The following is a 144,179-nucleotide window of genomic DNA, read 5'->3' as shown; positions in this document are numbered from 1 at the left end:
CCAAAATAAATGAAAATACATATCTACAGAAAAATTTGCACACAGATGCTCATAGCAGCTGGATTGGTAGTAGGCAAAAATTAGAAACAATGAAAAGGTCCATTCACATGTGGTGTATCAATATAATGGCATATTCCCCGGCAACAAAAAGAAACAAACTACCAGTAAACACATCTATATGGATGAACCTCAAAACATTATGCTGAGAGAAAGAACCTAGACATACATATAAACACAAATGTGTGTGTGATAATTCTATTCATACAAAATTCTAGAATGAACAAAATTACTCTATGGTGACAGAAAGTGAAAGCCGATGAGACCAGTGGTTGCCTGGGGTTAAGAGTGGGAAAGTGTTGCCGAAAAAGGTCAGGAGAGAACTATTTGGGGTGATGAAAATATCCTAAACCTTGATTGTGATGATGGTAATATGGGTATAGATATTTGTCAGAACTCATTGAACTGTATAATTTAAATGGGTACATTTTATTGTATATACATTATACCTCAATAAAGTTCATGAGAAAGATAAAAAGCTAATTAATTTTTGTTAACGTTCATTGTTATTGTTCATCAGATCTATTTTCCACAGTAAACTAATCATATGTTTCCTGTATTTCTTTAAAACATACTTTTTTATTATTTATTATTTTTTTAGGGTGTTAGAAATATATATATTTTTAATATCTTTATTGGAGTATAATTGCTTTACAGTGGTGTGTTAGTTTCTGCTTTATAACAAAGTGAATCAGTTATACATATACATATGTCCCCATAGCTCTTCCCTCTTGCGTCTCCTTCCCTCCCACCCTCCCTATCCCACCCCTCTAGGTGGTCACAGAGCACCGAGCTGATCTCCCTGTGCTATGCGGCTGCTTCCCACTAGCTATCTATTTTACGTTTGGTAGTGTATATATGTCCATGCCACTCTCTCACTTTGTCACAGCTTACCCTTCCTCCTCCCTGTATCCTCAAGTCCATTCTCTAGTAGGTCTGTGTCTTTATTCCTGCCTTACCCCTAGGTACTTCATGACCATTTTTTTTCCCTTAGATTCCATATATATGTGTTAGCATACGGTATTTGTTTTTCCCTTTCTGACTTACTGCACTCTGTATGACAGACTCTAGGTCCATCCACCTCACTACAAATAACTCAATTTCATTTCTTTTTATGGCTGAGTAATATTCCTTTGTATATATGTGCTACGTCTTCTTTATCCATTCATCTGTTGATGGACACTTAGGTTGCTTCCATGTCCTGGCTACTGTAAAGAGAGCTGCAATGAACATTGTGGTACATGACTCTTTTTGAATTATGGTTTTCTCAGGGTATGTGCCCAGTAGTGGGATTGCTCGGTTGTATGGTAGTTCTATTTGTAGTTTTTTAAGGAACCTCCATACTGTTCTCCATAGTGGCTGTATCAATTTACATTCCCACCAATAGTGCAAGAGGGTTCCCTTTTCTCCACACCCTCTCCAGCATTTATTGTTTGTAGATTTTTTGATGATGGCTATTCTGACTAGTGTGAGATGATATCTCATTGTAGTTTTGATTTGCATTTCTCTAATGGTTAATGATGTTGAGCATCCTTTCGTGTGTTTGCTGGCAATCTGCATATCTTCTTTGGAGAAATGTCTATTTAGGTCTTCTGCCCATTTTTGGATTGCGTTGTTTGTTTTTTCGATATTCAGCTACATGAGCTGCTTGTAAATTTTGGAGATTAATCCTTTGTCAGTTGCTTCATTTGTAAATATTTTCTCCCATTCTAGGGTTGTCTTTTCATCTTGTTTATGGTTTCCTTTGCTGTGCAAAAGCTTTTAAGTTTCATTAGGTCCCATTTGTTTATTTTTGTTTTTATTTCCATTTCTCTAGGAGGTGGGTCAAAAAGGATCTTGCTGTGATTTATGTCATAGAGTGTTCTGCCTATGTTTTCCTCTAAGAATTTGACAGTGTCTGGTCTTACATTTAGGTCTTTAATCCATTTTGGGTTTATTTTAATGTATGGTGTTAGGGAGTGTTCTAATTTCATTCTTTTACATGTACCTGTCCAGTTTTCCCAGCACCACTTATTGAAGAGCCTGTCTTTTCTCCACTGTATATTCTTGCCTCCTTTATCAAAGATAAGGTGACCATATGTGCATGGGTTTATCTCTGGGTTTTCTATCCTGTTCCATTGATCTATCTTTCTGTTTTTGTGCCAGTACCATACTGTCTTCATTACTGTAGCTTTGTAGTATAGTCTGAAGTCTGGGAGCCTGATTCCTCCAGCTCCGTTTTTCTTTCTCAAGATTGCTTTGCCTATTCGGGTTCTTTTTTTTTTTCTTTTTTTTTTTTTTTTCGCTGTACGCGGGCCTCTCACTGTTGTGGCCTCTCCTGTTGCGCAGCACAGGCTCCAGATGCACAGGCTCAGCAGCCATGGCTCACTGGCCTAGCTGCTCTGTGGCATGTGGGATCTTCCCGGACCGGGGCACGAACCCACGTCCCCTGCCTCAGCAGGCGGACTCTCAACCACTGCGCAACCAGGGAAGCCCTATTCGGGGTCTTTTGTGTTTCCATACAAATTGTGAAATTTTTTGTTCTAGTTCTGTGAAAAATGCCAGTGGTAGTTTCACAGGGATTGCACTGAATCTGTAGATTGCTTTGGGTAGTAGAGTCATTTTCACAATGTTGATTCTTCCAATCCAAGAACATGGTATATCTCTCCATCTGTTTGTATCATCTTTAATTTCTTTCATCAGTGTCTTATAATTTTCTGCATACAGGTCTTTTGTCTCCTTAGGTAGGTTTATTCCTAGATATTTTATTCTTTTTGTTGCAATGGTAAATGGGAGTGTTTTCTTAATTTCACTTTCAGATTTTTCATCATTAGTGTATAGGAATGCCAGAGATTTCTGTGCATTAATTTTGTATCCTGCTACTTTACCAAATTCATTGATTAACTCTAGTAGTAAAACATATTTTTAAATTATTTTATTATCCTTTACCAGTCCTGACTGAAGTTTAAAAACTGATTAGTATTTTACATTACATGGTACAGAGCTATAAGTAAAATAGGATCTTTTCCTGACCTAGGTTAATTTCCTGTATTAAGGAGAACTTTGTCTTTTTTTTTTTTTTTTTTAAACTTGGGGTATTGTTGTTAAAGGGTGAAAACTATGGATATCCAAGTGGAATTTTACAGAAAGATTTTTAATTATTATCATAGTATTTTAGATTTCTTACAGATTTAAGAATAGATATGCCCCAAAGTTTGATATCTTAAAGCTCCCTGAAAAATAGAGACTACGTCCTAAGACTTTATGAGGAGGGTCAATGCCCGGGCAACAAGAGTGAGGGAAAAAGAGGTGAGTCACAGAAGGAGGAAAGGTGGTTCACTGTCCAAAAGCCACAGCTTCAGATGGAAGCACAACGTATTTCTCATAATCAGTACAGAAGTCTTTGAGGAAGGTTTTATGGAATCCTTGCTACTCAACAGTCTGAAAGAGAAGGAAAGGAGAGGAATTTATCTGCTGGCTCTTTCATTTTCCTGACTCTAATTAGCCTACATTTGTCCATGGGTGTTAAACCCCACACTTCTGAGTTGTGTTATCAGGTGCTGGCGGAGCCTCGTCCCAGGTCCCACTGCACAATACTTTATATGAGTCTTGCCATGACGGGAAGAACCAGAGCTACTGTGAGTCCTATCAAGTTGGGCCTGGGTGCGTGGGCCACTGCACTTCCCCTTGTGGATGGTGTGCGAGGACTGTGCTGGGCCAGCTGGCAGCTGGGAGGGCGGAAATACTGGCGGTGTGGCAGATGAAGCACTGCTGGTGACAGCGGGGACATTCCAGTGAGCACCCTGTTGAAGCCTAGCAGGCAGATGTGAACGTGGGAACCTGGGCAGGCATGTGAAGTGGGTTCTATACTTGAGGTCAGAAGACTCTAGAAGCCAATTGAGCATTTGTAACTGTAGGATAATTTGTCCTTTAAGTTTGGGGGAAATTTGGTGGTGGTGGTGAGGAAAGAAAGGAAAATTTTCCCTCTTGGACTGCTTTGGCAAGGGAGTTTACTACTTCAAACTAATAACGATATTTGGCAACTAACTGTGCTTTTAACCTAAAAAAATCAATATTTCTTATGAAGGTACAGATTAATGTCTTTTGATGGTATTACCATATTTTATTTCCACCATGAGCCCATCTGCACTACTTTATTAAACTACAGTTGTACATTTCAGAATATTCATTCATCTACAAGGTTCTGGTTTGGTCACATCTGCAACTTAACCCTTAATTAAAAATGAAACAAAACAAAATGAATCACCATAATATCATCATTGTTATGTAGGCACGATGTCAATTAATACACATTTTAATTCAAATAAAGCTGAATACCACCTTATGCAATAAATGTTCACCTTAAAATTTGAATTAAGATTTAATTTTTATAAATTAAATATTTTAAATGTTAGGCTAAATCCATTTGAAAGTAAACAAATCCTACTTAATTTATAATTCTTGGCATATAAATTTTTCCATATAGGGTCATAAATATTTTATTTCTTTAAAATACAGTTGTGCTAGAATTGGATAAAGCCAATTTTGTTATACAAGAAAAACTGCATGGCCCTTGCTAAGTAGAAAAGTTCAGGCATTAGTAAATCATCCTATTTCTCCTCATTTTGGGGAAAGTACATCTGCATGTACTTTCTTTGTTTTTTTAGGTTGCAAGTAATCTAAGTTTTCTTTTTTCCCCCCACCAAGAATGAACTAGAGAAACATCTTTTTTCATTTTTTGTAGTGCTAGGAAATTTTTTTGTATCTCAGGGGGAAATTCTGAGGCACACGTAAGTCATGGGTTGCCTAGGGAAAACTAATTCTACTAAATATAACAAATAAATACAATCAGTATGGATTATGTAATTATACATAGAATGCCAGATAATTTATACAAGTGAGAAAAGAATGAAATAGAAAAATAATATCAGAGAAGTAAGGTCACAAAACTGGTCAGTGACCAAAGACGGTCTAGAAATTTGAGAGCACAGAATCCTAACCACTAGACCACTGGGGATAGAATTTTGAAAATCTACGGCTAACTACGTTTTTGCTTACCTCAAAGCCCATCCTACTGCAAGACAATTTTTGTCTAGATCTGACCTTAAAATTCAATGGAAGGAGAAGAAATAGTCTCCTTAGCCTCATTCAGAGTTATCTCAACAGTGTTTATATCCAATATATAATTTCAATTCTGAGGTTGGCAAAGCAGAGGTTTCTAGGTCAGAGAATCAATCTCTTTGAGTCTCTTTAATCAATATTTTAGTTAGGTTCAGAGAAACTAAATATTCCTGTTTGATTACAGTTTGTGTTCTGTGCCTTGGATCAATTTCCATAATTAAAAATTATACCACAGACACTTTTCTCTGCGTACACATACATGAGCACACATACTTGTGCACACATATGGAGCAGCATACACATTCACATGACATCACAAATCTTGATTATGAAAAATACAGTACATCTTCCTGGGATGAAATGTGGATGATGAAAACAAAGAGAGATTGAATTTGTGTCACCGTTATACTTATTCCAGGTAAGATGACACGGGTCTCTCATTCCTAATTATTAATTCTGATTTTTTGTACATGTATTACTCTGCAAGTTATGATTTGAATGGGGTAGAAGATCCTTAATAACATTAATGACATATTATTAATTAAATATTGAAGAAATTAATTTCCACACATAAAAATAGGAAAGACTAATGAGGATTTTTATGCACAAGATAATACTCTGTTGACTAATGCTTAAATCACAAAAATATTTGTGAAGCTACAAATGTTTAGTTGATGGATTTTAAATTTTTAATTACTAAAATGTACTATGGAATATTTTATACATTCCAAAAGAACAAAATGTTAACAACAATCTATATGCTAATCGCCAGCTTAGAAATAAAACATTCCGATATAGTTAAAGCTGATTATGAATCTCTTTTTAATAGCAACACATTTCCTTCAACTTCTGAGGTTACTTCTTTCATGAAATTGCTGTTTATTACCACCATGCCTGGCAGATTATATATATATGTATAATATGTATATATAAAGGGTTTAAAAGTTTTATTTAAAAAGCATCATACTATATGTATTTTCTGGCAATTTTTTTCAACATTAAATTTGTAAGGTTCACCCATATGGGTTTGTATAGCTTGGATTTATTTGTCCTCTCTGCTGTGTAACATTTCATTTTATGGGTCTATCACAATTTATCTAGTTTCCAATTAATGGACATTTCAGATTTTTTTCTATTATAAAAGTACTGTAATCAGTTATTTTAATTACTGTCATAGGTGGATGACTGATCCTGTGACTGGAAAATTCAGGTGGCTTGTTGAAAAAAGTTCTACTTGCAGATGTTTTCCCATGATCTGTCATATTTTAAACGTTTCAGTAGATTTCTTTCCTTCCAGTTTTATACATTCAAAATACGATTATTGTGCATAGATATTGCCTTGTATTCAATTTACACAGAGGAAAGAAATGGAATATTTTAAAACCACATTAGAGAACAATTTTCTGGGAGCGGGGGAGAAGGAATTGTTTGGTTGGTTGGTTTAAAACAAACTGTGCCTAGAAAGTGCTTAATACATTTTGTTGAATAAATGAATAATAAATTTAGAAATATTTTATAGCTTGGGAGTCCAATTTAAAACAGCCTCTGGTTTATTGTTTCCCAATTTCCCATTATAATGTGTATAAAGACAAAGACAAAGCCCACATTGCCATCAAACACCTAGGATGGCAGTAACCCTACCGCTAGAATCTGAGAGGAATATTTACTATCCATAGGTTGATACAACCAGTTAGAAAAATGCAATGGACAACTTCCTTGGAAGAGTGCATCTCAGATGGTACAATACTGCCTTCTGAAGGTAGGTTGAGAGCAGTGTGCTGCAGCCAGCTCATAGTGGTTTGAAATAGTCAAGTGCTAAATTATCAGAAATTTTGCAAGCTGGTTGTTACATTGGAGCTTGAAATCAGCCACGGTGCGAATATTTACATCATAGAAATCATCAAAGGCTACAAATCAGCCTTTATCCCCCAAGCTGGTTATGAAACATTTATCAACTCATCACTCCTACTGTACTCCCTTCCCTCTCATTACCCCAATCAGAATTCTAAATGGCTGTTATGCTACTATATAGGTACTGCTTTGAAGGCAGCAGGGATATTTAAACGTGCTTCATTTGTGTGTTTTGTTTTGTTTTTTTGTGCAGTTGGACACTGTAAATTTCAGAAAACAAAGTAAGGAGAAGTAGGCAAGGGAATAGAATTTACAGAGGCAACAGGGTGCCAAGGGGATATGGGCATGGTAAAATCCCTACAATTAAAGCACTGCATTGCAGGTCAGACATGGTTTGGGGAGGGGACTGGTGGACAAAGCAGACCCATCCAAAAACTAAGTTTCATTCCCCAATTATGCAGCCACTTGTCAGGGAAGTGACGGGATGGATGTTGGACACGAACCACACTGTTTACTTCAGCTTGGCTTAGCCTACTGAAAGGGACTCATTCTACCTGGTCAACCTTATTCCTCATGATTTTGTAATAGGCACAAAAATTAGGCTATTTTTACTAAATTTTTATCCTTCAAATAGTTTCCCCTAAATGGATCCTCCTTTCCCCCTGTCTGGACTGTCTGATCTCTCCCTCCCATAGACCTTCAGACTCAGGGTCTGTGCATTACTTGCGTCACCTGTCAACACAGCCATGTTTAAACCTCTGTGTGTTTAAGAAAGTTTTTTAGGCTGATATGTATTGTTTTTATACTCCCTTTTCGATTACCTTTCTGTAGCTCAAATTCTTGAGTCTCTCTAACCTTCCTATTGTGTCTGCTCAGTCTCTTTCATGGCAATTTATTTCTGTGATTTCCACATGTGTTGTTAGTTTTTAACTGTCATTTTATTCCAGCGGGGCTTTTGTCCTCCCTTTCTTGTGAGACTATATATGCGGCACAGCTTTAAGGAACAGCTTTGCATTAGCTGTACCAGGTGGCCTAATGGTAATCACTGTCTCAGGAACAGTATGATGCATTAACAATACGTGCTAATTTTCCCTCAAGCCCACCATAGCCATAGGACTAGAATTTCACTTTATTTGGGGAGATATATATATATATATATATATATACTTCTTTTTTTTTCTTTTTCCACATAGAGTGGAGGAAGAGACAGGACAAGCTTTCTTATTATCTCCCCGTAACATTGGGCAATTTAAAAAATTAAATCATCCACCAAACTTGTAGACATGTGAGGGTCCCAGCTCTGTTCAAATTTCTGAGTTCCAATTCACTGTCCTGTGTAGGCTGCAGAGCACACCCCTTGTTCCCCGTCTCACATGGCATGGACAGCTTGAGTCCCTAAAGTTCTGGGAGAAAAAGCACATCACAGGACAGTCTCAGGTTCCACTCACATGCTTACTATTTGGTTTTCGGTTTCCAGTTTATTTCTGGTATCGACCAATTTGCGTCTTTGTTGAAAACTTAGTTATGCATTTAAAATAAGTTTTGTTATATTTCACCTGCTGTGTCTAGGTATTTACAGGGGTGGTAGAGTTTCTTAGTCAACTTTCCTGCTAGAAATAGGAGTTGCATTTTACAGAATTTTATAGTCAGGAAAAATTCTTTGAAAAGTGAATTTATCCTTCAGTAGGAATAACAATTGCTAGTAAGCACATTTTGGTAGAATTAGATGCTGCTTTCTATACTGTTAAAGTATAATATATATTTTTTAATGGGCACTACGTAAAATTTGCCACTACAAATACATGTGGGGGCTTTGAATTGGTAGAATTCTTCCTAAGTTTAATAAATAAATAAAAAGTTCCCTCCAAATGTAAAATATTACTAAGAATATCAAGAAAATAGGGAAAATAAGGCATATCAGAAGAATATAGCTTTGTGGAATACTTGGGGAAGATACAAAACAAATTTTTCTCAACAAATGGGAGTTTATTTATACCCTAACTAAAAACTGAGCTGTAAAGGTAGTCATATAAATCAGACTGCAACAATGCTGATGTAATAATCCATTTCAATTTACTTCCCAAGCATTTGAGATGCATGTAAAACGTGCTGTGCTCAGACCTGGGCAACCCAAACACCGTAATTATTCTCAAGCATCTTACTGCCTACTGTGAGAACGGCATGTAAAAGAAATTAAAACCCAGAATAATGGTGTGGTACTAACAGCACGTACAAGAAACACAGGGAAGGAAGACTTCACTGAGGAGACAGCACCCTAGCAAGAATTTGAAAGATAAACAGAATTTGACGTGTTAACTAATAAGGGAAGGACATTCCAGGCAGGCACAATGAAGAAAATGCCTCACACGCTGATGTGCAGCTTAATGGAAATGATGCTTAGTTGGGATCATCTATGTTGAACAAGAGTATATTAATACTGATTCATAGAATTGGAGCCAGAGGACCTTGGAATATCTGAGTCCTCCCTTGTGAGTTTGATTCAGTTACTAATCAAGAAGAAACACATTTGAGAACTGATGTGGATTTCCCACACACGAGAAGAACAACCAATTAGAAAATAGAATATAAATCTTAGAATTTGCTAGAGTATCCCGCAGTCACATGAGAAATGTGAGTTAACTTGGATGGGAGCCTGTTTTGTACCAATGCAGGTGCATACTGTGTGTCAATGATGGTTGTATGATCAGCACTCAATCATAGGCCCCCTTTTTCTCTACACACTTTGTATGTGATGTGGTGGTTTTGAGCAGAAGCAGGAGCCTATGATTAGCTTCAAATCCAAACTCCACAACTTGCAAGTTCCATGACTTTGGAGAAAGTACTTAACCTCTAATTGCCTCAGTTTACTCATTTGCACGATCAGAATAATCTAGTAACTACCTCGGGTCCTTGTAAGGCTTCAGTGTGCTAATGTGCACACAAGTATTTTAAAAAGCGACTGGAATTTAGGAGATATTAGCTATTTCTATTATTGCTATGTAGATCGTCTGCCTTGGTTTTGTCCCTCATTCCTGTTACAAAATATTTGTTCAGAGTTCTCTTGGGGGAAAAAAAATCCCACATATCCACAAATCAATATTATATGTATTATCTATGGGGTTATGTTCAAAGTGACCTTAACCTTATCTACAATATTTAAAAATTTTTATGCAGAGAAAAAATGTATTACTTACATGTGATACAAATTTACAATCATTCCTACTCTCGGCTTGTAATTTTAGTTTAATGCTGACTGAGATACAAGTTTTATCTTACCAAGGATATTTATTTTATCTGTTGAGCTTTTTTCAGATACAAATACAGATATAATCAGTATCTCCCTTCTCCCACCACGGGTGCATTTACCATTCATTCATTCGTCATTCATTCAGTCATTCATTCCTTTAATCTTCAGTTACTGAGTTCTGACTATGTACAGACATTGCTTCTCATTATTTAGATATGAATTATAGTTTGATCTGCACAATTAGCAGATGGGTAAAAGAGAACAAAAATATTGTGTATAAACATTTGAAGCATCTCAGCAGGAAATCAGTATTTTAGGAAAATTTATAAGACTTGTAAGAAACACAGAATAATGATTCTCATATACGCATAAAGAACAGGTAGAATGCTGATGATAGCACCACCTGGGCAATTTTAAATATAGCTTGCAATGGAGGAGGGGATGTTTTTCACATGTTGATATGTGATTTTTTTAAAGGAAAATAAACATAAATACAGCCAATCAACTATGAAGCACACATAGGATATTATGGGAAAAGATTTAAAATGTTTTCTGCAACTTTGTAGGTGGAATAAATGATCCATAGGTGACTAAACTATGCACAAAGAAGTGAGGAAGAAAATAAAATTTATATTAAGGTTTGTTTGTGGTTGCATTATTTATGTTTTCTGCCAATAGGAAACAAAAAAGATACTCTGAGGCTGAACTACATGTTTTTTTTGCTAATTTTTTAAAATTGAGGCAACATTCGCTGATAACATTATATAAGTTCCATGTGCACAAATTATATGCCGACTTCTGTATACATTACAGCGTGCTCACCAGCAAAAGTTTAATTTCCATCCATCGCCATACAGTTGACCCCCTTTATCCATTTTGCTCTCTCCCCACACCCCTTCCCCTCTAATAACCACTAATCTTGAACTTAATTTTTGTAAGAAAATACTTAACCCGACAAAATGTTCTTTCCTTTTTTCCTTCCTTTCTTTCTTGCTTTCTCTTTTAAAAAGAAATCTAAACATCATACTTTTAGAAAGAATCTCCATTTCTGTACTCTGGTGGAAAATACATAAGGTTTGGCATTTTGGCCAGTTTCATTTTGAAGTATCTTGATTTTATTAAAGTCTCATGATATATTTCCATGCCGCTTAAAAAAAGAATTTTCCCCTCCACTAAGTTTGAGAATCTTTATTAATATGCAGGGCCCTTGACACCACACTTCCCAACAGTCAAGTTGTTTCTCACACTCACCCAGCTTGTTTGTCCTTCCCCATTGCCATTTCAGATGTGTTCCCTCCTAAACCCACCTGATATCTGTCATGACTACTCTAAGTCACCCCAGTACTTGTACCATCAATTTAGATAAACTGTTAATTTGTACTTACTTGTTCCTCATATGTAGTGTGTTTGGCTAAAACAACAATAGCTAAATTCTTCTTACACCCACCTTATAAACCTTTTTAAAAACTCTTAAAGAGTAGAAACTATGTTATATTTATTTTGTGTTTTCTTTTCCATTCCCTGAATCTTTATGTAAGTTAAAGAACAAGTATTTTATTTCTTCTCTAAATTTTAATAGATAAAGTGTCCAAAACCAAATAAAACAGAGAATTGGTCAGTATAAACTCTACCTGTAAAAGCCAATTTTTCTTTGATTATTACTCTAAGGATGATGACAGAGTCTTTTAAATGACTGGATTTGCTCTGAATCTACAAGAACTACATTTATTTTATTTGCTTAGGGAATTTCTTATCCTAAGAGAAATGTATTTGTGTATCAAACCAGAAACGAAACAGAGGAGGTCAAATGAATTAAATTCAAAGTTTGTTTTCAATATGTACCTTAAAAATAAGTAGAAGTTTAATGATTTATTTTGTTTTCATTTTTAGATTCTCAGAATAGCCTTCTCTCTCAATCCCTTCTAGCTAAGGGCCTATTTTCCAATTTTCTGTGTATCCCGCAAAAGAGAAAAAAAAATCATATTATATATATGAACATTGTCCAAAGGTGTTTGTGAGATATATTTAGCAGTATTATAATGAGGTCATTATCATGAGAACAAGAGAGAACTGAAAAAAGAAGTACTGTCAACATAGTAGAAGTACTTTCAACAATTACCTTTTTTTCAAGTTGTTTGATCTGCTGAGTGTTCCATGAGATGATTTTAAATCTATGAGAAAAACATCTTGTGAGAGTTTTTTCCCCTTAAATGTGGGGGACACCACAAGATAATGTAAGTCAAAAATGACAGTGAACATTTGGATAGCTTTAAAACTAAGCTAAATTTAAACTTTGAAATAGATAAAATATATCTTTCTAAATTTTTAAAGTGGGGATATACTTTCTCTTTATCTCTATGTCTTTATTGTATATCTTACTACGTACATTTTCATAGATCACATATATGTGTTTGTCATATTTTCCTTTCAAAATGACTCCACCCATGTCAATTTTCCTTCATTCCTTTATTCTGTGATAACACTTAATGCCTGGATAAGCACAAGGCATTATTGCTGCCTCCTGACTTCCCAGGTGTCACTCTTGATCTCATAAACCAAGATCAAGCCTTCTAAAATACTGTTTTTACAGTAACATCCCTTGCTCAAGAACCATAAATTGTCCTCTACTGCCACTCCAATGGGAAAAAAAGCACTGACGTAGGAATCAGATGGCAGCTCCAACATCCGTACAATAATAAGCCTTCTCTACTATAAAAATGAATAATGATAATATTTACCTCACAAAGTTGTTAAAAGTGGTTTTGTTTAAAGGACCAAAAACGATAAGTATCTCAAAGCAGTTTTAAAATTGTAAAGCACTATACAGATAGAATAGTGTACTATGTAAGTTTCAAGGTTCCTCATAAATGGACTACCACCTACCTGTCTAACCTTATTTCCCATCACTGATGTATAGGCATAGTCTGCTCTGAGTAAATTAAACTCTCTGTCCTAACATGTCATATCGATCCTATCTTTATTCCTGCTTGTCCATTCTATCTGCTCACTTCTCCCCCTTTAACCCTACCTGACTGCCCAGGAAAACTCTTCATTCTATCCTGACCTCCTGCTACATGTATCTTCATGTCCTACTACATGGATTAGATTTACAGTCTAAAGGCAGTTTGTGAACACACAGTAGGTATGCAGTAAATAGTTGTCAATGGGTTTGGTTTTTGTGTCAACTCTCTCTCCTTCCTCTGAATGCTATGGCATTATTTGTTAGGTTGAGAAAACAAAGGAAACTAATTAAAGTCACTTATGATAGTTAATTTTATGTGGCAATTTGACTGGGCCACGGGTATTTGGTGAGATATTATTTTGAATATTCTTGTGACAGTGTTTGGATGAGATTCCTATTTGGATCAGTAGACTGAATAAAGCAGATTGCCCTCCCTAATGTGGACGGGCCTCATCCAATCAGTTGAAAGTCTAAATAGAACAAAAAGGCTGAGTAAGAGGAAACTTCTTCTGCCTGGCTTTGAACTGAGATATCAGTTTTTCCTGTCTTCAAACTCGAACTGAAAGATTAACTCTTCCTGGGTATGAAGCCCATTGGCCTAAGGACTGGAACTAGGCTTTAGCTCTCCTGAGTCTCTAACTTGCTTACTCACCCTGCAGATCTTGCGCCTTTTCAGTCTCCATGACGGCATGAGCAAATTCCTTATAATAATAAATTCATATATATATATATATATATATAGGTCCCTTAGGATGCTTCTTGTCAGTGTCTTTTTCAAATACAAACTACTTACTCTTAAATCTCCACGCAAACAAGACAAAACAAAACAAAACAAACAACAACAACAAACCAAGACCAAAAAACAAAAAAGAATGAAAGAAAAATCAAATGGTTAAAAGACCTACAATTAAGCTATACTCTAGGGAGGATACATACAAGAACTTAAAAAAAAAAAAAACCCAGAAAATTAGCTATAAGCATGAATAACAGTATTCTATCTAATTTAAATTTGAGAGAAAGAAATACTTTAAGACACTCATTCACAAAGCCCAAGGAATAAACATTTAGTTACGGTGGGTATATTAAGATATGACTACGTAGTAGCCTACACTCTCTGAAGATACTTTGGGAGTATGTGCATAATGTATACATTCAACTTGTTTTTAAAAAATGAAATATCACTCACGAGAAATCTTAAAATATGATTTCCATCCCACTAACTTGGACAGTTTAATATACATTCCCATCTTGATCTCAAGTGTTGTCTTTCTAGTGGCATTCTTGTACTTTGATTGTAATAAAATTTGAAGCAGAGGCTTACTTTTTAAAGGGAACAGTATTTTATAGTATCATTATTACTATTTTACTTCATCTCTCTATTGCACCGAGCCCTTGATTTATATAGCTTCCAATGTGCTTTCCACTGTATTTTGCAGTTTTGCCTTAGGTCATTGGACTGAACACAGGCTCCATAAAGTCAGGGTCCTTTCTGGTTTTGCTTGCCTTATATTTTCAGCGTTTAAAATATTCCCCAGACTATTGTAAAACATCAAAAAATTTTACGGGTGAATACATGGCAAAATAGTGTGCCAAAAGAATTCAGCAGAGTCTGTTCAGGCAGATTTCCATTAGAAGATAAGATCTGAGTAAAATCTTAATTTGTAAAATTTTGCTACACTACCTAAACTTTACAGGTAATATTAAGAATAAGATAAAGATAAAGGTTTCTAAATACACCTAAAGCAATACATATATGTATATTTTTAATACATATATATTTATCAGAAGAAAATTAATGGAATCAGTTACCTTAAGTGAAACTTTTTTTTTATAATATAGAATCTCATTAAGAACAGAACAACTCCCGTTAACTGTTAAATATAAAACATGTCATATTTAGCACTGATAATTTAAGAGAATTTCCAATAATTCCATTGTCATTTTTAAAAGAGAACTTATGCCCTTTTGTGGTAAAAACAACAACAACAAAAAGTTTCTGAAACTGTGTGATTCCGGGGCAGAGAGGAAGAAAGCAAACACACTTTAGAAGTTCCTCATTGCCTATGCTTGATATAAATTTGCAGGTTTCATAGCAGCATTTCTAACCTGGGTGGAAAATAATGAAGATTTTTCCTACTTCAAACTTATCAAACAAGTAAAATATGTAAAAATGTAAATGACTGCAAAATTCAATTAAAGTGTAGAGAAGAAGTATGGTACTTTAAAAAAATTAAAGTAAAATCTGCATGAGTATGTCTGGTGGTTAGATTTTTAAGGTATGGTATTTCTTAATGGTTGTCTTGCTAAATCTTTTTTAATGTAGCTCCTGAAGAATAATGGAAAAATTCCAATTGTCCACTTCTTACCTATTTACATATTTTAACTTCTTGATTATCCAATTTCTTGGATGTTTCTATCTGCTTTCTTATTTCATAGAGTGAATTTCTCTTGTCTTTGTTGTTTGCTTTTATTCTTTTCTAGACTCCCTGCCTCCCTCCCTTTCATTGTGTCTTGTACAAAAGAAATGTATGTAGTTGTAATAGTTATGTTGTGTATTTTGATTTATACATTACCTTCTATCCTCTGGTACATTCATTGACTAAAGCCTTGTATATAGTAAGATCTTAGTGTGGTGCTTTTTTATTCAACTAAAATAAAGATCTCAGTTTCCTCACTTGTAAGGTAAGGTGGAGTGGATCTTTAATCACAGAATACATCTGCCCCATTCTTCCAACGAATCAGCTTTCCATATTTAACAAGCATGGAAGCACTGGTCACTGAACTACCCAGGCTCCAAATGGGAATTTCAACTTTGGTTTCTTCCCTTCTGTTTCCTATACCCTAGAACCAAGTAATCCCCAATCCCTATATATTCTGTTTCCTAAATAATTCTTGAATAAATCCATTTCCTATCTTGTTTATTCCAATCCATTTTCCAACAAAAAAGCCATATTAACCATAACTTGAAACTCCTGCATATTTCCCCTTCCTGTGTGATGAGGTATAAGCTCTAACATACCCTAAGAGGACATTTTAGACTCTGGCTCCAGTCTTCCTCCTTCATCTTGGATTTCCCCATCACTCTCTTCCCTGCCCCACAGCTCTACTCTCCAGCTATGTTGAATTTCTTTCAGCTCCTTGAACCTGCTCGTTCACTTGTGCTGGCGGATTCTTTTTCTTGCTTCCTGGCATTTGCTCTTCTCTCTGTCTGGAGCACTCTTTTCTCAATTCTTCCTAACTCCTGCTTATCCTTCAGGATTCATCTTAGATGTTATTTCCATGGGCAAATCTTAACTGACTCTCCAAGACAAGTTCTCTGAAGAACTCTATTCTCGACCCCTTCATGGTCCTTACACATTATTTTTAAGTGGGTAGTCCACCGTACTGCCATTTTTTAGAAGGAAATTTTTGTTCATTATTTTGTCTCCAATACCTAGCGTAGTACATTACTATGATAAGCACTAATAAAACATGTTTCAATCAGTGAGTTCATATATTTCTCTTTAGTGTTATTATTTTTACTAGATTGGGCACCTGCTTTTTGTGGGTATGGGGCACTTCTTATTTTTTTCTGTTTCTTCCACTTCCTCTGTCAAAGATAAACGAAGCCAGACAGTAAAGTGGTAAGGACAGACTTTAATCAGTAATATACTATTGCACAGTGAAAAGAGTCTGATGTGAACTGAACTCAACTTCGATTTATATAGAAGTGACTGGTTTTAAAAGGAACGCTTTACACAGAGTTTTAAAAGAAGGAGTGAATAGGGAAGGAAGTGAATGAGGGCTCAGTAGAATCAAGGAAGTGAAAAATTACAAAAAGCAGGTAGAAGGGTTGGTCCATGTGAATGCCATCTGGGTTTGCTAATTGGCGTTTATTACTTACTGAAGATAATTAAGCTCCTATCCTCCATCAATGCTGAGAGACAGGAGCTCCCTCTTCAGGTGTTGGCTGGAATACAGTAAATTTGGGGGGCATCTGTGAGTTTTCTCTGGTCTTGAGCTGTTAGAGAATATGCTACTGTTTAAACCTTTAAAGGCCAAGGTTTAGCTTTAGTAGAGAGGAAGGCTTGGAGGAGCTTGGCTAGAGTTTGGTCAAGGAGACAACCTTTGTCCTTCTTTGACTAATTTTTAAAATCTCCTCTTTTTAATTTTATTTTGCTTTTGCTAACTCTTCCATCCAATGGAATTAAAATAAATTAAGTGTATTAAATAAATCTTAATATTTAATATAAATTTAACACACCTATATTAGCTTACACTGATTATGCATGTAGAATTTGGAATTGAGAGAAAGTTGAAAAGAACTGGTACTAAAAATTGATTTCTAATACTGGTGCTGTTGCCCCAAAATAGCGGCTTATGTATCTGGTTTATGTCTAGTCCTGAAAAGCCCTTGCTGGCCTTTCCTAAAGTGACTCTCATATTTCTTTTCTGAAGTGAGTAGTCAGTCTTACCATTTTTTCTGCTCTTATCTTTCTTACTCTACGGTAAGGATTATAATCTTACATCTTGCATGTCTGACATCTACATGTCTTCGTTATTTCACTAACTCAGAAAGGGCAGGTAATAAAACTTTCTTTATAGTAAGTGTTTTTTCACTCCAAGCTCAAAGAGGGAAGTTTTAGGGAGCTTGAAATAAATGTTATCAGTCAAACCGAACAGACTCGGTTAAGCCAGGAAGTTCTTTCCTTCTCTTATATTTATTGTCCTATCCCGATCAAGGACAAAATAATCTATGAATAAATTAAGTAGCTCAAGATTGTTTTTTGAATATTTGATCCACATGCTAAATCGTGTAGTTTATTACTAGTATAGTTCTTCTTCAATTCTCCTTTCTGACTCCATTTTTTGGTTTATAAATAAAAATACAAGGGCTTTCAAATAACTCAATTAATTTCTTATAGTTTAATATAGCCCTCTTTATGATATGTCTATTTGCTAAAGCTGTATGGTCGAAGATGATATTTTTCTTTCTTTTTTTTTTTTGCAGCCGCTCTGCGGCATGTGGGGTCTTCCCGGACCGGGGCACGAACCCGTGTCCCCTGCATCGGCAGGCGGACTCCCAACCACTGTGTCACCAGGGAAGCCCGATATTTTAAAATTCTATATAAAGAGCTATGTTGTAAAATCACCTAAAATCTGTTCTTAAGAATGCCAGTTAGCGGGGAGGTTATACCTGTGAGGGGCGTATGGGGAATGTCTGTAACTTTCTCTAAATCTTGCTGTGAAACTAAAACCACCTTAAAAAATTGTCTGTAAAAAAGAAAAAAGAAAAGTGCCAGTTAGGTCTTTGCTATTATTTATATTCTGATAGTGCGGAAACGGAAATAGGAAGGCAACTGGTCAGTTGTTGTTTATACCAATTGACAATAATCTCCTTCACCATAAAACAGTTAAGAATAATCTGTTTTAAAGAGTAGAATAGTGGTTGCCAGGGGCTGGGAAATGGGGGAGATGGGGAGATGTTGATCAAAGGGTAGAAGCTTCCAGTTACAGGATGAGTAAGTTCTAGGCATCTCATGTACAGCATAGTGACCAGAGTCAACAATACTTTATTTTATACTTGAAGGTTGCCAAGAGAGTAGATCTTAAATGTTCTCACCACACACACACAAATGGGAATTATGTGATGTGATGGAGATGTTAACTAACCTTATTATGGCAATCATTTCTTAATAAATATGTGTATCAAATCGCCACATGTACACTTTAAACTTATATGAAGTTATATCTCAATTATATCTCAATAAAGCTGGAAGAAAGGATAATCTGCTTCATCTCTAAATTCAGAGTGAGTATAAGTAAAGGTTTTAATAAGGAAAGGAAGAGAAGGGAAGGAAGTTGACAGATTTTTTCAAGGCAACCAACAACTTCAAGTAAGTATTTTATCATTATTTGATTAAGCTTCCAATAGCTTATGGATGCTACCATTTTATCTCTGGGACACTGTTACCTTTGTAGATAAATGCTTATTTTTCAGGAAACAGGGAAGTAATACCTTTAATGTAAAAATGCCTTGCTACTCTTACAGGGCTTAAAATGGGGTGAGAGCTTATAGGGGAACGTCAGGTAAAGGAAGAGTTTTGTTTGTTTTGTTTTGTTTGGCGGCACCATGCGGGCTTGTGGGATCTTAGCTCCTTGACTGGGGGTTGAATGCAGGCCCTCACAGGCAGTGAGAACACAGAGTCTTAACCACTAAACCGCCAGGGAATTCCCAAAGGAAGAGTTCTTGTTTTTAGAGAAAGGTATTACTTTCAGACAAAGCTTTCCTAGAGAAATGAATCCAAAAACCATTGAAGAGAAAATTTCTTTTGCAATACAATCCCCAAACTATTCCTTACCAAATCCATAAAAGATGGTTGCAAATTGCATGTAGTCATACATATGTAAGATTGCACTTGAACTAATTTGGGTTTAATAAGATCAGGGAAACAAAGTAGGTTTATATTCAAGAAAAAGAATTTCATATAAAATCAAAGAACTCATATTTAAAATTACCACTAGAGGGCAGAAAACAGGGGGAAAAGGATAAATAATTGGGTTTCTACAATCAAAATTTTTAAGCTCCTGGAATCTCTGAAAACAACTGTAATAATAACAACAGTTAACATTTATGAGGTGCCTACCATGTACTAGGCCCAGTTTTAAGATATATATGTGAAATGTGAATATATATATATGAAATTAACTCATTTAATTTCACAACAACCCTATGAGATAGGTATCTGGTAGATGGGGGAAACTGAGGTTAAATTGAGTAGTGCAAGGTCATGTAGTAACTCAAAGGTATCACTGGATTCAAATCCAGTCAGTTTTACTTCCAAGACTGTACACATACTCACTACCTTTCCTCATGGGTGACAATCTCTTTTTGTGTGTGTGTACTTTATTACAGTCATCCTCTGAACTGTGACAGCAAGTAGTTTTTTTTCTAGCGTGATAAGTTTCCTAACTTGCTTCTACTGCGTTATCTGGCAAGCCACGAATTTTGTGGCTGGCCTCAAATATACACCTTAGAAGTCTAAAAATGTGTTTTATTAATGTTGCGAACTGCCAACACTATTAAGTTTTCTGGATAATCTGAACTAATAAGCAGGGCCTGTAACGGTAACATTAACAGTGTCAGGGGGAGGCTGACCCCAGAATGGAAGAGTAGCTGTATTAACTAAACACAGCAGAGTGATACAGGACAGTGCTGGAGCTCTCCTGGTAGACACTGAATGATACCAGGTATAGAAAGACCAGAGACCCCAGCTTGTCCTTAAGCCATACTGGTGCTGTGTGGAGAAGGGTGCAAATTAAAATAGAATGGTTGAGCCTTGATTGTTAAACCACAAGCTCTCTGTACTCATCCCATTTCTAAACTCACCAGTCAATTGCAAGTTAGGGCCTAAATTTCAAACCTGCCCTGAGCACATATGACTTGTCAAGGTAGCTGATTCTCCAATACCAATGCCCAGGAAAAATTAGGAAACTGTCATATCGGTGTTATAAAAGAAAGCCAATAAACTAAAACCTAAAGTCAGCGGGATTAAGGGACCAGGCAAAATAAGGGTCTAAAATATGCATGGTCAATATTTTCAAGGAGATGCTATCCTATTTTCAATCAAAATTCAATCATGCAGGTTTGGAGGAACTTAGCAATTATATTCAAAAATATACATGGAAGAATAAAGGTCCATGAATAATTTAGTCATTTTTATCTAAAGAAAAGCAAAGAATGGGAACACATCCTGCTAGATACAAGACATAGTACAAAGCCATAATAATGATACGATAATAATAAAACCAGTGCGGAATTCATCACAGATAGAAAGACCACAGAACACAATGGCAAGCTCAGGAATATATATACACACATAAATCACATACATGAATTTTCTATATGATAATGTTGAACTATAAGTGAGTGCAAAAATGATAGATTGTTTGGTAGATGGCATTAGGAAACTGATATAAAATTAAGTTGGAGCCATACCTTGTACCATAAATAAGCTACCCCAGGTGTGTTTAAACATTATAATGAAAAGTAAAATTTAAAAAGAAAAAATTCAGAAGAATATATATGTTGCCTTGGGGCAGTGGAAAATCATATTAATTAAAACTCTAGGGACTTCCCTGGTGGTCCAGCGGCTTAGGCTCCACGCTCCCAACGCAGGGGGCCTGGGTTCTATCCCTGGTCAGGGAACTAGATCCCACATGCCTCAACTAAGAGTTCGCATGCTGTAATTAAAGTTCCCACATGCTGCAACTAAAAGATCCCTCATGCTGCAACAAAGATCCTGTATGCCACAATGAAGATGCTGTGTGCTGCAACGAAGACCTGGTGAAGCCAAATAAATAAATAAATATTAAAAAAAATAAAAACAACTCAAGGAGGACAAACCACAAAGGAAAGAAAGAGAGTTTGATAGAGAGAGAGAATATGGATTTGATTACATTAAATTAAAGAGCTTTTTCAGTGAGGAAAAAACAGAGACAAAGTTAATAAATGGGAAGATGGCGGAAGAGTAAGACGCGGAGATCACGTTCCTCCCCACAGATACACCAGAAATACATCTACGCATGGAACAACTCCTACAGAGCATCTACTGAACGCTGGCAGAAGACCTCAGACCTCCCAAAAGGCAAGAAACCCCCCACGTACCTGGGTAGGGCAAAAGAAAAAACTAAACAGAGACAAAAGGATAGGGACGGGTCCTGCACCAGCGGGAGAGAGCTGTGAAGGAGGAAAAGTGTCCACACACTAGGAAGCCCCTTCGCGGGTGGAGGCTTCGGGAGGCGGAGTGGGGGAGCTTGGGAGCCGCGGAGGAGAGCACAGCAACAGGGGTGCGGAGGGCAAAGCGGACAGATTCCAGCGCAGAGGATCGGGCCGACCGGAACTCGCCAGCCGAGAGGCTTGTCTGCTCGCCCGCCGGGGCGGGCGGGACTGGGAGCTGAGGCTCCGGCTTTTGTCGGAGCGCCGGGAGAGGACTGAGGTTGGCGGCGTGAACACAGCCTGCAGGGCGTTAGTGCACCGCGGCTGGCCGGGAGAGAGTCCGGGGAGAAGTCTGGAACTGCCGAAGAGGCAAGAGACTTTTACGTCCCTCTTTGTTTCCTGGTGCACGAGGAGAGGGGATTAAGAACGCTGCTTGAGAGAGCTCCAGGGACGGGCGCGAGCCGCGGCTAGGGGTGCGGAGCCCAGAGACGGACATGAGACGCTAGGGCCGCTGCTGCCGCCACCGGGAGGCCTGTGTGCGAACACAGGTCACTAGCCACACGCCCTTCCGGGGAGCCTGTGCAGCCCGCCACTGCCAGGGTCCCGGGATCCAGGGACAACTCCCCCGGGAGAACGCACAGGCGCGCCTCAGGCTGCAACGTCTCACCGGCCTCTGCCGCCGCAGGCCCGCCCCACACTCCGTGCCCCTCCCTACCCCCGGGCCTGAGTGACCCAGAGCCTCCGAATCAGCGGCTCCTTTAACCCCGTCCTGTCTGAGCAAAGAACAGACGCCCTCCAGCGACCTACACGCACAGGCGGGGCTAAATCCAAAGCTGAGCCCCTGGGAGCTGTGAGAACAAAGAAGAGAAAGGGAAATCTCTCCCAGCAGCATCAGAAGCAGCGGATTAAAGCTCCACAATCAACTTGATGTACCCTGCATCTGTGGAATACCTGAATAGACAACCAATCATCCCAAATTAAGGAGCCCTGTGGATGAAAGGCTCTTGGTGCTGCAGCCAGGAGTCAGTGCTGTGCCTCTGAGGTGGGAGAGCCAACTTCAGGACACTGATCCACAAGAGACCTCCCAGCTGCACATAATATCAAACAGCAAAAATTTCCGAGAGATCTCCATCTCAACGCCAGCACCCAGCTTCACTCAACGACCAGCAAGCTACAGTGCTGGACATCCTATGCCAAACAACTAGCAAGACAGGAACACAACCCCACCCATTAGCAGAGAGGTGGCCCAAAATCATAATAAGTCTACAGACACCCCAAAGCACACCACCAGACGTGGACCTGCACACCAGAAATACAAGATCTAGCCTCATCCACCAGAACACAGGCACTAGTACCCTCCACCAGGAAGCCTACACAACCCACTGAACCAACCTTAGCCACTGGGGACAGACACAAAAAACAACAGGAACTACAAACCTTCAGCCTGCAAAAAAGGAGACCCCAAACACAGTAAGATAAGCAAAATGAAAAGACAGAAAAACACACCGCAGATGAGGGAGCAAGATAAAAACCCATCAGACCTAACAAATGAAGAGGAAATAGGCAGTCTACCTGAAAAAGAATTCAAAATAATGATAGTAAGGTTGATCCGAAATCTTGGAGATAGAATGGACAATAGAATGGACAAAATGCAAGAATCAGTTAACAAGGACCTAGAAGAACTAAAGATGAAACAAGCAACGATGAACAGCACAATAAATGAAATTAAAAGTACTCTAGATGGGATCAATAGCAGAATAACTGAGGCAGAAGAACGGATAAGTGACCTGGAAGATAAAATAGTGGAAATAACTACTGCAGAGCAGAATAAAGAAAAAAGAATGAAAAGAACTGAGGACAGTCTCAGAGACCTCTGGGACAACATTAAACGTACCAACATTCGAATTATAGGGGTTCCAGAAGAAGAAGAGAAAAAGAAAGGGACTGAGAAAATATTTGAAGAGATTATAGTTGAAAACTTCCCTAATATGGGAAAGGAAATAGTTAATCAAGTCCAGGAAGCACAGAGAGTCCCATACAGGATAAATCCAAGGAGAAATACGCCAAGACACATATTAATCAAACTGTCAAAAATTAAATACAAAGAAAACATATTAAAAGCAGCAAGGGAAAAACAACAAATAACACACAAGGGAATCCCCATAAGGTTAACAGCTGATCTTTCAGCAGAAACTCTGCAAGCCAGAAGGGAGTGGCAGGACATATTGAAAGTGTTGAAGGAGAAAAACCTGCAACCAAGATTACTCTACCCAGCAAGGATCTCATTCAGATTTGATGGAGAAATTAAAACCTTTAGAGACAAGCAAAAGCTGAGAGAGTTCAGCACCACCAAACCAGCTCTACAACAACTGCTAAAGGAACTTCTCTAGGCAAGAAACACAAAAGAAGGAAAAGACCTACAATAACAAACCCAAAACAATTAAGAAAATGGGAATGGGAACACACATATCGATAATTACCTTAAATGTAAATGGACTAAATGCTCCCACCAAAAGACACAGATTGGCTGAATGGATACAAAAACAAGACCCATATATTTGCTGTCTACAAGAGACCCGTATGCTAACACATATATATGGAATTTAAGAAAAAAAAAAAAATGTCATGAAAAACCTAGGGGTGAAACAGGAATAAAGACACAGACTTACTAGAGAATGGACTTGAGGCTATGGGGAGGGGGAAGGGTAAACGGTGACAAAGCAATAAAGAGGCATGGACATGTATACACTACCAAACGTAAGGTAGATAGCTAGTGGGAAGCAGCCGCATAGCACAGGGAGATCAGCTCGGTGCTGTGTGACCGCCTGGAGGGGTGGGATAGGGAGGGTGGGAGGGAGGGTGACGCAAGCGGGAAGAGATATGGGAACATATGTATATATATAACTGATTCATTTTGTTGTGAAGCTGAAACTAACATAAAAAAAATAAATAAAAAAAATAAAGCAGAAAAAAAAAAAAAAGTTAATAAATGGTTAATAAACTAGGAGAAGTGTTGCAATGTATGAAATAATCTAGGGATTGGCATCTAGAATATGCAAGAAATTCTTGAAAATCAACACGAAAAAGACAAATATTCCAGTTTTTAAAAAATGGGCAAAGGAGAATAATAGACAATTTCCATCCAGAGAAAACTACACAGCTAAGAATTCTGTGGAGAGTTGCTCAACTTTCCCTGTAAACAAAGATGGGTAAAGTAAATCAACAACGAGATATGACTTCACCCATTAGTTTGGCAAAATGCTGAGAGCTGGATATCACCAAGTATTGGTAAAACAATGGAAAAGGGAGTGTAAACCTGTGTAGCCATTGCAGAGACCAAACAGAGTGGAATTAAAACTGTACAATTTATGCCCTCGTAATCCTACTCCTGGGAGTTTCCTAGAGAACCTTCTACCCAGATCCATAAGGAGACATGTATGAAAACATGTGTTCATTACAACATTGTTTTGAAAGCAAGAAGTATGTTACAACCTTGCTGTTCTTACAGGAGAATAAATTTTAAAAATGATCAAGGCATACTAGGAATAACAGTGTGGCAGAGAGAAGCACTGAGCTAGATGTATTTGAAGACCATGGATAGATTTTTAAATAATGTTAACAGAAAAAAGTAAAAAACAGCCAGACCGGAACTTCCCTGGTGGTCCAGTGGTTGAGAATCTGTCTTGCAATGCAGGGCACGCCAGTTTGATCCCTGGTCAGGGAAATAAGATCCCACATGCTGCGAGGCAATTAAGCCTACATGCCATAACTAGAGAGAGGCCCAAGCACCACAACGAAGCGAAGAGCCCACACGCCGCAACGAAAGATCCTGCGTGCCGCAACTAAGACCCAATGCGACCAAAAATAAAATAAATAAATAAATATTAAAAAAAACAACAGCCAGACCACTAGGATACAATCATTTAGTTAATAAATTCAAAACACCTACATTCCCCAAATACAATACAATTTTCAGAGTATAGGGGAGAAAAAACTATTTTCCCTCTACCCATCTTAGGTTCATTGACTGGGCCCTATAAATTAGACTAACAAAATACAGATTAGCAAGAGAAAAGCAGTTTATTAATGTATGCATTGTGCATACATATGGGAGCACCCAGTGATGAGTATCTTGGCAGCAGGTGGTTAGAACTTGGGTTTATACAGCATCTTAACAAAAGAACAATACATTTTTAGAGAAGTGACAAGAAAAAAGCAAAGGACTTTGAGCTTCTAGGGGCACGAATTGTGGGAAGGCAAATATTTTGGGACAAATAATGGTAGATAATGCCTCTTATGGCAAGGTTTGCTAAGTAGATTCTTCTGGTTCTGTCTTCGGCTGATAAGGGTTTAGAGCTGTCTCCTGTGAGTAACTGCTTTTCTTCCTGGTACAGAGGGAGGGGGAGATGCGTTTATAAGTTTATGTCCCACTTTTAGGCAAATAAAGGGAAAGTAGAGAGCTATTCTTATATTTGCTTCTTCTCAGTTACCTTTAGCTCAAAATAATCCTTATGCAAAGTGGCGCATTTTGGAGTGGCATATTCTGCTGCCCTTCAAGGGTAATTTAAGACCAGATATCCAGCAAAGTGCTTAGGTGGTGAGGTGGGAAAGGTGATAAAGGCAGGACCCAGAGCTAATAGGAAAAAGTGAATACAGACCAAGAGAAGGCCTTTTCTGTGCTGATAATACTTTTCAGAGTAAAATTAACTCAATTTCCTGCAACTGAGTTTTTAAAAAGTAAGAAAAATAGAGCAGTTTGAAAGAGGGATATGGAAATCTCTAGAAAAAGAATTTCATTTTTATATGTAAGTAAATTCACATTGCTATGTTTATAAATTATAGAATATTTCCAATATATTTTGAAACACTGTTACTGTTGAGGAAGTACTTTGAACAGAAAATTTTCTCATGTCTTTTAATAAAAATATTTATATTTGAGGTACTGGGCAGAAGGGGCCTTGGATTATGAGCCAAGAGCAAGATGGTCTGTATGCCTGTGAGAAGCCAGAGAGCACAGAAGACACCGTGGAGATGTTCTTTTCTGTAGTACAATTTCAAAGTCAGTAGATGATATCTGACTTACAAAAATTAATAAGAGGAAATCAAGGGTAGGAAAAAAGGGAAGGAACCAATTCATAAAAAAAAAGACAAACATTTCAAATTCCTTGAGTTTTAAGAGAATAAACTGGTATTCTCACTGCATCAATAGTTCACTGTGATACAAACATTGGCATTATATATATATATATATATATATATATATGATACAAACACTGGCATTATATATATATATATATATACACACACACATACACACACATTTTATATATACATGCAAGGTACCTATATGCACACATACACACACATTGGCATCATATATATATGATACAAACACTGGCATTATATATATATATATATACACACACACACACATACACACACATTTTATATATACATGCAAGGTACCTATATGCAAACCCATAAACATTCCTAAGTGACCACTATTTTGTATTCTCAGTATTTTTATCTGTAAAGTAGAATTAGTCACATTCAAATGAATGGTGACTTCTAAGCCACTGAAAGTAAATAAAAAATGAAGTCATGTTTTGGTCTATTATCTCATAGGGAACAAATAGACATTACTACCAGGGAAAATGGAAACCTTTACTTCTCTTCCACCTAGTTTTATAATTCAATAGACAATTTCAAGCTGCCCAAGAAAGTATAAAATATTTTTCATCATTGTACTATTTTTATGATTCTATTAAACTATAATTTCTCTAAGATTTGAGATTTTTATGAATCTTTTATGGAGGCTGCTTATGTTTTTAAAGTTTCCTGTTATCTGATTTTTACAACCTTGTAATAACATAGGCTTATGAAGAGATGGTGTGCTTACTCTACTGTGATACAATGGAAGTATGGAATACATTTATAGTCCATTTCACTTTTTTTAAATCACTTTACACACGTGTCAATATGTACTGAGCATGGGAAATTAGAAACATATGTGCACACACACACGCACATAATATTCCCTGCCTTTGTAGAGCTTGCAGTCCAGATGGGGTTTTGACTTTAAATTGAACCAAAAATCTCAAAAAATCTACCTTCCTGTGACATTTTAACTGCTCAACCTCAGCAGCAAACCAATTAAACTTATTACCTCTTCTACATGAGAGGCTCTTTAAAAATTTCAAGATTCACCAGAACCCTCCTTATACAAGTATTGAGTGCATCCTCAGATCACATTTCATTTCCACCAAGACCCTCTTAAAATGCAATACCCAGAATTGAATGTAGATACTGTCTACCCAAACAGTTAAATTATTAAGTATGAGAAAACAGATGGTATGCAGTATTTTAAAGCAGGTGGTATGTCAACAACACGTCATTATTGTTGAGGTTTTGTAATGTGTCAATTTGGCTATGCAGAACTACATTTTCCATAATTCTCTTTCTTGTGTGCTAGGGTGAACCACAAGGGAGATACTTGGGAGACTGGAGGCGAAAGGGGAAGCAACAGTTCTTTTGTAGCTCACAAATGTTTTTGTTCTGCTGACTCACCTCCTTGAGGTGAAGTAGCAGCTGGGTGGGCCTGCAACTGCTCTAGCTTGCCCTGAATCGGAGGTCAGCTTCATTTACACCTGGGTCAGCTGTGTGTGTTAGCTCTGTGACAAAGGACCCGGGAAATTCGGCAGGACACCCTTGTCACCAAGGTCCCAGGCAACAAAAACTGACGTGACTTTCAGTCTGCCCTCTTGTGGTTCCATTCGTGCTTATGGGCTCCCACTTTCCCTTGATCTCCTCCACTTTACGTCCATCTTCCCTTCCTGCCTCCCTTCCTAGTGGACTTCATGCTCCAGCATTAGAATCGGGGACAACCACCTAAGACTGCTTAACCAGCTCCCACATTTGCCCAACTCCCTGTAACAAATTGTATATATTTATCTCCTAGTAGTTCTGCTTCTCTAGCTGAACATATACAATTACTAAGTTTTTATTATTTTCTAATTTAATTTTGAAATAATTCACACACACATATATTCCATTTATGAAGCAAAACATTACTGATCCATCTGATGCTGGTGCCCTTATGCTTCCATTACTATTATACTTGCATGGCCTCACGGATGCCTCTTCTCTCTTAGTAACCACTGATCTGAATTTTATGCTTATCATTCCTTGCTTTTCTTAAAGTTTTAATGTATATATTATTTAATTTTGAATATTTTTTGAACTTTAAATAAATGGCAAAATTTTAGGCAGCCATATGACAGTGAGGACTTAAAAATTATTTACTTAAATCTGTACATCTTTTGTTAAAAAATATTTTCTGTATAGGTGTCTTCCATCCCATACTATATTTTTCTCTTATTAAATGTGGTAACATTGATTTTGGACCCTCAACCTAGACAGTTGACATTAGCTTGGATCTTGGTTCAACTCTCTAGCATATCAGATTTCCCACCTGAAGCTTTGCTTTCCCTCAAGTCTTGCTAAGAATATTTTCTATGTTTTCATTCAAATGATAAAAATATTAAGAGGAGGGCTTCCCTGGTGGCGCAGTGGTTGAGAGTCCGCCTGCCGATGCAGGGGACACGGGTTCGTGCCCTGGTCCGGGAAGATCCCACATGCCGCGGAGCGGCTGGGCCCGTGAGCCACGGCGGCTGAGCCTGCGCGTCCGGAGCCTGTGCTCCGCAACGAGAGAGGCCACAACAGTGAGAGGCCCGCGTACCGCAAAAAAAAAAAAAAAAAAAAAAAAAAAATTAAGAGGAGAGGCTGAAGGACATTGTACAGACATGTGCTACTATTAGCTTCACCTTCGTTTGGCCTTCTAATTCAATTTATATGTTGCTTTGCTGCGTTACCAAAGTGTTCTCAGGCATCATCCTTATCACACATTGCTGTAACTGTTTATTTACTTATCACTCTCAACAGCCAGACAGTAATATCCTTGGTGAAGGGACAAAGACTGATTCAATTCATATTTTCTGTGCAATCACAATTCTTGCATTAAAGAGGCTTTCAGTAATTATTTACTGAATGTACAAGCTTCATTTAGAAGGATAAATAGGAATTCAAGAGATGAATAAGGTGGGAAAGGGTGTTTTAGGCAGTGGAAGCAATGAATAGGCAGGGCACATTGGGCAAAATTGAGGACAAGCTCAGTACTATTAAATTTCCTTGAAGGAATTAATATTATAGAAACATAGGTAGGCAAATAAACCAACCATCAGATTAGGCCTACAGCTGAAGCATCTCCAGAAATTTCAAAAAATACTACAGGAAAATGATAGTAGGGACCACTGACTTTTGAAAAAAGTGTTCGTATTTTAAAAGGCATAAAATGGGGGCTGTCTTCCTGGTCTTACATCTGTTTTTGAATAGTTTGGTGTGATTTTAAACGGGCTGGATAAACCATCATATTTTTCACTTAAAAAAGAAACTCAGAGCTAGGATATTTGAATATTTGCTTTTGTTTTCTTAAGCAAGGATTTCTTGATACTGACTTCTTCATTATTTCTTTGTTTCTCTCTTCCATCTTACATCAGTGATTTTTGTCCTTGTAATATGGTTGAAGGGAGAAAGAGGGAGGGGAGGAAGGAGAAAGTTGGAGGGAGGAAGGGAGAGAGGCAAGGAGGGTAGGAAAAGGATTATAAGTTTTTCTTCCTAAAGATTCTAATTCAGTAGATCTGAATTGGGTTGTACTGTGAACCTGTAGTTTTAGACATTTCCAGAATTGATGGTGATGTGCAACTCAGGTTGAGAACCATCATCTAAGGGGTATGACAATGAACTGATAGAAAAGTGAGCACAACCACAAAAAAATCATCTATATGAGTCTAGTGTAAGATACTGATCCACCATTAGAATATTAGTGAAGGATCTCTCCAAAGGAAAAAAGATGGCTCAAAATTGGAAGCTCATCTCCATCAAGCTCATTCTCACATCAAGAATTACCTGGAATATTATTCCAAATTATTCCATAACAAAATATGGGAGAGAGGAAAAGCCTAAGAAAAACAACTACAAAGAATCAGAAGCCATAATAAATTTCAAAGTCAAGCTGTCATGAATATAATATAGAAGTATTAAGGGAGAACATTATCTATTCGGAGTACAGATTTTTAAACCAAATTAATTACAATTGGTTACAATGTTAAAACTGGACTTTGCTGCAGTAGTTATATTTTGAGACACCTTGATTTTTCAGAGGTTTAAAGTTATTTTCTAGTAAAATATCTTTAAAAATCAATCAGTATCAGAGCTTCCGTGGTGTGTAGTTTTCAAACTACAGTGCATTTCTGGTTTGTCTTTTTTTTACTACATAGTTTAATTTGAGAAAGATAGGGATTGAAATAAGCTTAGGTTTGATCCTAGACTGAGAAAGTTGCTATTTGACAGGATTATGTTGCTATCTTAATACCACTAATAAGTTCATATACAAAAAAGTTCTGATTAGTTATAAGTTGTATATATAGTTTCATATTTCAAAGGGTAATAAACATTAAATTTTACTTTTTCATGGAATATTTGGACTTTAGTCAAATATTCTGACTTTAATCACATATTTTGGGGATATAGATTTATTAAACTGAAAATTTTTTGTTATATATATGAATTTGATATATATGAATATATATATATATATAAAAATCTATATAGGGGTGTGTGTGTGTGTGTGTGTGTGTGTGTGTGTGTGATTTGAACTGAATTTATGTATTTTAAGGCCATCTTGTTTGCTTCCATTCCCTGAGAGCACTACTTTTGTTATTTGAGAGTTTCTGAATATTCTTTTCTGCAGATAAAATAGAATTAAGGAAAAAAATCTAGACAAAATATTTAACAAGTGTTTTAGATGATTAATTATAATAATTCAGGGCAATAAAGGATATTAAACAGATAACTATTCCTAGTCATGCTAAAAGTCTAATGGTATGTCTAATGGTATAAAATTTTTATAATATATGTATAACGTTGATGAAATTCCTCATTAGATGAGAATACAGAGAAAAATACCATTTTATAGTCCAAGTCCATTTATATGCAATGCAGAATGTAGCAGTAGAGGTATCTGATAAATATATGTAATATTTAACGGTAAATATTATAATTTTCATAAAATATTTTTGCATTTACTCTCCTTGAAATTGGTAGTAGATATATAAGGTACAGATCCTACTGAATAGACAGTAATCAGTACCTCCATATACTACATACACGCATGCACGCGCGCGCACACACACACACACACACACATGCACACACAGAACAATACACCTTTAGGACCAGTCTCTATTTGGAACTTTCGGAAATATAAATTTTAGAGAAAAATTTGGCTATTGCTGTCAAATAAGCAATAACTCCAAACGTAGAGATGTTAACCCAGTCAGGTACTAACTCTTAACAGAAATGTATGTAAAGTTGGTGGAATGGCTGAAGTTGTGGAAGAAAGCAAATTCACCCAAGGAGTTTCTTTAGTAACAGATTGGCAAGAGTCCATCTTCTCTTCTGCCTTTCTCTTGATGTTACTTACTTGTCTCCCCATCTATAAACTTGAGTTGATTAGAGAAGTGAAACTGAAAGACAGATGTCTAGAATTTCAGTTCCTTGAGGAGCAAGGATATCTGATCTCACACTACTCCACTTCAAAGATAAATGGCTTTGTTAAAATAGGAAACATAGGTAATATAATGCCACTGATGGGTACGATCAGTTGTTTGAAAATACTCTAGAAATTGCAAAATACTGTAGCTTTTAAGATGAGGTAGGAGAAAATTAAAAAAAAAAAGAACTTTGCTATGTATTTATAGTTATTTCTGATAATATTTTAAAGTAAAAATGTTTATTTAACTTTAAATATAAAACACTTTCTTTACGGTTTCTAAAGTTTAATTGTATTATATTGAAATAATCATTTTTGTTGAGGTATAGTTGATGTATAACAGACTCATCTATTCAGGAAAATAATTAAATATTGAAATGTAAGGTACATTTATTATTTGTACATTATAATCCTTTAAAGACTAATCTACCAAGTAATCTTCATTAATAAATATGATGTGTGGAAGAATGGATCACCTTTGAAATCAATACATGTAAACTATGAGCCCTCATCATACACTGAAAATGACATAGAAGGAAACATAGGGCAAACCTTAGTTCCTTCATGTGTCAGTCCTTCCTTACTCATCAGTAAGTTGAAGGAAGAGAGTAGGTATAATGTGCATGTGTCAAAAAGCAAAATAAAAACAGCTGAGTTACTTTTGAGCAGCATTTTCATTCACTTGGTAAGAACCAAATATATACTTATATATAAGCTATGAAATATGAATTGTGTAATTTCAGTGATTCTGCAAATGAGTTAAATGCTCTTATATTTACATCTAATCTGGTATTGCATAATCTAATGACGAACGGTAAAATTCTTTCTAATAATTAAAAACATTTTTTTTCTTTACTTAGAACACCATTACATAGGAAATAAAAAAGACATGATAAGTCAAGGGAGAGAACACAGAAGAAAGTTAAAAACTTTATAGTTTAGTATTGGTAATGAAACTTCTTCCTGCTTTTTGAACAAGAGGCCCACATTTGCATTTTGCATTGGGTTCTGCAAATTATGGAGCTATCTCTGCCCAGTTTAACGAGGCCCTGGAGAGGATACCACAGTGGCACAGATGTCAGTGATTCCGTCTCGCAGGTGCTGCAGCAGGTACTTTGACCACCCTTCCTGGCTCCACTATTGTGGCAAATCTCTCCAGATTCTCTTTGAAAGCTTGCTGGGGCCAACTCACTCAGACTCACACCATTGCCCTGGCCTGCCCTGTTAACTTGCTTTGCCAACCATGGGGCCAGCATTTCTAAAATGTTTTTTTCACAGCATTGCCAAGACAATGGAGCTCTTTTCCTTTGCCTAAGGAGCCTGGCTGAGTCACAGATGGAGAATGTAATTCATCCCCTCAAAGTTCTGAAAGATACAAAGAACCTGCAGTACTTGCTCGGCACCTGGCTCCTCCATTGGACCCCGTGATCTGAATGAACCTGCTGGTTACTTTTCCGGCTGTCTCTGTGCCAAAGACTTTTCTGATGGCTCTATCTGTCCTTTTTATTTCTAATCCATGCAGAAGCTCATTATAGAAGCCATGAACTGAGATCTATGGTGTTTGGAGTCTAGAAAAGGAGGCTGAGAAACTGCAGTAGACTCTACTTTCTTACACAGACTTTTAAGACTAAGCCTAATCCATCTATATATTGTCTCAAATGCATCCCATCCCACTTTTTTTCAAGTGGAGGCTTTATCTTTTGTACTGATTTATTAGTATTCTTTTAATATTAAGGGTATTAATGCTTTGTAGGTGATATCCTGTACATATTTTCTCCCAATCTGTATTTCATTTTTCATCATGTAAATGTTTTCTTTTAAATTTTATATAGTTAAAAATTTGTGACTTATTTTGATCTTATTGAATACTTTGGAATTCCTATAGTATTCTGCTGTTAAATATATATATTTTTGTTGTTGCTAGATACCCATAATTATACAAAGAAAGTTTCCTTCTATTCCTTGCTTACTGAAAGTTTTTGGGTTGTTATTATTTTAATAGAAAAATGGATGTTGACTTCTTATCAAATACCTTTTGAGATGTATAGAGATAACTATATAATTTTCTCCATTAATATAAAATAATAAATTACATGAGTAGTTCCCTAAGGTTGAATTATTCTTTCAAAATATACCCCATTTGACCTTGTGGTGTTATTGCTAAATTGCTATTTTGGTATTATTAGTGGTCTTGATAAATATTCAGTGTTTACATTATTAGGTCTATATATTTCACAGCTGATAATTTTAGCATATTAGGAATATTTTTGTTTTTCCCCCTCCTTTTGTTTTTCTCGTGTGTGTGTGTGTGTGTGTGTGTGTGTGTGTGTGTGTGTGTGTGTGTGTATCTGTTGCTATTTCCCTCCACCGCTTATCAGTAGTAGCCTCTAAATACAATTTCCAACAAGGTCAATCACATAAGGTGAACTTAGACATCTCAATTATTTTCCTGGAAACAACCCTCCTGGAGACCCTCTTTTTCCGGTCTGAGCTGGTTGTACTCTGGATCTGAAGCACAACGGTCATTCTAGGACTCCCCTTTTCCTTCATACTTTGAATTCTTTGTCTTTTTCTGGCTTGGATCTATTGTTTATGGCTCCCATCTTCCTCTTACTTGATTTGTTGCAGAGGCAGGGGGATGAGAGCCCTCAAAAAGTTACACTACTCTAATCTGAGCTGATGGTGCTCTGTGCCGGTGCTCATTTATCATCCTGGGATCTCCCTTCAATGTCATCCTGATGATTTCTGTTCCTGTATCTCCCCCTTTCATTTGATTTACTCTCTTGATTTTGAGGAGTTCCTTCTTCAGTAGCTTGCTGAGAAAAAGTATGCATGGGAGATAAATTTTTTGAGACAGTTCATACTTTAACATGTGTGTATTTCATTCTCAAATTTAATTGACTTTTCAACAGGGTACAGAATTCTAGGTGGTAAATGTTTTCCTTCAGAATTTTGGAGATAGTTCTCTTCTGTTAAGACCATCAAAACTATTCTATTTTCTGACCAGTTCCATATTCCTTCCCCCTTCTATGGAACCTATAGAATTTTCTCCTTTTCCACAGTGTTTTGAAATTTTACAGTGATGTGCCTTGGTGTGGGTCTATTTTCATTCATTTGACAAGGAACGTGGTGGCTCCCTTCAGCCTGCATTTCCTTCAGTTTTAATTTTTGAATTATTTCATTGTTGATTTCCTCCCTTCTGTTTTCTCTGTCCTATCTTTCTGTTATTTGGATGTTGAGCCTCCTGGACTAATCATTTAATATTATCTTTCTTCTCTTCTTACAGCTATCTTTGTCCTTCTGCTCCACTTGCTGTGGGATTTTTCTTAACTTTATTTTCCAAAACTTCTTTCATTTAGTCTATCATGTTTTAAAATCTGATCACCTTTTTCTTTCTTAAATGTTCATTTACATAATAACTTGCTCTCTTTTTCACAGATGTAAAATTGTCTCTTAATATGAGGGTTTTTATGATAGTTTTCTATTGATATTTTTTCTCTGTGTATATTTTTTACTTATAAATGATGTTTCTTCTGTTTTGGTTTCTTTTTCCATATTAAATCTTTTCCTTGGGTGTTTGGAAATCTTTAGGTGTTTATTTTGTTTAAGATTGTGGGATTAAAATTTTATTTTAATCACTGTGAGTGTATTGGACTTTTTTGACTTTAAACTTCACTTGAAGATTATCTTAAATAATATGTTTTGAGGGATCCTTGGGCTGGTCATATACACTTGAAAATATTCTTTCAATCTCCTCTCTGGAGAGTAAAGGTAATGGCCCATTAGTAAAGCTTCTCAGTGTTCAGCATACACTACGTGTGTGGACACTGACCTTCCTATCTTCAGTAAAGTACTATGTAGCCAATTATATGGGGGCAGAACCAAATTGTACAGTCACATTGAGCCCTGAGAAGAGCCCCACACTTGATTTGTCTATTGTAATTATCTTGAAATTAGTAATTTTTGAATAATGAACCCAGCAAGTTATGTATCCAGTCCTGGGTATCCACACCCTCAGGTCTGCAGATCTAAGGCCAAAAACCGTCAGTTTTATCTTCTCCAGTTCTCTTTAAGGGTGCAAGAAGGGCATTTGCCCAGCAACGTATAATTCAAGTGGGCATCTAGGGATCTAACTGTTTCTAAATTGGACTTCACAGAATTCTCTAGCACTGCCTTTCATCCTCCTTCTCCCTCCCTCAAAAAGTAGCTGTGCCTAAATCTAGCTTTCCATGGGCACCAAGGTCACAGACTGCTAGTAGCTGATTTTTCTCTGTCACTCCTACATGTGGCTAGCTACCCAAATCCAGAATGCCTGTTGATAAGTAATCTTTTATTCCTCCACCAAAAAGGTTGCTGTTTATTAACCGTGGGGTAGGGTCCTTCCTGTGAATGCTAACCCTCCCTCTGTGTCCAGTAGAGCACCCTGGCCCTAGAATACTTCTCTGTGTGATAAGGGGACATATTGGAGGACCTGTGCATTTCTTTCCTGTGATCATGCACTTTATGCTTTGCCAATAAAATTTGTTTCTTAACCCATTAGAGTGACTTGGTAGCGGCTTCAACAAAACACAGCTCCAAACGGATGCATTCGACACTGTCGGGGAGCAAAATTTGCCACCCCAAAATGTGTCTCTTTGGAATAAGGATTAATTTAGGTTGCTTATTTTTAAGAAACAGAGGACTCAGAAGTCTTTCTTTTTACCTCCCCCTTAACTGCAGAATGTATATAAAGGGCCTGTTGAATAGCGCTATCGCTAGAGATATCTGCAAAGAATATGGGCTAGGTGTGGTGGGCAGACTCAGCAAGGCCTGCAGATCAGAGTCCACTCTGTTTCCCATTGTGTCTGTTTGGCTCATAAACCGTTTATTTACCAAACATTTGCTTTTTCATCTCCATGTCAATTGCCTTCCTCCCCTTTGAAGTCCCAAACCAGTACCCCCAACAACCTCTTTTGTCTTTAGCTAAGGATGGTATCAAAGATGAGGGTTTTGGCCTAGTTTTCCTGGGTCTCTCCCACGTATAGATGTTCTTAAAATTTTGTTTGATTTTCTCCTGTTAATCTATCTATCTCATGTCAATTTCATTCTTAGACCAGCCAGAAAAACACAGAGAGGTAGAGAGAAATGTTTTTTTCCTCCCTGACACCACAAAACTAGAAAAAAATATAACTTTTGTGAAATCTACAATAATAATAGTAACAACAAACGTTCACATATTTTGTTTTATCATTTGCAATACTGCCAAAACTGTTTCTTTCACCTTTACGACACTGGCAGATACGTATTATTTTCCTATGTTATGGGAAAAGAAACTGAGGCTTGGAGTGGTTAAGTGATATTCCCAAATTTACAAAACGATTAAGTGGTATTGCTCAGTCTCCAAACTGCTGCCTCCAAATATCTTCTTAATCAGTGTGAACATGCAAGGCTGTCTCATCCACAGGCTGAGTTTTCTCCTTTTTTATACGGCATCTCCATTTTTGCTAATCTTTTCATTGAGGAAAGCTAATCTTCCTGTCTTTCCCTCTTAGTCAAGAGCTCCTTAAGTAATACCTAAGTTTATTAACTAAACACTTTCCTTAGCAACCATTAATCTTCCAGAATGACTACAAAGCTGCTTTGTATCAGAACGCAAATCAGGGTTACAAATGATAGATCGATTGATTGATTTCTTAAGCCACATCTTCAAAGACATTTATAGAGCACCTAACAGGTTGTAAAAACTAAGAATATGTTTTCTTGGCAACAGTTTAATGAAAAAAAAGAGGACATCATTACAAACGGCCAAATATCTAGTTGTTGAGATCAATCAGTTTTATTTAACTTGTCAATCTTATTTTTAAAAAATTTTAACAAAACAGTTAAAATGTTATGGGAAATAATATATTGGCACTATTTTGAGATAAAACTCTCTGCATAAAGTCAAACATTTGGATAAAAATTGCGAATTTGAAAGCAGTTATAGTGGAAAATGTCCTTTCTCGCCATCCCCTCTTTCACCCCTCACTCCCACTGTAAAGGTTGAAATAAAATGTTATGGATCAGGCTTGACATCTTTGATTTTGCTTTCTGTAAACTGCTTTATCTCTAAAATGTGAACATGAACGGGATCTCTTGAGAATCAGTCCAGCTATGAAATCTTCACTTCCATCAGTCTAAATAATCAGATAACTGGGTATAATCAGGTTATTTAATTTTCCTTTCTCATTCATATATTCGGTTAGCGCTCTTCCCCATAGTTTTAATTAGACATTGTCACTTCCTTGAGCTAGCATGAAGTACGAGAAAGTTAGGAATATTAAACAAATAATAAATGAATAATTCATTTAAATGAGTGGATTATTTTATTGGCCCAAACACAGAAGCAAAATGAAATTCTAAAATAAAAGATGACTGGATATGACAGGAAGATGAGTCATAACTGTTGTTTATAAATGCATCAAAAAAATCAAACATAAAAAGAGAAAGCAAAAAATACTAGAAGAAATCATAGATATTTTTATATTTTTCTTAAAATAATGAAGGCTTTTTCTAGCTATGACAAAAGCAGAAGTCATTTTTCTTTTTTTCTAAAGACTGGTTAATCTGACTGCATAATACATAATTTTTAATTATGTAATTAATGCCGAAGACAAAAGGCATACTGGGAAAAGTTACCACCAGAAGTGAAATAGACAGTGACAAGTGACCCAAGGAGGCTTGGTTTCTCCTGAGGCCTCTTACCTTGACCTGTAGATGGCCACCTTCTCTCTGTGTCCTCACATGACCTTTTCTCTGTATGCACATCCTTGGTGTCTCTTCTATAATCTTGGATTATGTCCAAGATTAGTCATATTAGATTCTGAGCCCACCCATATGACCTCATTTAACCTTAATCACCCCTTTAAAGGCCTATCTCCAAGTACACTCACATTCTAGGGTACTGGGGGGTTAGCGCTTCAACATATGAATTTTGGGGGAACACAATTCAGACCGTAACACTTTGTGCCAAGTGATCATAGGGTATCAGGCTTTGGTCTTCCACTCTTCACCTTTATGTTGGGACGCCCAGAATCTCCTCAGTCACAGTGCTGAGTGAGTCCCACAGCAAAAGGTCTGTATACCTTTAAGTCATTTCTAGACTAGGTGGCTAGCAATAACTTGTCTCTATACCAAAGGGACTGCAAAACACAAAATTATATTAGAATAAATCTCTACCAAGTATATCCTTAACTCAACTTCCTTTTAGCAGGACCCCCAAAACAGACACAGCATGCCATCTGACATGTGGGAAAGTATGACGCAAGAGAAGTTGGAGTAGAAATAAATGGTCATATTGAGTAGTTCCAGTTAAAACAGCTTACTTTAGCAAATTTTACAAAAAATCAGATGGAAAGTGAACATATTACTAGTTCCTGTCCCAGAGCCTCAGAATGCATCTGTACAAGTCATGGATCTGACTTCCCCTTCTAACAAGACTTGCCTATTTCTGGGGTTAGATGGAGTGTCTGCATTTGATATGAGTAGAAGGTATATTAAGTTGAAGGAGTATCTGCTTTTGTTTCAGAGAATAAGTATGAAGAAGGGTTGCCTGTCAACAGTGAATAGGACTGGAGAGAATATTTGACATATTCAGGACTTCTTACATTCTGAAAACGCTTCTGTATTTGGGGAAATTTTCACATTATGAATCCTACCTCCCCCCACTGAGATCAGAACTCAAATACTAGCCTCTCTTGCAGCTAGCATTCAGGCATGTGCCCTAGCCCTTCACACACCCAGGTGAATGAGACCAATTCAGAGATGAGCCTGGCGGCACTCCTGTTTATGCAGGGTAGCTCTCCCATTTGGCTGGTGCAGGTGGCAGCAGGAATTGCAGGAGCAAGTTCCTGACACACAGGCAGCATCAGTGATGGAGGCAGTAGTGGATGTGGGGCGCTGAGTCCCTGGCATTTCATGTTTGATGGAGGAGGCATCAGTGGTATCCATATCAGACCAGTATACTGTATGGTTCTTGGTGTTCCTGGAAGTTTATCCTTGAGTTTGTTTCTTCAACAACCCCAAGTAGAACCTAATTACCTTTAAGAGGTTATTTTTCTGGTTAAACTAGCCAGACTGGATTTTGTTGTTTGCAATGTTTGTACATCACATTTTAACATATAAAAAATACACATCCCGACTTACAACTTCTTATAAAGAAGTACAAATTGTAAATACATGCCATTTTTCAACTGTCAGATTGGCAAAGATCAAGGATTTGATTTCTTGGCATTAATATAGGGAAACAGGCCCTTTCACTGTTGGTGAGAATGTAAACTAATAATTTTGAAGAAAAACAATGGTACAGTATCTACCAAAGTTTAAAACACAAATATCTTTTGATGAGGAAATATTATTTCCATGATTATATTCTACATGTATACCCTTGTATGAACCACTGAAGAAATGTACAATGATATTAATTTTTAAGCTGCTTGTAAATGGAAGTATTTAAAACAATATAAATGCAGTCAAGTGAGACCTGGTAAATACATAGTTGGACATTCACAGAATGGAATGATATTTAGCTGTTGAAAGGGGAAAGCTCTATTCAGAGGAAATAGATATATTGTCAAAGTAGAAAAGTAGGCACGGAATGCCGCCATCCATGTGAAAAGGCATAGGCGTACAGAAATGTTTTGCATAGATTTGGAATATCCCTGAAGAAGGCAGCACAGATAACTATCATCTCCGGGGAGGGAGTCTGGGTGAGGGACATGCCAAGAGATGGTTACTTTTCAGAGAGCATCTGTAGATTTTGAGTTTCATTCTTTAATTCATCTCTGTGACAACTGTGTGCTGCTTGCTCTGGCACATGGGACATGACGGTAAACCAGAAACTGTTTCAGCATTTAGGGAGCTAAATGACATAACTACACAGATGATTATAGCATAATGCATTAAGAGCTGGGATAGGTGTGCACACAAGATGCTGTGGAAGCCAGAGAAGAAGCTCTTGAAGTGGCACAAAGAGAACTTTCTGGAAAAAAGGGCACGCAGAAATTGAAGTGAGAATTGGCAGTGGAGCTATAGGCAAAGCTATTCCAAGCATTAAAAAAAGAGAAAAGAAAAGAAAAAGAAAATAATCAGAGGTAAAGTCAGTGAGCACACAAAACAGTCAACTTTGGGGGAATTCTAAGTATTTCAGGATGAGTATAGTTTGGGTGGGGGAAGATGTCGAAAGGTAAATTAAAGAATTATTGAAGGTCCTTAGATACTGGATATTATCCTCACAGAAAAGGTGAGTAACTAAAGCTAGGAGGTGGAAGGAGAATCCTGTGTGGAGACAGAATGGGAGTTCCAAGGCAAAGTGCAAGGCTTTTAATTTAAACTAAGGAGGTACTCGAACAGATAGGAATGCATTCAACTGCTATGAACCAAAAAGAGTGCTGTAACCAGTAGTTATTATTTGATACAGGTCTGGAGGGAGGCATCTCAGGGCTGGTACAGTAACTCAGAGATGTACCAAGGACCCAGGTTTCTTTCTTCTTTCTTCTCTGCTATTCTTGGAAAAGTTGCCTGGTCACCACATCATTGCAAAGTTGCCACCGCTGATACTGGTATCATGGTTATATTCAAGGCAGGAAGAAAGAGGCAAAGGGATGGGACAAAAAGCCTTCTCTACTTAAAGCTTTTCTCTCTTTGATGAGGGAAGCCATTCACAGCAGACATGCTCTTGTATTTCATCAGCTATGCTCCCCTTAGACACACCATTGCTAAGGGGAATGAGATTTTACTCATGGTTTTAGACCAATTATGATTTATCTCCTAGCATGTACTAGAGGACTTCCATCCCTGAGATCAAAGGATCTCCATACATTGCATAAATAATTTAGCAATTATTAAATATATATACATATGCGTATATAGTATATATACATGCATGTCTATACATGTAATACCCATGTATATATACACACATGTATGTGCATATATATATATATATATACACACACCTATATATCAATGTATCTATATATTCTTTTTCTTCCTTCCAGAGAAGGAGAGCAAATGACTGTCAGATGGTCATAGGTCCCAATTTAGAAATGGTATAAACTTCTGAGTAGCTTTGGAACTTTTTCATCTAATTCTTAATATCTAGAGACAACTAATGTGGTTTCTTTTTCCTTCCATATCCATTCCTGACCTTGTTCAAGTATAGGATCATTTTTTTACAATGTAACTAGAATCACATCTGATGGGTTGCCCTGTATTAGTTTATTACCAACAACTTAGTGATTTAACACAAATTTATGATCTCATAATTTCCATGGGTCAGAAGAGACAGGCACAGTTAATTGCATCCTCTGCTCAGGGTCTCACCAGGCTGCAAAGTGTTGACTGGGGCTGTGATGTCATCTGAGGCTTGGGGCTTCTTCCAAGCTCACTGGTTGTTGGCAGAATTCAGTTCCCTGGGGTTGTAGGACTGCCATGCTCAGCTCCTGGAGGATGCCCCTCTCCATGGGCAGTTAGTTCACCATGTGGCTGTTTGCTTTTTCCAGACAAGCATGAGGGTATCTGCCTCACTAGGAATGTCTCCCTCCAGCCTGCTGAAATAGAGTCTTATCAAATGTACCCTAATCAAAATAGTGACTACCCCAACATATTCACAAACCTGCCCACATTCCAGGATCACCCCATGTGACCAGGTGTCAAGAATCTTGGGGGGGCCACTGAAGAATTCTGCCTACCATTATCTCATGACTTGGATTTGTATTCTACTAATGGGCAGTAGCAAATTCCCACCTTTATTTTTAGTACTTTACATATTACTGTCTGATATAATGCTTTTTTCTAATAAAATTTTAAAATTAAATATTATTTTCAGTAGGAACTAACCCACTCCACATTCCCATTCTCATTTTCAGAGTTTCCCAGGATCATGTCATACACTTTTCACTCAACAATAGCTTAAGGAAAAAAAAAAAAGAAAGATTTTATAGCATTATTTTACTATAGAAAAAGGGAAAACAGAGTTTTAGGAAAAACAGAAGAAGAAAAGAGATGGTTTGCCTATACTGAAAAGAGTTGTAATGTAGTCGGGAAAGAAGATATAATCACATAAGTTGAATACCAATAAAATATTTAAATGGGGGTTGAAACCAACCATGAAGGTCAAGTCACAAGGCTGTAAATTGTTGTCAAATTAATCCTAGGGAGATTCAGAGGAGAGTGGTTGGATAATTTATTGTGGTGACACAAGCTACCCTTAACTTTAGTGTCTTAAAACAATAGTGTTCTTACATCTCACAATTGTGTGGGTCAGGAGTACAGGCAGGGCTCAGCTGGACAATTCTTCTGCTTCAAGGAGCATCACGTGGCACTCAGCAGGCCTTGTCTGAAGCTCCAAGGAGGGTCCCTCACAAAACTATAACACCTTACTGCCCCTCAGCCCCTCTTTCTACATGGCACCTCATCCTTCTAGGCCCCCCATGTAGTTTGGGCTTCTCACAGCACGGTGATCTCAAGGTAGTCCTACTTCTTTCCTGGCAGCTGTCTTGTAAGACAAGAAGGAAGGAAATGGACACTCTTGTGGTCTGGATCCGGAAGTAACACAGTGTTACTTCAGCGATATTCAATACGTCAACAGGGGTCACCCAGCTCAAGGGGAGGAAATACAGGACCCTCTTTCTTCTTCAGCATACCTCATGATGAGGACAGTGTCAAAGCAGATGTGGCCATATTTAATTCACCATGGAGGGAAAGGTCAATCTGGACCAGAAAGGTCAGAAAAAGCTGTACATGGAAGGTAGTATATAAATTGATTTTAAAGGATACGGATCATTTGAAAAAAATGGACTGGGGATAAGGCTAAAAAATATCAAATATATAAATATAAACCAGTACTAATGGGGAAAACTTTCAAAATGCTTAGCAAAACAAGAATTATATTTCTTCCTCAATTTATTTTGCTCTAACAGCAAAAGAGAAGTGGAAACTTGCCTCAACCTGGCAAGTCACTTTTTTCTGTTCATAAACACGTTGATCTGACTGGGAAGATAAGTTTTCCTTAAATGAGGTCAGCTTATTTGAAGAAAGGTGAATTTGAGCTTAAGGATTTTATTGGAGTAATTGGGGAAGGTCAGTCAGAGTCCAGTTTGTTTCGAGAAGTGCTTAACTGTTAAAACTCTCCAAAGACATAGGGAAATGCTTGTAGTTAGTCTTGAGACAGGATGCAGGGCAGGAAGACAGGGGTGTGACTTAGTGACAAGTGATCAGGCAGTTTGGGTTTAGCAAGTCCGCTCAAGGTCTTAAGAGGGTCATGATGTAAAATGTAGTCCTTCAGGGTCTCTCATAAGGCTTTGTTCAGAAAGGTTTAATCATTATAGCCATAATTTTCTGACCGAGAAGAGGCTTTCCTTAGATTTGTAGTTCATAGATAAATAGTTCTCTAGGGGTGTGTGTGTGTGTGTGTGTGTGTGTGTGTGTGCGCGCGCGCGCCCGCGCGCACATGCGGGCACTCCTTGCAATACAAGAAATGAACACATTGCCTGGCACTTGGTGGAAATTTAATATTGCTTAACGAACTGTATTATTCATGTTCTCTCGATACAAATTTAAATAATCTACATTTTCCCTCAAAGTTTTGCCTATGTAACATTAAACTGGAAACAGGAATATTTTAAAAATACACACCAATTAAAAATCATTCCTGTATGAGGTGAGCATAGCCCTTGTCTTCACTTCAATTTTCAAAATTCGTATCTAACATTTTCTTTCAATCCTTTTTTTGACACTGATATATTTTGAATTTATGACTATCAAACCTGACATTGCAAAGACAAAGGCAGAGGGAACAAACTCATGAGAAATACTTTTAAAATATATCTTTTAATGTGTTATAACAGCCTGGAGAATTATCACATCTTACTACTCCTTTATGTGGTAATTAGATTCCTCCTACCCTCTCCGATAAAGCAGTAGCTTTTAGCTGTTTTATTTTATTTGGTCGGGAGCACTGAAAAATTCCAAGCTACAGTAAGGGATAACATCTTAAACGGTGTTGGAGTTTGCCAAAGGTCTACAGGCTTGTGCATTTTACACAGTTATCTACTTTCCGTAGTTTTGTTTCTTGAGCTCTAAGTGGCTTCTCGGAAACCGCTAGGTTACGCAAACAAAAGAAAAAGGAAAACAGACTGCGGGACTCTTGAGACTCTGAAACCGTAATCTAGAGCGAACCGGTTAAGCCTTCAGAGACCGGAGAGGAGGCTGTGTGCGATTGGTAGGCAGAGCAAAGACATTAGTCCAGGATGCCGGGCAGCTGGATAGCGCCTTTCACCAGCGCACACATAAGCCTTCTTAACCCAGAATGGCCGGGGGAGCTGAAACTCGTTCCCACCCTCTGTCCCACTAGAGTAAATAAGTGAACCTTGCTTCAGATGAACTGCAAAGGATAGTCTGCAGATATATCTATAGATATATAAATATTAGGAGTTTCGACCTCTCTCCCAGGAGATGGGCTAGGCGCCACCTGCCAGCGTCTTCACCTATCTCCCTCCCTGACCTGCTGGGGCGGAGAGGAGGCGGCGGAAGATGCGGCGCGGGGGTGGCCACCGCACATCCGGGCGCTCCTGCAGCCGGCCGCTGGCTGCATAATTGATGGCGGGCCGGGCGCAGCTCTGGGTGTGCTGCTGGCGCGGTCAGAGTGTCTCAGGGGAGAAGGGCAGGGCGGCCGGCCCCTCCCACTCCGCCTTTTCTCGAGTGTCCTGCCCCCGGGCCTGGCAGCGGGTGCCGGGCCGCCGGCGAGTGTGCGCTGCGACTCCGGGGACCGACGGCGGTGGGTGCGCGAGGACCGCGGCGGACCTGCTGGCGCCATGCGCTCCCTCCCCAGTTTGCGGGGGCCCCGGGCGCCGCCCCTGCCGCTGCTCCTCCTGTGCCTCCTCGCCCCGGTGCGCCGGAGCTCGGAGGACGGCCGTACCCCAGGTGTGATGGTTTCTGGGCCAACGAGGGGGCGGAGAGCGCGCGGGGATGCTGGTTACCGCGGGTGGGGAACGGCGTCCGCCTCCGCCCGTCTGCCACGCTAGGGTTATCTAAACTAGCCGAGAGGCCGGTGTGGTTCGGGCTCCTCCGCTGGAACGAACAGCGCCCTACGAGACGGGGTCGTGGGTAGTAGGGCAGTGTCTGGTGTTCCTAGGAAAAGGGCGTGAGGGTACGGGCAGGAACAAGGCAGCGACTTGGCCTCTGCTAAAGTGGCAGGATTTCTGAAAGCCACATTTCCCAAGGCCCTTCACTTAAATCGATAGTGAGGCTTAAATATCCCCTCCTCCCTTCCTGGCAGGTGGGTTGGCTTTGATGATGTTTTTTAGAGCTGAGCTGAAATAACACAACAACAACAAAACAAAGCCCCACGACTTAAGGATAATAATGTGTGTATCTTCTTTTCTACCTTGGTCTTTGAAAACAAAGACCATGGGTTTTTCTTTGTTTGTATTTGTGGTTGTATTAAGACACTGAAAGAGGGATTTTGGTGCAAAGCATCAGGGAAACGAACACCGGATTTGCCATTTTAGCTTCACCTGTTTATAATTACTTTTTATGGTGAAAGTATTCTATCTAACGTACTTTCTAATGCAAGTTCCTGTGTTATAAATTTCAAAGTATTAGCGGCTGATTAGGATAACAGTCCACCTCCAAGTTTGCAAATATTGCCCATCAGTAACTAAAATCAGGATATTATTCTACACAAGGTTTCGAACCTTTAATAGGAATTCATTTTTTATGAGCTTATAGCATGTAGATTTTTTGTAACATACTTTGAAGATGGAAAGATAATCAAATAATAAGATTACCCATTTTTAAATAAATGTCCTTTAACAGGCCTAGCTGTTAACAACTTGGACAAAACATTTTGGGTTGCCTCAGTTTCTAAATTTCCTCACCCCGCTTTGCAGCCACCTTTCTCTTTTTCATTCACACCACTTATAAAGAATGGTCAAGGACGTTTTCTACACCCTGGGCTATCCCTGATTCACCTATCATTCACCTGAGAGTACTACACTTCTGAGGACCAACGCATTCTAGGTGTGTCCTAGAACTTTGGTTCTCGAGTTGGCTGTATGTTGGAACTACCAGCGAGCATTAAAAATGCTGATAAGTGGATCCTGCCCTCAAAAATTCTGATTCAGTTGGCCTGGGATTCAGCCTACACGTGAGGAGTTTTAAAAGCTCCCATGTGATTTTAATCATATGATCCTAAGCAGGTTGAAAACCACTGCTTTGAAATGATATGGCCTAGAGAGTGCACTGTTGGATAGGTATTCCATTGGTATCAGGGAGTCAGGTTTAAATTGACACTTAGAGCAGACTTCCAAAGAGAAAAGTAGGAAACAAATGAAGGTGGAATAAATTAACAAATAAAGTTTTAAATAAATAGAATGATGTATATATGTACGGCCGATGTCTGTGTGTGTATGTAGCACAAGTCCTGTCCTTTAAGCTCCACTTAAGCTAAAATTATGGAAGAATGTGACATATAAAAGGCATGAAGTTACTTAACATTTCATTTCAAGGCAGAATTAAAACTTGTGAGGCAGCCTCATCTCACTTTATAGATACTGTATCGATGTCGGTGAGGTTCAGTTTCCTCCTCGCTAAAGACCATTGTGAAGTTTACTGGCTATTTTTTACCTACGTGCTTTTAACTACTTGGAAGTAGGTGTTCTATAAACCTAAGATTTGGGGCCAAATTTTAAAAATAAAAATGTTTATCATTTTTTATCATAAATGTATCATATTTACTATGTGACAACTGTGTCCCAGGCATTGCACCATATAGTTTATAGCTCTATGGGTTAGTTTTTATTATCCCTGACTTTCAGATGAGGAACTTGGAATTTAGAGAGGCTAAATAGTTGCCTAAGTACAAATGATTAAGCAGTAGAGCAGGAAATTTAGCATGTTCAGTCCGATTCCAAATACTGTGTTCTTAAACTCAGTTGTCTCTCTGAGATGAGTGGGTATGTTTATGAAAGTTTGGAATCACTGACAGCAGAGTGTGTGGATACAAATGCTAGATTTGGGTTGTAGGGCTTGCTGACTCAGTTTGAGTCCTGGAATATAGTTGGCACAAGGACTCACCTTAACTCTTTTAGGCTGTTTTAATTAAATAAGAAATGTAGAATATCTTTATGAAGGAGAAATATTACATAAATGGGAATATTTAAAAATCATTATTATTACTCTTATGGGGGAACAAATTGAAGGAAAGGGTCATGCTTATCTTTTGAAAAATGTTTGCAGGGGAGTCATTTGAAATGATCATTTTTAACTTCTAAAGGATGTTGCTTACATGCTTCCTTGATCAATGCCCCCTTCCTTTCTAGAGACACACAGAGCAACTGCCCGGTAGTAAATATTTGTTGGAACAAATATTCGAGTACCTACATATGCCTTACATTGTTAGTCTATATCTAAGCAGAAAACTTTAGCAGTTTTTACCTGTCATGGCATTTAAACTTTAAAGGAACGGATGGGATATAAGCCTGTCTTTAATAGGGTTATATCTGGGGCATCAAAATTTTGACCCTAAATTACCATCACATTTGAAATTACATTATATACACTTTTGTTAAGAATTAGTTCAACTGGCTCTTCCTCGTCCTGGTCTTTTATCCCCATCTCTCATCCCCATCTCCTTCCCTTCCTTCTGGGAATGAGTCCTGTAGTCATTAGGTGGGGAAATGCGGAAGCGTCTCCCCTGTTGAAGGGACCCAAACTGTTTCAGATCAGGGAATTAGAAGCTGAGCCCAGTCAGGATGGCATCCAGGTAGGAGGGCAGCCCCGTGTAGAGTGTTAGAGCCGAAGCACATGAGGTGGGCGTTCCTACAGAAGGGTGGTCTGGCGAGAGGCCTCAGCGCTGAGCAGTGACAAGGGCTTCTACGCAGCTATGGCATGCAGGTCTGACCCTGATCACAGGATGGAGGTAAAGCATGCAGGAGCAGACAGTGCAGGATGCTGGAGCCTAAGTGGGTGAGGAAGACATCTCTTTGGGGCCAACAGGAGATTAGTTATATATGGGCGGATTGATCAGATAAGTAAAGCTGGTGAGGATAATAGAATCTAGGTTTTTCTCTAGAGAAGAAGGAAATAAACGGGGAAGACTAAAATGAACCTTGTGGTGTTGGACTGCAATTGGCAGCATTAGCGTGAATTCATGACTTTAAATATCTATCTCTATCCATGTCTTATGTCTATATATATCTATATAAATAGATGCATAAATATAAACGTGTATGTGTAAATATATGTATAATGCATATATGTGTCATATATATTGACAGGTGATCCCTGAACACAAAGGTTAATCTATGTATAATTTATAGTCAGCCTTCTGTATCAGTGCATCTAAGGATTGAACCAACCATGGACCATGCAGTAACGTAGTATTTACTCTTGAAAAAAATATGCGTATAAGTGGACCCTTGAAGTTCAAACCCTTATTGTTCAAGGGCCAACTGTATATATGTATGTATATTATACCCATTATATATATGTTGTGTGTGTGTCTATGAATATGTACACATGTATTCTTAGGTCTGCCCACTGCGATGGAGCAGTGATGGACATACTTAGCACCCAAATCTTGACTCTAAATACATTTTTTTTTCACTAATAATAACTTGGACTTTTTATAGAAATGGCTGATATCAGGACTGGAGGGGGGAAAGGATAGGATAAGCCTGGAACATCTTATGCCAGAAAGCAGTGAAGTGTTCAAAGAATAATGGGTGATGTCAAAAGGATACAGAAGCCAAAGTGAAGTGGGTACGAATGGACAAATAGAGCGTGAAAGTAAATAATAATACTAATGGACTAGTATCCATATGCACTCAATAATGTCCATTGAATTATATAAGTATTCATGAGTACATACTGAACTTAATTAATTACATGAGTCAATTGAAAGTTTGATTAGGCACAAAATATTATATAGTTCCAAGTAACTTCCCACAAAATTGGCATTAATGAAAAGGGAGAAAGAATAACTTCTAAGTGGAGAAGCCTGGCAGACACCACTTTAATCAAATGATCAGAGTGTAAATCAGTAAAGAAAGAAATAAAATTGTGTGTCATCTGATAGGATGCAGTGAGAAGAACACATCACCTCTGTGATTTTCCTGCCAAAGATGTCTACTCTGAATGTAATCGTATTACAACTTAACTATCCTGGAACTTTCATAAGCATCAAGGTCATAAAAGTCAGGAGAGACTAAAGCTGTTTAGAGTGAAGAGAATAGAGGGACATGGCTCATGACAGCTCATGTGATCCTGAGCTGAAACCTTTGACTAAAAAAGTACATTATAAAGACTTTTGTTGAAACTTAGATAAGATGTGGGATGAGATGATAGTGCATAAATGCTAATTTCCTGATTTTAACAGCAGTATTGGGGTGAAGTGGACTATGTCCTTTGTAGGAAATAATGTTGTAATGTTTCTGAGGTCGAATGGGTCATCAGGTGACCAACTTGTTCCCCAGTGGTTCAGGGGAAACATTCTTTACTCTGTACGGAAAACTTTTCTGTTAGTTTGAGATTGCTTTAAAAGCAAAAAGAATTTCAACTCTGAGAAAGCTTGAATTAACAGACAAACTACAAGGATAGCTGAGAAATAGTCATCAGTTTATGTAATTAGGTACGATTTTCCAAAGGAGTATTTGCCCTCAAACAGAGACAGATTGTAAGTGTTGAGGCTGTCTGTCCTAGATTGTAATCTTTTCAAGTTACTTATGTATAGCTGGCCTCACATATTTCACAATATTAGGTGAACCTCGGAAATAAACAACTTAGGACACACACATTGACATAGAAGGAAAACAACCTCACAATGGTTTACTAAAATTAAACTCTCTACTCCTAATAAAACATAGTCACTATTCATGCACAACAAAATATCTCAAATAATATATTGTTAGTATAGAATTAATAGATGTTATATTTAAAAATGGTGTTTCTCTTTTAATTGAAAATAATATTTTTCTGGTATTTTTAAAGTTACTGTGGTCATATCATTACTAATGTATCCCTACTCTCAAGATAGAATCTTTTTTTACTATTGCCTTATAATTATATAGTTCTGAGATCCTGAAAGAGAATTTAGATGTCTCATCTGATTGATCTTGAAGCCCAGACTGCTTTTGTGATGTAGCCAAGAGCCTGGAGCTAGCTAACAGCTGTAACTGGTTTCCTAGTTTGCATTTTAAAACGCCATCCAGCACTTGGTGCCTCTTTGGAAAAGGTCCTCAAAATAGGTAGGGCTGCAAATGTTCATGCTTTAAAATATCTGCACCTAAACCATGTAAAACAGGACCTCAGGGCTATAGGGCCACTTGAAGATTTTTAAAAATCATCACTTTGAGGAATGAGGGTTGAAGATGTACCTGTTTTGAAATCAGGATTTCTCAACTTTGGCATTATTGACATTTTGGGCTGGATAATTCTATGGGGGGCTGTCCTGTAGAATGCTTAGCAGCCTCACTGGCCTCTACCTTTGTAGTGGGTGAGTTGTGTCACCCCCCAAAAGATGTTCAAGTCCTGACCCTTGGTATCTGTGAAAGTGACCTTATTTGAGAGTAGGGTCTTTGCAGATGTAATCAAGGTAAAATGAGGTCATGTTACATGAGGTCATGTTACATTAGGATAGACCCTTAACCCAATGACTGTGTCTTTATGAAAGAAGTGAGAGGGAGATTTGGATCTAGAGACACAGACACACAGAGGGAAGATGGATGTGTAAAAATGGAGCCAGGGAATGCCAAGGATTGCTGGCAACCACCAGAAGCTAGGAAGAGGCAGGAACAATTCTTACTTGGCACCTTTAGAGGGAGCAAGGCCCTGCACCTTGATTTCAGCCTTCTAGCCTCTAGAACTCTGAGCGAATAAACTTCTGTTGTTTTAAGTCACCGTATTTGTGGTAATTTGGTATGGCAACACTGCGAAACTAATATAACCTACCAGGTACAAGTAGTAACCTCCAAGTTGTGATAACCTGAGTGTCTCCAGACATTGTTAAATATCCCCTGGGCAGGGTGCAGGGAAGAAGAGAATCACCTCTAGTTGAGAACCATTAACAAAATCTAAGTCCTATAAGAGAATAACCTAGTGCATGAAACATTAAAAAAACCCACAGTCTCTAGAAAGAGCAGAAATCCTAGTTTTATTTGGCGTAAGTTTCACCGTTAAAATATCTTAATGACCCAGGTGGAGGTAGTTTGAAACATTAGTTTCCACACTGCCCTTCAAAATATATTTTATTGCAAAAATCATATTTTAAAGAAAAGGTCAATTTATTTGCATTTCTGTGTAACCAAGTTTTAAAAATAGTTTTACAAGGCTGTGTAAAAGTACACATTGCTTTTGTCATTAGGCTTTTTAATTGTTCTTTAATTTTTTTTAAACTAATCTAAAAATGACCTTCTTGTCCAATAGTTCCTATGTATATAAAAAAAATATGAGTTCCCTATCTAGACTGTTACCTGTCCCTGACTTAGAAAGTCTGACTTATAAATGTTCCCATCAGGAATTTATTTTCTTGCCAAAACTTCTTTCCTCTTCTTTTCTTGACAAACTCTCTCTGGGGTATAGTGTCTAGGAATCCAGGTAGCCGTATTCCCCTTCTCTTCTTTTACTACTGCCGCTAGGGACAGGGGATAGGGATCCTATATTCCTAGAGCCCAGCGGTAGAACTCTAAATGTAGTATTGGTAATTAGATATTTTAATGCTATAGTTCAGCTATATCATGGCTTAAATGGCTTTTACAATTTGGTGTGGGATCTCATGGTTATGTATAATGATAGTGTTGCTTCCACGGGGAAATATATTCTGAGTTTGAAACCTCTGTTTTATAATATATGTTATCCATTCCTAGGTTGTGTTTCTGTCATTGGGTTGCACATTTATATTGCTATTTATCAGAATGCTAAAACTAAGACTTATTAAAATAATTTTAATTATACATGTTGATAGCAATCAATACATTATGTGGATGAGAGAGAGAAAGGCAGGGAATGGTATTTATCCTAATAGCTGTTTCTTATACCTTTCTTTAAATGATGTCCAGACCCTTCCAAGATTTTAAAATATAAGAGATTTGTGGGGGGTATGTTAGAGAAAATGCTTTTTTTTTTTTTTTAAATTAATTAATTTATTTACTGATGGCTGTGTTGGGTCTTCATTTCTGTGCGAGGGCTTTCTCTAGTTGTGGCAAGCGGGGGCCACTCTTCATCGTGGTGCGCAGGCCTCTCACTGTCGCAGCCTCTGTTGTTGCGGAGCACAGGCTCCGGACGCGCAGGCTGAGCGGCCATGGCGCACGGCCCCAGTTGCTCCGCGGTATGTGGTATCCTCCCATACCAGGGCTCGAACCCGTGTCCCCTGCATTGGCAGGCAGACTCTGAACCACTGCGCCACCAGGGAAGCCCCAAAATGCTTATTCTTAAACAGAGGTATAGTTGAACTGATTTTCTGACTTAAATAAAAGCAAATCTTAAAACCCAATGCAGTTTTTTAGTGTTTATCTTTTTTTTCTTCCCAATTTACTTCAATTTAATAGGGCCCCATTTAAACTAGTGAAAATGTTACCTTAATATTAAATAGAAATTATAGCATGTTTATTTCATTTAAAATGTTAATAGCATAAATTATAAACCCTTCTAGGAATGTCTGTTATAAAATGTAATATGTTAAAGATATCTAAGTGGAGATCATTTTGCAATTTCCCATGAAACAATATAGGTGAAAATTAGAATGTTACACAGTTCTTTGATGCAACACCCTCATGCCCCATCGCCCAAGTAGAGGGAGAAAAATCTTTTAATCTCTGTCACAACTACTAAAAGCTACTCTTTTATGCTGGCATTTTGGCAACTACCTGTAAAAGAATGCTAAGTGGAAAATTTCCAGCAATGATTAATAGAGCAGTGAGTACGATAACTTAAGGAATGAGTGTTATGATCTTGGCACCATCACTCAATATTATCCAGTTTTTCTGATCCTCCCTTCTCCATGAAATGAAACCCCAAGTAACAAGTCATTGGCAGAACTTGGACCAGGATACAAATCCCTGACTCTCCATTCTGTACTTCTTTTTGTGACTCAGCCTAATCCTTTCAGGGAAATATTCAAACCACATCTGCCTGAATCTCCTGCCAATTTCCTTTAGACACTAACATCAGCTGCATCAGCCTCTTGCCAGCTGTCCTCCTACTGAAAGCAATAAGGTTTACATTCTCACTTTTTTGATTAAAAAATATCTTGGCTAAACAATGAACTTCTCACTTTAATATTCTAACACCTTTTGCAGACTGTCCTGCTCTTGTACTCAAGACTCTTAGAGGAACTTTTCCCAAGACAAAAATCACAACAGTTATACATGCCCTTTTGCACTTGGGGCTTCTTCAGTGGAGTCTGGAGCCTGATCATGAATGCTTTAAAGGCAATAGGAAGTTAGGATACAGGTGGTGGCTGGATTATAGATGTCTGTTTGTATTTTTAATATATGAGTTGGCAATTGGAAGTGGTCACAACAGTTACTATATTCTGGAACTATCCAAATTTTCCTACTCTTGAAGCTTGGTTTTTCCTTTTCCTCCTATTCCTTCAACTTTCATAAGCTTATATTTTGCCCAAGCCAAGCCTAGACCCCTTTTCTCTCCTTGTTCTAATGTAGGTCCTAGGGGGACCCATCCATCCACATCCTGTTGATGCAAAATGGGAAGATAACCCCAGCCTCAGAGCTCATCTCCTTGGCATTATCTCCAGCTCTATTCTACCTCCAGAGTCCTTCAAAGATGTAAATCACACTTCATACTCTGTAGCTCACATACCAACTTGTATACACCACATAGGCTAGTTACAGTCAATACTATAAATGGGTGCTACTCTGACATTTTAATGACTCTCAATCACAAATTGTGGGCCTAAACCAACATTATTATGATCCATGCAGCCCTGCAGGAACCAAATTTACTCAGCTTCACATTCCTTACTGGCATCAAGCATGTATGCTGTATGTGTTCACGTATTTAAGTGAAATGAGAATCAGAATGACAGCATTTTTTCAGCTTACGTCATCCTTACTATTGCTGATACTGTGACTAAGAATAATGATAATGATAATAATAATAGTCAGACCATCTCCAAAGGGTTATGAGCTTGTTTCGGGGATAAAAAGTGTGGTGAAGATCTTCATGATGGCATTCTGCTCTGCAATAGGCTAGGCCAAGAAAAAAGGTCTCCCTAGCAAAGGAAGCAAAGATATCAAAGCTTATGTTTGCAAGCTTCACAGAACAGATGATAGAGTGGAACAGTTCTTTCTTTCCCATCTGCTGTTCCCAGATGCTGCTCCCTCCTGGCTTCCTGCAACCTGTAAGTGAGCTATGCCCAATAATAGAAAAAAAGAATTTTCATATTGATAGGTGACTTTTTGGCAATGTGTGTGTGTGCTTGAGAGAGAGTGACAGAGAGAGAGAATAGGAATGAATGAATATTAGGTGTGGGTGGAGGAGAAGTTTTGTATTCCTGGCAGCCTAGTGAGAAACTCAGGGCATATTTTCCTAAATAATCAGTGTCAGAGGGTGGTATGATTTAGGTATGTTATTTGTTAAAGGACTATTTTATGGGAAAGTGCATCCCACCTTCCAAGACTGTATTAGAAGTGATAAAAGCTCTGGAATATGGCTAATTGGAGACCTAGGTTCTGCGAGGTAGGTTTTTTTATTAGGCAATATTGAAAAGCTGTGTGTAAGCTGAAGCAACAAAAATGATCACTTGCTTTGGTAACATTTTTCATACATATAAGAAAAGAACTAGAAGTCTAATCTTGCACTAGGAATAACTTTCTGAGCACAGTATTAAAAATGTGGTGTAAAAAAGGCCCAGGTTTAATTTAAAGTGAATGAAGGGTCTTAAGAATGCAGCCAAGTTTACAATAATGAGCCTTTCTCCTCTGACTTGTTTGGTAAAGTTGGGGTAGTTTTCGTGGGAGGTAAGGTCTGTGTCCTAAAGTCAAAAAAACAGTAGCTAGTGTTAAAAAAAAAAAAAAAGAATCTTTGAGGAGAGTGGGACAGGTGGAAATGGAAACCTTGTTTCTTCGATGAATGTTTTTGAAAGAAGACATAAGTGACAGAAAAATGGAAAGTTGGTTTGGTAGAGGACACAGTGGACCGTCACCATAGCTGGAAAACAGAGCAGCACAGACTCTCCCTGTCCATCCATTTATGTTCTCTGTCCTCTAGCGCCCAGTGCACTCTCTCTTATTCCTTTTTTATGCCCTTTATTTTGGTCTCTCTGTCCCTTTTTGTGCTCTCATCTTCTCTCTGCCTTTCTATGTCCTTTTTTTCCCTGGCACTCTTATCTAATTTCTCCATATCTTCATTTATGTTTTATAAAGAAACTATGAATACTTTTAGGATAAGGAAAGGTTTTTTTTTAAAGCCATTTGATGTAATCAATAGGGATTTTTCAGTAAGAAAAGAACATAGAAAAATTGGAAATTTTGTTACATTTAATAGCTCAGTGTGTTTCTGAATGTCTGTGGAGCGTGTAAGACCTAGTGAATCAGAGCTTCCTGAAAACATTATTTTTCATTAATAGTATACAATATACCATTTTAGCTGCTGTGAACTAGCTTTTAGACAGTCACTTAACCTTGATAATAATATGTAATCACATGTTCTTATTCTTACAGCTGCATCTTTCACAAGCCTACCTGTCCGGGAAGAAATGATGGCAAAATACTCTAACCTTTCCTTGGAGAGTCATAACATATCACTGACTGGTAAGTGTATTGTGTTTCAAATAATATAATGCCAGATAATTTTTCATTTTTAATTAAGCTACTTTATGACTTATGAAGTACTAAAGCCTGCCAGACTGGCGGGAGAGACACACCAGTACCTTATACAGTCATAACACAGTGTGATGGGGTCCCGTGCGACCAGGCTGACGTGCCCTGTGTGAGGGAGGAGGCAGCCTTTCCAGGCATGGGGGTTAAATGCTCTCTAGAAGGAGGGCACCTGGGACGAGAGGAGGGCTCATTTTGATGTGCAGATGCTCTTCGGTTTTCATCACACCTTGCTGGTACATCTGTTCAAACCACTGTTCACTGAGAGGAGAATTCATGTATCTGCTGGAAGGCCTTTAGGCAAAAAATTAAAGATGTTATCTATGACTGCTATGGAAAATCAAGCGAAGAATCCTGACATAAAACTCAAGTCTGCTTTCTCTTTTCACAGTTTTGGATTCCAGTATTTTAAAAGTAATCTCAGAGTTCTTTAAATGAGCAAGAGTAGTTATCTGTTTTAGCAACAATATCAAAAGTATAATTAGAATTTTAATCCTATTTTTTAAGTCACTAATAAGTTTCATCCAATTATATGTCCAGGCTTTAACTGTCCTCTAGTTTAAGAACGGTTTCTCTATTTCTGTTTAATATGAATTAAAGGTGTGCCCCTCTCCCCAATCTGATACCAGTGGAATATTTGCAGTGAGTTTTCTGGTAGGAGAACATTTTTATGACTTTGTGCAACCACTGTTTGTTCCCAGATGTCCCCATCCTAGTATTTGGAGCTTATTCCTACTTGTAAAAAGTAATTACAACACTCCTGTGTTGCTACTTCTTCTTTTACTTTTTGCGCGTTCTAGTCGTTGGTTTCCTTTGTTAGGATGGAATGTTTCTTTAAGAGAGATTTATGTGAAAACATAAGTTTGCAAATCCTTTGATTGACCTGGCAGCAGCACACCTCTCACTTATCCTGTGTAGCTGGAGCCTGGGAAAAAAAGGGTCAGGGGCCCAAAGGGAGAGCAAAAATTGGACTTTTTAGTTGATGTCAGGTTGGTTATTTACTTAACCCGTTTGGAGGGTTTCACTCCTAACCACTCTTTTATTCTGGTACCAGTATTCCTACAGTATTCATGAGAGCATGTGTTCACAATTGTCCATCACTCACCTTCAGCTTTGGCCTGATCAAACTTTAGTCAGGCTTTTCTCTTCCTCCCAGACCCCTGAACTTGGCATGCCTCAAGTCTGAGCAAGCAGTAAATGCATGACCACAGCCCAATCGTGCTGTCTGCTTCTAGCCAACAGTTGCCTCATTTCTTCTCAAAAGTTCCTGCTAGCCTGCTTACCCCTCCCTATAAAAGTCTTTTTCTATTTGACAGTGAGATACTTGTAGATCCAAAGCTTGGAGCATTTTTCCCTATTGCAATAGACTTCTGGAATAAAGTCTCTCCTTATTTAAGTCTAGGTTTGTTTTTATTTGACAAAAGAAAAGATTTGACATTAATTTCGAAACACAGGATCTCTGAACTGTGACCCTTGTTGTTCTGTTTGCCTTCCCATCAAGAAGTTTGGTCTTAGGAACTGCCTTTATTGAAATATAGAATTTAAATCTGAAGACATACTTATGCTTATTAGGAACCATAGGCTTTCTTCTTATTGTTACCATCAGGATTTTTAATCTACTTCATAAATAGAATGTTTTCATATTTTGTCATATCATTGTTTATTTGAATTGTGCTTAACATTTCTGTGTTGTTACTTGTTTTCTCTTCCCCTCTGGCCATTTTAGAAGTTGATCTCTCTGTTGGGATAAAAATTTTTTTTTACAGAGATGCAAATGTAGTACATTAGTTGCAGATTCTGGACCAGCATGACAACTTTTGGCCCAGTTCATAGCACATTTCCTCAAAGATGCTTGAGACTGGGAAACAGGTCCTGTGCCTTGGAGAGTGAAAAACATGACCTTTGGTTCATGAAAGCCTAATTGTTTACCTGTTTTATGTTTTTAAAATACTGCTAATCATTTACTTAACAGACATATGGTATCGACTATGTACCATGTATGTATTTCTACATATAACTTAGTTTAAACCTCATAAGAACCCTAAGCAATGGGTACTATTACTATTTGCAATTTGCAGGCGCCACGCTATTAACCATCATACTTTGCAGCCTTTCTTAATGCCCAGTTACTCATTTCTTTCAGCAGTGTTATTAATACAATTATACCTATTTTAAGGAAACTTAGATTTGCTATGAGACTATGGAAAGAAAGAAGTTTCAAAAACAATGAAAACAAAGGTATTCTGATTGCCCTTTGCTAAATAGGTTTGTCTTGGAAATTGCATTTGCTGAGATAATGGATATCTTTGTAAAAGTATAATTGACTTCACTAAGCATGAAGTGTTTTTTTTCCAGTTGTCTGATGTCACTGTGTTTCAAAAATTGTTCTTTTAATAATGGACTATTTTAACATGACTGTGCTAGGTTTCCCAATGTCAATATTCAGAAGTCATTGTATTACAGCAATGAGAGTATTTCTTTATTGTTTTATTTTTTTCTTTCTCTGTGCATATTATAGTGTTTGGTGCCTCCATTAGTGTGTTATAGTTTAACCCACGAGGTTAAAACCAAAGCATCAGCTGGCAGCTTTCTTGACTACCCTGGTAATGTTGGCATAGGCTCTCCCCACGGGCACATTTTATTTATCATTTTGAGGTGTGAGCAGCTGGCCTGGCAAGGACCTCGTGAGACAGGGAGATAGACAAAGCAGGCATTGGAGCTACAGATACATATATCAAGGCATGGAGTAAAATTTGGGAAGATTAGTCAAGGTCAGGAAAGGCAGCCATGTTGCTTAGACCAGCTAGACAAGAAGTTGTATTAGGACCATTCAGATTCCTGGTTCAAGTGCCTGGTCAATCAGATTGAAAAAAGAAAAGAAGCGAGAGTCCCTTACATTTGGCTGCTCAGACACTTTGTTGCAGGGAAGATCCCAGAATGACTCTAATGAGGTGCACATGTTTAGGATGTTTCTCAGAAGCAGACCACCAGTTATCAAATCTTATGTAGACTGTAGATGTACAGAGGAAAAAAAATGTGAATCCTAATATACACAGAGAGTGAAAGAGAAGGTAGAAGAGGGATCGCCCATAGTAACACAATTGGTAGTGGCTGTTAGCAACTTTTGTTTTACACTAGGGTTTCTCATTAGCATAAATAGTGACAGTTTGGGTTGGATAACTCTTTGTTGCTGGAGTTGGGGGGAGCATGTTCAGGGCACTGTAGGTTGTTTAGCAGCATCCTTGGCCTCTACCCACTAGATCTGAGTTTGTTTAAATTTTTTTCTATTGTAAACCATGAGCAGTGAACACTTCTACATATCTCTTTCTGGGCATGGTTGTGTGTGTTCCTCTAGAATAATTGCCACAAGTAGAATTGCTGAGTTAGAAACTATGCACATTTTAATTTTAATACATACTTGCAAACTGCCCTCCGAAGTAGCCTGACAATTTACCCCTTCCCCCATCTGCATATTTGAGTATAATTTTCTCTAGATCCTGACCAACCTTGATAGTATTAAACTCTTCGCTTTTCTGAGTGTGAAAAACTGTTAATAAAACAAATTATTGTTTTAATTTGCATCCTGGAGTTAGGCATACTTATATCTGTGTATGTTTATCTGTTAAATACCCTTTATTCATTTTCCTATTGGGCTTATAAATTCTTCAATGTATGTAAATGAGACAGCTATACATTTTGAGTACTAATCTGTACTTTTTATAAAAGTTGCAAATGTTCTTTCTTGTCTTTAAAATTTTACATGGTGTTTTTTATTGTGTAGAAATTTCATTTACACATTTCTCCTAATATTTTCATAGGAGTTCTTAATAGGAGTTTTTAACCTTCAGTTTTTAAACCATTTAAAATATGGTTTTACGTATTGTGTGCGATAGAGCACTAACTTTATTACTATTTTATATAGATAGCTAATGTCCCAACACCCTTTACTGAACAGTTCTTTTTCCTACTGCTGTGAAATAGCACACTAATCATATTCCAAATTCCCATATGCTATTCTGTCTCTCTACTGTTTCAATGTTTTTCAAACTTTTTATAGTGCTACACAAAGTAAGGAACAACTTACCTTGTAAACTGATGCACTACCATGCATGCACCCACACGTCAAGCAACACCCACACCTAACAGATGTGTTACACTTGATAATTTCTCTTTTCTTACAACCCATTAAAAAACAAATCTGGTGGTAACTACCAAATTTATTTCCTGATCCACTAATAGTTTCCAACTTGCTTCTGAAAAATTCTGCTTATTTATTCCATTAATTTTCTAGGTGTTTTCTAGCAGCACTAACAAATTAATATTAATTTTTGAAACATTATACTTTTGTTCTTTTTTTTTTTTTTTTTTTTTTTTTTTTGCGGTACGCAGGCCTCTCACTGTTGTGGCCTCTCCCATTGTGGAGCACAGGCGCCGGACACGCAGGCCCAGCGGCCATGGCTCACAAGCCCAGCCGCTCCGCGGCATGTGGGATCTTCCCGGACCGGGGCACGAACCCGTGTCCCCTGCATCGGCAGGCAGACTCTCAACCACTGCGCCACCAGGGAAGCCCCTGTTCTTTTTTTAAAAGATAACTTTTCCTATTTCCTGGACTTTTACTCTTTCATGTGGGTTTTTTGTTTCTAATCAAGTTCCATAAAAAATACTTTTTGGATTTTGACTGATTTTTTCACTGAATCTATAGATTAATTTGGGGGAGAATTAGTATTTTTATGATACTCTATTATCACCTGTGATGATTTAGATCTCATTTGACTTAGGTTATCTATTATAGTTAAATTTTTCCATATATATATAATTTTTAATAAACACTGTATATAATTAAGATGTACAACATGACTATATGGATATATATATTACTACAGTCAAGCAAACTAATTAACATACCATCTCACAGTTATCATTTTTTGTATGTGTAGAATGCACTTGAAATCTACTGTCTTAGCATATTTCCAGTGTTCAGTACAGTATTAACATAACACACAGCAGGTGTTAATCATATTTGTCAAATTGTACATTATATCCCTAGTACTTATTTATCTTGTAACTGGAAGTTTGTACCTTTTGGCCACCATCCAGTTTCCCTTCCCCTCACCCCTGCCTCTGGTAACCACAGATCTGATCTCTTTTTCTATGAGTTTGTTTTTGAAGTATAATTGATTCCACAACACTATGTTAGTTCCTGGAGCACATTTTAGTGATTAGATATTGCTATATATTTCAAAATGATCACCACTATAAGTATAGCTAAGTCTATACCATCTGTCACCAAATATGTTACATTATTATTGGCTATATTCCCAACACTGTACATTTCACATTTGTGACTTATTCATTTTGTAACTAGAAGTTTATACCTCCTAATCTCCCTCACCTATTTCTCTCAACCCTATACCCACCTCCCCTCTGGCAGCCACCTGTTTGTTCTCTGTATCTGTGACTCTGTTTCTGTTTGGTTATGTTTGTTCATTTGTTTTTTAGATTCCACATATAGGTGAAATCATACAGTAATTATCTTTCTCTGTCTGACTTATTTCAGTTTGCATAATACCCTCTAGGTCATTCATGTTGTTGCAAATGGCAAGATTTCATTCTTTTTTTATGGCTGAGTAATATTCCATTGTGTGTGTGTGTGTGTGTGTGTGTGTGTGTACACCACATCTTCTTTATCCATTCATCTATTAATGGGCACTTAGGTTACTTCCATATCTTGGCAATTGTAAATAATGCTGCAGTGGACATAGAGGTACATATATCTTTTTGAATTAGTGTTTTTGTTTCCTTCGGATAGATACCCAGGAGTGGAGTTGCTGGATCGTATGGTAATTCTATATATAATTTTTTGAGAAACTTCCATCGTGTTTTCTGTAAGGGCTGCACCAATTCACATTCCCACCAATAGTGCATAAGGGTTCCCTTTTCTCCACATCCTCACCGGTACTTGCTATTTGTTGTCTTTTTGGCAATAGCCATTCTGACAGGTGTGAGGTGCTATCTCATTGTGCTTTTGATTTGCATTTCCCTGACGATTAGTGATGTTGAGCATCTTTTCACATGCTTGTTGGCCATCTGTATGTCTCTCTGGAAGAATGTCTGTTCAGGTCCTCTGCCCATTTTTTAATCAGGTTGCTTGTGTTTTTTTTAGAAGATGTTGGGGGTAGGAGTTTATTAATTAATTAATTTATTTTTGCTGTGCTGCGTCTTCGTTTCTGTGCGAGGGCTTTCTCTAGTTGTGGCAAGCGGGGGCCACTCTTCATCACGGTGCGCAGGGCTCTCACTATCGCGGCCTCTCTTGTTGCGGAGCACAGGCTCCAGACGCGCAGGCTCAGTAGTTGTGGCTCACGGGCCTAGTTGCTCCGCGGCATGTGGGATCCTCCCAGACCAGGGCTCGAACCCGTGTCCCCTGCATTAGCAGGCAGATTCTCAACCACTGCGCCACCAGGGAAGCCCCTGTTTGTGTTTTTGATGTTAAGAAATGTCCATATACTTTTTTTTTTAACATCTTTATTCAAGTATAACTGCTTTACAATTATGTGTTAGTTTCTGCTTTATGACAAAGTGAATCAGTTATACATATACATATATCCCCATATCTCTTCCCTCTTGCATCTCCCTCCCTCCCACCCTCCCTATCCCACCCCTCTAGGTGGTCACAAAGCACCGAGCTGATCTCCCTGTGCTATGCGGCTGCTTCCCACTAGCTATCTATTTTACATTTGGTAGTGCATATATGTCCATGCCACTCTCTTTGTCCCAGCTTACCCTTAAATTTTTAAGAGAGTATTTAGACAGAGGTAAATTACTGTATGATTTAAAGAACATTCTTTTTAAAAGTGTAGTTCAGAAACCGAGCAAATGGGTATGGTCTTGGAAATGTCGATGTCATGGATGTTTTCATAACATTCTAAAACAGCAGAAATGCATTGCAGTTGTGGAGTTTTGGGGAAGTTGAAACATTGTCCATTGAGTTAAATGGACACATTAGTTTTCTGGCTAACCAAAAAATATTTTAGTATTAGGGATAAAACTTTCTACGTATTTTTGATGCTTGTGATTTCCTGACAGGAAGGAAATCAGGCTGCAGAAGCATCAGCAAAGTATGAAAAACAGTGAGATAACAATTAGGGCTTGGAGGATGGCTTGGCAAGAAGAAAGGTTACGTTGCGTAACTTAGTTGAAAGTATGAATGTTTAAAATATGTTGATCAAGGAAAAAATATTTTTTCTTTTTCATTTATTTTGTATCTCTATGAAGTGATGGATGGTCCGTAAACTTACTGTGGTAATCATTTCATAAGGTATGTAAATCACAACATTATTCTGTACACCTTAAACTTATATAGTGCTGTATGCCAATTATATCTCAAACTGGAAGAGAAAAATTTTTTTAAATTAAAAAAAGTTGATCACATCATCTATCATCACATTGCTAAATTATAAATTTGTTTCATCTTCTTTTAATGTTTTCTTTCATTTAAAACCTTGGTTCAGTAGTTTGAAAGTGATGAAGAAGTAAATTTCACTGTCATGAGCATTTCATATCTTTGAGAGTTGGTTGTGAGAATCTGGACTCAGTCACACCTAAATTTGAGATTCTCTGCTGTTATTATCTTGATGCATGGTTTTGGGCAAGATAGTCGACCTCTCTTTGCCTCAATTTTCTCATCTATGAAATAGTGATGAGAATAATGGTACTTACCCTGTAGAACTTCTGTGAAGATTAAATGATATAATCAATGTATAACTTTTAGCAACATACATGATAACTTTTGTTATACTACCCAAATGAGATAAATGGTGATAGGGAGGAAGTGTGTAATTATTCAGCAATTACTATATTACTAATACTTTTCTTATGATAGTTCATTTAATCCTTTCTACTATCTTATGAAATATGTATTGTCCCATTTTATAAATGGGGAAACTGAGATGTTCAATAGAAATATACTTTGTTTTGCCCTGTAAGTAACCTCAGGCACAGAGCCCCTGACATTGGGCTGCTCTCTTGTGAAATGGGGTAATAATTCATATTCTAACTTAGGAGGCTCCAGTGAACCACATCACCAAGCAGAGCACAGTGCCCTGGAATCACCTTCTGGAATGTTAATATCTCTATACTGTTTCCTGCTAGGGGTGATAATGCAGCTACATCTCCCTGCCAGTTCTCCCCAGGAAAGTTTGTCATCAGCCTCACGAGGTGCCAAAGAAATAATGCAAGAGTCAAACAGCCTTTTCTGGGTGCTCTGACTGCCGGGACCTCTTACAGCTCCATGCACTGGAGCGAGGCCTGGGCCTCCTCGTTCTGCGCAGGGGAACCCTGCACGAGTTAGACTTGGGTTGAGCAGCATCCAGCAGGAATCAGCGCAGCTCAGACCTAGGGAGGAGACTCACAGACGTCTACAAAGATTTTATTCCTAAAGCAGAGTTTTGCCAGATGTGAAAGAGTCTTTTGTAGAGTTGAGTGATGGTCCACCTACCACATGTCCTAGGCATTTTGACCTCCTGAGGCCTCGTCTTTCTTTATAAGCTAAGCTTTCCTTTCATACACAAAGCAGGAAGATAAACCAAACCAGTTCAGTCTTCAAAGGAGCCATGCAGTACCAAAAAAAGGCTGTAACTACTATGAGCAGAGACTGCAAAAATGCAGACCCCTCCATATGCATGGAATCGTGCAGTGTTCGTCCTTCTCTGGCTGCCTTATTTCATTGGGCCTGGTGTCCTTGGGGTTCATCCATGTTGTGGCATATTGCCAAATGAAGTTCCTCCTTTTTAAAGGATGAGGGATGTTCCATTGTTTGTATATACCACACTGTTTTTGTCCATTCATCCATTGACGTTTGGGTTGTTTCCACATCTTGGCTATTGTGACATGATGTATCTAAAACAGTCAAATTCACAGAAGCAAAGAATAGAGTGGTGGTTGCCAGGGGTTGGGGAGGGGTGGGAAATGGGGAGGTATTAGTCAAATGTCTAAGTTTCAGTTAAGCAAGGTGAATAAGTTCTAGAGATCTACTACTGTACAACATCGTGCCTACAGATAAGAGGGTAGGTCTCGTGTTACTACCACTAATTAAAAACCAAAAAAAAGTATACTTTTTTTGGCAAATGAAAGGTACCTAATCAGAGTAGAATAATAATCTGAGTTTTACTTTAGAAGGACAACTTTGGTGTTGTTAAAAAAAACATGTAGAGGAGGAGAAACTGTAGCCAAGAGAAGTTAGGAAGTCATTTTTCTCATCCTGGTGAAAGGTAATGAAGGTGTAGGGGAGGAAAAAGTTTTCCTTGACCCTCTTAGGGTCCCTAACTGGGTCTGAAAATTAAACTGACAAACATAGTTTAACAGGATTAAAGCATACAAATTAAGTTAAGTTTTATGTGACACAGCATCCTTCATAAGGAGAGGAGGACCCAAAGAAACAGTTAAATCTGAGTATTTTTATGCTAGGCTTGATGAAGAGTGGAGAGTCGTGGGAGAATATGATAGATCAGAGAGTATGAGATAAGTGTAACAAACTGGGGGAAATTTAGCAAATCCTATTTGTTATAATTCTTCTATGTGTCCCTTTGTCTGTGGAGATAAGGATGCTCCTTTCCCCCAGCTATAGAGAAGGCACCTCTCCCATGAAGGTTTTATGACCTGATTCAAGGGAGAAGCACAGGGGGAATGTCAGAGTGACCTTTCTGCTTCTGCTATTTTCACAAACTCCTTCAGCTTAAGACATTTAGTATACCAAGGTGCCATATTTTAGGGATAGCATGTTCTCAACCCTATCAAAGCCCTACAGTAAGAAGAGTTAGAGACAACTGAGCAAATCTGATTGACATTTCAGAGGTAAGAATCGACTGAATTCTACTGGATGTGATTTAATCTTAGGGGTCAGGGGAAGAGAAGGCTAATGCATCTCCCTCGGGTATTTTGAGTTTGAAGAACCTTTGGGATATCTAGGTTTAGATGCTCAGTAGGCAACTGGAGCTGTGGGCCTGGGGATCAAGAAGGAAGTCTTGAATGGAGCCAAGAGTTTTACAAGTAAAGGATATTAGAAATAATAGTTGAATCCAACATGGGAGTGTCAAACAGAAAAGTAAAGAGACCAGAGAGCAAAGTCCCAAGGGAGACCAACATTTAGGGGTAGTTGGAAGAATTGGTGTGGCTAGCAGAATGTTAGGATCATGAAATGGGAGTGAAGTAAAGGGAATTTCTAGGAGTCGGTAGTCTCTGGCAACATCTGATATTTCAGAGACATCAAACAAAACATGAGCTCTGAAAAGAGGTCATCAGGTTAAATAGGCCATTTTTAACCCAAGAGAAAGCACTTTCTGTAATGTGGTAAGATACTAGAATATGCCATATTGAAATGAGAACATGGGTGAGGACAGAGACTGTGTGTAGAAAACTCTTAAGAAATTGGCTAACGAAGTAAATTTCTTTGACAGACAGGACTAAGTTTTAAGGCTGTCATAGAGCTAAAGATGAAGTGAGGAAAATTTATAGAAAACAGAAGCTCAGAACCAAATACAGCAGATCTTGAAACATTTTCTCCTATTACTAGTACCTCGTATAATTTCTGCATGTACATATGCTGAAATGTATAAATCCCTTCAGTTTTACTGACTCAATTTTTTTTCCCTGTATAATTGAATTTTGTTAAGGTCTTCCCATAGCTAGGGTTTTTGTTTTGTTTTGTTTTACTTTTTGGGCATAAAATTAAATTCAGCAATTTTAGAATTACACGAGCGGTTATTTCAAGCATGTGCTCGCAAAGCACTTCACACTAGTTGTACTTCACTGTTGGCAAAACTTTGCACGTAGTCATTGCTTAAGGAAGCACTTTTGTGAAGTTTTAAATGTAATTAAAAGGGATGTTATGCTATTTTAAGTTCTATTTTTTTTCTTGCTACATTTTGGCTCTGCATTCTACTTTTAATGATACTATGCTATTGAGCGTGAGATGGAGACATGTTTATATAATGCAATGCCCTCTCCCAAACACAGCCCTTTCCTTCCCATTAAAAGTAACCATCACTGTTCTGATTTTTGTATAGTCACTTCCTTGCTTTTTAAAATTGTTTTATTACATAGGGGTACATTCCTGGGGCGCAGTGGTTAAGAATCTGCCTGCCAATGCAGGGGACACAGGTTCGAGCCCTGGTCTGGGAAGATCCCACATGCCACGGAGCAACTAAGCCCGTGTGCCACAACTACTGAGCCTGTGCTCTAGAGCCTGCAAGCCACAACTACTGAGCCCACGTGCCACAACTACTGCCTGAGTGCCTAGAGCCCATGCTCTGCCCCCTTCCACTTTACTTTTTGTTTTTGTTTTTGGACAAGATTACTTCTTAGGTAGTGGGGTGTTCCTCCTCAGGAGACACACAATTCTGTTTTTGAGATGATTGCAGTAGTTGATGCAAAATGACTGGATTCATGATTCACCAGGGTTTCCTGCATCATTGTACTGTATTTCTATGATTTCTTCATTTATTTGCTGGAATTCTATAAACAGAAAGTTATCTTCCTTCATTATTTGGTTACCAGTGGTACATTTAGTATAGGAAGAGCAGTGTGCTTACTTGATATTTTTTTCTTTATTTACCACTGTTCAAAATTTTAAAAAGCTGGCTCTAAGTTGGATATATATATCAATATCTATATCTACATATTTATATATAGATGTATCACCTAATGGCTTTGTACTGATATTTCAAATGCAGTGAAAATTCAGAACTGCAAGATGTTTATTTAAATTCTTCTGTCTCACGACTGTATCTTTATCCCATCCCTACAAATTCTTAAGGAGTAAGAAGACTGGGAACGATAGAATTAGTATATCACACAAACCCACATTATATACAAAACTTCCTTGTAGTAACTACCAATAACATGATTACTGAAAGGAGCTGAAACAGTCACTCCTTTCTCTCCTTACTAGTTTGTTTGTTTCTACGGTTGTACTGTTTCTACACTGTCAGAGCACATGGCACTTCTTTCAACAGTACTCTTCCCCCTGTATCCTTGTCAGCTAGTGAGTTTAAGCAGATTAAGATCACAGCGTTAGGCTTTTGTGATTCCATTTCTGTTGTAACAAAACTTTTCTTCAGCTGTGCCTATGAAAGAAAATAATAAAGGGAACTAAATATATGTTACAGAGGAATAATTCTTCAAAGGAATGTTACATTAGGAAACTGTTGATATAGCACTGTTGTTACATTAGGAAACTGCTGATATAGCCCTATTGTTGATTATTTAAACTTTTTTATATCTTGGATTTCCCCTAAATGTAACTTTTACAACATCGTTTTGTTTGTTTTCTTTTGTGGTAAACAGAACATTCCAATATGCCAGTCGAAAAAAATATCACTTTAGAAAGACCTTCTAATATAGAACTCACATGCCAGTTCATGACATCTGGAGATCTGAATTCAGTAAATGTGACTTGGAAAAAAGGTGATGAACTACTTGAGAATAACTATCTCATCAATGCAACAGGAAGCATCCTGTATACCCAATACATGTGAGTAAACAAAATTTTAACCTGTATGGCTAGATGAAATTAAATTCTAAATATTTTCCTGAATGAGCATCCTTTCCTTTGCTGTCACTTGAATGTTATGCTAATATTCTAATTTGCACATTTACAAATTTTTTTCATCTTTAAATTTTGATTAACGGCTGAGTCTTTCATTTTCATTAAGGAGAGTTTTTTGAGAACTAAGCCTGTATTAATAACTTAAATTATCTTTAGGTTCACCATCGTTAATAGCGAACAAATGGGAAGTTATTCTTGTTTCTTTGAGGAGAAAAAGGAACAAAGGGGCACATTTAATTTCAAAGGTCAGTACTAATAATTTGTAGAGTAATAACTTTAGCATTATATTCTTAGAATTCTAAATCCTCAAATTTGTTGGGAAGAAAATACCTAGTTTTTGTGCTGAAATAAATCTTTACCATTAGGTAAAGGTCTTGGATCTTATGCCATCATCTAAAATCCTGTTGTGTTCACAAAATAATTGTTGTAGAAAATAAACAAATAAATCCTCAATTTTTAAAATTATTATTACAATACTAAAAATACAGCTGAAAAAAAAGGCATCATGTGCTTTCTATTGAATCATAAGTGGTGACCTTGAAAATGGAGCTTCACAGTGTCTTCCCAGTGCTCCCTCCCCCAGTTTAAAACACAGGTTTTAGTTTGAAAGATCAGGTTGCCAGGTTATTTGTACCTCTCTTGTAGCAGTCTCTTGAATTTATTTATTTATTTAGCCCTCCCAACTCAGACCTTTTATAATACTCCTCTAGGTGTCTGAGTTATTGCATTCCTAGACTGTGAGAATATGCTTTGGTGTTCTGTATCAGTGGCTCCAGGACTTGGGATTTTAGGAACCCATAAAATTTAAAAATAATTTGGAGACGCACAAAGGTTGCCTGCTTTTGATTTCATCAAGTAAGGACAAACCCCAGAATGTAATCCACAGTTCTCCCCCATAGGAAAAAATAAACTCAAAGTATTTTACTCTTACCATCATTAAACCAAAACTTTAAAGGTCTCAATCTCATAATAGAGACTAGTTGTTCAAGTTGGGTAATTATCTTCATGAAAAACCCATATTCTCTGATAGATAAGTGAATTTCACTGTCCCTGATGGTATTTGGGAAATGCAGTCTGTTGCCATATTAACTATCTTGGGCTTTGTTTCACATTAATTTACCAGCACACATGAGAAATTGTTTACTTTTTCCTAAAAATTGTGAAATCCAGCTAGCTGCTATGACAAAATACGAATTCTATCCCCAAAGTCCCATCAGTAGCAGAATGGGCTGACTCATCACTGCCATGATTTCAGATGGTCCCCTCCTTCATCCCTCCCTATAGTCCCTCTGCACTCAGACTCATTTCCTTCCTGTGGTTTTATAAATATTCCTACTGGGTAAATATAATAAATCCTTGTATTTATGCACTTTGGTCTCTGCAAAGGCAGAAACTATTATCATCTTTTGATTATTTTGATCATGTACATTCTCTTTTAACCTTCTTTCCTCCATTTGCCAAATTTAACCTAGTGAAGGATAGATATATCATATACATTTCCTTCCCTTATTCCTTTTCTTAACTTCCCTTTTCTTTTTCTTTCCTCAGTCTTTTTCTCTTGCCCCCGCCTTGCCATCCTAATGAACTAACAGATACTAAACACATGGACACACATACACACACAAACACACAATCCTAGTACACATTTTATGTGTCTCTTTTAAATGTGTAAAGAAGGCCTACAGGTCTTGAGGAAATACTCATCAAATCTTGAGGCTCAAAGTGCCTCCAGGAGATTCAACTTTAAAAATTGCTTTGGGCTTCCCTGGTAGTGCAGTGGTTGGGAGTCTGCCTGCCGATGCGAGGGACACGGGTTCGTGCCCCGGTCCGGGAGGATCCCGCATGCCGCGGAGCGTCTGGGCCCGTGAGCCATGGCCGCTGAGCCTGCTCGTTCGGAGTCTGTGCTCCGCGATGGGAGAGGCCACGGCGGTGATAGGCCCGCGTACAGCAAAAAAAAAAAAAAAAAAAAAAAAAAAATTGCTTTTTCCCCTCTTCTAAATAGCACTGTTTTCTAGAAATATGTACTAGTCATGCCTGTTCAAAGTTTAAATATCGAATATATTACATTTTTTCTTATTAGCACTGTTATGATAAATTACTTAAATTATTACTTGTAAGTGATCATTCTAGTCTCTAATGTGAAGATTAACAGAAGCATTTTAGTTTTCAGTGTACTAATAAATTTAATGCCAAGTAGTCTTAAAGAAGGCCTCTTGATCTGTATCCATTTTGAGTAACTAGGTTGATGCTGGCTGGTGTCAGAAGCACCTACACAAGGTCTAGGTTTGAAATCAAGTGCTTGAGGAATGCAAAGAGCCACTGAATATTTACTTTTTTTCTTTTTATAGTTTTCTTAAAGCAGTTTAGTTCAGTTTATTTGTTTTAAATGCCCACTTAACAATGTAACTTTTAAGTATGTACTATATCTTAAAGATTTTTATACAGTTAGTAAGTTGGGCCCTTCCAGATTTTCTTTGGTAAAATAATAATTCTCTTTAATTTATCTAAGTTGAATATTGCTTGGAGGAATCATTTCATTTGAGTACAATTTAAAGGCATCTGCAGAACAATTCATATTATAGTTATTATTTAATTAGATCTTGTAAGGCTTCTAGAATGGTGTATGTTTTTATTTTTACAAATATCCTATTTTACTCTTTCTCCACATGGATTGCTTATGGCTTTTCCTAAGAAGAGGATTATCTGTTCAATTGAGTGTGGATGAAAAGCCTGTTTTATCCTCCCTTTAAAATTGAGCCAAAAAAAAAAAAATTCTGCTATCGATCACGAGTCAACTAAAGTGCATGAGCCTGAGTCCTCAGAACAATTTATCAGCAAAGTCCCTCCTTCTGCCTTTATGGGAACTGGTTGATTTATTACTACAAGATTATAAAAGGGCCTCAACATCACTGATTAGTACAGTGTGGAAAAACCTGCTGACTTTGTGTGTTTGGCTGTTGATGACAGTACAGGGAGAAAGCCAAAGTCACACTGGAAGCTTGCAACTGCTAATGTCACTGACTGCCTTTCACCAAGAAAGATGGGTGGTGGTCTGCAATGTTTTTTAGTAGTAGGTCAAATATTCTGAGGTAGATGCTGAAAATTTCTATAATAACCATCAATGTTAAAATCTCTTAGTAAAAAGATGCAGAAACTTAGTTGGTAAAGCATAAGTAATAGGACATAGAACTTCTTGGAAGACGTGGTGAGATTCTGATAGTACCAAGTGCTATGAAACCTGCCTTGGCCCAGCCATCTGTCCTCACTGGGAAGCATCCAAGGAGTCAAATGGAAGAGCACAGTAATAGAATCAGTTTGAACTTAAGCTTCAAACCCCAGTGCTAAAACCTAGTTCGCTGTCTTTGACTATATGGAAGAATCTTTTTCCCAATTTGATAACACCTAAACATCCTTGAGCCAAAAATGACACAGGCTAATGTTTTCTAGTCCATAAATATGCAAATATAAATCTCTAAGATTTACAACTCCATAGGGTTTTCACTTTCACTGAGTAGTTCCTAGACCTCATCTTCCTAGACACTAGTTTGAATCAGCAATTTCACCATCTTTAAACTTGAATTCTTTCAACCCCAAGATTTTGTGTGTCCTACTTTATCCAGAGTTCCCGCAGCAGTGAATTCCACCATTCTGTCTTCCAGGTCACTTATCTGTTCTTCTGCCTCAGTTATTCTGCTATTGATTCCTTCTAGTGTAGTTTTCATTTCAGTTATTGTATTGTTCATCTCTGTTTGTTTGTTCTTTAATTCTTCTAGGTCTTTGTTAACCATTTCTTGCATCTTCTCGATCTTTGCTTCCATTCTTTTTCCAAGGTCCTGGATCATCTTCACTATCATTATTCTGAATTCTTTTTCTGAAAGGTTGCCCATCTCCACTTCATTTAGTTGTTTATCTGGGGTTTTATCTTGTTCCTTCATCTGGTACATAGCTCTCTGCCTTTTCATCTTGTCTTTCTGTGAATGTGGTTTTTGTTCCACAGGCTGCAGGATTGTAGTTCTTCTTGTTTCTGCTGTCTGCCCTCTGGTGGATGAGCCTACCTAAGTGGCTTGATGGGAGGGACTGGTGGTGGGTAGAGCTGACTGTTGCTCTGGTGGGCAGAGCTCAGTAAAACTTTAATCCACTTGACTGTTGATAGGTGGGGGCTGGGTTCCCTCCCTGTTGGTTGTTTGGCCTGAGGCAACCGAACACTGGAGCCTACCTGGGCTCTATGGTGGGGCTAATGATAGACTCTGGGAGGGCTCACGCTGCCAGTGTCCTTGTCCCCACGGTGAGCCACAGCCCCCACCCCCCACCCCCACCTCTGCAGTAGATCCTCCAACACTAGCAGGTAGGTCTGGTTCAGTCTCTCCTGGGGTCACTGCTCCTTCCCCTGGGTCCCGATGCGCACACTATTTTGTGTGTGCCCTCCAAGAGTGGAGTCTCTGTTTCCCACACTCCTGTCGAAGTCCTGTAATCAATTCCCACTAGGCTGCAAAGTCTGATTCTTTAGGAATTCCTCCTCCCATTGCCAGAGCCCCAGGTTGGGAAGCCTGATGTGGGGCTCAGAACCTTCACTCCAGTGGGTGGACTTCTGTGGTATAAGTGTTCGCCACTCTGTGAGTCACCCACCCGACAGTTATGGGATTTGATTTTACTGTGATTTTTATTTTTTAATTTTTCTTTTTACATCTTTATTGGAGTATAATTGCTTTACAATGGTCTGTTAGTTTCCGCTTTACAACAAAGTGAATCCGTTATACATATACGTATGTTCCCATATCTCTTCCCTCTTGCGTCTCCCTCCCTCCCACCCTCCCTATCCCACCCCTCCAGGCGGTCACAAAGCATCGAGCTGATCTCCCTGTGCTATGCGGCTGCTTCCCACTAGCTATCTACCTTACGTTTGGTAGTGTATATATGTCCATGCCTCTCTCTCGCTTTGTCACAGCTTACCCTTCCCCCTCCCCATATCCTCAAGTCCATTCTCTAGTAGGTCTGTGTCTTTATTCCTGTCTTACCCCTAGGTTCTTCATGACATTTTTTTCCCTTAAATTCCATATATATGTGTTAGCATACGGTATTTGTCTTTCTCTTTCTGACTTACTTCACTCTGTATGACAGACTCTAGGTCTATCCACATCATTACAAATAGCTCAATTTCGTTTCTTTTTATGGCTGAGTAATATTCCATTGTATATATGTGCCACATCTTCTTTATCCATTCATCCAATGATGGACACTTAGGTTGTTTCCATCTCCGGGCTATTGTAAATAGAGCTGCAATGAACATTTTGGTACATGACTCTTTTTGAATTATGGTTTTCTCAGGGTATATGCCCAGTAGTGGGATTGCTGGGTCATAAGGTAGTTCTATTTGTAGTTTTTTAAGGAACCTCCATACTGTTCTCCACAGCGGCTGTATCAATTTACATTCCCACCAACAGTGCAAGAGTGTTCCCTTTTCTCCACACCCTCTCCAGCATTTATTGTTTCTAGATTTTTTGATGATGGCCATTCTGACTGGTGTGAGATGATATCTCATTGTAGTTTTGATTTGCATTTCTCTAATGATTAACGATGTTGAGCATTCTTTCATGTGTTTGTTGGCAGTCTGTATATCTTCTTTGGAGAAATGTCTGTTTAGGTCTTCTGTCCATTTTTGGATTGGGTTGTTTGTTTTTTTGCTATTGAGCTGTATGAACTGCTTGTAAATTTTGGAGATTAATCCTTTGTCAGTTGCTTCATTTGCAAATATTTTCTCCCATTCTGAGGGTTGTCTTTTGGTCTTGTTTATGGTTTCCTTTGCTGTGCAAAAGCTTTGACGTTTCATTAGGTCCCATTTGTTTATTTTTGATTTATTTCCATTTCTGTAGGAGGTGGGTCCAAAAGGATCTTGCTGTGATTTATGTCCTAGAGTGTTCTGCCTATGTTTTCCTCTAAGACTTTGATAGTTTCTGGCCTTACATTTAGGTCTTTACTCCATTTTGAGCTTATTTTTTGTGTATGGTGTTAGGGACTGTTCTAATCTCATACTTTTACATGTACCTGTCCAGTTTTCCCAGCACCACTTATTGAAGAGGCTGCCCTTTTTCCACTGTACATTCCTGCCTCCTTTATCAGAGATAAGGTCACCATATGTGCATGGGTTTATCTCTGGGCTTTCTATCCTGTTCCATTGATCTATTATTTCTGTTTTTGTGCCAGTACCATACTGTCTTGATTACTGTAGCTTTGTAGTATAGTCTGAAGTCAGGGAGCCTGATTCCTCCAGCTCTGTTTTTCGTTCTCAAGATTGCTTTGGCTATTCGGGGTCTTTTGTGTTTCCATACAAATTGTGAAATTTTTTGTTCTAGTTCTGTGAAAAATGCCAGTGGTAGTTTGATAGGAATTGCATTGAATCTGTAGATTGCTGTGGGTAGTAGAGTCATTTTCACAATGTTGATTCTTCCAATCCAAGAACATGGTATATCTCCCCATCTATTTGTATCATCTTTAATTTCTTTCATCAGTGTCTTATAATTTTCTGCATACAGGTCTTTTGTCTCCTTAGGTAAGTTTATTCCTAGATACTTTATTCTTTTTGTTGCAATTGTAAATGGGAGTGTTTTCTTAATTTCACTTTCAGATTTTTCATCATTAGTGTATAGGAATGCCAGAGATTTCTGTGCATTAATTTTGTATCCTGCTACTTTACCAAATTCATTGATTAGCTCTAGTAGTTTTCTGGTAGCATCTTTAGGATTCTCTATGTATAGTATCATGTCATCTGCAAACAGTGACAGCTTTACTTCTTCTTTTCTGATTTGGATTCATTTTATTTCCTTTTCTTCTCTGATGGCTGTGGCTAAAACTTCCAAAACTATGTTGAATAAGAGTGGTGAGAGTGGGCAACCTTGCGTCCCTCCTACTGTCTCATTGTGGCTTCTCCTTTGTCTTTGGGGTATCTTTTTTTCGTGAGTTCCAGTGTCTTCCTGTCGATGATTGTCCAGCAGCTAGTTGTGATTCTGGTGTTCTCGCAAGAGGGAGTGAGAGCACGTCCTTCTACTCTGCCATCTTGGTTTCTCTCCACAAACTCTTATTCATCTGCTTTAGCCAAGGACTTGCATAAGTGTTTCAAGCAGCAGAATTTGTTTTACAGCTTCACTGAAAAGTTTTTTAATATATGTTATTAAAGGATGGATTGGTGCCACCTCCAGCATCTCAAAGCTACTGTTTCTTCATTCTTCTGGGCCTTGTCTCCTGTGAATTCATCTTTTATTTTTCATCATTTTAATCTCTTTTAATCGCCTTTCTCAGATTGTCTGGGTGTTCTGTAAATGGCTCAGTTTGGACCCTTTTCCACATTTGGGGGTGTCTTTATACATTCCTATGGTTCTGAGACGAATTCAGGTGAATTTCCAGTTCTCCTTTTATTCTGTGTCTTATTTCTTCTCTGTTCCACATGGCCAACTGGCCTAAAAATCATTCTTGCACGTGACAATAATCCATGCCATTAAGCTGGCTAATGTAGGAAGGCTGTGGGCATTACAAATTGTATGAAAACTCAATTAAGAAAAGCAATACCAGTACATGATGACAACAAAAGTTCTAATTTTGTGGTGTTTGCTCTACACCAAGCCCTTTATATATTGTGTTCCTGTACTTAATTCTTTACAGTAACATTGTAGAAGGGTATGACCAACCTATGTCCTCAACACTAGTAACACTGAAGCTATAATTCTAATATTTCCTGGACCCAAATCTTACATGTTTGTCACATCATTGTCTCATTGTGCTGACTACTTCAAACGCTCATTGAGCTTTGAAATGGACACATATTAACCACATTTCCCTTAGTGTCCCTCAGCCTAATGGTAACCAATAAGGAGTGTGGGACACTAGTAGCCATTCGAAAGAGTGTTCAGAATATCCTCTGGCAAGGTCAACTCACCAATTTCTTCTGGCTGGGATGACTTCAGTCATGCCAATCACATGTGTTCACTTCTCTCCTACCTCAGGAGTACCCTAGTGGTACCTTACTAGGTGCTCATAAACTATTAGTGGGGTGATTATAAATTCTGATTGGCAGTTCACATCTTTGGGTAATGTAAAATTCATTCAGTTTTATCAAAACATATTTCCTTGGTTATGAAAAGTATGAGAACCATTGACTTATAGCTTGCTCTGTCATCTTATGATTTACACTTTCAGTGGTGATATACCTTCCTTATTTGCATCTCTTTATTATTAGCAGTGCCTCATTCAACACTCTGCTGGTCAGCACTGCTGATGAAGGAGGGGGTGATATGTGCAATTGTATTTAGGCCCACGTTGAACCATAAGGAAAACTGAAGACTTCTGACACTCATCACTGTAACATTAATCACCTAAAGACAGAACCTGTGAAGAAATCCAACCCTATGTTTACCCCTATACAAGTGGTTATAGAAGTCAGAATTTCTTTTCCACTTATTACCAGTTATTTCCCCCTTCCTCATCTTTACAGTTCATACATCCAGCAAATGCCCAATATTCTTCTGGTAGTAGAAAGCCAAGAGCGTTTAGAAAATGTATTTAATCTGTAAACCTAATTTTAGCAATTAAAATTGATCTTTCCATTTTCCACCCTGACCCTCCCCAAAATAAAATCTAAAAATAGGATAACAAGTGAATAGCAAACAGTATCTATAAAATTTGTCAACACAGTATTAAAAATTTAGACATTGTCTCTCTGCTGGCAAACCAAAAAAACAAAAAGGAAAAACAAAACACAAAACCTGCTAAACTTAGTAAAAGAAAAAAAAATCAACAAAAGTCATCTTTGTTGATAAGTCTGTCTCTCATAAAAGTGTACATTTTATAATACATCTTTTGAGGTCAATCAGAAGGAACTGATTTCACCATGGAAGCTGCTAGTTGGCTTTTTATTGCTTTGCTTATGTTCTTATGCTTTAATTTTCTTTACCAAGTTATCCATAGCCTTAAAACTTAATTTTTCTAAATTCAGTGCTCATTTTTATTGTTACTAATGGCATCTGCTTCAAACTTTAAGAAATTTATCACAATGAATATTAGTTTTTGTTTTTTTCCTACAAAACCACATGGAAGTGGGTTTTTTTTTTTTTTTTTTTTTTTTTTGGTATGCGGGCCTGCCTCTCACTGTTGTGGCCTCTCCCGTTGCGGAGCACAGGCTCTGGACACGCAGGCTCAGCGGCCATGGCTCACGGGCCCAGCCGCTCCACGGCATGTAGGATCTTCCCGGACCGGGGCACGAACCCATGTTCCCTGCATCGGCAGGCGGACTCTCAACCACTGCACCACCAGGGAAGCCCAAAAGTGTTTTTTATCTCATTTTCTTTCCTATTCTTTTCTCTTTCTCTAAAATTTCCTTTGCTCCTTTCTCATCTTCCCATCTTCTCCAACTCTTTTCATAAATCTGTGTCAAATAAAAATTTTAAATCCTGAAAATTTTGTCTCCTCACTAGAGTGCCATTTAAGGGTAAACTTTGAAAAAATATTTGCTCTAACGTAACTTAGTAGGTGGGAAGAAAGAACAGTCTTGAAAACATGAAGTTTCTTTCTTATCCAAAGCATGTAACAAACAGTCTATTACAATACTTGTAATTGTTATTGGCTCAATAATAGAAGACCTTCCTTCTGTTTCTATATTACTGACAATTATATTGCACCACCTACCTACTACAACTATACATCTATTCAACTTGAATACATTCCCCCTATTCAAACTCTTTCAGTAACATATGTTTCTCTCCATTTTTCTTAGTCCCTGAACTTCATGAAAAAAAGAAACCGTTGATCACTTATGTAGGGGATTCAGTTGTCTTGATGTGTAAATGTCAAGACTGTTTTCCTTTAAATTGGACCTGGTACCGTAGTAATGGGAGTGTACAGGTAAGATCATATTTCTTTGACTTGAAGAAAACAAAATAAAAACTTTTATTTGATAAATAATAAGATTATAATACACTCACAGTTCTTAGGACTATTTATACTTCTGTTATCTTGTTCCTTAATATGTGTTCATGAAGAAAGAACAGTGATGAATGGAGCTGTCATTTGGTGTTTTTAGCATATTACATTATACATCTGAAGATACTCTTAATGTTTCATTAAGTGGTACTTTGTTTTTTAGATTTAGCCATTTAATAAAATTCTATGAAAGGAAGTTACAGTTCATTTTTAGTTGACAAGTTTAGATATAACCCCAACAAAAAAGATTCTTTTTTTCCTTATCATTTCATGAGAGTAACTAGAAAAAAAGAAAGGGAGTTTTCTTTTCCTGTTTCTGTCTCTGGAAACATTTGTGATAGAATGCAATACACTGGCAGCATCTGAGAAAAGAATGAAAATTTGGTAACTTAAACTCAGGTTTTAGGTTCTTTTAGTGTCACTGACCTCTTTTGGACTTCCAGAGACCTAAGGGAAGCCAAATACTTTAAATTCCTATTAAAGAATTAATGGCTTTTCAAAGAGCTGATATTAAGAAAAACATGAGTACTTAAGAAATCATTTCTGGTTTTCTTCCTCCCAGATAGCCTCTAATAGCAGGGAAATTTAGGACATTGTCCTTTAGGGGACACCCTTTTATTGCCCTGGTGCTAATGAGCATTGAAATTGAAGTCTTGTAAAGGCAATTCTAGAAGGAACGGTATGAGACAGGGTAGATCTTAGTGAAATATTAAATTCCTTCTTAGACAATATTGATGCTATTGTAGACTGTTGACGACAGAGGGTATGACTTAAAAGGGTGAGTTACTGATTCTGTGATTGGTTTGAGTTTTCAAAGAGATAGCTCCAAATCACTTAGGAGTAGATTTAAACTATTAATGTTTGTACTTATCTTGTTATTGATGATTAGGAAAGGCAATCATTTTGTGTATGGAAATAGTTTTAAAGAGCATGTAAATTTGTAAAAACAAGTAACAGACATAGTTTCTGAATTACATAGCCTAATTTATTTACGCATATGTGATACTAGACAAAAAAAGCTTGTCTAATTATATTAAACTTTTAGAATGTAGTCTGTACTTCTCTCCATTTGCTATACTAAGTTTCTCTCAATTTGGCCCTAAGCATGGGTTATGTTAGGATATGAGAAAAGTGCAGGGAAGAGGGTGCAAGTCAAAACTTTAGGTCAAGTGTTTTTTCAAAAAGTAGGCAAACCATCATCTTCATCAGGCTTACCTGGGGCACCTATTAAACATGCAGTACTTTATCAGCTCTGAGTTAGAGTACATTTGTAACAAGCATCATAGGCAATGCTGTGCACAGTGAGCTAGGTTGCTATAATTTTTTTGGCAAATAATAAACTCACAGTTCTTCATCAGATAACCTCCAAGAATATTTGTATGCAAATTAGCATTTACTGAGCAGTGCAGCTGAGTGATAGAGCAATGAAGGCATCAAATGGCCTGAGAATAAAATTTAATTTAAATGGATTAAATAAATTAGCCACCAAATAGCTTAGTATGGATCTTAAAAGGCTGAGGAAAACCCAGTGAATCTCAGAAGCCAACATGTCAGAAAGAGAGAAATTCAGCTATGAGAGAAGACAGAAGGTGCGCAGACCACCATGTATACCAGGCTTAGAGGGATTTCTACCATTTCTTCTACATCAGCTTCAAAGGCCTGAAGATTTCGTCTTCAGTTCCAGTTTGAGGAACTCCCAATGCCATGAGCCAGTGAACTTCCTTTACAGGAATGATCAGATATAATAGCTTCATTAATTTAATAGTTGATTTAATGAATGTATGCCTGCAATTGTGAAGGAGGAAGTATTCTGAACTAGTAAGGGATTGTAACATGAAACCCGGATGGCTGGAAAATTTCTGTATTTCTAATTCGCATAGAATATTTACCCACGATGACTTGCACACTGTAGTTTCAAACATTCAGTGCTAAGTAGTTAAAGCAAAGTGTACTTTTCCTTTGTTTGCTACCTTTAAAAGATCAAACTATGGTAAGACTTGAGCTCTGTATGTATAACTTCTCACATACTTTAATGTGCTCCCTTCTTTAATAAATTTATTTATTTTTGGCTGCGTTGGATCTTCGTTGCTGCGCTCGTGGTTTCTCTAGTTGCGGCAAGCGGGGTCTACTCTTCGTTGCGGTGCGCGGGCTTCTCATTGCGGTGGCTTCTGTTGTTGTGGAGCACGGGCTCTAGGTGCGTGGGCTTCAGTAGTCGTGGCTCGCGGGCTCAGCAGGTGTGGCTAGCGGGCTCTAGAGCACAGGCTCAGTAACTGTGGCATACAGGCTTAGTTGCCCTGGCCCAGGCTCGAACCCCTGTCCCCTGCATTGGCAGGCGGATTCTTAACCACCACGCCACCAGGGAAGTCCCTAATATGCCCTTTTTCTGGTAAGCAGTTTTCTTGGTACTATCTTGTAGCTTTCACTCAAAACTAGATCATTCAGGACATGTATCTTTTATGCAATATGATAGGAATGGATTTTAATGTCTCCTTCTATTAGGTTCCTGTTGGTGTTCCAATGAACAATAAGTATGTGATCAATGGAAAAAATGCTAATGAAACAAGGCTCAAGATAATGCAACTTTCAGAGGAAGATCAGGGATCTTACTGGTGCCATGCAATATTCCAATTAGGCGAGAGTGAAGAACACGTTGAACTTGTCGTGCTGAGTTATTGGGTGCCTCTCAAAGCATTTCTTGGAATAGCTGTTGAGGTGGTTCTTTTAGTGGCTATTATTCTGCTTTTTGAAATGTACACCCAAAAGAAAAAGAAGCACTCAGGTAGGATTTCTTTTTTTTAGATAATTCTCATGTTATGACTTAATCCATTATGGTGGCTTTAGAAAAAAATCTAACTTTTGTTTTTTGTAGTGGTATTTATGTTAATAACAATGGTGACAGTGAGCTATGAGCTTATATTGATGGTCTTCCTGTATCAACTTCCTAAAAAAATTTAATGTTAAAATATACCTTTTTTCCCTTTTCTTTGGTGTTACTGGGACCAGCACACCAATTAAGTGATATGTGCACTGGTACTGGAATATTAGAAAATTCTGCATTAGCTTAATATAAAAGATCTCAAAGACAAACAATTATTCTTTCATTTAGATAACTCATTTTTAAAAACGTTTTATCAAACATTCTGAAATTCTCATAAAAGACATTGCCTGCCAGCTTTCTGTTTTCATAGCCTGTGCCTGATGGATAACAGACTGAGAAACCAATGGTCCCCTAAGAAAATTTATTTTATATTCTGTATTTTTTCCTGATTTTGTACTAAATTTTTCATAACTTAAATAATTACAAATCAGTCAGTTCTGTTTTTGATGATCCCAGGCACCAGACTATGCTTGATCAAAACTGCAGGCAATTTTGCAAGTCGGGAGAGCAGGGAAGGAGTGGACATGATGGAGGGGCAGCTGTCTGATGGGGCCCATCTCTCTCATTCCAGAGCGGGAAAACAGCACAGGCAGTCAGGGGATGTTGAATTCAGGGGAAAGTAGAATTGAGCATATATGCTTTGTAAGAATAATAAACCAATCTTAAGAGTTAAATTCTTCTTTTGTTACACAGATGATGGGAAGGAATTTGAACAAATTGAACAGCTGTAAGTATTATTTTTTAATAGGTTAATTTTCACATGCGTAAAATACAGATAAATATGAAATTAAATAAAATGTTTGCAGTTAGAGGAAAAAAGTACAAGAGTATATAACGTGTGTGTTATTTTCTGTAGATGTCCATGTTGTGGTGAAGAATGGCATTTGGCATTTACCTGCATGCAACAGAATCCCCCTCCACCACTTACTTTCACCTCTCTGTGCTTCAGTTTTCTCTTCAACAAAATGGGTTTAATGATATTACTTACCACATAAGGTTTCTGGATTAAATGACTTTCTATGTGTAAAAATTCTTAGCATAGGCTTTGATGCACAGGAGGCACTCAAGAACCATGAGGAAGTATTATTTGTGTAAAGCAATGATTCTCAACCCTGGCTATATTTTTGATCACTTAGGATGCTCCTTAAAATTACAGTTACTCAGACCTAACTGGATATCTTAGATCAGAACCTCTGGGATGGGTGCCTGGGCATCTGTATTTCTTTAAAGTGCCTATCACAGATTCTGATTCTCAGAATTCAGTGTTGAAAATCACTGGGCTAGAATTGTGTCATTATTTTTGAAGGAACACAAATTGTGGCATATTTCTGTTACAGTCTCCTTTGTTTAGAGTTGAGCGGAGCATGAGGAGAACTAGGAAGAAAATTACCAGGGATATCATTTGGTTTGGTGAACGTGGGAGTTACTGAGCCCACCAAGCCAGAGAACTGACAGTGGAGCCTAGTGAGAGAGGTGCTTAAAGTCCAAGTAACACTGCCAAGGGCTGGGGACCAAGAAAATGAGACCAGATTAAAGGAGCCGAAAGAAACCTAGGAAATGGGAGGGCTGAGCAACTATTACCAACCCAAAATGACACTGAAGTTTATCTTTTTCAGTCAACAGGGGCTCTGAGGTGTGAGTGCTATAGCCACAGTTAAAGAGCAGGAGTGGGGCGGACAGCTGTCATGCAGATATTCGTAGACATTATTCAAATAGTTATTTTTTACTCAGTTCACACATGGCAGGTAACTTAAATCAACAGGATATGAACTTCTAAATTAAGAGCATAAAATAATAATTAAGGGCATAAAATAATTATTTTATGGGTCAGGAGTTCCATAACCCCAGATAGGAAAAAAGTGTTGTCTTAGAATCAGAGACTCTCATGGTTGGAAGGAATTTGAATCTCTTTCCGGAGAACTTGGACATCTTGTTTGTATTGATTTGAACATTTTATCTTTCTGGTTCCCATGTATTGATTACCTTTCTTATACTCAGAGTCATATAAAAAACATGACCGTCATTCAGGTATTTGAAACAACTACTCTGTTGCCTGGATTCTTTTGTTCTCCCAGCTCAGCCTCCCCAGTGTTTCTATCCAGTCCCTTGCAGTCACATTTCTCATCTTTTGGATATTTCAGTATCTTTAGATTTAAATCAAGTATCAAGGGCACTTGTACTCATTTAGAGCAACTTTCACCAATGCTGTTTTTAGAATTTTTAGTTTAGGAGATAAATTTTTCTTTACAGAGAATATTGTTTATCAATACATTTTATATTTGATGCTTATATATGTGTTTAGATACCAGTGATTCATAGAATTTCTTGGTGAAAATGACTTTTAACAATAGTACACTACTAAATAAGCATATAATATCAAAACAAGCTAGTCATTTCAAACAGCATTTATCTGATCCACCCAGATATTTAACCCACACAATTTCACACAATATTTAACCTACCTGCCCCATCCCCCAAATTTTTAGACAGCCGATTAGGTTGTTGAATTTATTATCTGGTGGTACTAGTTTAATGAGCTCAAGCCTGCCAATAACATCTAGAAGGGTATTTATTATATACCCTTGTAACCTAGTTTAGTTTTCCTTAAGAATCTGGAGCCCACATTGTGGTCTTACTCTGATGCACATTGGGTAGATAAAGAACCATGTTTAACCTCTAATTCAATGTAATAAACATGTTGAATTACAGCACCTGTATTGCACATACTGGCTGAGCTCCTGATTGGCTATTATCTTGCATGTGGCAAAGCAACATATTAAGTTAGGCTATATACTCAAGCCTCCACTCATGCTTGGGGAGAAGCAATTCTCCCTCTGCATAAAAGAAACAGGCCTTTGTCACTGTCATCTGTGGCAACAGTTCCTCTCCAAGCAATGGCATACAAATAAAATCAACACTATGAGTAAAACATTTTTAGGAAGAATAAATTCTGTCTGTATTGACCTTTTAAATTTTAACCTGATGGCCATGATATAGGTGGTGTACTGACCTTAGTTTTATGCAGTGTAAACATCTAGTAATTTTCTTTCTTGTTTTCTCTACAGGAAATCAGATGATAGCAATGGTATAGAAAATAATGCCCCCAGGCACAGAAAAAATGTAAGTTGCTTCAAAATGGTATTCCAAATAAAATTCAATATGCATAGGCCATTAATCCATCTACATTTTTTAGTTTTAAAAAGACCTAGTCATTCACTATGTGCTTGGATATGCTTTTTTAAACAATATTGTAGGAGAATATATATAGTTACACAAAAATAAGCATCTTTTTTCCACCAGAGAACATGTAACAACCAATCTAAAAGTGAATCTATTACACTGCAGATATATATTGTTTCTTTTGTCACCACAGGCTAGTTTCTTTTACAATTTTTTATGTAGTCTTATTTTTTTTCTCTCTCAGTTTTTCTGGATTCTCCTATTTTATTGTCACATATTCCCATATACTTGGTGCTATGAATGAATCAATATTAGCTTATTTTCTTCACTGATTAGAATCAAAATTTTCATAGTTCATAAACATTTTTTTCCTTGAGTATTTAGAATAGGAACTGTTGGTTTTGGCAGTAGTTTGGATCACCTCTTCCAGACATTTTTGCTTTGCTAAAGTGATAATAAGTTATTATAGAATAACCAGGTTATGCTAATTATGTTTCATTATGCTTTATGTAACTCAGGAATCTGTGGGCCAGTGAATGAGAAACATCATGTCAAGAGTCACAGGAAGATGTCAAAGAGTTTGGATTTCAGCTTTGTTTCTGCTTCCTGTTAAGAACACATGAATTTTTATTTTTAAAAGGATGAAAAGTTTGTGCAAGATGCTCAGCAGTAGCTTTGTAAATAATATATGCTATTTCGGATCTAAAGATATATTTTCATTCTATTATTATTTTACATTAAAGCAAGGTAAATTGTATTAAGTATGTTCTATGAGCTGTAACCCAGGACAATTAATTTCATTCTAGTCCTCAAGTGACACACAGAACAGACACCAGCAAAACCAAATAGTACACAGAGCGAATGTCACTCAAGACCTGTTTATAACCAAAGAATTCATTAAAGACAAACCCTTTGCCATTTGTCTTAAAAAGCTTTTTTCCCCAATCATGTTTACTAGATGTAGAAGTATTTGTAATAATTTTCATGTAAAGTTCATCCTTCAGTCATATTGAAAAAAAGTGTCCTCAAGGGGAAATTAGCACTTTCTACCTTTGTTAATGATGGTTACTGTACAATGTCCATAAGAAAAACATACTTTTCTTACAAAAATATTGGTTTAAGGCAAGGAAATAAAACCATACACTTGCCCCAAATCTCCATCACCACGAAAGCAGATTTCCTAATCTCATTCCACTCATCGCCACTGTTTTCCCACACCAGGCTAAAGTGATATTTAGTCTTTATGGAGAACGGTTTTTTATTTTTTTTCTTTGTGGTACGTGGGCCTCTCACCGCCGTGGCCTCTCCCGTTGCGGAGCACAGGCTCCGGACGCACAGGCTCAGCGGCCGTGGCTCACGGGCCCAGCCGCTCCACGGCATGTGGGATCCTCCTGGACCGGGGCACGAACCTGCGTCCCCTGCATCGGCAGGCGGACCCTCAACCACTGCGCCACCAGGGAAGCCCCCTGGAGAACATTTTTTTAAAGCTATGGGTTTTGGATTTCTTAAATGACAGCTGATGTTGATGTTGTAGGGTACAGGTTCACATAGACGGGATGTAGCAATGCTACTGACATGCTTCCGTGCTTCATGATTTCCTGGTATCCATGGCTGGCTAAATATCTAAAAATGAATTATTACTGGTTTATAATACTAATCCTTTGTCTGAAATCAAGAAGTACTAAAGCAGTTCTATGTTGCTGCCAGTAACTTAGACTTTTCTTTAAAATAGAATACTTTGTTTCTATTGCATATATAACTGAACTATTTTATAAAAATCACTATAAGTCCAATGAAATCTGAATAGACATGAAAAGTTGTTAATGGTTTTAAATGTAACATTAACATCATATGGCAGGATACTAGGTTAGGTTAAAGACAGCGATGTGAAACCTGCTGGGGGGCCCTTGGTTCTGATGTCCCCCTGCTCACAGTGCAGCAGGGTTCCGAACAATCACAGGCAAAGAGGGAAGGATTTGGGATGGGGGCAAAGAACCCATGATCTTGGTGACTAGGGGATTAAAGCTTGAAAAAGAGGTGTTCAATTATTTGAAAAAAATACTTTTTAGACATTTATATGATGTTCTGGTTGAGAAAATTATCATAAAATTCAGGTAGTGAAAAATTATACTTTATATGGCATCTTAACTAATGATGAAAATATTACTAGTATAAATAATACACATAAAGTGTCACTTGGAAGCTACTCATTTTGTTGCAGCAGTGCTTTGTGTAAAGATGTTAACTGTTGACACAAGTTTTGTTGAATAGACTACATCATTTAAGTAATGGCAAGTTTCATCTTATTCTTGTTTTAGAGCAATAAGCCAGGCATTTGTTTTGGTTTAATTAATTATTAATTTGATAAAATGATCTTGGGTGGTATCTATATGATGGCAGACAACCAAGCAGTTCACTTATTAATCTAAACAATTTGAATTCAGTGAAAAATTATTCAGACCTGCTATTTGACTAAGTCCAATTCAAAACAATGTATTTGTGACTGGACATATACAAATCCCCAATTTGTAGCTCATATGCAGTACACATTCTTCTCTTGTGCCACCACAAAATGGTTCTCAAGCAAGAAAAATTGCTACCCCAATGTAAAATAATCTGAAATATTTATGTAGTAAATTGAATTTTTAAGTGTTAATGCTTGCTATTTTTCCTAGCAAAGACAATTCTCTTCAGTAACTTTAAGCAGAAAAGGTACTCAGAAAATTAAAGTTGAATTTTGGCTTTTCAGAGTCTCTCTGGAGAACTTCCAGAAAATTATTCCACCACTGTTAGGTTAAAAATGGAATGCTTCCATTAACTAACCTCACGGAGATGAATGGATTAACTAAAAATGACCAATTGTAAATTGAAATGACCAACTGAAAATACTAAGCAAGCAGAAAAGCTGAAGTAGGAAAACTACTCCACGTTTATATATTAGACACCTTGGGAAATTCTATCAGTCTTTCTAGCCAACAGAGTTTTGCAGCATAATAAGTAGATTTAATGATGTCTTAAAATTCCCAGATTTTTCATATTCAGTTTATGCTCTAATGTAAATCTTCTCTTTGCAGTCTTTCCCTTTTTTCTCAGCATCTAGTTACCCAGGCCAAAACCTAGAGCTCACTGTGCTATTTTCTTCTCTATTAACTAATGTTTATTAGTAATGAGTCTCTATTCCTTTGGCCTTTTTAATAGCTCATTAATCCACTCACTGCTTCCCCTACCCCATGCTCGCCAGCTGCAACAGCTAAGGTCTTGATTTTCCTACCTCAGTCTCATCTTCGGTTAATCATGTTTTGCATTGCTGCTGGGCCATATTTCTGAAACACAAATCTCACTATGTAGCCTAATGTGGCAGCTTCCATGACAAAGCTCTACAGGCTCACCTTTCCCATATCTTAGTATTGCAGTTTTCCAAATTGTGAATCCTTTCCCACTGTCTTGATTTAGCCTTGACATAGAGAGTCTGTCCAGAATGCTGCCCCCTGTGCTCCTCCCTTTTGATGAACTCAAGTTCAGCTTTCAAGACTTTAATCTGATGTTACTTCCTGGCAGATCCCTCATACCCAGCTGAGTATGTGCCATCTTATGGGCTCAAATAACTCCATGTTTCTTTGTGCTTATTACCCTGTATTATAAATATGCACTTATATGTCTCCTTCCTGGATTCTGCTTTTATTTCTGTATCCCATACCTACCACAGAGAGGGTACATTGGAGATGCCATGAAGTGTGTGGTGCATGGATAAATGTACAGGTAAACATCAAATTTCATAAAGTTATACTTATTTTTAGAAGAAAAATCTAAATTATGACTTCAGAATTGAAACAACATACTTTAACAGAGATAAACAAGCCTTTAAAACTTCATTGTTTGCTTCTACTTCTTTGAAAAACAGTAATAATAGAATAAAAAGTCCTGTCAGATTTTAATAATGTGTAATAATCAAATGAGCAAAGGGAGTTCTGATTCCTAAACTATTATACAGGGTATGTTGCTTTCAACTTATCTAAATTCCTATTGGGACTTCCCTGGCAGTCCAGAGGTTAAGACTTCGCCTTCCAATGGAGGGGGTGCGGGTTTGATCCCTGGTCAGGAAGCTAAGATCCATATGCCTCCCGGCCAAAAAACCAAAACATAAAACAGAAGCAATATTGTAACAAATTCAATAAAGACTTAAAAAATGGTCCACATCAAAAAAACTTTAAAAAAAAAGTTCCTATTGTCCTTTATTTTTCATAGGCAGTGCAAATGTTAACCTTATTTTTATCCTTTATTTTATTTTTATTTATTTATTTATTATTTTTTTTTTTTTGCCGTACGCGGGTCTCTCACTGCTGTGGCCTCCCCCGCCGCGGAGCACAGGCTCTGGACATGCAGGCCCAGCAGCCATGGCTCATGGGCCCAGCCGCTCCATGTCATGTAGGATCCTCCCGGACCGGGGCACGAACTTGTGTCCCCTGTATCGGCAGACGGACTCCCAACCACTGCGCCACCAGGGAAGCCCAATCCTTTATTTTAATAATACAGTGTATTGACTTTATATAAAGAATTTTAGTAATTGTAGTTCTTTGCATGGTACTGTAGATATTAGTGTCCACTCCACTAATTTTCTCTTTCCTCCTCCCTGCCAATACCTCAAGAATATCTCAGAGTACCTCAAGAGTACCTCAGAATATCTCAGAATCCAATTCAAAATTTGTATTAAATATATTTTTTAGAAAGCTTTCGTTGGTTAGTTTTGGTCACTGAAAGTTTGTCGTTAATTAAATTCATCAAAAGAAAAAGAATGTCAGTTCTGCTCACTTATTCCCTGGGTTTTCATCTTTGAGGCATTTAAATAGATTTGTGCAAATTATTTACTGAATATCTACTTCTTTATAGAAAATGAATCTTCTCTAACTGAACAAGTTATGCAATGAATTAGGGACTTGCTTCCCGTTAGCATGTTTAGGTGGCAGCAAGTTCAAGTGTGTGTTCCAGTATTAATTAAAAGGCACACTGACCTATTATAGCTTTCTCTGAATTTATATTTATTGACTGACTGAAAAATAGATGAATGACTCAATTATTTTGGAATCTTAAATTATACATATTTATGTACTATCTACTTTGATTTTGATTAATTGCGAATTTATCTTCTCTAGCATAGATAAAAAGAAAACTGGAACTATCTATGTGCATTTTTTTCACGTGATATTTAGGAATGTATTTGCAGTATACCTGAAAGGTCAGTTGCATGCTCAGTTTATCAGCTGAGTTCTTTATTGAGGGTATATCATATTATTAAATAGTAATAAACACATCTGTTGAGTGCTTAGCATGTGACAAGTACTGTGCTAAATACTTTGAAATGTGTTATCTCATTTAATTTCCACATCACCTTATGCTACAGAAACTATTAACTACTTTTTTATAGATGAGGAAACTGAAGCTTGAGAGATTAGGTATTTGGATCTGGGATTGAAATCCAAGGAGTCCTCCTCAAGAGTCTAGGTTTAACTATGTTGAACAGCTTTGGCCTGCTACTTAGGTGCTTCTTAGAAAAATGAGGCTATTATCTATTAACTGTCTTTCTTTAAAAAAAATTTCACTCCTTTTGATGGTCAGTTAAATAATAAGTTCCATAATTTTATTCTTAAGGCTTACAGAACCTATTCTGTGGCATACTTGTGTTCCTGCAGTGGTGCTGGGGAATCAATATACTTCTGTTTGAGAGTCTTCACTGTTTTCTCAATAACTAGTGTGACCATAAAATTTATCATCCAAACACTGAGAATGAAATAAAGTGCTATTTGTAATTTTACCAGGACAAACAGAAAACAGACTGTAAGTCACATTTTTAGCCTGTAGGTAGGAGCTAAGTACTTTATGGATGATCTAGCCTAGGCAAAGCAGTAATGTCTGCAATTTTGAGTAATAAACGCTTTGAAATTTACCTCCAAGGAATGACCTATCTTTAGCAAATGCCAGGTGAGTTTCACTATAGAGATGTGCCTATAATGAGACAATTTAGTAAGCTTAAAGATTTATTACTTTTCAAAAGTAGTATGATTAAACTGTATCAGCATTTGAAAATGTGATTCACAAGTTGTAAGAGAAGCTGGGAAAGAAAGTCCTGTTTTTGATGGCCTGTGAAACGAACTAGACAATTCTTTGGACTTGCTTACCTTCATGATTAATGTGTCATAATGATAATATCTATATAATTTTCAATAAATCAGGAATGCCTGATTATGCCCTTATAATGAAATTTACTTATGAAATCAGTGAACATCACTCATGACTAACATTGTCAAAATTACTTTTAATCACATGATTAACCTGTAACATTTATATTTCATTATTTCTCATGTCCCAAATGGGAGAATGCTAGTGAAACTTGTTTAGGATATTGGTTAAAGTCTATATATTATTTTGGTGTGTTATCTATTAAGAACTTTTGCTTATAAAAATTGATTTTGCTATTTAATTTGTAATTTACCTCAGAAAATAATTAGCACAAATTCTTATTTTTCTAAAGTTTATTTGATAAACAAATGAAAATATTAGACTTATTACATATATAATTAACTATAATGCTATGTAATGGTTTAAAAATACCACAAAATATGATGACATGAACTGCTTTTGTGTCTCTTAAGATAGAAATTTGACCATAAACTTTACTTTTTTTTTTTTTAAATCAAGGACCATGGGTTTATTATGACATATTTCCTAGTAGTTGTAATGTTTTTTTTAGCATGTGTGTCTAAATTCTCATTAATGTCTTTCTGTATTTATGTAAACAGCACAGAAAATGTTTGTATTAGAATGTTTAAAAATGTTTTTGTTGCATTAACTCAAAGGATATGCCTAATATGTATTTAAATTCAATAAAATGTACTCTGAATTAAAAATTTAAGTATCATAAAACATTTTAAATTTTTAATAATCACTTAAATGTGAATTTAAAGGCACTAGATAATAGAAAACACTGACTTTTTGATTTTTGATTATACACCCAGGAAATTCAAGTTTTGTAAAACAATTTGTGCTTCTCAAGTCCAACAAAAAAAACTGCCTACAGCTGGGATTCTGTATTTTGACACATCAAATAGAAAGTTAGAAAGGAATTTTCAAAACATATCAAGATATGTTTAGAAAATTTAAGACAACTGTGGCCTTGACAAAAATGGACATTTAAAATGAAATTAATGTATAGAACATATTTGCTTGTTGTCCTGGGTGATTTTTTTCCCCAACATTGCAATGTCATTTTCAATTAGTTTAGCAAAAACAGTTACAAAATATTTCAAAATCTGTATTCTATGAAAATGTCTACTGCTACAAAAGAGAATCAATATTCCAAACAGAGCATTTTAATGGTCCTGCCAGTCAGTCAAGGTAAAAAGAAAAACACATTAGGGAGAATAATAGCATATTTCACTATGTATTACACTTGACTCTTACTTTAATTGAAATAATTAAATATATATATTAAAATGATGAACGGCTAATAAAGAAGTGTTTGTGTTGTAAAGCATATGAGGCCAATTTAAAAGGAGTGAGTAATTGTATTTGGGCAGTGACTAGATTAAAAAAAAGAAGAAATGATTGGGGAGATCCATGTCTGGAAAGACGTAGTTGACATATTTTCCTCTGTTCCTCCATCCAAGTATAGCTAACAATCTGTGCCTTATTAAATAAGTAAATATTTAATATTTACAGTAAAATATTCTGAAAAGTGAGGACAAGAATGCAGATCAACTAGGAACTTTGGGAAACAAGTTATGACACACCAATGAGATTCCTGATTCTAGGTGCTAGAGAAGCCAACAGCCTGGAAAAACCAATGGGTTCAGGTACAGAAAGCTCTCCTCTCTTTAGCCAAAGAACCAGGAAAGGAAAAATCTAGCGAGGCAGAAAGACATTTAGATAATAACTATTCTTCTCCAGCCAAACACCACCACTGTGGCTCCCCCATGCACAACCAGCAGCAAAAGTTGAGTGGGGAGCTGAGACTTTTAACCCACCTGGTGGTAATAAGGCACCTCTCCCACTCCTAGTGGAAGGCTGAATTCCCACTTCCATCCTAGAGGGACAAGGTACCCCTCCTTCCCTGGATGTCAATGGAGGCAAAAGAACTTGGATTTCCAACTCTACCTGACAGTAACCAGGTGAAGTACCCCTTTTCCCACCAAAGTGTCTCACAATACCTAAAGTATCCAGGTTTCAATAAAAACCTCACTCGTTTTACCATAAATCATGAAAACGTCTCGCTGAATAAGAAAAAACAATCAACAGATGCCAATACCATGATGAAAAGAGAATTATCTGATGATGATTTTAAAATAGCCATCATCAAAATGCTTCAGTGAGCATTTATGAACAAATGAAAAAAAGCAAATAAATAAAAAGTATCAGAAAATAAATAGAAGGTATAAGGAAGACCCAAATAGAAATTTTAGAACTGAAAAATACAATAACTGATTTTTTTTTAGAACTCAGTAGATAAGCTCAACAGCAGGATGGAGATGATAGAAGGATAAATCAGTCATACTTAAGACAACAATAGAAATTGCCCAATCTACAACATAGGTCATCTAGACTAAAAAATATGACAGAGCCTTAGGGACCTGTAGGATAACAACAAAAGATAAACATTTGTGTTACTGGAGTCCCAGAAGGAGAGGGGAAATGGCAGCACTGAAGATGTACTCCGAGAAATAAATAATGGCTGAAACTTTCCCCAAATTTGGCAAGTGACATAAACCTACAGATTCAAGAAGCTGTGCAAATAACACACCATAAACCCAAAGAAATCTATGCCAAGACACACTGTAATCCATGTTGTGAAAACTAAAAATAAATAATCTTGAAAGCAGCAATACAGAAACACCTTATCTGCTGGGACAAAAACAAACTGAATGACAGTGGGTTTCTTATCAAAAACCATGAAGGACAGAAAGAAGAGTCACAGCATTTTTCAAATGCTCAAAGTACTGTAAATCCAAAGTTCTATATCTGGTGAAATGATCCTTCAATAATGAAGTAGAAATCAAGACATTCTCAATGAGGGACAGCTAAAAAATTTTGTCACCATCAGACCTACCCTAAAAGAATGGCTAAAGAAAGTTCTCTGCAGGGGGTGAGCAGGTGGGGCTCACACCTATGTGGCCGGGTGGGGAGCCCGGGGGATGGGGGAATGAGGAGGGGGGGCAGGTCTTGCAACGCCGTGCTTCGGCTCACATGGGCATTGGGTGCACGGTTGCAGCTGCCTGGTGGCGGGCGAAGTGGCGCTCGAGCCAAGGGACGTGCAACTGCCCTCGCGTGGTCATGGAGGCGCTGCAGCGGCTACCGGCAACCACTTCGGCCCCTGGCTGGAGCCGTAGGCTACTGCTGCTGCTGCTGCTGCTGTTCCTGCTGCCGGCCAAAGCTCTGTGGGTCTTGGAGGTGGAGGAGAGGCCCCCAACCCATGAAGAGGAGTGCCACTTCTATGCGTGTAGACAAGTGTACCTGGTGGGTACACACTCCCTGCACCTCAGCAAAGCCAAGATTTCCAAGCCAGCACCTTATTAGGAAGGAACAGCTGTGATAAATGGAGAATTTAAGCAGCTGGAAGTTAACTGACTATTGTGGGAAATACCTGTTTTTTTTCTTCTACCCACTTGATTTCACTTTGTGTGTCCAACTGAAATCAGTTATTCTTTGGTAATAGAACTGAGGAATTCAGATCCATAAACACTGAAGTGGTAGCATGCTCTGTCGATTCACAGTTTACCCATTTGGCCTGGATTAATACCCCTCGAAGACAAGGAGGACTTGGGCCAATAAGGATTCCACTTCTTTCAGATTTGAACCATCAGATCTCAAAGGACTAGAGCGTATATCTGGAAGACTCGGGCCACACTCTTAGAGGTCTCTTCATTACTGATGACAAAGGAATCCTAAAACAGATTACTCTGAATGACCTTCCTGGGAGTAGATTTGTGGATGAGACACTGTGTTTGGTTCAAGCATTCCTGTACACTAATAAACATGGAGAAGTCTGCCCTGGTGGTTGGAAACCTGGTGGTGAAACAGTAATCCCAGATCCAGCTGGAAAACTGAAGTATTTTGATAAACTGAACTAAAAAATACTTCCTCAGTTCTTGATGCTTGAAACTTCTCAATAAAGTTCAGTATTTTATTAAAAAAAAAAAGTTATCTGAAGAGAAAGCAATTATAAAAGAAGAAATTTTGGAACATCATGAAGAGAGAAATAACAATGGAAAAGAATAAAAATATCAGTGAATACAATAGACTTTCTTCTCTTGATTTTCTCTATTATTTTTTACTGTTAAAGCAAAAATTACAACATTGATCTGGTTGTCAGTATAATGTAAATGTAAAGGAAATATTTAATATGTGTACATAATAAATGGGAGTGTAAAGGGACATAAAAGAAGATAAAGTTTCTACACTCAAACTGGTAAAATGTCTACATCAGTAAATTGTAATAAGTTATGCATTATGATACCTAGAGAAACCACTAACAAAGATATACAAAGCTATTATAGATAAATCAAAATGGAATGTAAAAAAATGTTCTAGTAACCCACAGGAATGCAAGAAAAAGAAAACAATGATAAAACAGTAAAGTAAAAGGATGGAAATATATGCCATGTAAACTTTAATCAAAAGGAAATAGGAGTGGAGACTATTACTATCCAATGAAGTGGTTGTCAGAGCAAAGATAATTACCATTAACAGAAAAGGACAATTCATAATGGTAAAAGAATCAACCCACCAAGCAAATGTAGACCAAACAGCAGAGTTGCAAAATATGTGAAGCAAAACTAATAGAACTGAAAGAAGAAATAGACAAACCCACAATTACAGTTGGAGACTGCAACATCCTTCTCTCAACTGATAGAACAACTAGACAGAAAAAATGGCAAGCATGTAAAATAACAACACTGTTACCAAATACAAGTTCTTGTGCCCCACACAGTGAGGACAAACTGAAACATGAAACGTCAGAGTTTGGAGCAGAGAAATGTTTATTACAGAGCCATACAAGGAGACAGGTGGCTTGTGTCCAAAAAGCCCTGAACTCCTTGAATGGCTGCAGCAAAGCACTTTTAAAGGCAAGGTGGGGGGAGGGGGGGAGAGTGGTTAGTTGCTACAAACTTCTTGGTGTTGAAACCCTTTGTTCTTGCAGCTGTCCACGAAGGTCAGGTCAAGATGTTCCTGTAAAGCTCCAACACATGCTATACTCTGTTTTGCAACATTTTATCTCTATATGAATGGACTCTTACAGGTGAGAGCCCTGAGAATAGGGCTCCTATATATTTCAGGCTATAGGCAACATTCTTTTTTTTTTTTTTAGGCAACGTTCTTTTACAAAAGCTGCAGAGCCAGCATGACTAACCACAGGCAACAAAGCACAAGGTTAAAGTAAAAGGAACAGATCCAATATGGAGTCGGATTTGTTCTTCCCTATTACAACACCATCAACAAATAGTATCTAATTTACATATATGGAACACTAACACAAAACAGCAGAACATGTGCGTATGGAACACATACCAAGATAGATCATAGCTTGGATCATAACCCAAACATCAACAAATTAAAAAAAAAAAAAAAAACTAATGTCAGAGTATTTTTTCATCCAAATGGAATCAAAGTAGAAATCAGTAACAGAAAGCAAACAGGAAATCTCTAAACTTGAAAGTTAAACAATACACTTGTAAATAACCTATGAGTCAAAGAGGAAATCTCAAGGGAAATTTTAAAAATACATTGAACAGAAAGAAAATGAAAATACAACATCAAATTTATGGGATACAGCTATTGCAATGCTGACAGGGACATTCATAACATTAAATTCTTACATTAGAAAAGAGGAAAAGTCTCAAATCAATCTAAGCTCTCACCCCAAGAAACTAGAAAAAGAAAAAATAAATCCAAAGCAAGCAGAAGGAAAAGAATAATATATATAAGAACATAAATCAATGAAATTGAAAGTACAAATAATAGACAAAATCAATGAAACAAAAATCTGGTCCTTTGAAAAGGTCAATAAAATTGACAACCTCCAGCAAGACTGACAAAGCAAAAAGAAGACAGAAATTACCAATATCAGGAAGGAAACAAGGCAATATCATTAGAGAACCTGCAGACATTAAAAAGATAATAAAGATATAGCATGAACAACTCTGCCCACATAAATTTTGACAATTTAGATGGAACAAACTACACAATTACCGCACAAACAAATCACACAATGTACAAAAGTTAATAGAATTGCTCAACAATTATTAGGGAAATTAAATTGATAATTTAAAACATATCAAAAAGGAAATCTCCAGGCCCAAATGATTTCACTGGTGAATACTACCAAACATTTAAAGAGAAAATAACACCAATTCTTCATAATTTGTTTCAGAAAATAAAAGAGGAACAAACATTTCCCAATAATTTTTATGAAATCAGTGTTACCCTTACACTAAAACCAAAGATAGTACAAAAGAAAACTATAGACCAATACCCCTTGTGAATATAGAGCAAAAATCCTTAAAAATATATTACCAAATGGAACTTAGCAATATATAAAAAGAGTTATATACCATGACCGAGTGGAATTTATTCCAGGGATGTAAACTGGCTCAATATTTTAAAATCAATCCTTGTAATCGACCATATTATTAGTGTAAAGGAGATAAATCACAATTATCAACAATTGGTGCAAAATAAGCCTTTGACAAAATGCAACACCCAATCATGATAAAAACTCAGAAAATGAGGAACAGAGGGGAACATCCTCAACTTGATGAAGAACATCTACACAATCCAATAACTAACATCATACTTAATGGTGAAAGTGGAAAGCTTTCCTTTTAAGTTTGGGAACAATGCAGTGGTGTCTCCTATCCCCACTGCTAGTCTACATATTACAGGAAGTTCCAGGAAGCTCAATAAGGTAAGAAAAAGAAATAAAAGACACACAGATTGGAAAGGAAGATATAAATCTGTACATATTTGCAGATGACATGATGGTCTACATAAAAAATCCTAAGAAATATACCAAAAACTTCTAGAACTGATATTTAACAGTTTACAGTTCAGTAATGTCTTAAGATCCAAGTAAAACATACAAAGATTAATTGTAGTTCTATATAAAAGCAATGACCACTCAAACTGAAGTTAAGAATATGATACCGGGGCTTCCCTGGTGGCGCAGTGGAGAGTCCGCCTGCCGATGCAGGGGACACGGGTTCGTGCCCCAGTCTGAGAAGATCCCACATGCCGCGGAGCGGCTGGTCCCATGAGCCATGGCCGCTGGGCCTGCGCGTCCGAAGCCTGTGCTCCGCAACGGGAGAGGCGACAACAGTGAGAAGCCCGCGTACAGAAAAAAAAAAAAGAATATGATACCGTGTATAATCTCTAGAAATCAAAAAGATTAAAGACATGTATAAATCTAACATGACATGCACAGGACTCCTGTGCTGAAATCCACAAAACAGAAAGAAACCAAAGGAGATCTAAATGAATAGACATTTGGTGTTTATAAATTGGAAGACTCAACAAAGTAGAGATGTCAGTTTTCCCCAGAGTGATATACAGATTTAATTATCATAATCCAGTAAGGTTTTTTCCTGAAGATAATTATTAAATAATAAATAAATAAAGCAAAATTATTCTAAAATTTATTTGGAAAGGAAAAAAGAAATAGAGTAGCTGAAACAATTTTGAAAAATCAGAATAAAGGAGGAATCGCTTCATTCAATTTCAAGATGATACAACTGTTACACAAGACTGTGTGGTACTGACAGAAGGATAGACATACAGAACAATGGAATAGAATAAAGAATTCAGAAATACTCCCACACAAGTACTGCCAAAGAGTCTTTTCAACAAATGTTGCTGGAGGAACTGGTTATCCAAAAAGACGACCCTCATCTTAAACCTCACATGTTATGCAAAAAATATCTCAAAATGGATCACAAATTTCATTACAAGGCTTAAAGCTAAATCTTCCACATCCATGTTCATACAGCACTATTCTCAATAGCCAAGAGGTGGAAGCAAAGCAAACATCTGTTAAGAGATGAATGGATAAACAAAATGCAGTAGAGTCATACAATGGAATTTATTCAGCTTTAAAAGAGAAGGAAATCCTGTTACCTGCTACAACATAGATGAACCTTGAGGAATTATGCTAAGTGAAATAAACCAATCACAAAAAAGACAAACACTGTATGATTTCACTTCTGTGAGGTATCTAAAGTTGTCAAATCCACAGAAACAAAGGAGAATGGTGGTTACCAGGGGCTGGGGAGGAGGGGAAAAAAGGAGTTATTTAGAGGGTATAGAGTTTTAGTCCTGCAAGATGAAAAAGTTCAGAAGATCTGTTTAACAACAATGTGAATATATCTAATACTACTAAGCTGTACACTTAAAAATGGTTAAGGTGGTGAATTTACATACTTTTTTTTAAACCACAAGAAAAAAAAGAATGACAGGGTAAAAAAATAACCTATATATCCTTTGGGAGAAAAATAGGAGAAAATCTTCAGAAACCAGGGCTTGGTAAAGAGCACGTAGGAATGACATCAAAAGAACAATCCATAAAAGAAAAAACTCGTAAATTATAAACCATCAAAATTATAAACCTTTACTCTGCAAAAGACATTCTTAAAAGGATGTAAAGACAAACTACACACTGGGTGAAAATATTTGCAAGTCACATATCTGACAAAGGACTCATATTTAGAATATATAAAGAATTCTCAAAACTCCACACTAAAAACAAAACAATCGAACTAGAAAATGAGCAAAAGGCATTAAGAAACATTTCACCGAAGAGGATATATAGATGGCAAATAAGTACATACAAAGGTGTTCAACATCACTAGTTATTATGGAAATACAAATTAAGATCACAATGAGCTATCACTACATACACATGAGAACAGCTAAAATAAAGAATATCAAAAACACCAAATGCTAACAAGGATGCACAGAATGAAATCTCTCATATATTGTTTGTGGAAACGTATAGACACTCTGAAAGATGGTGTAAGAGTTTCTTAAAAATAATAAATATGACCCAGCAATCACATTCCTAGGAATTTATCTCAGAGAAATTAAAACTTAGGTTCACACAAAAAACCTGTACATGATTGTACACAGCAGCTTTAATTATAGTATTAGTTTTTGCTATGACTATAAAGAGGTAGCACTGGATATGACTATAAAGAGATAGCATTAAGAAGATCTTTGCAATGAGGTGTTAGTTTTGTATCTTAGTGGTTACATGAACCTACATATGTGATAAAAAACAACTAAATATTATACCAATGTCAATTTCCTGCTCTTGATATTGTGCTATAATTATTTAATTTGTAACGATTGGGAGAAATGGGATTAGGATAAATGGAACCTCTCTGTACTATCTTTGCAATTTCCTATGAATCTATAATTTTTTCAAAATAAAATGTTTAAAAAATGTTTGAATCAACTTAGTCTAAGCATTAAGTGATTAGAATTAGAAAAGAATATGGTAGAGACTTTTTCCTTTTTTATTTTAAATTCACTTAAAAAATCAACCTAAAAGTCAGCTAAAATCACTGACAAAAAAGCAAAGTATAGGATTAGTTACAAGCCCCTAGGCTCACATTATAATACCTTATCATTTAGTACTTGCCAAAAAGAAGAGAAAATCTATTTTTATTCTTATTTAAATGACAATAAATGTTTATAAGTTCCTCCCCATCACTGAATTGACAATATTTATGTACAAACTTGAGAAAGATCATCTGAGCATAAGAATCTTTATTCTGTGCTATTGTAGTGCAGATAAAAAAATGCTGCCTGCCATTCCAGTAGACAATGAATGTTGCTGTCCATCAAGCTATCAAGCCATCAAGTCATCAGCCACTGTGGCTGCCCCCAAGGGTGCTCCCTGAGGGGAATACAGGATGGAGAAAAACAGGATATTGGACCTAGATAGTTAAGATGCATATCTAAGGAATAATTTCAACAGCCCAGACTCTTACATCATATAGGAAAGCACTAAAATCATTAACTTGAGAGGTCTGTATTTTTTGTGATCAGCAGTAATCTTTTGATGTTTGACTACATGTTTTTGTTTTTTTCAGAAAAGACTCCTATATATCCTGGCTCCTCCCTTACTTCTTCAGAATAGTTCCTCACAGCTACCGGAGAGGCTGTCTCCCAGCCTTTAATTCTCCTAAGGTCCTCGAATAAATGTAACTCACAACTTTTAGGTTGTGCGTTTTTCTTCAGTTGACAGTAGTTATAAAAGGGATGGAAATTATTTATATTAAATCTTTCATCTTTCCTAACCATAGCTACAAGAGCCACATTAGCTTTCTGCTGACCAAAAAAAAAAAAAAAAATTGTTTTATTTTGGAAATAAATCCATAATCAAGGTTGAATCAAAACCTTGCCCATTTATAAAAATATATCGGTATACACAAAATACCAGAGTATATATATATATCCCCATTCATATCACCTCCCTATCCTAACTATACTCATATATTTGTTTATTTGAATAGGGGTTCTGGAGCCATTATAGTTGTTACCGTTTGGAACAGGAGATAAGAGTGATCAATCAGTGTCAGTGTTCACAGTGATTGCAGTGGCAGGAGACAATACAAGTTCACAAGTGAGAGAGACAACTGTTGATGACACTCTTCTAGGTCAGTTAGCTCAGAAAGCATTAACATTCTGTGTTACAAAATATTCTATGTTTTAAAAACTTCTCCTGAAATTCTGAAAACAATGATCAAATTATAGTCTAATTTTGCTCTCAGTGATGCCCTGAAGGTTCCTTAGTTGGTGCAAACAAAAATCTTTAGTTAAATAATAAAAAAAAAAGTTAGTTTAAAGCACTATAAAAAATAAGTATATTTTACCTAAAGAGAAATCAAAGCTTTGCATTTTTTAAATGTTATAAAAGCATACAAAGAAATGACAGAAACAATACAAATTTATATGGGGAAAACCACAATTAAGAAAATTAATCCTCAGTCATTGATATTAGATTTCTGTTTTCACACCTATTAAGTGGTGCCTTGCTATTTTCAATGGTATTGTTTGAGCTTAACAATTCATGGTGAAATTACAGTTTGAGTTCATGATGCAAAAATGTGTCCATTAAAGTCAGTTGTAGAAAGAAATGATGACATTCCCTTTTGAAATGGCAGTAAACATCATATCATTTTGGGCTCGTAATCTGGCTTTAAACCATGTGAAATTTATCTGTCATTCTTACTTTTCTGTTTTAATCATAGAAGTTTGCCAAAGTGCTAATTCTTTTGTATCTGTGTCCCTACCATTGTGCACACAGACTAAATGGGCCCCAGTTACTGTAATAATATGTTTCAGAAAAGCAATCAGTATCCATAGGATTAAGCTTAGGCTGGAAACTTCTCAGCCCAAATGAGAGTTTGGGCTGAGAAGAGAATGAGCCCAAAAGACAGGAGCTGAAAGCCCTTGCACTGGGCTGACTTGAGAAAGAATGTTGCCAAATGAGTGGACTATGACACAGTTGAATTTTGCAAAATCCTGGGAGCTGTGGCAAATGAGCTTTGAACCACTGAGATCATAAATAAAAACATGCTCATTTTTTATCAATTTTCCTTTTACGCCACACATAATAGAATGTGGTAGAGTTATATTTAAGTTATACCTGGCAAAATTGTTGCTAATCAGTATCTAGTGAGGGAGAAAGCCAGGCATCAGCCAGCACTTTGCTTTAGCCTTAGAAACCCCAAGAACTTACCTTTGGGGAAGGAAGTTAAGGTATTTAAGAGAGATCATAATTTGAAGCTAGCTTGTTTTCCTGGAATTAGGTCACAGTTGGGCTGACAGGAAAGCATCTGTTTACTCACATGTTTCTTCCCAGGCTCTTTCCCACCCCAAATCCTAGTTTTGGGTGTCTTGAAAGACAGAATAGGAATTGCAAGAATGTGGGAATTAAATTCTTGAATTTAAATTGTACAGAGCATTCTTTTCACTTCATTTCATATCCTCTTCTGTGACAATACCAAGAGCATTTTTGCAATAAGTGTTATTGAAATTTTCCTTGCTCATTTTTTTAGTGTGTGTTTGTAAAAAGCCCTTAGCACCACTTAAGATTCAATTAACCTTGTTATGACAAAAGATTCAATTAACATTGTTATGACAAATATTTTATATACGTTATTTCATTCAAATCATGGGAATGACTGTAAATGCTCTTAGAAAGGCTGGTTTATGCCTTTCACAAGCAACTGTTGAGGATTTACTTTGCTCAGCAGTGTGCTGGCCACTGGGAATACACGGATGAAAGAAGCAGGTCCTAAAGAATTTACAGGCTAGTGCTGGGGAAAAAAATAAACAGCAATTTTCAGTACAATGTGAAAAATGCTTTCTTCTTTGCAGAATACTTTCTGGACTAGAAACAGAAAATACAGAAGAGATCTTCGTTAAAATGGAATGATCTTCCCACAGGCTTTAGTGCAGAAAAGAACACCTTCTCAAAAATTCTCAATTTTAACAATTCCTGACAGTTTTCCAGAGTCTGGGCTCTTAAATGTCAGGTCCCTCTAGTTTGTCCCTACAACTTCCTTCTTAGGCTATGATGCTGCTGCCTCAGCTATACTGCCTGGGTTAATTGCCACTATTTTGGACACAGCCCCAGTGCCCTGAATTTTGGAAGAGGCCTCTGCTTTCTTTCTGCTTCATTCTTAGATGTGGAATAGTTCCTTTCTCTTTATTCATCATGACATAGAGAATATTTATCCAGATGTTACTGAAGGCTTGACCATACTGGATGAGAAGTACAGCATAGAAAATAATTTATAATTACTCCAAGGTTGCAGCCCTATACTACAGAGTTCTTACCCAGCTTCATTCCTGTTTGAATCCAGCCTGCCTCCATCAATAGGAGAACTACCAGTGTCTCTCTCTCAGAGCCCAGGCCACATGTCCAAAATACTCAGAAAAGATGAAAGCTTTTCAAACTTCTCTGCCTGTGGTGCACCACTGGAGGCTCACTTTCTTCCCCAAAATTGACGTCTTTCCAGTGTGACTGACTGTAGGATAATTCATTGAGGGAAAATTCCACTCTTCATAAAACAATCACAGCCAAACAATCCTACAGTCATGTGAGATCAGTATATTTCCTGAATTCTGAATTGTATAATGTGGGATTATACCTTGGCCAAAACAGTCAAGTTCAGGATGGGACACACAGAATTCACTGCATTTCCATTTTGGTCTCTTCCCATCAAATTAAAAAGAAGACTAAATTTATGGTCTAATCTCACCAAGATTCTTCCTGTTTCCTGAGTGTAAAAATGAAACCAACAACACAATAATTCACCAAACAGCACTTTGAAGGCTCTAAGAGAACTTTAACAAACTCACCATCAAAAAAATGACCAGTGTTGACTTCCCTGGTGGTGCAGTGGTTAAGAATCCGCCTGCCAATGCAGGGGACAGAGATTCGAGTCCTGGTCTGGGAAGATCCCACATGCCGTGGCGCAACTAAGCCTGTGCGCCACAACTACTGTGCCTGCGCTCTAGAGCCCGTGAGCCACAACTACTGAGCCCACATGCCACAACTACTGAAACCTGCATGCCTAGAGCCTGTGCTCCGCAGCAAGAGAAGCCACGACAATGAGAAGCCCGTGCACAACGAACAGTAACCCCTGCTCGCCGCAACTAGAGAAAGCCTGCACGCAGCAACGAAGACCCAACGCAGCCAAAAATAAATAAATTTACTTAAAAAAAAAAAGACCAGTGTCATATCAGTTTACCAGCCTAACTATCCTGGGTATAACAGATAGGATGATAATATGAGTAAACGGGTATGTACATGTATAATCAATTATTCATATGTTCATACATTCAAGAAATACATACTGTGCCGTAGTGCCTGGAATGGTTCTTGGTCTGGGAGACAGAGTAGCAAACAAAATGAAGTGCCTACCTCATGGAACTTAGCTTTTAGTGGGGAGGATAAACTAAAAGGCAAATAAAAAAATATATTAACTGGGATTAATAAATGCTATACAGAAAATAATAAAGCCGATGAAGGAAGACTAACCTGTGCTTTTATTTAAGATATACTGGTTAGAAGTCTTTTCTGGAGGAAGTCCAAGCAGAGACCAGACACTCACAGGACTCTTATGCTCCGGGAGAGCACGACAGACTGAGGGACAGAAAGCACATAGACCCTAAGGTAATAATGTGCTTGATGCGTCCAACGAGTAGCAAGCAGTTCAGTACAGCTGGAATAGACTGAATGTAGATGAAGTGTAGGAAATAAGGGATAAAATTAGCCAAGGAGCATGCAGGCCACGGAGAGGATTTTAATTTTATTCTCAACCACATGAAAAGTTAGAATTAGGTACAGCTGCAAATGATGAAAAATTTATATTTAGACTAGCTTAAGAAAGACAGAAGATTACTTCTCTTTCATATAAAAACATCAAGATATAGGCATCAAAAATTTCAAAAAATTGGCAGGGACATAGCTCCTTCTATCTTGCTCTTCAGTCATTCTCAGAATGTGGTTTTTAGCCTCAGGAACTGAGATAGCTGAAGGAGCTCCAGCTATCAACTCTGTATTTCAATCATCAGAAAGCACAAGGGAGCACCCTTGTATAAATGCTTCTATTTATAAAGTTATATCCCCAAAAGTGTTCCAGACATTTTTTAAAATTGAAATAGAGTTGATTTACAATGTTGTTTTAGTTTCTGGTGTACAGCAAAGTGATTAAGTTATACATATATATACATATTCTTTTCCATGATGGTTTATTACAGGTTATTCAATATAGTTCCCTGGGCTATACAATAAGTCCTGTGGTTTATCTATTTTATATATAATAGTTTGTATCTGCTAATTCCAACTTCCTAATTTATCCCTTCCCCACCTGCTTTCCCCTTTGGTAACCATGTTTGTGTTCTATGTCTGTGAGTCTGTTTCTATTTCGCAAATATGTTCATTTGTGTCATATTTTAGATTCCACATATAAATGATATCCTATGGTATTTGTCTTTCTCTTTCTGACTTACTTCACTTAGTATGCTAATCTCTAGGTCCATCCATGTTGCTGCAAATGGCATTATTTCATTCTTTTTTAAGGCCAAGTAGTATTCATTGTATATATGTACCACATCTTCTTTATCCATTCATCTGTAGATGGACATTTTAGGTTGCTTCCATGTCTTGGCTATTGTAAATAGTACTGCTGTGAACACTGGGGTTCATGTATCTTTTTGTCTAGATATATGCCCAGGAGTGGGATTGCTGGATCATATGGCAACACTATTTTTATTTTTTTAAGGAACTTCCATACTGTTTTCCACAGTGGCTGCACCAATTTACATTCCCACCAACAGTGTAGGAGGGTGCTTTCTCCACAACCTCTCCAGCATTTGTTATTTGTAGAATTTTTAATGAAGGCCGTTCTGACCAGTGTGAGGTGGTACCTCACTGCAGCTTTGATCTGCATTTCTCTAATAATTAACGATGGCCATCTGTATGTTTTCTTTAGAGAAATGTCTAGTTAGGTCTTCTGCCCATTTTTTGATTGGGTTGTTTGTGTTTTTTCTGTTGTTGAGTTGTATGAGTTGTTTGTATATTTTGGAAATTAAGCCTTTGTTGGTTGCATGGTTTGCAAATATTTTCTCCCAGTGTGTAGGCTGTCTTGTTTTGTTTATGGTTTCCTTTGCTGTGCAAAAGCTTGTAAGTTTGATTAGGTCCCATTTGTTTGTTTTTACTTTTATTTCTATTGCCTTGGGAGACTGACCTAAGAAAACACTGGTATGATTTATATCAGAGAATGTTTTGCCTATGTTCTCTTCTAGAAGTGTTATGGTGTCAAGACATGATTACACTCCATTGAATAGAACTCTGTCTTATGGTCACACCTAGCTCTGAGAGAAAGCAGAAAATGTAGTGTCCATTCTATACATCTGTGAATATATTGAGGGTTAAACTCTCAAAGAAGAATGGTAAATAGGTATTGGCGGAAATAAGCAGGCTCTGACGTAAGAGCCATTGGATGGTGTTCAGCAGAAGCATGACATGATCTGATTTACATTATTAAAGGACTGCTTTGACTGATGTATGGAGAAAGGAGGATGCAAGAGTTGAAGCAGGGAGACCAGCTGAAAGTGTACAGTAGTTACCTAAATTCTTTAAGGCCACCTTAGTTATGATTTAATAGATACGTAGTTGTAGGGTTTACCCGGAACAAGCCAAATACTAGTTGTTGATGTTACTTCCCCAACTTTACCTTTTCTTAATTATTCACTTAATATTTGCTTCAAAAAAACAAAGTCGGGCTTCCCTGGTGGCACAGTGGTTGAGAGTCTGCCTGCCGATGCAGGGGACACGGGTTCGTGCCCCGGTCCGGGAAGATCCCACATGCCGTGGAGCAGCTGGGCCCGTGAGCCATGGCCGCTGAGCCTGCACGTCTGGAGCCTGTGCTCTACAACGGAAGAGGCCACAACAGTGAGAGGCCCGCATACCGCAAAAAACCCCCCAAAAAACAAAGTCAATTGACAATACAGAAGTCTTTCTGAATCCCTATTCCGATGAGGTGCACATCAAATCTCACTAACTATAAATTCTATCTATATTAAATATATAAATTACTGCAAAAATTATGATAAAACAAATTAATATATGTTTGGTGATACTGGCAGTCTTTAGAGAAATCACTGAAATCAATGTTAATCACTGCAGAGCATAATCTCAGTCGAAAACATTTTGCCATCATTCTCCTTCCAGTCTACATGGATTAGAATTTGAAATATTATTTCTACTTAGTACAAATCTCTTTCCAGTGAGAATCCAGACAATAGTTGAAAGACAGATAGAAAGAGAGAGAGAAGGAAGGAAGGGAGGGAGGGAAGGAGGGAGGGAGGGGGGAGAGAGGAAGAGAGGAAGGAGGGAGGGAGGAAGAGAGGGAGGAAGGGAGGGAGAAAGAAAGAGAAAAAGAAAGAAAAGGTAACAGTCATCCATGGCTGAAAGGCAGCAAAGAAGATAATCTGGTAAGGTTACTTACAGATTTGAGTGTTTTCCTGTTATTTTTCATATTAACCATCCCTACCAAATGTTTTAATAATGTATGAATTTTTTTTTCACTGAGGAAAGAAAAAATTATGCTCTGTTTCTGAGCAGACACGTCTTCCAACTTGGCTAGGGAAATGCAGTTCGTGTTGTGCATGCTTGAGGGCAAGGTAGAAGGAGAGAAAAATAGAAAGTAAGAAAAGAAGCCAGGAAACTAGTCATTATTTTCTCATCAGCTAAAGAGCATTAAACTTGATTTTCAAATACTTGATGTGTTTGGTATCTTGATATCCAGGCCAGCTGTCTGTGCAGTGGTCTAATTTGAGGAGTATTAGGAAAGTTCCATCAACTATAAATATTTCCTCCACTCCTTCAGTGAAATCATTGATTTGTCAAAGCACCACTTAGAAAGTCAGGGACATATAAAGGGGACAACAAAAATCAATTTTCTAAGGGGCAGTATGATGGATGGTGCAGTGCCTGTCTATATATAGGCTAGGAAGAATAATGTTTCAATATTTTTATACTTCATTTTAGTGTACATTGGAGTTTAACAGAATTATTTCAAGAAGCTCTTCAATAAACAAAATGTAAAAAATCAGCATCAAATTTACACTGTCAGGTTGGAACTATAAGGACCATGTAAATTTAGCTTAACTAGACTAGAACAATCTCCACAGTCTAAGAATGGTTAGGAACTGAAATGCAGTAGTTGCTTTAGAAATTCTTGATGAGTCGTCATGGATTGTCAGTGAATTAGATTTCCCCCAAATTTTATTTCCTTCTTATTCTGCTGTAAATGTTTGTATATAACCCAAAGAATACCCAAGTTCATGAATCCAGAAATGGTGGAGGTCAATCACCCCACAGTTATAAACTGGACAATATCAAAGTGTCTTCTTTTTACAAAAGCATGGATGGCTTCCTAAAAAAATTTGAAATGGGCAGCCAAGCTCCTCATTATGCTTCATATAGTAGTCAGTTAAGAACAGAAAATATTCATGCTGTGAAGAAAAATTCAGGCATTTAATAATTTAAAATTTTCTGTACCTTTAAAATGTCTCTTTGGAAGAAAATGAAATATTGCAGGAACTGAAACTTGATAATCATAATGTTTATCAAGGAAAAGCTCACCATATGTTATCAAAATGCTAAGTGGGAGTTCAACTTTAATGAATCATAGATGATTGATCTAGCTGAATTTATTCCTTTAAGAGAGAAAAATATTCCCTTACTTGTATGTTCCTTCTAGTCATCCCACCCTGTGGTACCAATCTCAAGAGTGAGAAAGGATTCCTAACTTGATTTCTTTTTGTATAATCATAGAATAAGTATTTAATTACAACTAAAGGAAAAGGTAGAAACCCAATGGACAAATATTTTTAACTACTGAATAATTAAAGGAGAAATTTTTCAGGGAGAAGAAAGCATAAACAAAGGTATAGAGATAAGAAATACAAGGCAAAATCAAAGAATGCTAAAAATTGTGACACCAATTATTAAAAGGGAGGATAGAAGTAGGGGGCTGGGAGTTAAGTGTTTGTTGATGAACCTACAAAATTAAATTATATCCATAATTTGAAAAATCTTGAGTAGAATCTTAAAGAGTTAATTAAGAGTTTACTGATGAAACACAACTATCATTCTTTAAATTACCTACCTTGATTTTGGATAGTTAAAGTAATGGTGGCCACCTAAATTAAAATCTCCCAACGGGCTTCCCTGGTGGCGCAGTGGTTGAGAGTCCACCTGCCGATGCAGGGGACACGGGTTTGTGCCCTGGTCCGGGAAGATCCCACATGCCGTGGAGCGGATGGGCCCATGAGCCATGGCCACTGAGCCTGTGCGTCCGGAGCCTGTGCTCCACAACGGGAGAGGCCACAACAGTGACAGGCCCGCGTACCGCAAAAAAGGAAAAAAAAACAAAACAAAAAACATGTAAAGAAAGCATATCACTTAGAGAACGCAAATATAACAGATATGGTAATTGTAACATAAATACTTGGATAGAGTAGAGACCAAACATATCAGACTTTCCAATAAATATGCATGGGCTTAACTTATCTACTGAAAGAAAGAGATTTTCAGTTTAACTGACAAAGCAAGACTCAACTCTGTGATGCATCCAAGAGCACACCCAAACAAAGGATTTAGAAAGGTTAAAAACAAAAGGATGACAGAGGTATACCAGGCAAAGGGAAACAATAAGAAAGAATGGGTTGCAATTCTTATATCAGACAAGTAGAAATTTAGTCAACATGTGTTAAACATGACAAAGAAAGGTACATTTTATCTCAAAGCCACAATTTAAAATGAAAATATAGTAATTACGAGTATCTATGCATCAAATAACTAACTTTATAAAGCAGACACTACAGTCAATGTAAGAAGACACTGATAGAAACATACTTTTAAAAATAAGAGACTTTTATACACCTCTCTAAGATTAAAAGGACAAACAGTAAGTAAATGTATAAACGATCTGGGGACTTCCCTTGTGGCACAGTAGTTAAGAATCCATCTGCCAATGCAGGGGACACAGGTTCAAGCCCTAGTCTGGGAAGATCCCACATGTCGCGGAGCAACTAAGCCCATGCGCCACAACTACTGTGCCTGCACTCTAGAGCCCGCAAGCCACAACTACTGGAGCCCGCATGCCACAACTACTGAAGCCCGCATGCCTAGAGCCTGTGCTCAGCAACAAGGGAAGCCACCGCAACAAGAAGTCTGCACACTGCAACGAAGAGTAGCCCCTGCTCACCACAATTAGAGAAAGCCTACATGCAGCAACGAGGACCCAAAACAGCCAAAAATAAATAAATAAGTTAATTAATTTTAAAAAAAGTAATGCTTAGAAAAAAAATCTGTACAATAAAATGAACTAGGTAGACCTTATAGTTAGATATTGATTTCTACACCCTGATAAAAGAGAATAGATTGATAACATTTTATAACAAGGCAATAAAACTAGAAATTAGTTACAAGGTATAAAACACAAAAGAGTCTTTCCACCAGGAATAAAATCCTTCTATTAAAAGCAACTCTTTGAATATTTTTAAACATACGTTTTATTATTATTTAGGTACAACAAGGTCAACAGATCAGGAGATAGCTGCCATTGAAAAGAGTTTGTCATACAGATCCCAAGAGGAAGGGGCGTGCCTTTCTTTAGGGGTCACACAGGGAGGCACGTGGGTTGGTCAGAAAGCAGATAGAGTAAAAAATATATATATAGGCAAGAACTTTTATTATGCCGGAAGGAACAGGCAAGGCTGTTCCAGGTAAACAGGTTTCACATTGGCTAGTGCAAATAATTTTGGCAGACCATATCTGGTACCAGGCACTGGGGTGTTTAGGGCAGATAGATAGAGGCCCAGATTGTGAAAACCTGATGAAGGAGGTGGTTGCGAGCATGGGTTTTGAATTGGTTGGTCTGCATATGGAAGGCATGCTCCAGGTAAGTTGCTGACTGTTTTTACGAATTAGGTAGCCTTGAGAGGGCAGTCTCTCCAGAGTCAGCAAGGCTCCAAGGTGTCAAAGGATCAAAAATACATAATAAAAAGACACAATTTATATATTGGTGAAAGGGGAAACAAAAACTAAAATTAAAGAACTTTAAAAAATAATGATAAAAACTACAGCCAGTGCAGTAAGGTAAGAAAAATAATATAAATGCTTACAGGTGGAAAGGAAGAAATAAAATTGTTCTTATTTACTGTTGACATTATTGTTTATATAAAATATTGCAAGAGTCTAGAAAAAGAAATTCCTAGCACTAAAAAGTGAACTCCGGTTACAGGATACCAGGTTAGCAGACAAAAATTCATTCATATACTAAGAACTAAACTGGAATAAAAAACAACGATCACAACTGCTCCAAAGAAAATGAAATTCTTAAGTATAAATCTGAAAAAATGTACAATATATCTATATGGTGAAAATTACAAAATATTGATGAAAAAATATAAAAAGACCTAAATAAATGAAGAGGCAAACTATGTTCACTTACTGGAGCCTCAATATAACAAAAAAGTTAATTCTCCCCAAATTGATCTATAGATATAATGCAATATCTATTTTTTAAAAATCCCAGCAAGTTTCTTTTGTAGACATAGATAAGCATATTCTAAAATTTTTAAGTCACAGGACCTAGAATAGTGAAAACATTTTGGAAAAAAAAATGAATAAAGTGGAAGGAATGAGTCTACCTGATATTAAAGCTTTCTATAATAGCTAAAGTAATCAAGACTGTGTGTGTGGTATTGGTGGAAGAACAAACATTTTTGCAAGCTTAGTTTGGGCAAAGATGTAACAGCAATGCAATGGTGGAAGGATAAGACTTTTCAACAAACAGGGCTAGAGCAATTGAGTATCCACAGGGGAAAAATTAAAACTAAATCTAAATCTCATACCTTATACAAAAACTAACCAAAATGGATAATGAACTTAAATGTAAAATGCAACTCTATCAAATTTTAGAAAAAACAGAAGAAAATCTTCAAGATGAAAGGCTAGGTGAAAAATTGTTAGATTTGACACCAGAAGCATGATCCATAGAAATAAAATTGATAAAATGGACCTCATCAATGTTATAAATCTTTGCTCTACAAAAAAGTTTTACTCTGCAAAACCTTTGCTCTATCCTGTGAAGAGGATAAAATGACAAGCTAGAGATAGGGAGAAAATATTTGCAAACCACATATGTGAAAAAGGACTTGTAGCTAGAATATGTAAAATAAAATTTTCAAACCCAACTCTAAAATAATAAAAAATCCAATTAGAAAATTGGCAAAAGACTTGAACAGACATTTCACTGAAGAGGATATACAGATGGCAAATAAATATGTGAAAACATGTGAAAAGATGTTCAACATCATTTGCCAGTAGGAAAATGCAAATGCAAATCACACTGAGATAATCCTATACATGTATCAGAATGGCTAAAATTAAAAAGCAGTTACAACACCAAATGCTGATGAGGATGTAGAGAAACCAGACCACTCATATATTGCTGATGGGAATGTAAAATGGTACAGTCACTCTGGACAAGAATATGGCAGGTTTTTATAAAACTAAACTTGTAATTACTGCACAACCCAGTAATTAAACTCTTGGACATGTATCCAAGGGAAAAAAAAAAACTTATGTCCATACAAAAACCTGTACATGAATGTTTATAAGAAGTTTTATCCATAATAGCTAAATCTTGGAAATAATTCAGATGTCCTGCAGCAGGTAAATGGCTAAACAAAGTGTGCTACATCCATGTCATGGAATACTACTCAGAATAATAAAAAGGAATGAGCTATTAATATACACAACAACTTGGATGGATCTTAAAGTACCAGGCTAAGTGAAAAAAGCCAATCTGAAAAGACTACATACTGTTTGATTCCATTTATATAGCATTCTTGAAATGACAAATTATAGAGATGAGGAACAGATTTATTTGTTGCCAGGGATTAGGCTGGCAACACAAGGGGTCTTCGTAATAGAACTGTTCTGCACCTTGACTGTGATGGGTAATTACATAAATCTATGCAAGTGATAAAACTGCATAGCATTAAATACACACAAATAAATACATGAAAAACTGGTGAAATCTAAATAAGGTTGACAGATATGCAAATTGTTACCACTGGGGGAAGGTGAATGAAGGGTACACTGGACCTCTGTATTATCTTTTTTTAAGTGCATGTAAATCTACAATTATCTTAAAATATTAAAAAAATCACTACATCTCAGAATTTATGAAGGATCAGAGAAAATGTATAACCTTAAATACTTGTATTAATAAAAATGAAAGAATGAAAAATAATATAGTCCCCAATTCAAAAACCTAGAAAAACAACACCAAATAAAGCAACACACACACCAAACACATACACAAGGAACTAATAAATATAAAAATGGAAATTAAATAAGGTAGGAATATGAAAACATTATATCTAATTTATAACTCAAAATCTTGGGGGTTTTCTTTGAAAAAAATTAAAATAAACCACTATCAGACTTAATTAGAAAAATGGAAGAAAACACCAAAAATGGAAGAACAATGGAAGAAAACAGAAAACGTAATACATGACGAGTAAAATAAGACATTGAAAGAGAATAAATTATAAACATACAAAACTGCTGGCATTTCTTATAAGTAAATATCTAGATTAAATAGATATTGTTTCTAGAAGACATAACAAGTTCTGTAGAAGAAATAGAGAAATTTTTCTAGAAAATAGTCTACAAAAAAGCACTAATGTCATACATTTTCACAGGAAAATTCCACAAAACCTTTAAAAACAAAATTTTCCCAATTTCCCATGAGATTTATTAATTCTTTTTTAGATGAAAGTATAACAGTGGTGCCTAAATCTGATGAAGTCAGTATAACAGACTGTAAAAATAAATCTGATGAAGTCAGTACAACAGACTGTAAATCTGTTGAAGTCAGTACAACAATAAATCTAAATCTGATGAAGTCAGTACAACAGACTGTAAAAATAAAATTACAGTCTAATGTTACATAAACATTATTGCAAAAATATGAAATAAAATATTAGTGTACAGAATCTAATACCACAGTAATAAAATAATACATTATACATAAATGAGATTTATTCTAGGAATTCAAGGTGAGGTCAATATTTTACAACGTAATAATATATAAAACATCTAGCAATCCTACTTCTAGGAATTAACTCTGAGATACAGTTCGAAAAAGACAAAAACTTACATGCTTAAATTGAACTGCAACAGTATCTGTAACTGCAAAATATTAGGAACAATCTAAAATACTCTAACATAGGTGATTATCTGAATAAACTGTGGGATACCTACACACTGGAGAACCATGCAGCTGTATAAAAGAATGAGCAAGCTTTCTAGGAACTGATGTGGAGGGATTTCCAGGATATATGCTTAAGTTAAAAAAGTAAAGAAAGGGCTTCCCTGGTGGTGCAGTGGTTGAGAGTCCGCCTGCTGATGCAGGGGACACGAGTTCGTGCCCCGGTCCAGGAGGATCCCACATGCCGCTGAGCGGCTGAGCCCATGAGCCGTGGCCACTGAGCCTGCGCTTCCGGAGCCTGTGCTCCACAATGGGAGAGGCCACAACAGTGAGAGGCCCGCGTACCGCAAAAAAAAAAAAAAAAGTAAAGGGAAAAAGATTAACGTATGCTACATTTGTATAAGAAACAAGCACAAATAAGAACACATATGTATTTAATATAACAAAAAAGAAAGGCAGGAAGAAATGCCAGAATCTAGTGAGAGTGGTTATTTACAGTGAATGGGTGGGATCATGATGGGAGAATTAAGGGTGTATGAATAAGGGAAAGGGATGTGGAGAGGAGTGATAGTTCTCTGAGAATATATTTTGTATAGGTTTGACTTTTGGAACCATGTTATGTTTCCCATTCCAGAGTGAATGAGTGAATAAAGTAATGAATAAAATTAACAGAGATTGAAAAAAAAAAAAACCCTAAAATGAAATACAAACGGAAACAAGCCAACCTAAGTGCATTTCAAATAAATACCATAAGCACACTGAAAGGGAGAAAAAAGAACTAACACTAGTAACCTTTAAACACAGTATTTGAACTACATACCTTAAGACAAAAAAAAAAAAAAAATAGCTAAACCAATGTTGAACTCCAGTTACTAGTTTTTCTCCTTCAAACCCTCAGTGGGATGGGTTGGCAGTTTTGAAACTACTTTTAGTATTTTCTAGCATTGAGCAAATAAGTAAATATTATATATTGATAATAATCAGATTCAGATATGTTAAAAGGAGGATCATAGTGAAAACTGTGGTATGTCCCCAAATCCCCTTTTAGGACTGAAGGAATTTTTCTCCTGGTTGCTGGAAATGCTGCAGGCTGACAGCCCTTAGCTGTCAGCAACACAGGAGAATTACCCTTGGCTAAATAGAATTGCCTAGGTAATTATGAAGTGTAGGATCCAAAAATACAGCTTACCACTTTATAGAACTCTTAGATTCTTAGTTTAAATAATGTGCATGAAAAATAATGTTAATCAGCAATTGACAATCTATGACCCATGAACCAAATCCAGACTACCTGTCTGTTTTGTAGTTAAAATGTTATTGGGTTCCTGACTTCAGACTATACTACAAAGCTACAGTAATCAAGACAGTATGGTACTGGCACAAAAACAGAAATATAGATCAATGGAACAGAATAGAAAGCCCAGAGGTAAATCCACCCACATATGGTCACCTTATCTTTGATAAAGGAGGCAAGAATATATGATGGAGAATAGACAGCCTCCTCAATAAGTGGTGCTGGGAAAACTGGACAGCTACATGTAAAAGAATGAAATTAGAACACTCCCTAACACCATACACAAAAATAAACTCAAAATGGATTAAAGACCTAAATGTAAGGCCAGACACTATAAAAATCCTAGAGGAAAACATAGGCAGAACACTCTATGACATAAATCACAGCAAGATCCTTTTTGACCCACCTCCTAGAGAAATGGAAATAAAAACAAATGGGACCTAATGAAACTTAAAAGCTTTTGCACAGCAAACGAAACCATAAACAAAACCAAAAGACAACCCTCAGAATGGGAGAAAATATTTGCAACTGACAAAGGATTAATCTCCAAAATTTACAAGCAGCTCATGCAGCTCAATAACAAAAAAACAAACAACCCAATACCAAAATGGGCAGAAGACCTAAAGAGACATTTCTCCAAAGAAGATATACAGACTGCCAACAAAAACATGAAAGAATGCTCAACATCATTAATCATTAGAGAAATGCAAATCAAAACTACAATGAGATATCCTCTCACACCAGTCAGAATGGCCATCATCAAAAAATCTGGAAACAATAAATGCTGGAGAGGGTGTGGAGAAAAGGGAACCCTCTTGCACTGTTGGTGGGAATGTAAATTGATACTGCCACTATGGAGAACAGTATGGAGGTTCTTTAAAAAACTAAAAATAGAACTACCATATGACCTAGCAATCCCACCACCGGGCATATACCCTGAGAAAACCATAATTCAAAAAGAGTCGTGTACCACAATGTTCACTGCAGCTCTATTTACAATAGCCAGGACATGGAAGCAACCTAAGTGTCCATCAACAAATGAATGGATAAAGAAGATGTGGCATATATATACAATGAAATATTACTCAGCCATAAAAAGATACGAAATTGAGTTATTTGTAGTGAGGTGGATGGACCTAGAGTCCGTCATACAGACTGAAGTAAGTCAGAAAGAGAAAAACAAATACCATATGCTAACACACATATATGGAATATTAAAAAAAAAAAAAGTTCTGAAGAACCTAGGGTTAAGACGGGAATAAAGACACAGACCTACTAGAGAATGGACTTGAGGATATGGGGAGGGGGAAGGGTAAGCTGGGACAAAGTTAGAGAGTGGCATGGACATATATACACTACCAGATAGCTAGCTACCATAGATAGCTAGTGGGAAGCAGCCGCATAGCACAGGGAGATCATCTCGGTGTTTTGTGACCACCTAGAGGGGTGGGATAGGGAGGGTGGGAGGGAGGGAGATGCAAGAGGGAAGAGATATGGGGACATATGTATACATATAACTGATTCACTTTGTTATAAAGCAGAAAGTAACACACCATTGTAAAGCAATTATACTCCAGTAAAGATATTAAAAAAAAAAAGCTGGAATCAAATATATCCTTCATTAAAAAAAAAATGTTATTGGGCTACAGGCATGTCCAGTCGTTTATATATTGTCCATGGCTTCTTCCTTCTATATCTGCAGAGCTGAGTAGTTGCAACAGAGACCATATGGCTCACAAAGCGTGAAATATTTGCTACCTGGCCCTTTCCAAAAAAGCTGACCCCTGCTCTAAACTACAATATTATTAATTTAGTTGCTATAAAATATGAATCAAGGTAAAAGGACTCATAGGACTTAAGTCAACTACATTTTATCATCTTCTCTATAATTAACAACAAGAAGGAACTCATTCAATGCATATTTTACTGATTGCTTAAGTCAAAATTTTCTAACATTTCTTGTAGGAAATATTGGTCTCTGTGGATATTCTTTTTTTTAAAAGGTTCTGCAGTTAAATAATTTTGAAACATTGCATACATCTTCCTCTTCTGCAAAGTCCCCACACTCATTGCCATGATTAAGGCCCTAAGCAGCCAGACTTCCCATTTTCTTTGTTAAAAAATGTATCTCTGAAAAGCACCTAATAATCCAAAAGGAAAACAATTATAGCCTCTAATCTCACTTTACACATAATACTAGTGGAATACTAGTGGAATTAAAAGCAATCAAAAACAATAGTAAAAACTATAGACATACAAGGATAGGTAACGAAGCAGTATGGAAAGTTATAGGATTAAAAAATAATTTCCTTCCTCCATTTTCCCTCATTCCACCTCTCAAAGGCAATTATCATTAAACTTTTTTTCCTGAGTTCTTCTAGTTTTTTCAAAAAGAAAGAAAAAGAAAATTGACGTGCGTCTCCTTGTATATTCTTTTTGTTGTTGTTGTTTTATACAAAAGGGAGATCATATAATACACCATGTTTCCCACCTTGAAATTTACATTTGAATATGTACTTTGAAGAGCTTTAACTATTAGCATTCACTTTAATTTTCTATTTTGGTAAGTATCCCCAAACTCATTTATCCCTTGTAGACAAAACAAGTTTTGCTTTTTTTGTATATGGTGTTTTGTTGTTGCTGTTTACTTTTGCAAATACGAAAATGCTGAAATGACATCCTTGAACATATGTTTTGATACAGTTTGTGGATCCATCTATAAAACAAAATCCTGACACTGGGATTTCTAAGTGAAAATTCGAAATATAATTAAATCATCATTAATAAATATATAAGGTTAAACATTGTACTGTTATATACTCAACAAGGAATGGGGTATTCTTTCTCCATACTCCTACCAGCACTAAAAATCCTTTTATTTGAGAAATACCTTTAAATGTCTCATATTTAAAGGTAAACATTGAGGAAATATAGTGCTGTTATAATTGTTCCTCCTTTTGTGAAATAAAGCACATGAATAGTGATATGAATAAATAAATATGAATTAAGAAGCACATATTTATTATATTATTATATATTTATTATTTTTAGGATATTATTTATTCCTTATATGATATTTAGAAAGTTGAAATTTATAAAGATGTATCACTGAGTTCAAGAAACTGGAGTAGCATTAAAGAAAGATTTCAGCTGATTATTGAGCAAAGTTATCATTATGTGATTATTAAACTTACCAATAGTAACTCCTAAGAATTCCTTCCTAAAATTAGATAGCTCAAATACCAGAGAAAGTATCGGTGTCCTGCAGATGTTATTTTTACAATTGCTTACAGTTGTTTGCTAGAGTCAAATGGCCAGTGATTTGAAACATAACTCATGACCTCCATCTGTCTTCCTGTTTGCCTCTATTGTTAGGTAATAATCCTGTTGGGTATTTTAGATTTCTCTCAGGAATATCACATTTACATTAACCACAGCCTAACAATGAGAGGTTACAGCCATGGAAAGATTCAGGTGTAAGGACAGGACTTGTGTTAGACTTTTCCACCTGTGTTTCTCTCCTGTGTGTCTCCTTTACTCACACAGAACACCTCACTTCTGACACTTCTGGTCACCAAATATGTGGGGTTTTTTTTCCCCCCACACTAAGCAATTTTCTGTGACACCAGCTGGGTGTCCTACAACTTTCTAATACTATCAACCTGTATATAGTGTCAGATCCCACAGGTTAAGGGCTCAGTCCTGCAAGATAGCTCCCACCCTACTTCATATGCTAATTGCAAGTAGTAGGTCCCTAGGTTACCCACAACTTCTGTCCAATTTGGCTAAAATCAAAGGTTCCCATGACCCCTCTCCCTAGGTTCAATTAATTTGCTAGAGAAGCTCACAGAACTCAGGGAAATACTTATATTTACCAGTTTATTAAAGAATATGATAAAGGATACAGATGAACAGGGAGATGAAGAGATATGTAGGGTGAGGTCTGGGAGGGCTGTGTGTGTAGGAGCTTCTGTCCCCATGGAGTTGGGAGGTGTTATCCTCCTGGCAGGTGGAAGTGTTCATCCACTTGGAAGCTCCCATGTTATTGGGATTTTATGGAGGCTTCCACATGTAGGCATGATCAATTATAAACTACATTTTCAGCTCCTCTCCCGTCTCTGGAGAAGTGGGGGTTGGGGGAGGCTGAAAATTCAAAGCTTCTAATCATGGCTTGCTCTTGTGGTGACCAGCCCCCATCCAGGAGTCCCCCACAAGGTCACCTCATTAGAACGAAAGATGTTCCTGGTGTTCTTACCACTTAGGGAATTACAAGGGTTTTAGGAGCACGGTGCAAGGAACTGGGGGCACAGACCAATATGTCTATTTTTGTAACTGAGCAGGACCCTATGGGGCCTTCCTGGAACAGACCCCACCCCCATGTCTTCTGCTTTAGTTCCTATTTGACTACTTAGATAACAGTATCTGATGCACATTTCCTGAGTTGTTTTACAGATGCTAAAACACCCACCAAATGGAAGAAGTTAACTACTTGATGACCATGAGCACATAGCCCCCAGACCTACTGGAGCCTGAGAATTAATAACGTTAACCCCTGTGACACTGCCCTATTACCTCACCATCAACCAATCAGAGAACTGTTAATGAGCTGATGGATCACAAACCCTGTGACTCCCCTCCCTCACCTTGCCTTTAAAAATGCCTCTCTGAAACCCATCCGGGAGTTTGGGCTTTTTGAGCATTAGCTGCCCCGTAATCCTTGTCTGGCACCTTACAATAAACACTGCCCTCTCCTTCACCACAACCTGCGGTGAGTAGATTGACTTTACTGCTTGCGGGCTAGCGGATCCAAGTTTGGTTCAGTAACATTTTCTGTTATCTCACAGGACTAGAGCTGTTTTCACAAAGAACCACTCTCTGGCAGCACTTCTATAGCCTTCCATTTGAGAGACAGTCTGTCTCTTCAAAAATTAAGGCTTTTTGGCATTGGTGCCATTTTAGCATTTGGCACGAAATGCATTTATATGTGTATTATGATGAATGTAATGATACAATAAGAATTTATATTTAAAGGAGATTATAAAAGCTTGTCACATGTAAGCTGGCCTCTTGTCTGAATTAGAAAGTTCAGATATTCTCTTAACTAAAGGTGGTAAGAACCAGATAGTTTCTTACTGTTCCCTCCCTTTCTATGATTTTTATGATACAACTAGTTTGACTGGCAATGGTTGCTCTTATTTTCTAAATTAACTCCTGACACCTCATGGAGCCAGGGTTAAGAATTCACTTAAAATGTTGGAAAATTCCATATTTGCAACTTTAAAAAGACACAACAAAAGGCTTCTTTTTTCCAATCACATTTGAAAGGAATGAGTGTTGGTTAGGATGGTTTTCTTGTGGTTCAGGGAAAATGTTATGTTCATTCCTGAACTTCTGGCCCTCCTCCCTTCCCCCAGCTGAACACTTTTTTCCAGCTCCTTATTCTAAGGGTATTCACACTTAAAAACTCAACTATACTCTCCTCCTGCAAGTGTTCCCTAAAAACTTCAGAATTTGTTGCCAGATTCTTCTCTGAATTTCTATATGAATGTTCTTTACTTTTGAAAACATTTCATTTCAACTGATTCCACAATTGAATATGAGATAGGCACAGCATATAGAGATTTGCTTATTTTATAGATAGTAACAGAGAACAAACCTGACTCCATATTGAATCTATTCCTTTAGCGCTAAACTTCGTGCTCTGTTGCCTGTGCTTAGTCATGCTGGCTCTGCACCTTCCTAAAAGAATGTTGCCTAGAGCCTGAAATACACATGATAGCCCATTCTCAAGGCCCTGCCTACCAGGCTTGACTTTTAAAGGTAGAATGAACAGTTGCAGAAAAGAAAATAACAATTCTCTTGTTGAAGTTTTACAGGAACATTGTAATTACGGCAGCTGCAAGAACAAGGGATTCCAAAACCAAAAGTTTCCAACAACCGCCACAACCCCTCCCCTTTTAGTATGAAAGCAGCCTGAATTCTAAGGTGGTACAATGGTTCTCTGGGACAGTAGTTCACCAACTTCTCAGTCTGCTGCCCTTCCAGATAAAGTCGCTATTCCTTGCCCCAACACCTCGTCTCTCAACCGATTGGCCTGTCATGCTGTGAGCAGTATGAGCTTGGACTCAGTAACAACAGTAATAATGAGGCTTGTGGATTAAATAACTTGTGCAAAATTGGCCAACTGATAAGAGACAGAGCTGAAACTAAAGCACAAGTCTACTTTCCACCTCAGGGCTCTTTTGCCTCAACAGGCTGACTATTTAAAGACAGTACGAGTTATCCTGCAATTGTTTATTGAGTGAAAACTATGTGCTTGATAATCTATTTGGTATTGAAGGCAGACATAAAAGATGTAAAACATATACTGAGCTTCTCATGTACGCATAATCTAGTTGGATTGAAAGAAACATATAGATAATTGAGGGATAATGTAAACTAAAGGAATACTGAGAGGGGGTTAGACAATGTGATTCGGAAAGGTCAAAGGTCATTTGTGAGTTAAGACCCAAAAGTTGGGTAGGGAATGAATTATTAGAGTGAAAGGCAAAGAGAAGATACTTGAGATGAGAGGTGCTCTTTGAGGAATATCTTACTTGCAGTTGTGGGTAATAAAAATTAGAGAACTGGAACTGAATGTAGTAGGCATTTGTTCATTTCTTCCCTGACATTTATTCCTCCTTTCTGCTCCTGAATGTACTCTTGACTGTTTTTAACTATGAGGTAGGATTAACTTCACCCAAATTGCTTAAGCTAGGGACTTCCCGGTGGTCCAGTGGGTAAGACTCCATGTTCCCAATGCAGGGGGCCTGGGTTTGATCCCTGATCAAGGAACTAGATCCAGCATGCATGCTGCAACTAAGAGTCCACACACCACAATTAAGAAGCCCACACGCGGGCTTCCCTGGTGGCACAGTGGTAGAGAGTCTGCCTGCTGATGCAGGGGACACGGGTTCGTGCCCCGGTCCGGGAAGATCCCACATGCCGCGGAGCGGCTGGGCCCGTGAGCCATGGCCACTGAGCCTGTGCGTCCGGAGCCTGTGCTCCACAACGGGAGAGGCCACAACACTGAGAGGCCCTCATACCGGAAAAAAAAAAAAAAAAAAAAAAAAAAGAAGCCCACACGCCGCAACTAAGACCCCGCACAGCCAAAATAAATAAATAAAAACCAAAAAAAATTGCTTAAGCTAATAAATTTGTACATTTCCTATCCTCAGTGATTAGTACAGTGCTGGGCAAATTAAAGTCAGTGATATCACTTATTGTGGGATCTAAAAAATACAATAAACTAATGAATACAACAAAAAAGAAAAAGACTCACAGATATAGAGAACAAACTAGTGGTTTTCAGTGGGGAGAGGGGAGGTGGGGAGGGGCAATATAAGGGTAGGGGATTAAGAGGTACAAACTAGTATGTATAAAACAAGCTACTAAGACATACTGCACAACACAGTGAATATAGCCAATATTTTATAGTAAGTATAAATGGAGCATAACCTTTAAAAATTGTAAATAATTATCTTGTACACTTGTAACATATAATCTTGTATATCAACTATAACTCGATTTTAAAAAGTATAATAAAAATACTCAGTTACACACAGAAAATAAAGTCAGTGAGATGTGAAGAGATGTTTATGGGACTATGGGAAATATCTCTTTCTTTTACAGGAAGTGAGGTCTGCAACTTTGATAACAATTTTCCCATCATAAGGGAAGGGCCCAGATATTCCAGAGACAACTAGGTCAAGTCTGAGGATCAACACAGTACCTCAGAAGAGGAAAGAAAAGGGAAAAAAATGTTATTGGTAATAAAGTTTGAGCAGGATCAAGCCTTGCCTGAAGAGGTCCTTGCTCTTTTCTACAAAACAATAGATCTCACTTTTAGTTTAAATTATGAGGGAGGGAGGGATGGAGGGAGGGATGGAAGGGGATGGGGAGACAGGGAGAATGAATTGGATATGTAAGTTTGAAAATCAAATGTGTGGTAGGTTTAATTAAAGTCATACATAGGATCTGTTCATGAATACCAAAACTGAGCTTTGTAGAATATCTCCTCCTAGGAGGCAAGAGGTATAAGAGGAGCAACTAAAGGAGTTATGGTGGTAGCAGAAAATATAGTTCAATATAATAAAAGTTAAGAGGTGATAATTAGTTAGATGTCTATGCCAGGTCTCCAGTTTTTGAGTACTGAAATAGCTGGGATGAAGTGTTTCTGGAGCCTATAGATTTGAGATCTACTGCCACTTCAGTCAAATGAGATAAGTCCTCTGGTCATTGTCTTAAGACCTTCCTTTGAACACTGTGGTTTGTGGACCAGCACAGGCATCTCAGATATGCAGAACCTTGGTTCCTATTCGAGACCTGCTGATTTAGAGTTTGCATGTTAATGAGCTGCCCAGGTGAATGAATGTGTGGAGCCTAAATTTGCTCTGCTTCTCACCCTATATCCAAGAGTGATAGTATCCCCCCAATGGCTATCCTTTGCTACCAGATTGTCCCTATAATCTCTTTTCTCTTCCTTTTTTTTTCTTTTTTTTGGTTTGAGATTATTTTTATTTTCAGAGCCTGCAACAGTTTGTCAGCAATGCTAGCTAAGCTGGTACAAACCAAAGGCCGTCCCACTTCCCTCTTCCGTCATTCAACCAACAGAATCCCTACAAACAAGATCAGAGACAAACTGAGATGTACATCGATGTGTGTGGGGGAAGAGGCCTTCTCCCTCTGCCCTCCTCCTCACATTAATTTCCCCATTTTGAAAAGCAAACCTCCCTTTACCTCTTTATCCTAAGTAAAAACCCTACTCTTTCCTCTAGAGCAATCAACTATTCCTATATACCAGGCTGCATTTATGTGGAATGGTAAAATAAATAAATAAATTTATTTATTTATTTTCATTCATTCATGCTTCAGGCCCTCTGGATTTGATGAAGAATCAAAATAGGATACAGCTCATTACCAGTGGGTGGGAATGCCCACAGTAACCACATTTGCCCCATGTCTTGCTTTGATAACTACATTCTGATGTTACCATCCTCTTTCCCTTCCTCCATCTCTCCTCTTCCATGTTTCTGTTTGAAGAATATGGTGATGAAGGTGGGCAATTAAATATAAGTAGAGAAAAGGAGAAAAGGAAACAGAAAACATAGTCATTGTCCACATACCTCTATGTTTCCAGAATTGGTCCTGTTACTTTTTTTTTTTTTTTTTTTTTTTTTGCGGTACATGGGCCTCTCACTGTTGTGGCCTCTCCCATTGCAGAGCACAGGCTCCGGACGCGCAGGATCAGCGGCCATGGCTCACCAGCCTAGCTGCTCCGCGGCATGTGGGATCTTCCCGGACCAGAGCACGAACCCGTGTCCCCTGCATCGGCAGGCAGACTCTCAACCACTGCGCCACCAGGGAAGCCCGGTCCTGTTACATTTAACCAAATCAGATCTCTGGGGATAAGAGACAAAAGATAAGCCTACAGAATGACAGAATAACTACATTTTCTTCCAGAGTCATTCTCTCCCCACACAACCTGAGTTCTTAAATGGCCACTTTGAATTCTGTCATTTTGGTGATTTTCTCCCTCTATCTATGGGAAATTCAACTGTCACCCTCACATGATGAGCTTGAAATGATTCACATATCCCTGGGGTATTTGGTTAGGAGACCCAGAGAGTTATCACAGAGACAGACTCCCAGACAACTGTGAGCATACTGTGACTAAGTGATCACTTAGTCATTTCTTGAAAAAAAATGAGAAAAATAAAATCAATATAGTGAGCTGTTGACAAAACTAGAGCTACTAAACATAGAGTATTATCCTTCATTCTGATATTATGCCTTTTCTATATTTTGCCATTACAATATCTTTTATTTTATGAAATGACGGCTAGAAAAGGTAGTTTAAGGTAGCTTTAAACAAACTGTCCTTGGCTAAATACAAAGTTGTCAACCCTGGGTCTAAATATCTATATATAAGTTGAGATATGGGGTCTGCAGGATGTGGTGGGTCCTTGTTTGAAGAACTGTTTTCTTCCTGTCAAGTCCTATATAACCCAATAACCTTCCCACCTCAAGAATATAAATCCAACAGCAAACAACTGGAGGCAATGACAGGGCACAGCCCAGCAGAGAAGGAAGGCATTCATGAGGTAACGGGTAGTAGGTATTTCAGATGACAAGAAAATCTCCCAAATTATATATTTTGTAGATCTGAGTAGTAATTATATGACATGTGGATAACTAAGTTATAGACATGCTGGTATTAGGACAGTATGCCCTAGTAGAGATCTATTCTTCAAAAAAGCAATAAGATCTAATAACAGGATCAGCAAATGCAATAGCTCTGGGACAAGGTAAAAAGACTTGTAAAGTCTCTTTGTTACAACTCCCTAAGTGTGTGTGTGTGTGTGTGTGTGTGTGTGTGTGTGTGTTTTCATGCATTGGTAAGGATTGGAAGTTAACTTTACAACATTTAGGATGACTTAGGAGGCAATCTGGGACCTCATAATGCCTTCAGGTCATCATTATGGACATTTATTATCATGGTACTAACTTTGCCTAGCTGCAAAACACTATCCTGTCCTATACCACTCTGAGTTTGGATAGGTGATTTATTGTAGTGGATTTCCAGAACATTAGGCTTGGAAAGGACTTGAACTTATAATTCACTGTCCTCATTTTAAGGATAAGAAAATTGATAGAAAGTTTAAGAAATTTTCCTCGGTCACAGGTATAGAAAGTGGCAAAACTAGGACTTGAATTTAGGTCTTCTGACTCTAGTATAAAATTTTTTTTATTATAATTGCAACTGTTCTAATATTTTCCAAAATGAACATTCAATGTCAAAAGAACATTTCAGTCAAAATTATTAACATTCAATATAAAATTGTTAATGCTCTAGAAATAAATTACCAGTAAATTTGGATTTTACTAGATTTGTCAACTAAAGCATCACATTAACATGTGGGCCTCTTTAAGTACATAATGCAGAATTTATCATTCATTTATTCAATAAATATGTATTAATAAGGCCTTATTAATTGCCAGGAAGACAAAGATAAAATCAGGCATATCATAGTAAAAAATGGATCCCAGCCAAAAAGAATTATTATTTCAAACATTATTTTCAAAGTATAACTTTAATTTAGTCTTCATTTGTTCAATAATTAATTCTTTCAACAAATATTTTCTGAAAATAGACTATTCTAGGTATTGTTCTAGGCATTGTTCTAGGTTCTAAGTATATAACAGTAAACAAAATAGACCAAGTTTCCTGCTCTCTTATGGCTTACATTCCAGTTGGGGAGGCAGAAGAGAAAAATAAAATGTATTAGCTGTATGGAAAGTTAGAAAGTGATGAGAGTTATGGAAAATTATACTGCTGATAAGAAGGGTAATATGGAAGTTCTAGGAGATTTGTAATTTTAAATGGGATGGTCACAGAGGCATCAATGAGAGAGCGCTATTTGAGTAAAAATTTGAGGGAGGTGAAGAGCTGTATATAGATTTTTCCAGTCATAGAAAACAGTCAGTACAATGTTCTAAGGTGGGGATATACTTGGAATACTCAGAAAACAGCAAACAAGCCAGCGTAGCTACATAATAGTGAGCAGGAAGAGCAGACAGATGAGAGCCAAGAGGTTACATGATAAAATTGTTAAAAATCACTGATAAAGAGATAAATATTAAAAGCCCTCCCATTCTCCCAGGTAGATTGGGGAACAAGTTACATATGAAGAAATAAAAATAAAGATGACAGCATATTTCTCTTAGGAAACAACAGAAGTGGGAATATCAAATACTTAAGGAAGAAAAAAATTGCTTACAGAAAACAGAAAAGGAGGGGTTGTTTCCAACCCATTTTATGAGGCCAACATCACCCTAATATCCAAACTAGACAAGGATATCACAATAAAACAACCCAACAAACTACATGAGTATGCATGAATATGCATGCAAAAGTTCTTAACAAAATTTTAACAAATCAAATCCAACAATATATTAAAAGAATAACATATCATGCTCAAATGAGATTTACCCCCCAAATGCAAAGTTTACTTAACATTAAAAAAATTAATCAATTTACCTTAGTAACAAACTAAAAGAGAAAAAGTATATGAGCATCTCAATAGATGAAGGAAAAAGCATTTCAAAAAAATCCAATAATCATTCCTAATTAAAACTGTCTTGAAACTAAGAATAGAAAGAGATTTTCTTAACTTGATAAATGGCATCAATTAAAACTACAACTAACATCATAATTAATAGTGAGAAACTGAATACTTTTTCTCTAAGATCAGGAACAAGGATTTATACTCTCAGCACTTCTATTCAATGTCTAGCCAGTGCAATAAAAGAAATCAAAGGTGCTCAGACTGAAAAGGAAAAAGTAAAACTCTTTCTTTGTGGGCAATATGATAGTCAACATAGAAAATCCTATGGAATCAGAAAAACAACCAACCAAATATAAAAACCAAGAAAAATTAATTCGAGTTAAGTTTGCAGGATACAAGATTAACATATAAAAATTAACTGTAAAAAAAAATTAATTGTACTTCTCTTCAGCATCAAAGACCACCATTAACACACATTGTAAGTATTATACACACATCATAGGAAACCATGGGGGTCTCAATAAAAGTGTGTTGGATGTGCTTCCCTGGTGGCGCAGTGGTTGAGAGTCCGCCTGCTGATGCAGAGGACACCGGTTCGTGCCCCGGTCCGGGAAGATCCCACATGCCGCCGAGCGGCTGGGCCCGTGAGCCATGGCCGCTGAGCCTGCGCGTCCAGAGCCTGTGCCCCGCAACGGGAGAGGCCACAACAGTGAGAGGCCCGCGTACCACAAAAAAAAAAAAAAAAAAAAATTGTGTTGTAAAGAACTTATTACAGAACTTGAGTTTTAGTTAGGTGATTTGGGGAACGGTCCAAATGAGCATAAATATAAAGTATATTACTATACAGTATATCACTATAAAGAAGAAATATACTCAATGTAGTCATATTAGCTTGGAGAGTAAGCTATTAGATATTTCGTTGTTTGCCTAATGACCTTGTTTTTTTCTCTACTTAGACAAAACTATCAAGGGGCCTTGTTTTGTCACACAGCTTCATGGTTGAAGAGTGACCTTTGTCCTCTGTAAGATTCATTACGGCCAACAAGAACATGAGTTCCAGGACAGCTTCTAGAAACACTGTGGTGTCAGTTTGGTTCTCTAATGTCAGGGACTGCTTTTTTCTTTCTACCACAGCTCCTCTAAGGTCAGGTTTCTGAGAGAGGAAGCAAGGGTGGAGGTAAGGGTGGGGAAATCTGACACACTCTTTCAATGGGCTCCCTGCCCCATTGACTAACACAGAAGCTGCAATTGTAGCTACTTTGTATGTTGAGAATCTTCATAAAATTCCTTCTATGACTTAGAAAGTCTTGAAAGCCACACTGTATGTGTGTGTCTTTATTAATATGTCATGAACAGAGGCAGGGATGTGTAATATGTGGGTTGAATTGCCCTTGAATCTGATCTTGCAAAGAACAGGTGAACCTGGGAAAAATAACCAGATCTGCAGAAAGTCAGCCCTATTAGTATTCCTTCGACTACATTGTGCTACAATTATACAGTAAATTTATGCAGTAAATTCCAGAGAATCCCACTTCAATGTGTAGTAATAGTACCTCATAGGTTTCTCATATAAATGACTCAGATCATGAAACATCTCCAACATAAAAATCATAATTTTGCTAACATGTAGAAATGGAACGGGTGAAATCAGAAAAATGGAATTCATACCTCCATTTTTAATTTACTTTCTATTAATGAAGCCTTCCTTGAATATTCCTTCTGGAAGCCATATTTTTCTTTGACCTCTATCATTCAATGATTCACTTCTGCTTTGCATTAGAAATGTTCATTTGCATATCATCACCACAAAAAATGGTATTTTTCAGTGCAAAAAGTAAGACAACTGTGTCTTATTCCTTCTTACACTTAAGTCAGTATTTCACACAAATGTGGACCCAATGAATAGTTGTCCATTAGAAATATTTGGGATCACAAAATAAATCTCTATCATATGCAGTTTGCTTTAGAATTTGAATATATTTAATATTAACTTTAAATGCCCAAAGAATATTCATCTTGGACACAACTTTCAATCTCTGATGTGTAAGAATGTCTCATTTTTTTAAATAAAGAAAAGCTTCTATGATAAATTATTAATTTCAGTATAATTTTGAGTCAAGCAAGAAACATCAAGCACTTAAAGAAAAAAGTGGATGATTAAATAAATCAGTATGTACTCAGAGCATCATAAAAAGTAAAGATGTTAATGATTATGTGGGGGGAAAAAGGAAAAATTCTAAGTAGATAATAACTGCAAAGGTCAAAATACTGACATACTGTCATTATAATTACAAAGCTTGTAAGCTGGTAGGTTTCAGCTTTAGAAACCGGTAATAAAAATTCCTGAATGGGAGTTTTATTTTCTATTTGCATGGTGGGGCAATACTTCTTCATTTTGAAAAATGTTCTAAAAACAATCAACTTGGTAATAATATGACTTTAAAAAAACTGTTAAGGATATTTATATTTGATCTTAGGTTAAAATATTATCATATGACAGTTTTTAAATAAAATTTAAGTAATACTGAGGTTCAAGTCTTCCTTAAAACTTTTATTTAAAATATTAACCCATCATTTCAAGTCGAAAAATATCAAATGATAAATAAAGAAAATTAGAATGCAAAATGCCTACCAAAAAATGACAAATGATCCTTACTTCGCAAAGGAACACTGAGACCAGATTCTCCTTGTTTTGTAAACTGAAATTAAAATTTAAATTTAAACTAGTAACAATTGTGCAACTTCACAGGCAGCCAGCAGGTGTCAGACTCATACTGCCTTATGTAATATTACAAATTCCTATCAGGAAAGCGGGTGGAGTTTTGAGATTTTCTTTGAGATATTCAACAAAGTAATTTGAATATAAGGGGGAAAACATACAATACTGTTCTAGAAGTTGGGAAAAGAACATTTAAAACATGCTTCTAGATAATAACTAGCTACTGATTGTGAAATGGCAAGACCTGGAAAGTAATTTGGCATTATTTATTCATAGTTGACATAAAAAATTCATAGTGTTTGAATTAAAAAATGAGGCAAACGTTTATGCATAAATATTAAAATGATTTTATAATGTTAGGTGGAAAATAGTACAAAGTTATCATTGCATATATAATAAAATGGGTATTATGACATATATTAAAGAATGATAATTTTTAAAAGTATATATATTAAAGGGCATCATATTATTAACAGTGATTATTTATGGATGGTGGTGTTGTATTTAAATGTCTTACTTCTCTGTACTTTTTTCTCAATACGAGATGGGGACCTTTTAATGAATGTAGTTGTGATTGGTGCTGGAATTTGATTTGTGCATTCCCTTACCCTGCTCTCCACAATGTTTTATTTAGCATTTGTTCTACTCTTGAGCAAAATGGTTCAGTTTCTTCATTTATGATGTCACTTATTTTAATATATTATTCCTTGTTTCATTCATTAAACATTTAAGTAGCACAGACTGTGACATTAATTCTCATAATGACCTTAGAAAGTAGGTGCTATTTTTATTAAATTAGGAGACGGAAGCACAGAGCAGATAAATGATTTGCTCAGCTCATAAGCAGAGGAGCTGGGATTTGAAATCAAGCAGTCAGATTCCATGTTCTAACTCCTCTGCTAAACCCAGAAATGCCATATGGATGGAGGATGACATTTTAAAGTGATAATTATTTTGAAAATTAGCTGGATACAAATCTCAGTCCATGGAAATTAGATGTAAAGAAATATAACTTAATGTTTCTGTGCTTAACACTATTTTAGATCTAGTGGGTACTTCTACTGTTTGCATGCCATTCTTGTGATCATGGGAATTGCCTGACTGCCTCCCTCCCTCACCAGCTCAGGGACTCTCTCTGAGGATTTGGTCCACAGCCCCGTCTGCCCATGCACAACAGATACCTATGTTTTCCCTGTGGTCTTGCTGCTTCTGGGGTGTTTTATTCACGACGCAGCATACTAACCCTCCTGTTCTCAGATCCCACCAATTTATCTGTGGTGTTGATACTTTCTCAGGACTCTCTGGGCTATTGAGCACCTGTTCCTTGTCTCCCAGACCCTCTGATTTCTCTCACCTAATGTATCCCTCTCCTGAGGAAATGGGCATTAGAAAACAAAACAAAACAAAACAAAAACTGAGTAGTTGAACATGGCAAAAGGCAAAATATGGAGGGTACTGGAGAAAATATCAGGAAAAAATATTGATTAATATTTCACAAATATTTTCCAATACGTCAAGAAATAGTAAAAGGAGAAAATTAAATTTTAAAGGTCAAATGTATATGTATTACGTCAGTGCAATATTTTACAGATCTCATATTGTGTTATTAACTCAGATGAAGCTTCCCACAATTTCTAAGATGTATGAGAGTAATTTTATTTGTGGATTGGTTAAGAGTAGCCACACGAAGACTATCGTTTTCAAATTTCTCTTTGTTTCATAAAAGAGAGAGAGACAGTCAGAGGCCGTGACACAGATTGAAAGAGAGAGAGAGAGAGACTCATGATTACTCCAGGACAATTAATCTTTTTCATGCTGCTGCTATTTCCCAGCTCTCCACTGTTTGGAGCCATTGCTTTATACTTCAGTGGGTCTCTCTACTGAGTTTTGTTTTTTAATTTTTGTATATATATATATATATATATATTACAATATTTACATCTTCTTAGTAGTTTCTCAGATATGAGTTTCCAGCTCCCATTAGCATATGTCTTTTTTTTTTTTGCGGTACGAGGGCCTCTCACTGTTGTGGCCTCTCCCGTTGCGGAGCACAGGCTCCGGACGTGCAGGCTTAGCAGCCATGGCTCACAGGCCCAGCCGCTCCATGGCATGTGGGATCTTCCCGGACCAGGGCACGAACCCGTGTCCCCTGCATCGGCAGGCAGACTCTCAACCACTGCGCCACCAGGGAAGCCCTAGCATGTGTCTTTTCAGTGGAATTACCATTTCATTGCACCCTGTCTGACTGAAAGGATGAACTCTGTCAGCTCCTGTGGATGACTTCACCTCACTGCTTGATACTAAGTTGTGCAGGCCACTAGCTGAACTATTTAAGAAGTTGCCATCTGTGAAATGTTAGGCATTCTGAAGCTGGGGCATTGGTTTTCAATGATCTATTGAATTGCATTATGGTACTTTGCATGGAAATCAACACATGTATATACAGTCAAGGTTTTGTTGTTTATATTCATTTGCTTGCTTGTTTTTGATGTGAGCAGACCAGATATGGTCAATAAACGCTGGAATGAAAGGTAAATGTGTTGTTCAAATCGATGTGCAAGACTCCTGTGCCCACCTATTTCTTGCTAGAGTAGGCTTTTATATCTGCTGAGATGAGGATGTACTATCCGTAGCATAGCATTCTGGAATATATTTCCCTATGTACAAAGAATGCTGATTTTGTAATTAACAAGGCAGATTATTTTTTGTAGGAGAAACCATGGGTAAAAGTACTATCCTTCATACCTTCCAAAAATGTTTGTCCATTAGAAGATAATTTACATATTCCCTAAAATAAAAATTCTGACAGGACTTCCCTGGTGGCGCAGTGGTTAAGAATCTGCCTGCCAATGCAGGGGACATGGGTTTGAGCCCTGGTCCGGGGAGATTCCCCATGCTGCAGAGCAACTAAGCCCATGTGCCACAACTACTGAGCCTGCGCTCTAGAGCCCGCGAGCCACAACTACTGAGCCCATGTGCCACAACTGCTGAAGCCCACGTGCCTAGAGCCCATGCTCCACAAGAGAAGCCACTGCAGTGAGAAGCCCACACGCACTGCAATGAAGAGTAGCCTCTGCTCGACACAACTAGAGAAAAGCCGATGCACAGCAATGAAGACCCAATGCAGCCAAAAATAAATAAACAAATAAATAAATTTATAAAAAAAAAAAATTCTGACAGAAACTGTTGCAATTGCTGCCATCAACGACTCAAAGGCTCTTAGACTTTTTTACCTGAAAAATAAATTTATGAAAAGAGCTGGCCACTTATCAGAAATGTAATTTAAAAAGTATCTTAATTGTGAAATCATATAGAAAGGCTTCTAATTAAATATATTGAGTTCTGAACCCTAAAAACTTCTAGGCTGTTCAAGTAGCCATCAGCTGTCTAGAGATATTATTTTTCGTCTCCTGTGCATGCATGTAATCATGTAACCTTTATGTAAAAATTACATTAAATATTATACATACACTTGAATGCATTTTCTATTCTCTTTCAAAATTGCTGGAGTTTTTGGTAAGCTTTATTGCTTTTTGTAAAGATTAAATTTTCCTTTCTGAAATTTTGATCACAGACTTGAAATTTGGAGTCAACTCAAAAAGGATTTTGAGTGACAATAATCGTTTCAAGTATTTAAAATTTACCTAAATTTATAATAGCAATTATACTTTATGGTTTTTGGTTACAATATATTATGTCCAAATGCTTCTGATGACAAATAGTTCTACATGAAAAGTCTTAATAGTACTTAGCAGTAAAAAGCAAAACAAAACAAACAAAACCAAATACATATTGTACTAGGAGTTGGAAGGCAGCCAGAAGTGAAGGAAGGAAGAAAAAAAAGAAGAGAAAGGAAAGGAAATACTCATTGCATGAAGACTGCCCAACTTGGTGAGCCAATGTTTCAAACTTCTCATGAAAACAGACAGAACAAATGGACCCTTAAGGTCTACAGCTCACATGAAAAAAGCTTAAGAATAGAGTCACCTGTGAGATAACTCTGTGAGACAATGGACCAGGACTATCTACTGTTAGCCAGGGAGGACAGATTCAATGAAGATTTTGATATAGCTCATTCTTCCCTTCTTCAGATAACACATGCCTGGACTCTTAAGTCTTTTTATGAAGGCTACATTACTTGACTGTATTTATTAGTTGTTCTTTATACACACAAAGTTGTTTTTTTTACACAGAATTGGTTTTTATTTTCTTCCTTCTTTCCTTTCTTTCAGTTTCCTTTTCTTTCCCTTCCTTTTCCTTTTTTACCCCCCCTTTTTTTGTAGGGGTAGAGCTTGCGGGATGGTAAAGAAGAAATAACATTTTTTTTTTTTTGAGAAAGAACTTACCAAGCAGCCAATAGTCTCAAAACATAAAAAAAATCTGCTCCTTCTCCAGGAAGGCTATTTTATTGATTACACTTAATTCCCACTTTCACAAGGTTTTCTTCAATTACTGAATAAACATCAAATATCTTTGCATAACACATCATCAAAGGATGTCTGAATGGTCTTGAACTCCGTAAAATAAAAGTGATTTTTTGTTACTCTAAGTGTCCCTTAAAACTTTTTAAAATAATCCCATATTTTAAAAAATCTCTACTGAATTCACAGTATGATCAACCAAACAATTGACGGAGATCTCTTTTCTATAAGATCCAGGGGTAGCTCCTAACTGGATAGATAATAATTCAGTTTCGTTTTTTGTTTTGGCTGCATTGGGTCTTCGTTGCTGTGCGCAGGCTTTCTCTAGTTGTGGCAAGCAGGGGCTACTCTTTGTTGCGGAGCACGGGCTTCTCATTGTGGTGGCTTCTCTCTTGTTGCAGAGCACGGGCTCTAGGCACACAGGCTTCAGTAGGTGTGGCACATGGGCTTCAGTAGTGTGGCGCACAGGCTCAGTGGTTGTGCCTCGTGGGCTCTAGAGTGCAGGCTCAGTAGTTGTGGTGCATGGTCTTAGTTGCTCCACAGCATGTGGGATCTTCCCAGACCAGGGCTCGAACCTGTGTCCCCTGCATTGGCAGCCAGATTCTTAACCATTGCGCCACAAGGGACATCCCCAATTATTCAGTTTTGAGACTCTAAAATAAATGATTTGACATTACAGTGTGAATTAAAATAATCTGCTCTTCATTTGCATGTATCTGTAGTTGTCCAACCCTGCCCCTATCTTCTTTAACTCTACACAAGAGCCTACTTCTGAAATGTTAAGGAGACTTCTTTGTCACAAGAACAAGTTGTCAACTACTTAAGTCCGTTTCCCCAAGGTCTGTGATCTTGAGCTTAATTTTACCTTTTCTCCTTTTCTGTATTCCCAAACCTTCTACAATGGAACCACCAGGCTTCATATCAATATTATTCTCTATTGTTGTGGGTTGGATATTGACTTATGAAAACAGTATCTGTTGAGATAGCTTTCATTTATATACAAAAATGATTCCTCCATAGGTTAGTTTCCAGAAATGGTAATACATTTTTATTCCTTTCTCTACTCTCTCTTCCATTCCTTTGACTTTTCTTACATATATAACTTGGCCAGATGGAATCAGGGGTTCAGTCAACAGAACATGTTCTTAGATTGGAAAGACTTGCCCTAACTAAGCATTGATTTCTCCTTAGATTGTGACTCAGGCCTGGCCAGTACAAAGCACTTAATAAATGGTTGAATGAATGACTACATACAACTTCTGGATGAGGAGTTGGTTCATGAGGGAACTGAACTTGTAACCTTAGCTTCATCAATATATCGAATGTCTCTATATCGAATGTGATTGTCTGGATCCTATGTATTTAATAAAGAAGTTTTAGCAGCAACAGTTTGGATTTCCCAAATATAACTTTTTTTCTTTTTTTTTTTACCACTTAAATCAAAATGTAGAAATATTTTAAAATAAAAACTGAGCTCAGACAAGAGAAATAACCATGCTTGTCAAGTTGCTGAATCAAGTCTGTGCATGAAGTCTAATAAAGCAAGTGTTCTCCTGGGCCCTGAAATTGTTGAAGGACATGAATTGCAGCTTACGCATACAGCCTTCTGGGGAGAAAACCAGCCACAGACAGCGTCACACTATACAGGGACATCCCTTGTCACTAAGGGAGGCATCAGAGTGAGCTCAACTGCTAAAAACATCTGTTTATTTGCTCCTGATTTTAAGCCACAAGGTATTAGACTCTACTTGTCTGTACTGACTTGTCTTTACCTCCTTCAAAGACCCCTTTTCCACAACAGCACCAACAGTAAAAAAAAAAAAAAAAAATCCCCGGTCTGAGATATAGAAGGTTCCCAGCACCTGAATTTATCACGCTATTTAGAAAATCATTCTAAAATCATTCTAAATACAGTATTGCTCTTCTTACTATAGATTCTAAATACAGTATTGCTCTTTCTAAATACATTCTAAATACAGTATTGCTCTTCTTACTATAGATAAACCTCAACTTTCTTAATAACCCCTCTTTCCAGGAAAGCAATAATGCTGAGAAATATGACATTTGGACAACAGTATCTTATTCACTATTTATTGCACCTAGAAAGAATAAATTACCACATGCTTTTAACATTTTCTAAGTGTGAAGGTTTCTTCCAGTTCTAATGTTTTGTGATTCTAAGAATAGAAAGATATTCTTTAATAATTGAAATAATGAATCATCAGTGTTTACCGAGCATTTTCTATGTGACAGACACTGTTAAATAACATGCCTTATTTATTTCATTCTCAGAAAACATCTGTAAGGAAGGCAGTGCTATTATGCCCTACTGACAGGTAGGAAAGTGAGACTTTATGAAGTTGAGCCTTGCCCAAGTTCCCAGAGTGAAAAGTAGAACTGAGCTTTGAACCCAGGCAATTTAACTCAAAGGCCCAAGAGTTGGGCACTCTATACTACCACCCAAAACATTGAATGATCTTGTTTGTTACTACAAGATTTTACCTGAAATAATTTTATTTATGAAGTGTGTAGATTTAATAAAAATTCTAAAGACAGTATTTCTAAGCTAAGTGGGATGCTTATAACTTCTTCATGGACTCTACTCTCCCTGTCAAACCTTGAAAACATGAGAAAAAATGGAAAGGAGAAAAAAAGGAAGTAACAATAAATTTACCAACACAATCCACACAGGGTAAATAGTACACTTTAATTTAAAAACCACAGCAAACAAGCAAAAACCCAAACTCTCAGGAAAGAATGAAACACATTTCTGAGCAGAATACAAAAGCACAGCCTGGTACGGTTCCTCATACCAACCCCAAGCCCAGAACCCCTCTTAGTGAGGGGAGAATTCCCATTAATAACCCCAACTTGGAGGAAAACAGAATGTTGATCCTCACCCACTCCCCAGACCACACCTTCTGAAGAAGCATAGTGGAGACCCGTGCCAGTAGAAATGAAGGAAATAATAGGCCTTTGGAATTGAAGTTCCAGTGCTACATTCTGAATTGGGGAAATGATCCAAAGTCCAATGGTATTTCTCCCATAGGATTGGCCTACCCCTGCACTCTACCCCCATTCTAAACTTGGTAGAGTATAGAGCTGCCAGATAAAATACTTATAATAAACATTTATTCATTGTTTATCTTAAATTAAAATTTAACTGAGTGTCTTATATTTTTATGTACTACAGGATGTGTAGTTAAACTTGAATTTCAGATAAACAATGAATATTATTTAGAACAAGCGTACCCAAGTATTGCATGGAACATTCTTATACTAAAAAAATACATTGTTTATCTGAAGTTTAAATTTAACTGTGCATCTTGCATTTTTCTTTGCTAGGTCTGGCAACTCTAGTGAGGTAGAATCCTTAGTATAGGATATATAACCAAATCTCAGTATTAAAAACAAACATCAAAATAGAGGCCATGAATTCTAACAAAGACAAGCCAAAAATACTGGACTCAAACATAGAATCATACTTAAAAACATGCTAAAAATGGATATATATAACAGAAAATAAAGCCTGAGATATATAATAATATAAGGCTGAGAAATAAGAAAGGGAATTTAAAAAAAACTGTGATCCAAAAGGATAAGATAAGAATGGGTAAATCTGGGTGGTGAGTAATTGTTATCTTCTTCTAGGTACTGTTCTATATATTTTTAAAAAGTAAAGAAATTCTAAGCATTATATATAATCTTCAGTATCATTTAGAACTAAAAAGCTAGAAGAAATGGGAAGAAGGCTTATAAAATATTAGAAACTATTTTATTTCCCCCTGAGAAATGAATCTGCCTGCTTATAAGGAGATGATAATATACATATTGGGCACAAAGGGTAAAACAAGGCAAGAAGAGGGAATAAAAAAGACAAAGGACTAAGAGAGATTTAAGAAAAATTATTCTGTCTAAAGCTAATTTTAGACATTTTATAGAAAGCCAGTCTTGCATTATAAGATTACTTCATGGAACAATCCTCATTTAGTACCTTGTGTGAGGACTGGTTAAATTTCCATTTGATTGTCTTCTACTCTTGGAATTTGTCTGGTGATTACAGAAAAGCAGTAAGAGTCACAATTTTCCTATCTCAATTTTCCACATTTGTTAACAACTGGTGACTGTTCTACTCAGAGTGAGAGACAACAGACTTCTGCCTGGGGACTGACAGTGAAGATTGATGATCTGGTATGTCTAGACACCCCTCTCTCTACTGTTAGGCTATTTTTCTTAACTACCTTCCTCAGATCTTCAACTAAGCTCAAATATCTCATTCTGCAGTATTGGTTATGTTATCCAAGCTATAATTAATCTAAAATGGCTAACTAGATTATTAAATTAAATCTAAATAGATAAACCAGGGAAATTTTTTTTTTTTGTATAGAGAAACTTTAGAGAGGTGTTTTGTTACTGCTGCTACAACTATGAAACCTCAAAAATAATAGTAATAATAAAAAAAGTAATAATTAAAATGTTGATGAATAATAGTGATGAAATTATAATTGTTTACATGTGTGTCTACTTTTTATACAGAGGTATGATTCATGAGTATGTTTTCTTTTTAAGATTACCTAATTTACATGTATAAACAAATTTTTTAATAATAATAATTATTGTTTTGGCTATAAATCTTGGGAACACTCCCCCCTTCCCCCCCATTCCATGCGAATAATAACCTCAGCACATTAGATGTTCACTTATTCATTCGGGCCGCCTGTGTCACCTTCAAACAGGTTTCCGCGCCTTCCCGCCCTTACTCGCACCTGGTCAATCTCGCGAGACCAGGTCAAAGCGATTTCACCACAACCTAATCAACGAGAAGTTCTCTCACCTGGCATCTCAAAGCAAGAAGCTAAATACCTACCAACAGCACCAAGGACCACCTGCTGGACCAGGCGCTTGCGTGACTCTACCCAGACTTGTCATTCTTAAGTCAGGCTCAGGCCACCTAGCAAACAAACACGCATCCTCGCGGAAACTTCCCTCAACCCAATGGTCAGAGTCACCTTGTGACTGTAATTTGTCCTAGGGGCTGGCAAAGAGTGAGAGATGGGACTATGTCCCGCCAGAGGTACAAGAGCGGGAACAACTGAGGCGCGGTTTAGGGAGAGAACTGCATATGTACCTACCGGACTCTGTCGTTTTCCAGAAGTCCAGGGCACCAGGCCGAAGCCACAGGATACAGGCACAGGCTCCTGGAGAGCAGGTCTATGTCTGGCAAGGTCCAAGGCCGCAGCAAGCTGAACTCACGGTTCCATTATCTTCGAGGTCAGTCGTTCCTCCTGGCAGCTGTGAGGTGTCTAGAATTTGTCCCAGGAGACTGACTGCTCCTCAAGCCTTGCCGCTGAAGAACAGCCTCAAGACATTGCTCTCGTTCTGACCCAGCCCGCTGCCAGCACCCTGCTATGGAGAGCTGGCTCCTTCGCCCAAGCCGTTTCATCAGGAGATGGTTCTTTTTTTAAAAAACACCTTTAATGTCCGAGGGTGGAGCCGAGGCCTAGGGGCGGTGGGCGGGTGGAGTGTTGGGCTTCCCGGGAAGGCAAACAGGAACCCTTAGCAGGAGCCAGCAGGGTGTGCTAATGTGGCTTGGGCGTATTGGGGGAGTAAGTGCAGGTCCCTTGGAGGGGCAGGGAGAGGACGAACTCAGTTGCGGATTCGCTGAGCATCAGAAGAAGCTCCGACACAGGCAGAACCAATCCCCACGCCCTGCGGCCAACCGCTTTTCCGAGAGGAAACGCGATCTTTTGGGATCTCGCGAGACTACGGGGTCTGCCAGGGAGTCCTGGGATGACAGACTCTTAGGTGCACCAGGTGCCTGAGGCCTCTTGTCTCACACTCTTACTTAGGAGGTCTGGCTCCTGCCGCCTATCAGACAAATCCCAATTCTCCTTGATGCCTCGACCGCCAAAATGCTGGGACTCTTTTGGAGCCGGGGAGGGAGGGGGCAGGCTCTGGTCCAAAGGCTGTGGAGCGGCGGAAACACCTGAGGCCAGAAGGGGAAGTAAACCGTGCATGCAAATGCTGTCAATCTAGAGCTTTATAGGGGACTAAAGGCCCATAGCAGTGACTCGGGACTATGGTGTGGAACCCTGGGACCCCAATCCCAAGTCTGCGGTCCAAAACCGCAGCAACACTAACCGCAGTTTCATTATCCTTAGGGCATTTGATCCTCTCGGCAAGGAGGTCCAAGCTGCAAGATGGCTAGAATTTGTCCCAGGAGACCAGCTACAGGTGAATTAAAAGAAAGTATATTTAAATTGTTTCTAATGATAATTATATCACTTCTACCAAAATAGCAGGTAGAGAGATATGGGTTGTGAGCTAGCTATGTGTTTTGGAAATCCTCCCCTATTTATGATCCTACACAACACCACCTAATATTTTAAATATTATTTTTAAACAGCCATTATTTGTAGGCTATTATTTGTTTATTTTTCTTTATTTCAGTATTTTTGTCTAGATAGTTGTCATACAAATGAAGTAAAAAAATTTCCTCTTTAGTAATGTCAACGGAGGGCAACTACTGTACTTTGTGACTTATATGTCCTGTGATTGGTAAAGAATATTCTAGCACATAGAAAAGTGAAGTATATGGTCAAAATAGAACAGTATTCTGGGAGGTAGAAGCCGGTATTTAATCCTTAGAATGAGTTTGGTATGTGTACTGTGTAATAGTTGTATTTTCTGAACAAGTTTCCGTTTTGGGTAGAGAGATACCCAAATGTTATTGACCAAACTGGGGTCATCCACCCACCCATTGGTCAGAGGAGAATTGAACCCCTTGATTTACAGTCTTAACAAGGCTGTACTCAGTGGGGAAAAGTTATTTCCTTAAAGAAAAACTGAGGTATTTTTACCAGAAGAAAGAATAGATCCTGGACAAACAGAATGATTTCCACTTAAGATAGGTGGTCGTTAGTGTCCAAATAGCCTTGGCATCTTAACATTCTAAACTTGGTTTATTCTACTGATACTTTATTGGCTCACATTCATTCTTCATTTAGAAGTTGCTAGAAACTTCTCCAAATTCAAATCTTTCATCTTTGATGACAGTAATCAAGGTCAGTTTTTAAAATGGGATGTAGTGTACTGCATTTGTGCTGTACATTTTTCCTTTTGTTAAAAGAGAAACTGAAGCATGTTAGAATTTTCAAGAATTTGAACAAATGTCAATTTGAATTGAGCAGCACCAAACCAAAAGTGGTTAGGAGCTTTTTGCTGACAGGACCCAGAGGAAAGGCTTTTATAGAGCAGATGTGGTAGTGAAGCAAGAAAATTGTTTGATTGGCTGTAGCTTAAGTTGTTGCCTTATTTGGGCAAGACTAGTTTCCTGTTTGTGATTGGTTGTTCTAAATAAATTTCTTTTTCTCAGATACAGATGTGTTTACTGGAATTGACTGGCTTAGATTTTGGTTTCCTTACAGAGGCTGCTAATGCATTAGAGCCACCTCAGTCTAATGGCCTCCTTGTTTAAGTAGGTTAATACTTCTTAATATCATTTTCCAACTGAAGAAATGATGAGTTGGAGAATAGGTAGAAGGATCTTTAAATAATTATATTCAGGAATACATTAGAACTATGTGATACATTGGAAAGAGTAAGAGATGTTAGATTACTAAGAGTTCAGTAGGCTTGCATGCTACCTGAATTTTCATATACTATAAAGAAGAAGTCTCATTTAAATCTCTGGGTGAACTCATTCTTTCCTGTGTTTTTTACTCTACCTATATGATGATGAATCCTAAATCTGTCTCTAGGGCAGACCTCTCCTTCTGAG

The 144,179-nt window shown here is 37.3% G+C and overlaps 1 protein-coding gene and 1 pseudogene across 1 annotated transcript; both read left to right on the top strand.

Moving 5' to 3' along the window:
• The first annotated feature begins 46,154 nt into the window (after positions 1 to 46,154).
• On the top strand, positions 46,155 to 89,205 carry EMB (embigin). Its single transcript, XM_067730651.1, has 9 exons — positions 46,155 to 46,465; positions 57,223 to 57,312; positions 69,718 to 69,904; positions 70,136 to 70,224; positions 79,740 to 79,867; positions 82,445 to 82,724; positions 83,517 to 83,550; positions 85,889 to 85,943; positions 86,522 to 89,205. The coding sequence occupies exons 1-9, from the start codon at positions 46,357 to 46,359 to the stop codon at positions 86,537 to 86,539; spliced, it is 990 nt and encodes a 329-aa protein (XP_067586752.1). The 5' UTR covers positions 46,155 to 46,356; the 3' UTR covers positions 86,540 to 89,205.
• Positions 89,206 to 95,293: 6,088 nt separating this feature from the next.
• LOC137220671 (peroxiredoxin-4 pseudogene) lies at positions 95,294 to 96,190 on the top strand (annotated as a pseudogene).
• Positions 96,191 to 144,179: the final 47,989 nt, after the last annotated feature.

The sequence above is a fragment of the Pseudorca crassidens genome, chromosome 3 (assembly GCF_039906515.1).
Source record: "Pseudorca crassidens isolate mPseCra1 chromosome 3, mPseCra1.hap1, whole genome shotgun sequence".
NCBI lineage: Eukaryota > Metazoa > Chordata > Mammalia > Artiodactyla > Delphinidae > Pseudorca > Pseudorca crassidens.
The sequence above is the reverse complement of the archived record's forward strand: the minus strand, read 5'-3'. Positions and strand labels throughout refer to the sequence as shown.

Excerpts from the sequence above, each read along its gene's own strand:
- EMB (XM_067730651.1), top strand. The coding sequence starts at position 46,357 with ATGCGCTCCCTCCCCAGTTTGCGGGGGCCCCGGGCGCCGCCCCTGCCG. Across the intron at positions 57,313-69,717 it reads TCATAACATATCACTGACTG|AACATTCCAATATGCCAGTC; the intron begins GTAAGTGTATTG and ends TGTGGTAAACAG. Across the intron at positions 79,868-82,444 it reads GTAGTAATGGGAGTGTACAG|GTTCCTGTTGGTGTTCCAAT; the intron begins GTAAGATCATAT and ends TCCTTCTATTAG.